Source organism: Stegodyphus dumicola, chromosome 7 (genome assembly GCF_044657685.1).
Source record: "Stegodyphus dumicola isolate Sdum_Otavi_A_Nest chromosome 7, ASM4465768v1".
NCBI lineage: Eukaryota > Metazoa > Arthropoda > Arachnida > Araneae > Eresidae > Stegodyphus > Stegodyphus dumicola.
Window position 1 is genome coordinate 97,000,606 of NC_140774.1, and position 144,179 is coordinate 97,144,784.

At 33.0% G+C, this 144,179-nt stretch overlaps 2 protein-coding genes across 3 annotated transcripts; both read right to left on the minus strand.

The window, feature by feature from the left end:
- Positions 1-21,918: 21,918 nt before the first annotated feature.
- On the minus strand, positions 21,919-113,586 carry LOC118179823 (NAD(P)H oxidoreductase RTN4IP1, mitochondrial-like). 2 transcript variants are annotated; one of them, XM_085820619.1, is made up of 10 exons: positions 113,434-113,585; positions 110,404-110,637; positions 97,624-97,775; positions 86,730-86,798; positions 84,837-84,961; positions 72,718-72,766; positions 70,445-70,581; positions 51,579-51,762; positions 38,218-38,310; positions 21,919-22,125 (listed from the first exon to the last, which is right to left on the minus strand). In XM_085820619.1, exons 2-10 carry the CDS (start codon positions 110,633-110,635, stop codon positions 21,952-21,954), a joined length of 1,215 nt encoding a protein of 404 aa, XP_085676745.1. In that variant the 5' UTR covers positions 110,636-110,637; positions 113,434-113,585; the 3' UTR covers positions 21,919-21,951. The 2 variants fall into 2 exon arrangements, with proteins under 2 accessions (XP_085676745.1, XP_085676746.1); XM_085820620.1 differs by lacking the exon at positions 86,730-86,798 and having other exon boundaries at positions 113,434-113,586.
- Positions 113,587-136,170: 22,584 nt separating this feature from the next.
- On the minus strand, positions 136,171-142,658 carry LOC118179833 (uncharacterized). Its single transcript, XM_035348997.2, has 4 exons — positions 142,500-142,658; positions 140,065-140,170; positions 138,755-138,864; positions 136,171-137,121 (listed from the first exon to the last, which is right to left on the minus strand). The coding sequence occupies exons 1-4, from the start codon at positions 142,542-142,544 to the stop codon at positions 136,504-136,506; spliced, it is 879 nt and encodes a 292-aa protein (XP_035204888.1). The 5' UTR covers positions 142,545-142,658; the 3' UTR covers positions 136,171-136,503.
- Positions 142,659-144,179: the final 1,521 nt, after the last annotated feature.

The window sequence follows — 144,179 nt, forward strand, 5'->3', positions numbered from 1 at the left end:
GGACTTGATCTAAAAAGAAGGAGAAACATTCTCTCCTTGTATGACTTACTTCTCGCGTTATGCAATGGACAGTAAACGACGCTTGTAATCATCGCTAGATATTTTTTCTTCTAATACCAAATAAATATGTTATTTTGTGTTTGCTAATATAATGATCGTGTTCCTTACATCCGCAGCTTGGATTATACTTTATTAATGTAAAAACTTTAATCTATTTTATTCATCTGCTCATCTCGATTTGGCGAAGTTCTAATAGTAAACAAAAATGAACCACGATTACCTTCAACAATAGATTATGAGACCGAGCGTATGTTTACTTCAACTAAACGCATAAAATATATCGAGATAAGGTATCAAGGATAAAAAAAGACATAGACGTAGACGAACTGCGAGGAATCGGTGAAGAAATAAAGGACAGTCACATTGCAGCGCTCTTACTAAGCGGCTTACCAAAAAGCTACGAAAATCTCATTAGAGCTTTAGAAGCACGCCCAGAAGAAGAACTAACGTTGGAATACGTAAAAACGAAACTCATCGACGAACGCCTGAGAAGAAAAGAAGGCACGCGAGCAGAAGAAACAACTGCCTTCAAAACGAATTTTAACACAAAATTCAAGCATTTCAATCAACGAAGATGCAATTATTGCAAAAAATTAGGACACTTAGAAAAAGAATGCAGATTCTTAAATAACCACAAAGAAAAAGATAAAAACGAAAGTATCTCATTTTTCAAGAATGAAAAGTAAACGGATAAAGGAAATTATGGAAATAAACAGAAAACGAAAGTTGCTGTAAACGAGGATAAACACGAAGATGAAAACGAAAATAAGAATCTTGAGAAGACTGAGAATTACACGTTCGAAGTCACCAGAAAAAGAAAATTTAAATACTCAAACTGGTCAGTTGACTCAGGTGCTACTTGTCATATGACCGATAACATAAACTTTTTCACAAAATTAGATAGAAGTAAAACTGAGCAAATAACAATTGCTAACGGCATGCAGATGAAGTCCGAAGGTATAGGAGAAGAATACTTATACTGTACAGACGATGAAGATAGCGAAATAGAAGTGAGACTCGTAGATGTTCTGTACGTTCCTGACCTAGAAGGAGGATTGATATCCGTACGAAAAATTACACAGAAAGGATTCACAGTTAAATTTGAAGTAGATATTGGCAGAATAAAGAAGAAAAATAAAACCATAGGAATTGCTAAAGCAGAAGGAAATTTATATACCATAGTTAAATCGCAAAGAAGAAAAGCCAAAATTGCAGCTGCAGAAAGAAGTGAAAATGGTATAGATCTTTGGCACAGAAGACTAGGACACAGAAATTATGAAGCAATCAAGAGACTAAAGAATGATGACCTGGCAACCGGAATAAGTATTGACGGAGAAGCCAAAAAGGAAAATGAATGCGAATGCTGTATCAGATGCAAAATGACTGAATTGCCGTATCCCAAGCTAAACAACTGTAGAACAAAATCAGTTCTGGACTTGATACATTCAGATACTTGTGGACCAATCGGTACAACATCACTAGGAGGAAAGAAATACTTCATAACATTCATTGACAATCATTCGAGATACACAAGGTCTATCTGCTAACTACAAAAGATGAAGCTATCTCCAAATTAAAACAATTTGTAACCATGACGAAGAACAAATTTGGAAAGAAGCCAAAAGTCTTAAGAACAGACAATGGAGGAGAATATACAAGCAAAGAGACTGAAGACTATCTAAAGGAAGAGAGAATCGAACATCAAACCTCCGTAGCATATTCACCGCAGCAGAGCAGCAGAGCATAAAGAAAAAATCGATAATTAATGGAAATGTCGCCTGCTATTTGATTCAGGACTCAAAAGAGAATTTTGGGATGAAGCCGTAATGACAGCCACCTATCTACAATACAGGCTACCATCAAGACCATTTGGAAAAACACCGTATGAACTATGGAATAATAAGAAGCCAAACTTAAGTCATATAAGAGTTTTCGGCAGCACAGCTTATTGTCTAGTTCCAAAGCATAAAAGAAGCAAACTAGACGAAAGAGCAGAAAAAGGAATTCTTAATGAACGTACTAAAGGATATAGGATCTACATGCCACATGCAAACAACGTCGTGATCAGAAGAAGCGTAATATTCGATGAAAACAAAAAAGAAGAAATGCCTCGTCAATTAAATGAGGAAATAGAATGGCCTTTTAAAGAAAATAAATAGACAGAACCATATCCAAATGCTGCAACAGGTGAAGGAATTAAAACAGAAGAAATTCCCCTATTACCGAGAAGATACCAAAAAACGACTAAAGGAATCCCACCAAACAGATTCTCATACATGGCTAAGATTGAAGAAATCAAAGTTCCTAAAGACTGGCAAGAAGTGCAAACTTTCCCTACCAAAGAAAAGGAACTGTGGTTAAAATCGACGAAAGAAGAAATGGAAGCACTAAAGAGAAACAAAACACGGGAACTAGTCGATCTTCCAAAAGGAAAGAAGGCAATTGGAAACAAATGGACATTTAAAACAAAATCCGACGCTTCAGGAAATGTTATCAGATATAAAGCTCGCTTAGTAGCTAAAGGATACTGCCAAAAATTTGGGCACGACTACGACGAAACATTCGCAGCAGTCGTAAAGTATACCACAATAAGGACTATCTTGGCAATAGGGGCAGCTCAAAAGAAGATGCACGTAAATCACTTCGATGTAAAAAGAGCTTTTCTATATGGAGATCTGAAAGAAGATATATATATGAAGCAACCAGAAGGTTACATCTCTGATTCAGAAGCAAGCAAAGTCTGTAAACTGAATAAAAGTATGTACGGACTAAAACAGGCAGCCAGAAACTGGAATCACAAGATAGCTGAAATCCTGCGCAAACGTTCAAGGAAAGGCTGATCCATGTTCCTTCACACTAATCGAGAACAATGCAAGAAATTACATAATCGTTTACGTTGATGACATATGACAACCGTGAATCAATTCAAGAAGTTGAACGAATTCTCAAAGAATATTTCGACATTCGAAATCTTGGAGAAGTATCTACATATCTAGGAATTGAAATCGAAAGATATAAAGACGGAAGCTTTAAACTTCATCAAGCTAACAAGATTAGGAGTATGATCGAAAACTTCGACGTAGAGTCACCAAAGAAACTAAGCTATACACCCATGACTACGAATTTTACGAAGAATCAACCTTAGAATCAACCTTTATCCTTAACCTTAGGAATAAAACCGCAAATCCTTTTTTCAGAAAGTGCTTGAAAACTACATGCGAACTTTCCTTTTAAATTGCTGACTTCGACCGAAAACACTTCATGTTGTTTAGGTTTCGTTTCGTCCCCCCCAAACAATGCACGTATTGTGTCCTCCCTAAGAGGAGATGCTTTAAGCTGACTCATCATACTTTCACTAACGTAGCTACTTTGGCTTCCGCTATCAATTATGCAGCGAATAATTTTCTGGCGACCTTTACACCGAACTCGAACACACAGCGTTTGCAAAAATACAGTTTCGCTTCTGCCACAATTAGAAAAAGAACTCTCCTTTGAAACACGTATCTGATCATTATTTTTTAGCTTTTGATTACACATTACATCAAAATGATTACAACTTTTGCAAATAGAACAACTTAACTTACCTTTCAAAGGAAAAAATTTACTAATGTGACTCGCTCTTTTCAGACAAGAAAAACAAGCACCTTTTTTCAACAACAATTGTTGTTTTTAGCTAGTCTTTTTTTTTTTTTTTTTTTTTTTTTTTTTTGAAGTAACATTTTTCACTAAAATGTTTCTTTTCACAAAAATTACAGTTCGGAACACTCTTACCTGAATTCTCAAGCCTTACCAGAGCTGACGCTGTTACGGGTTCATTTTGCTTTACCTGTTCGTGGTTAAAGTCTTTCTTCCGATGGCTCTGTTAGGAAGCGAAACCAGTTCTTGCAAGTAGAACCATCTCTTCCCCTTAACTTCCTGTTTTAAGAAATTCATTAAATGGTGCAAGGATCGAGTCCCTTTAGTTTCAATGGAGTCGTGATTTCGGCTTCTTTCCCACGCCATCAGTACTTCTTCTGGTAAGCAACTTTACACTAAGGGGGTCAAAAAATCCCCATATTTTTCTTGGGTTCTCCCCAAACTTTCCAACGCTCGCAATTTTCCTTCTAGTTCATCATACAGGGAGGGTAGATCAGTTTTTGCTCTTCCGGTTATAGCGTTCTTCATCACTAGGCTTAACAAGTCTCTCACATAGATTTGCACAAGTAAATCTTCGCGTCCAAAGCGCTCTCTTAGTTGTTCGATCGCTTTGGGATAATTAGCTGCCGTTGCCGGGAAGCTAAGGACTAGGCGTTCTGCTTTCGATTTGGGTTCCATGGCCTGCAACGGGTACTGCATTTTATCTTCATCAGCGATACTTCTGTCGTCGTGTATTTTCTGGAACTGACTCCAAAAATTCAGGTAATCTTTAGCTTCACCACTGAATTTTTTAAGCTCAATTTTAGACAATTTAAATTTCCTAGATTCGAAGTTACTTGGAAGAGAGGAGGCTTGTATTTCCGCATCTATTTGAGCACGCTGTTCTAGAAACTGTTAAAAATGTATGTAAATGTGCCAGTCCCAATATTTACTTTATGAGAATTGGCAACAACAGTTTTGTTGTCATTCTATCCCTGTCTGGTGTGCATAGCTGTGGTTGCTTGTTCCCATGTAACTTGATATTCCCAATATATTTTTATTTGTTCGACCTGGACTATGTCATTTCTTTAACCCACGACTAATCTCGATTTTTATCACGTTATCAGCACGAAAAGCTCAAAAAGAAATTCCATTATGATCCAGGATTGAAGATCGCACCGAAGCCTAACCGCGCCGATCGCCGAAGCCTAACCACGTTGTGAATCTGAAGTGAGCTGGATAACCATCCTTTAACGAAGTAAATAAAAATTGTTTGGTTAATTTAGCTCGATATACTTACTTAAAAAATGACATCTGAAGATTATAAAATGCCGAAACTAAACGGCGATAATTATCACACATGGTGTATACGTTCGCGTGCCGTGCTGGTGCAGAAGAGATGTTGGGAAGCAGTGGAACCCGGATATGGAATTGAAATGAATGAAGCGGAGAGGAAAAAGAATGACGAAGCTCTTACCCTATTATTCCTCATAGTTGAAGATACATTTCTAGATGATATCGGAGATTGTATTAGAGCCAGAGACGCCTGGAACTGTTTAAAAGAAATGCATACAAAATTCGGTTTGCTTCACGTACTGCAGCTTATGAGAGAATTTTTTAACATAAATATGAAGCCAAATGAGTCTGTCCAATCCTATCTAGCAAGATTAATGGACTTACATAGAAAATTAGCTAATGGTGGATATGCATTCACAGATAAAGAAGTGGCCCTAGTGATGCTGTTGGGACTGCCTAGAAGTTATGAATCGCTTATCCTAAGTTTGGAAAAAGATGAAGCAAATCTGACAACTACAATTGTGAAACCAAGGCTACTCGTAGAAGAGAAACGTATAGTCAGAAATGAGAGTTCAGCCAAAGTGTATCATGAAGAACAAGCTCTTTACACTAAAAGTTTTGCCACTAACCAGAAGAAGCCTGCATTTGGAAAACCCATGAAGAAGTATGCAGCTAAAAGGCCAAATGAAGAAGAAACTAACAGAGAAAGAAATACTAAATGCTTCAGCTGTGGCCAGTGGGGGCACATATCTAAAAATTGTGAAGAGGCCAAATATCAGAAACAAAACAGCGCCAAAACTGCAGTTAACATCAAGACAAACATTGCACTTCTGGCAAATGAAGAAAAATCAAGAAAAAGTAATCTGTGGATTTTAGACAGAGGAGCTACAGAACACATGACCTCTGATAAAAGAAAATTCTCAGTCCTTAAGAAGTACACATCTGAAGTTGAAGTTGCTAATTCAAAAAGAATAAAGGTCACTGGAATTGGAAATATTTCATTTTCTGTTGGAGAAGAAGACGGAGAAAAAAACATCACTATTGAAAATGTCCTATATGTTCCAGAACTAGGAGGAAATCTATTATCCATTGGTAGAATTGAAGAAAGAGGCTTAAAAGTAGAATTTGCTGAAGGAAAAGCCAAAGTGATTGATAAGAATGGAGATACTCTTTTATCTGGTGAGAAAAAAGGAAGACTATACATAATCGAAGAAAAGATGGCAACTGCCTACGCTACGAAAACTGAAAGTGCCGACTTGCTGCATCGTAGACTTGGTCATCCACATTCTTGTACAACAAACAATATTGTCCCCATCGACAGAAACCTGAAATCAACAGTATTAGCAAATGAACCTTGCCAAGTTTGTATTCAGGGAAAAATGAAAAGGAAGAAATTTCCAAAAGCCGCTAGTACAAAAGCTAAAGACATCCTAGAAGTTATACATTCAGATGTTGTTGGCAAAATTTCTCTCCCTTCCTTTGGAGGCTCAAATTACTTTGTGACTTTCACGGATGAATTTTCTCACTATACCACGGCATTCCCTATGAAAGCCAAAAGTGATGTACTAGAAAAATTTGAGGAGTACCGTTGCATGGTAGAAAATCTCCAAAACAGGAAAATCAAATTCTTGAGAAGTGGCAATGGTGGGGAATATATAAGTGGAAAGTTTGACAAGTACCTTGCTGCGCATGGGACCCAAAGACAACTAACTGTACCTGACACGCCTCAACAAAATGGTCTGGCTGAAAGACTGAACCAAACATTGATAAACACAACGAGATGCTTGCTTATTGAGTCCGGAGCAGATCACAAGTTTTGGGCTGAAGCAATGGCCACTGCGGCCTATCTCCACAACAAGCGGCCATCTATGGCAATTGATGGCGATATTCGGGAGGAACGATGGTCAGGGTATGGAAGCAAAACAGACCACCTCAGAGTTTTTGGATGCAGATCCTGGAGCCATGTTCGCTCACACTCAAGAGGAAGCAAGCTTGATCCTAAAGCTACAGAATGTGTTTTTGTGGGATATCCTAAAGGAGTCAAAGGCTACAAATTGTATGATCTGAAGAAGAAACATTTTTTCGTCAGCAGAGATGTCATTTTTGAAGAAAATGTTTTCCCTTTAAAACTGAGCAAGTGTGACAATCCTGCAGAAGAAGCTACCCTTAAAATTCAAGACTTTGAATCAGAATATCCTTTGGATCTACCTGAAATAGAAGCTCGTGACTCATCTCTAGATTATATAACTCCTGATGTAAATAACTTGGATGAAACCGAATGTCCCAATACAGATCCAATTTACCGAAATTCCGAGAGATGTCCAAATATACAGCTTGAAAATACTCCAGATTACAAAGATGAAGGCCAATCAGTTGCTCAAATACAAGACGTTGCTAATAACCTAGACCTTGAAATCGAAGTAGCAGCCAGAAATCCTACCCGTGGAAGTGAGAAAGGTGAAAAAAGAAAAACCAAAATTCCTAAACGTTTCGAAGACTTCTATCTGTACGATGCCCAAGAGATACAACAATCTGAAGAAAAGGACCAGTAACCTAAAAGAAAGAAAAGAAGAAAAGGACCCAGTAACCTAAAAGATGTCCTGAAATCACCCGAAGCTGACATGTGGTTAAAAGCCATAGAGGAAGAAATTCAGAACCTCACTCAAGCTCAAACCTGGGAACTAACTACAAAACCACCAGGAGCTAAGGTAATACCATCCAGATGGTTGTTTCGTAAGAAAAAAGACGAGATTGGGAACCGAGCAAAGTTCAAAGCCAGATTGGTAGCAAAAGGCTATCTGCAAATGCCTGGAGTGGACTTTCGAGACACCTTTTCACCAGTCATCAAACTCAAATCTGTAAGATTATTGCTTGCCGTAGCTGCAGAGAAAAACCTAGAAGTTCACCAAATGGATGTAACAGCTGCATACCTTAATGGAATCCTAGAAGAGGACATATATATGGCACAGCCAGAAGGCTGCATTGAGAAAGGGAAAGAACACCTTGTCTGCCACCTGAAGAAAAGCATCTATGGTCTTCGACAATCAGGACGTGCATGGAATACTTGCTTGAATGACTTCCTGATCCAGTATGGATTGAAAAGATCAAATGCAGAACCTTGTATTTACTTTTGTCATGAGAAGAACATCATAATTGGAGTTTATGTTGATGACCTCCCGATAGTTGGAAACATGCCAGAGATAAATGAATTCAAGGAAGGCATTAAGAAAAGGTTCAGTGTCAAGGACCTAGGCCCTGCAAGCCAGATCTTATCCATGCGAATATGCAAAGAAGATAATGGGTCATACACACTAGATCAAATCGTTTATGTATCAGAAATCTTAGAAACATTTAAAATGACTGAAGCAAAATGTGCATCCACACCACTGGACCCCAGCATAAAATATAAAAATGTAGATGAACAGCAGTGGGAAGAAATCAAAGAAAACAGCAAGAGAATCCCTTATAGACAAGCTATAGGAAGTCTTCTATATTTGACTTGTGGTACTCGCCCAGACATGGCTTATTCTTCCACTTATATGAGCCAGTTCAATGAAAAACACACGGAAGAACATTGGAGAGGTGTGAAGCACATTCTAAGATACCTAAAGGGAACACGACACAGAAAGTTGAGATTCCAGAAGACAGGTGAGCCACTTCAAGTCTACTCAGACGCTGACTGGGGAGGTGACAGAACAGACCGTAAATCTTATAGTGGTTATATAATGCTACTCGCAGGTGCTCCAATCTCATGGTCGAGCAAAAAGCAATCCACAACAGCTTTATCGACGACGGAAGCAGAGTATGTGGCAATGTGTCACACTACCAAGGAAATCCTATGGATTAAAAATTTGATCAAGGAAATCTGTAGTGAATTAGCTGCTTCACCTCAAAAAGTGCTAGTCGACAACCAGGGAGCAATCTTCTTAGCAAAGAACCATGTTACTTCTTTCAGAAGTAAGCACATTGATATTAAATTTCATTTTCTGAGAGACCTAGTGAAGGAAAATGTGATTATATTTGATCATGTGCGATCCAGCGACAATCTCGCTGATCTCCTAACTAAGCAGACCTCAAAAAAAAACTTTTACGTGACATGAACTATGCCGGGACTTGTACGTAAAAATGATCTCCTTTGAAGTTTACGACTGATAGTGTCTGTGTAGAGACTTGACTTAAAATTTCAGAAAGAAGCCTAGATACAAATTTTTCTTGCTTTTATGTAAACATTGTGTTTCCTAGTATAACTTAATATGTGTTCATTTAATGATGTAATTCATAAGTAGAAGTCAATAGTGTTTAAGCATGTAATAGCAGCTACATTGTTTTTCTGTAAATGTGTACAACCACAGCGTGATAAATTTTTGTGGAAGTATGTAAGTATCTTGCAAATAGTGTGACTGGCAAGGGGGCGTGTTAAAAATATATGTAAATGTGCCAGTCCCAATATTTACTTTATGAGAATTGGCAACAACAGTTTTGTTGTCATTCTATCCCTGTCTGGTGTGCATAGCTGTGGTTGCTTGTTCCCATGTAACCTGATATTCCCAATATATTTTTATTTGTTCGACCTGGACTATGTCATTTCTTTAACCCACGACTAATCTCGATTTTTTATCAACTTGGAAGAGAAGAGGCTTGTATTTCCGCATCTATTTGAGCACACTGTTCTAGAAACTTATCTCGGTAATCCTCCGCTTCTTGAAAATAATCACTAAATAATTTTTCTCCATCTTCAGTCTGCAATGCTGCGAGATAGAACTCTGGCATACGTCAAGTCTCTGGAATTTATCACAAAGTTGACACTTCAAAATCGAAAGTATTTTTAAATCTCTTACTTCTTTAGTTAATTCACTTTTGGTTTTCCTTGAGGTTTGAGAAAACGCAATTCTAAGTCCTCTTCTTTGGGCCTTTAAAGCGATCAAATCCATCTTTAAAGTATATCCAAAATCGAAGTTCAAAATCAAAAGTTCAATCGGAAAGTACTAATCCATAGCACCTGATCCCGCCGAGCGTACCACTATGTTGCGAAGAACACAAAAAATATATAAATCAAATATATTCAAAACAGTTCATTCAGTTGCGGGCTGCCTCTACCCAAGGCTGGGTGCATTATGAATAAAGACAAAAAATTCTTAATAAGCCATTCTTTATTTACATCAAAACAGTCTCACTCTTCCGAGATCAGCTTTCGTTCCGTCTACAAGCAAAACATTCGAAACACTCAGCACGCAGGCTGACGTCACGAACAGCAGCGCCTCGCGCCAGTTATTACATCAGTTCATTTCACAACAGGTACCTAGAGACATCAAATTTTGAATAACGTAGTCCTTCACTCGAATTTCGGCATGTGGAAGCCCAAATTTGGAGTTTAGAATTTGTTTTATTATCTATTTCACATTTTGCAAAATTTTAACGAATTTTTGAATAACAAACTCATTTATTTCAAAGCGAGCAATAGATCTTATTTAGAAGTTCCGGAGAGGGTAAATCATCTTTATATGCCATCTTCAACTTGTTAGAACAATGTTCACTTCATTATCTTGCAACAAGATGGTTTCACTATGCAGGAAGCAGTTATTCACAGTTTCAAAGATGTCTTGCCTGCTAGTGTAGAAATGTAGAAATTAATAATAAATTATAAAGTAACGATTAATTGTAAAGTAAAAATACTGTTTGATTGTAAATATTACAAATTAATTTGTAAAGTGTTTTTTGTAATTTTTCTGTTTGTTTAATTGTTTTAAGTTTCTAATTTTTAACTCTGTGTTTTCAACTGCGACTTTGAACTGAAGTGAGAGAGTGTCTCTGAGTTGAGAATCGTGTGTTGGACTGTGCATGTGTGTCAATAAATTTCTTACATTATTTAATTTAGCTTTTGCTGATTTATTTTACTGTATCAATATTGGTTTAATCACACACACACACACACACACACACACACACACACACACAAAAAAAAAAAAAAAATTCTCTCCAAACATGCCCGTTTGATATCTCCGAGGACAAAGACAAACTCATTTACAAGATCAGCGCAAACTGATGGTTGTATTAAAAAAAAGGATAATGCAGTCTTTTCTAAATTTGAAAAATTGAGATTTTAAATGGAAATGAGATGGTCAAACTACAGAACTGCTAAAATAGTTCTGTAGTTTGTAGTAATTAAACACAGAATCACAATGAATATTATTTCGATAGACTTGCTTTCGAATGATGCATGGCATTTTAAACTTTACATTTAACTTTTACACATGTGGCCAGCATGATCAAATATACTTTCAAAATTCTTTTCTACATTTTCACATTCAGAAATATAAAACTCAGTTATTTTCTGGGCCATGTTATAGGCTTTCACGATATCAAGAGCTCATCTCTGAACTGTCATTCCTTCTAAATGCTGTTGTGAATGTTACAATGAAAGCAGATGAAATTATTGAATTCGGGAGAACCATAGCATATCGCTTACATTGCACACTTGATTGATTATGCACATAAGCATCTAGTTTGGTTAAGTCCACAATGTGCTCTAGGACTTTAATGATATCGAAAAATCTTCGATAAAAATGTTGGTACGCCTTATGCCGCATGGCCCATCTTGTCTGACAAAGGTCTAATATTATTTTTCGTAGACCTAAATCATATGGGAAGACTGGATCATATGGGTTTAATATAACCAAAAATGCAAATTTATTAGCCATTAAAACATAAAAGATAAATAAACTTATATTTAAATTTATCCATGTAATAATACAACACAGAAGGACAAATATATTCATTGCAGCATAAGAAGAATACTGAAAACACTTTAAAACTTATCGTATGGAATAGGTTTATTTCAGAATTTCTGTCTCAATATAAGTAATAATATTTTAAATTTAAAACAATAATTTGAGTTCAAATAAAAATGGATTTCAAGCAATGCTTTATCAGCAAGATAAGAGTTAAGGACTGCTAAGCTACAGAATGCTATTTTGCACTTTTTATGTTCTAGTCAATATCCTTAGGGATTTACAATTTTTAAAGCTATCTTCATTTAAAAGATTTATTGGAATTTATTATTTGAATATAAAATTTAATTATTTTATGTGTACAATTGAATTATTTTATCCGTGTAAAATTGAAATGCATTAAATACTGTAAGTCTTTTTTTTTTAAATGGCAACCTTTTATTGCAGACAATCTTAATCTCGCCGTTCTCAGAAATACCGATCACTTTTATAACTCGTAGATTGTTTTTTCTAAGGAAGATGGTCAACATTAGAGGATTTCTTGTTTTTAATTTGTTTATAAAAGAGATGAATGGAGCATATTCTTGGTAAATAGTATTTGAATTTGCGGATATATAGCTGGAAACAATAATGATATCTTACAAAAAAAAAAAAAAAAAAAAAAAAAAAAAAGATTGCCTTCTACTACTTTGTATTAATTTACTTTTATGTCATTTGGATTATTATTTAAGTATAATTTTTTTAAACTTCTATTTTAATTCTGAATTTATTAGTTTATGGAATAGTATTTTATGACAACTTCAATAGCACTTAAGATAGATATACTTGATCACATTTAAAGTTTTTCATAAGCAATACGTCAAATTACGTATAGATACGTCTTTTTAAATGACAGAAGCAGCAAGTAGCAGAGGTTAACTTACCTGACATTACGGAATATTGGCGATTAAGTATCACGCTACAAAATACGACATATGATCACGATAGTTCGTCCATCTCTGCGCATGCGCTAGCCACACAAAAATTTTTTAAATGTATGGGACTAAAATTTTATAAGCTGTGCATAACTTTTGAAGATTCATTTGGTTCCATCAGACATGTAAAGAATTTAAATATGAAAGATGAGTGCATCATTAGTTAAGCCAGAAGAGGGAAAAAAAAAAAAAAAAAAAAAATGTAAAATTAATATATGTGTTAGTCTAAATATAAGACAATTTTTCCCCCTTAAAAAAATCCATTTTATACATAGAGCCAAATTTTTAGAAATTTCATTGATTACTTAGTGGGATGATTTCCTATTTCTTACTATATTTGGTATACAGTCAAAAGTCGTTAATCCGGACTCGTCGGGACTTCGGCGATTCCGGATTATAGATCATCAGTTTGAATCTGGTAAGATGGCATGCAGAAATTACAAAATTAAAAATATAAAACCGTAATTTATGAAATAAAGAACAATTATGATCTAAAGGGTATCAAAATTTACGAAAAAAAAAAAAAAAGCTTAATATTTATTTGTTTACTTTATTAAACATTTCTTTCAACGCACGCATGCGTAAAGCATACATTACGCATAGTCGAAATTAGAAAATGGCAACCAGAAAACTATTTGATGTGTACTCGTGATATTTATAATGACGAGGAACTTGATTTAAATCATATCAAAGACGGAATACATCGAGATGAAATACTACATTTAGTAAGGAATTATAAGCTGAATAAAATAAAAAAATCTGCCCTGAAGATAAGATAGTGCTGACAGATCAACTTCCAGTTCATTGCGCGCCGGGATGTCCCCCCCCCCTCCGCAGAGCAGCGTGAAATTGCTAAACAGATTTCGGAATGGTTAAGAAACAAAGGATATGCCTTTATCCATTTTTTCCCGCAACTCCACTTTTTGTTTAATGTACTTCGAAACATACTTTCGCTTTGTAGATCCTTTACATATTAGTAAATATATATCAGAAATTCTATTTGACATAATCGAAAGTTCAAGCTTACTTTTATAAAATTGCTCTATCAGTCTGCAAAAAATAATAAGCCGGATCCAATTCGAAGATTAAGGAACGCAAGCTGCAACATTAACTGAATTAGATAATTTTAGCTTAGCTTATACCGTCCGTTATACATTAAACGCGCAAGCGTAAACGTATTATGCGCATGCGCACATGCATATTCGCACAGCCGTAAAGGTCTTACGCGCACGGTAAACGCGACGCATGCGCAGAAAGTTTGTAGCTTTAAGGTCCGGATTATAGATCATTCCGGATTATGGATGTCCGAATTAACGACTTTTGACTGTATTATTGAGATAATTTATTTATTATCTACAACTTTTATGTTAAAAGAAAATATATGCTTAAATGTATTTCAAAGTATATTTAAATCATTTAACCCTTGACTGGCAAGGGCCTAGAATATTTTCTGTAACGTCTTTAAGAATGTATGTAAATGTGCATCTTGAAATTTGTACAAAAGATTTAAGCAATATATTAAAACTACATAAATCCATGTATAAGATACCATGGGCATTTTCACATTAAAATCAAGAAAATACCTCTTTCTCATGGCAGTTTTAGAAAATTTGGCCTTTCATGTATCAAACTCATCTGTGTGTATGAGCCATTGTATATACGAATCTTTTAAAAATGTAGGGTCATCCTATATGCAGAGTGCAACTCATCCCCAAACAATATAAAATGGAAATAATACTGACTACACAGATAAATTTTACACTTCCATTATACAAACAAAAAATGCATTAAAAAATTCATTGCAAACAAAAGATTCCATTGTACAAGCAAAAAACCAAATATATACCATTTATCACTGTTAATGTGAAGCTGTTCCACAGTTTGCTGCTATGCTACATTACAAGAGTATAAATGTAAGTCTTGAGAGAACTTTCTTAAGTGCTTTAGCCACCACACAAATGATATCCCATAACTACTCACTAGACTTCCTAATTTATAATTTCTTTCTCTATCATTTAAAAGCAGAAGTCTTCAAATGTAAACCTTTAGCCATAGATGAATTCATAGACGTAACACAGTTAAAAAAAAAAAAAAAATCAATAAAAAATCTGAAATGTTTCAGATTTTAAATTACGTCCAAAGGGGCGTTTTTTTAACGTTTTGAGTGTTATATTTATTTATTAAATATCATGTTCTTTGCACTTAAACCATAAAATTCAGTTCAAGAGCAATATCGCAAAATAATGTTAAATTAAGCATATCTTTAGAATTTCCGATATACACAGTCTCGCGAGCTGGAGATAAAAGTATTTTTTTTTCTATATAACGTTGCCATTTCTCGCTTTTAAAGCATTGAGTTTGTAAATCAAAAATTCGTTAAAGTTTTACAAAATATAAAATCTATAATAAAACAAATTCCAAATTTGGGATTTCAGATGCCCATATTCGCAGTAGGATTTCGTCATTCGAAATTCGATGGCTCTATGTACCATTGTTTTATCACAATGCGAGAAATAGACAATCATTTATGCAGATTTTTCATTATTTAATTTCTTCAAATATAATGCAGGACTCTAACATTTTGTGGCAACAGTTTGAAAAGTGAACCGACGTTTATGAGTCCGACGCAAAATCGCAAAACGAAAACAACAGTCCTTCAGGGACAAAGCCCCTTTGGACTAAAAAAAAAAAAAAAAAAAAAAAAAAAAAAAAAAAATTACTACAGTACCCTGACGAAATTACAATTAGTGGAATTTCAAGTCATGCTTCAGAAATTAGTGCAAGACAAAGCTGAATTTTGTTTCAAAACTGGTGTGGTGGTGTATTTAATTATGGCAAAGCACACTAGGGCTATCTGCCTAAGGGAAGGGATGCCTTCGTGGAGGACTTTCTAAGGTTTCAAAACTGACAGTGTCATGTTTGAAATAAAGTGAATGGGCAGTTCTTGCTTCAAATTAATATGAAATTTTCGTTCCCTACAGCAAAATGTATATGGTGAAATGTGGAAACTATTTAGCACTTTTAATAAGAAAATTATGCACTGGCTTGCAACTCCAGAAAAATCAAACCATTTCATGGGAGTATCTTCTTCTAAAATATAGTGAAACATGATGACAATAAACAATTCTGCTTTTGTAATGGAATGTATGTATGGTTTGTAAATGTAGCATACATTTTTGTTGTCAAGTCAGGAAGGTTTTTGTGACAGTGTTTATAAAGGCTCATTTGATCAGACAGCTGTTCTCTCAATGCTCATGTTGTCTATGCCGTTTAACATAACAAAATGATAAGGCTTTTCCTGAGCCTTATCTCTCAGTCAGCTTGTGAACTTGTTTCTGTTTAAATTCCAGTTCCTTTTCCTGCATGTAAAATAAATTATCTAGGAGTGTCATGAATTTCCTTGCATAATTCTGCTGGCGTTTATTCATAATTTTATGTTTTGCTGACCATAGTGTGTATGAACTCTGTTGTGATTCTTTTTGACATAGCAATGAGTTTGTTGTATATTTGTATTTATCTGCTCCGCAATATTCGAATGAGGTCTGCACAGAGTTATTTGTTACTGTAAATTAGCATATAGTATATACATAAAAGCTCATTTGATCAGATAGTTGTTACTCAATCAGAATAAATCTAGTTTAGTAGAACTAAATACAGTAATATTGAGAATGAATTTGACTGCTCTGAAATGGAGAGAGAGAAGAAAAAATTTGCCGACATTGTAGCCAACTTTATTTTTTTTTCCCATTGCATAAGTGAAGATGTTCTTAATATTAACAACACAGCATAGCACAGCATTCTGTAACTTTAATGTAGTTTTACTGATGAACTTTTTTTAGAAAAAGTTTTATAACGAATATTAATTCTATAAAGCCATAAAAATAAAATACAAATACATTCCACTGTTAAAAATATACTGCTTAGACTTTTTAACTTAAATTGAAAGTGCTTGAAAAATTTAAATGGAATTAATTTTAAAGTATACCTTTTTAATAAATTTTCCTATAAAAATAATGCATAAACATTAAAGGAAATCTTGAAACATATTATAAAGTATTTGAATTTTAGAAAAACATTCAGTGCAGAATACCAAGCTGCTTATCTTTAAAAATGTACTGACTGAAGATGTTTAAAAAATCTTCAGCAATTTGTTTTGATTAACATTTAAAAAAAAAATTCTCAATATACATATTCAGTTAAAGAAATGCTCCTCAAATTATTACTCCTTTAGAAATGATTGTTTGCAGTAAACAGTACTTTATTTGAAATGGCTAAAAAGTTCTGTTGTACATCATTAGAGGGTTGCTAAGAAAATTAAATAATATTAAAATAAAATGTTCAAGATAGTACCTGATTTTGTTATTAAAAATTTGTGCTATATTTTCATTCATAATTAAACATGATCTATAAAGGGTTAAATATTTTTTGCCATTTTTGCTCTCCTCCAAATGTATGGAATAAATTTTACAGAAGCATATTATACTTATATCTAGAAAGAATTGTCCCGAATGTGAAAAATATTCATTCCGAAAGAGATATAAAGTCCAGATGATAATGTAATATGACTTAATGATATATATATGAAGTAAATGAATACTATAAAATATATATTATTAAATGAGTTATTTCACTTTAATATACACTACAGGATATTTTAAAAGGAGTGCATGACTAAATACAAAGTGGAGCATGAAAAATAAACCATCTTCAATACTGGTGCCATGTTCTTTAGAGGAGCCCTCTATTTTCTGCACAATCAGGAACTTTATGTTATCATATAATACAATGTTCTACCTTTATTTTGATTTCCTCTTTGGTCCTGTGTACATCACATGAGAAAGATGGTGTTTCATCTTGTTATGTTATTGCCAAAGGTGGGCTACTTTCCTGTTGCCCACTCTGCATTCTGTGACTAGTCGCCATGAATCTGTGGTTCCCATTTAAGAAGCATATCAAATAAGGTTTTTATCTGTCACACTATGATGATTGTAGTCATGTGACAATTTTTAGCAAACATATATGAAATTTATATTTTAACTGGGCTCCAAGAGGTGAGAATAAAGTCAATTAAAAATTGTTTTTTCATAATTGGAATATTAAGGAGGCAGGGTGCCATTAAAAGTAAGAGATACCAATCAGTTAACATTTTTGGAATCTGCACATAAGCACTGCTAATGAAAGCTATGCATAGTCTGAATGCAAATTGTTAAAAGATATCTTTTGCATCAAACTTAATACAGAGAGTATGGGCTTTAGATTTTCTTCTTTAAACATGCTAAAGGTATCTTAAAATTAAATTTTTATGTGATTGTCAAAATGAATGATTTTATTCCAAATAAATTTGATTCAAAGTATGTGTAATTTTACAATTTTTCTAGAGCCAATTCTCTTTATTGCAGAACTTTTTCTAAAAACTTCTGTTATCATAAATAAAGACTATAATTAGAATTTTTTGTAGATGGTATGCATGAAAGTTTTAATTTTGTATTATATTTTTTTGGTACTTTTTTGATTATCTGCCCCTCCACTTAAAAACTGCAAAAAGGTATTGATTAGATAATGCATAGGTATGCACGTAGCATTCTTCCAGATGACTTTTCACTTCTCTGGTCATTTTCACCAGTGTGACTGCAGATGATCCCTCCTATGGAAATTCCAGCAAGCAGTGGATTGCATACTACAGTTTATGTCATCTTCAGAGAAACCTCAGAGACTTTCCTTTCTGCATGCATAGAGTGTAATATGGCTAGCTTAAAGCTATCATGTGCCTCTTTTTTGATGTTCATTTTAGGATTTTCGTGAAGAGGTTGTGTGCGATGCTAAGTTTTTTCTACAATTCTCAAAATTTTTTTTTGAGTGAAAAGAGATAGCTGTATATTTGGGCAGAAGAACAGCACCCAAAACTGACAAGTGTGCATGGTTTGTATGAAAAAAAGAAGAATATAAAAAGACAGGCAGCATTAGTTGCATTAGTGAAAAGAATGTTTCTGTCCAAAGTTGCCAATCCCACAACTTTTGATAGGGCTGCAGATAACCAGAAAATATAATTTTTGTTAAAAGATGTCACTTGATCTAAAAGTCTATGTTAGTGATTCATTTCTTAAATTGGAATGCCAGATCTGTGATAATTTAACTCTTTGACACATAGTAAGGTCTGAGATGGTCATTTATTACTAATGTCAAAACAGATTTTGATTCTGCCCAGGCATAATGGAATTGCCTCACTTCAAAATGAGTTTAGAATATAAAGTACCCATCTCCTGTTCCTACAGTATGGCTGTAAATATCGATAATTTATTATGGGAAAATGAAGATTTATTATAGGAAAATTTATGTTCATATGAAAATACTGATTAACCTAATTTCACATTTACTTTATTTTTTAAGCTTGAGTATCGTTTTATTCATATGTCCAAGGTTAATAATTTTTTAAACATTTTGTATATTTTCAATTAATTTATTGATACTCATCTACAATCATTTGTTATATTGCATTTTTTCCATATATGATGTATTCTTTTATAATATATTATCGCTTAAATATGATTTATGTTAGCTTTATAATATGATTAACTTTTTTATCTTGTAATGAAATATTGTTATGAGCTGACTGTAAAGCTGCTTCATTTGAAGTAATTTGTTTTTTAAATATTACTTTTAATTAAATTTTTTGTTTTTATTATGAAGTAAGTATAAAACAGCCAAAAGAGATTTAAAGTCCAGATGACAGTTTTGGATTTTCCAATACTAAATGGAATTTTAGATATCAAATACTGATTTTCACTTTGTATATATTTTAAATATTATACATAAAATACAGTAATAATAAAATATTATAGATTAAATACATATTTAATACTATATATATCAAATACTATATATTTTTAAATATTATACACTGGTGTGCAAAAATTAAGGACGAGACGGTTTTTTCAATATAACTTTGTACAAAAGCTTTCCAAATCAACACATTTAATACCGTAAGATCCCCAATATGTAAGGACATGAGTAATGTAAGCAACACTTACTAAAAGAGAAATCAGAGGGATAAAAAGAAGCTTTATTGAAAAAGTAGCATGGAGCGCAATGCGACTGAAGGCCGAAACATCTCTGTGATGGGTGTCCAGCAAGAAACATCCTGTCTTTAATAGGGGATATGATCTTCCCTGACTGCTAGGCAGGTTTCACAGCGTCTGCCCATGCTGAGAATGAGGGTGTCAATGAGTTGTTGAGGCATTGCTGCCCATTCGTCTTGCAGCGCCAATCGAAGCTCCAGAATCGTTACTGGTGGTAAGGTACGAGCTGCCAAGCGTCTGCCTAGAAAATCCCATACATGCTCGATGGGATTGAGATCTGGAGATCGTGCCGGCCAATCCATACGTTTAATATCCTCACTCTCTAAGAGCTGTTCGGCAGCTACTGTGCGATGACATGGTGCATTGTCGTCCATGAAAAGGAACTGCGGACCCATAGCGCCTCTAAAAAGACGCACATACGGAAGAAGAATCTTGTTACAATAACGAGTCCCATTGACTGAACCTGCGTCGAAGATGTGAAGGTGTGTACGACTACCAAGCATGATGCCTCCCCAAATGAGAACACCGCCACCTCCATACCTGTCCCTTTCAATGATGTTCGAGGGATGATTGCGGCTTCCCCGCTCTCTCCAGATGAGCATGCAATGAGAATCGCTACTCAGACTGAATCTGCTCTCATCTGTAAAGAGTACTCGTCCCCATTCATTGTCTCTCCAATTCCGATGTTCCCGGCACCACAGAGAATGCCTTCTCCGATGGGCAGGCGTTAGAGGTACACACCGTACAGGACGTCGTGCAAACAGACCACCACCGTGCAGTCTTCTGGCCACGGTAAAATGCGATATCGGTCGTCCCGTCGCCTGTCTAGCGATTTCTCCCGCTGTCTGCCGCCTGTTTCTTCTGGCCTGTAAGGCAATATACTGGTCATCTGTGGGTGTGGTTTCTCGTGGACGACCACTACTAAACCCCCGGATAGCTGTTCCTGTAGTTTGAAATTGTCTCCAAAGTCGTGAAACGATGCTGTGAGCAATTCCGAACTCTGCAGCCACACTTGTCACACTGCGGCCTTCCTCCAACTTCCCAATGATTCGACCTCGGGTAAAAGCATCCAGATGTCATCTAACAGATTGATTATTCGCCATTTCTCGCTGAGGTAGCAACTCGGTGTGATTTTAACTGCTATACGGCGTGCAATCTCTTTGCTAGAAATACTGATCTTACACCGACAACATGCTTTATACTACTCAGACACTCCATGCAGGACCAACGATTTCACAGAAGCCCCATAAAGATATGACAGTTGTGTCAGGATAAGCACCCGCATGGAGACATTTAGCAAGTCCAGAAAATCCACGGGAGTTAATTTTTCAGGCAAAGTCCTCCTATCTTTACTTTATCTAACACAAGTTTCTGTCTATTCTAACAGCGATTCTTAACAGTCTTTTGATTGCTTCTTTGCTTAATTTTAAGTAGTTCCTAACAGGATACTCTTTCCCCGTACAACAACATCCAAGCTTATATGTAGACTTTATGAGGCTCTTAGCCGTCTATTCGGCTGCGTTCCCGGAGCAGGATGGAGCAGAGAGTAGATGGTTTCTGCCAGGAAGATAACACACTGTGAGGCTAAGGCCAGGTCAGTGGTCTTCCTTGGTGGGGCTCACTCACTCACACTACTCAGACACTCCCCCATTACGTCTACCTGCATATCTGCGCATGTGCTACCGTACATCACCTTACTTAATCTCCTGGTTGGTCTTTCTGTCCACTCTGCCTCTTCGTTCAGCTGATATGCTAATTTTTCGACTTCGTCCTTAATTTTTGCACACCAGTGTAGATTAAATACAGTAACTTAGGTGAAATTTGCAGCAATTAAACTACAATTCATTCTAGCAAATCATTCCTCTTTTGAAAACTTATGTTATGCAGAAATGTAGGAATTAAGTTGTCATCTTTAAAACAGTAAATGAATTTAAAAGCACATGTATGGTCCCCTTGCAGTGAAAAACCTCATGAAGTTATATAACCTTCTATTCATATTCTTAGCGATTTTTTCACTGAATAATTATTTTGAACCTACTTTACAGGAAAAAGTATACCTCAGTACAAATGTGAATCTACTTGTTATAATTATTTATTATTATTAATTTTCACTGATAAGGCTTTTGTTTCACTTATATGAATTTATAAAATCAGAAGATACAGTACAACTAGCATGTACAGACAAATTTATTAAATATTTTTTTATACATTTTGGTTTTGTTTAATTGTGTTTGATTCCTTCTTTTGATCCATGCTTTCATTTTCAGCTGACATCACATTTATAACTACTTTACCACGTGCATGGCCTTTTAAGAGCCTTCTATATGCTTCAGGTGTTTCATCAAACATGTAAACTTTTTCAATTACTGGATTTATCTGCATAAGGACACAAAATAAGGATTAATTGAACTTCACACACACACACACATATAATAAATACAGAACAAATGAGTAAATTCTAAATCACTATCCACTTAGGTACTGAAAATTTCAGGCAACTGGTGGTAATATGGATAAATTAAATAAATATATGTTAAGAAATATTTTTTGACTCTCTTTACTTCTACTTCTACCCAGCAAGGTGTGATGTCATCACAGCTTGCAGAGCGTCAGATGACCGCTGGAAGTGCTGAGAACAAGACGTGTTCTACGCGCAGAGCTTACATTAAGCTAGCCATATGAGGGCAGATGTGCCCTTTGAATGTATTTATTGAGGACTGATAATGTGGGAAAATGATCATCATTAATCGAATCCTGTTTGAAATCACGTTAGTTGTGAGATTACCAAAGACAATAACTTTTATTTAATTTATCTTTTCATTCATTTTATTTCATATTAGTAAAATAAAGTAACTAGTTATGCTTAAGTTGTGCTCTACTATATTCTTATTGAAAGTAATCTTACAAATTTATGGTGCTCAACTGTGGCGCGAACTCGAAGGTAGAAGTTCTCGAAATACGAACTCAAAAGTATTTGGAATCAGTTCTTCATTAGGTTAACAAGTAGAACTCTGAGTATAAAACTGTGACGACTGTTCGACCACATGTTTTAGGAACTGTTTGGTTAGGCAGAACTCTACTCTAAGTGCCGGATTATAGTGAGCATTGATTGACTGTGAATTTAGTGGATTACTATTACGACATATTGGATTACTGTTCCAGAGTGTTCGGATTACCAATTGAATACAAAATCTGTTGTCATCATCTGTTGACATCTGTTGGGTGAGTACAAAACTTTCTTTCCAATATGAAGTTAGTAGAAATTCCAGAATTGGAAGCAGCTTTAAAGAAGGGTAAATTTCTGAAATTAAAAGTTTGCAGAAGCTTATTTTTAATACTGAAGGAGATCGAAATAGCTGGAAAAGATAGCGTGAATTTTCTGGCTTTACACTTAAACTAGATTCTGAATAATTTAATAAGAAACTCCTTGTTTTAATGAGTCTCAAGTAAATAACAGTGTGCAGCTTCCAATTGAAGATTATTTTAAACCTCCTCTTAGTTTTTCGGATATTGAAAATCCTTTTTTTGGTAATGCATATGAAAAAGTTGATGAATTTGAAGATGTCATAAATTCTTTGAATTTGAGTGATTTGCATAAATTAGTTTTTGCTAAAAGATCATTAAAAGGTAAAGCAAAACTATTTTCAGTCAAAAGTCGTTAATTCGGACACCCATAATCCGGACCTCAAAGCTACAAACTTTCTGCGCATGCGTCACGTTTACCGTGCACGCAAGACCTTTACGGCTGTGCGAATATGCATGTGAGCATGCGCATAATATGTTTACGCTTGCGCGTTTAATGTACAACGGACGGTATAAGCTAAGCTAAAATTATCTAATTCAGTTAATGTTGCAGCTTGCGTTGTTCCTTAATCTTCGAATTTGATCTGGCTTATTATCTTTTGCAGACCGTTAGAGCAATTTTATAAAAGTAAGCTTGAACGTTCGATTATGTCAAATAGAATTTCTGATATATATTTACTAATATGTAAAGGATCTACAAAGCGAAAGTATGTTTCGAAGTACATTAAACAAAAAGTGGAATTGCGGGAAAAAATGGATAAAGGCATATCCTTTGTTTCTTAACCATTCCGAAATCTGTTTAATAATTTCACGCTGCTCTGCAGGGGGGGGGGGGTACATCTCGGCACTCAATGAACTGGAAGTTGATCTGTCAGCACTATCCTTATCTTCAGGGCAGATTTTTTTATTTTATTCAGCTTATAATTCCTTACTAAATGTAGTATTTCATCTCAATGTATTCCGTCTTTGATATGATTTAAATCAAATTCCTCGTCATTATAAATATCACGAGTACACATCAAATAGTTTTCTGGTTGCCATTTTCTAATTTCGACTATGCGTAATGTATGCTTTATGCATGCGCACGTTGAAAGAAATGTTTAATAAAGTAAACAAATAAATATTAAGCTTTTTTTTTTGTAAATTTTGATATCCTTTAGATCATAATTGTTCTTTATTTCCTAAATTATGGTTTCACATTTTTAATTTTGTAATTTCTGCATACCAGATTCAAACTGATGATCTATAATCCGGAATCACCGAAGTCCCGACGAGTCCGGATTAACGACTTTTGACTGTATTTAGAGTGAACCTAAAGTTAATAACTGGTGTAAGTTACAAAAGCTTTTGAAATCTGAATTTGGTAAAGCTTTTAATTCAGATGAATTGCATGAAATGTTATGTAAGCATAAATTAATGCATAATGAATCTTTAGATGAGCATTTTTTGAAAATGAAAGAAATGTGTTTGTGAGGTAACATTGAAAATGCTTCATTAATTAAATATGTCATAGATGGTATTCCAGATTCGGTGGTGAGGAAAACTATACTATATGGTTGCAAAACAATACCTGAATTTAAAGAAAGGCTAAAAATTTATGACAAAATGAAAGCGGACAATGATAAATTTAAAATCTGAAATTGAAAGTAGACACTCAAATTAAAGATAGAAGTAAGTTTGCGTTATCAAATGGAAATCAGTCTAACAGAAGTCTCAGTCTATTTCGGTCTCCTTCAGTATTAAAAATAAGCTTCTGCAAACTTTTGATTTCAGAACTTTTATCCTTCTTTAAAGCTACTTCCAACTTTGGAATTTCTACTAACTTCATATTGGAAAGAAAGTTTTGTACTCACCTGACAGATGATCGTCTTCAATTGGTAATCCGAACACTCTGGAACAGTAAACCAATGTCTCGTAATAATAATCCACTAAATTCACAGTCAATCAATGCTCACTATAATCTGTTAGACTGATTTCTAACGTAAATAAAGTGAAGTGTTTTAACTGCGATGAACTGGGTGATAAATCATCTGAGTGTAAAAACAAATCGAGTGGGATAAAATGTTTTAAATGTAAAAAGTTTGGGCATAAATCGACTGACTGTCAAAATGAAATGCCTGAGAAGCAAACACAAACATCATTAGTTGAGAAAATTCTGTATAATGGTAGAATTACAAAATTGTAGAAATAAAAAATCACTTAGTTGATAGTGTAGTTGACACTGGTTCAGATGTTACAATATGCAGTGTAGAGTTACATAAGCAAATTAGTTCTCCAAATTAAAATTTTTAGCGATGTCACATTATTCCACATCAAGGCAAAGCAAACATTTCCTGTTGGCTTTTTTATTTCTGATATTTTAATTGATGGTTTTTCACTTCGTACGAAAATTTATGTCTTTAAGTCATTACGTAATTAAATTGTGTGAGGTTTAGATGTAATGAATCACTTCTGAGAATGGCCTTCAAATAATTTCTCATCGAAATAAAAATAATGTGAATTTGATAATTGCTGAGTCATATCGGAATGCTAACGTTCATTGTGTTATGGGAAATTCGCTGTGTCATTGAAGAATGTTTATGATGTTTCGCAGTCGCCTAGCATCTCTGTTAATGTAAACAATAAGACAGAAAGTGGAAATGGCTTGGAATTTAATTACTTAGCACATGAGGTGAATGCTATTTCTGTCAACGAAATTAATTTTATGTACATTTCGAATGTCGAAAATAAAGAAAGACTGTGTAGATTAAGTAATTCGTACCAGCCTCGGAAAAATAAAAAATCTGATTTCAGGATGCAAATAAATTTATGCGATGAAATTTCTGTCTGTCAAAATAGAAGATACAAGTCTTTCGCAGAACAAAAAATTAGACGAGTAAATTAAAGAATGGTTGAACTATGGTCTAATAAAGCCTAGCAATTCGAATTATGCTGCACCTATAATAACAAGAAGGACAGGTCTAAAAGATTATGCATTAACTATCCGAAATTAAATAAGAAGATTATTAAAGACAAATGTCCTCTGACTTTAATCCCAGAAATACTCGATGGCTTAGAACAATCAAAGTTCTTCACAACACTAGATTTGAAAAATGGTTTTTCCATGTAGATATAGATGATAAATGCACAAAATACACCACGTTCGTAACACATAATGGTATTTATGAATTTCGTAAAGCTTCTTTTGGAGTTTGTATTGGTCCAAATGTTTTATATTTATTGAGTATTTCGAGACTTGCTAAATGAAGGTGTACTAATTATTTATATGGATGATATAATCGTACCGGCTATGGATGAAGTCGAATGTTTAGAAAAATTAGAAAGAGTATTGAAAACCGCTTTAGAATACATATTACAAATAAATTATAAAATGTGTGAGTCTGAAAGTGAAAAATTGAATTTTTGGGACATGTAATTGAAGACGGACCTATTCAACCATCACTTTCCAAGACTGTTGCTGTTCAAAATTTTCCACAACCAAGTAACTAACTAGACTAGAAGAGAAACACTCTAATGTGACAATTAAAATCGTAAAAACAACCTTGTATTTAGCGTAGGTATAATGAAACACTCAATCGATTTCGAGGGCAGCTAAAGGTCCCTCCTCATCAGGAGAAAGAAACACCTAGAAAGAAGAAAATAAAGGAGTCACAGAAACACGTGGTTCTTATCAGCACTGCACGTGGTTATAACTAGACTTTTAATCAGAGTTACACTGGCCGCCTACTTTTACTGAGCCAGGCTATCTGATCGAGCATGAAAAATTAGCGAAGTTAAAATAGGGAGCGAGGGGCAAATGCACCTTACGCTCAAAATCTGAACTTCAAATAATGGAAAGCAACCACTGAATGGATTTTTATACCCTCTGGTAGTACCAAACACGAGGAGGTAACGCCATCTATCGGCAAAAATAACTAAATTAAGATAGTAGAATTTTAAAGGCATTAGGAAAGACTGGATTGGACTTCAAATCATTAACTAAACCTGCTAAATCTAAATGCTGTTTTTTAGGACTAACGGAATATTTCCATAAATTCATTCCTCAGTATGCTAAAATAGCTAAACCTCTTAGTGACTTACTTAGAAAAGGTACTGGTTTTAAGTTCGATTCTGAACAACAGGAAGCTTTTCGTAGATTAAAAGGAATTCTCTCTCAAGTACCTATTCTACATATATTTATGCAAGAATATCCATTAGAATTTCATACTGATGCTAGTAGTCAAGGCTTTGGTGCTGTACTACTACAACTATCTGATGACGGTAGTTATCACCCAGTCCAGAATATGAGTAAGAAGACTTCACTGCAGCAAGAGAAACTCTGTAGTTACATATTAGAAGCCCTTGCAGTTATAGAAGCTCTTAAGAAGTTTAGAAACTATTTGTTAGGCTCTAAATTCAAAATTGTAACTGACTGTAGTGCTTTACAGAAAACTTTAGATAAGAAAGATTTAACTCCCAAGACTGCAAGATGTGCAATGTTTACTGAGGAATTCCTGAAGCCAAATGAAACACGCTGATGCTTTAAGTAGGAATGATTTAACATCATATACGTCCAATGTAACTGAGAAGATTCGGTTAGCACAACAACAAAATGAAGATGAGCTCAAGAATTTAGTCGAGAAAGGACAAGAAAGTGGATTCTTCCTGAGAAGTGGCATTTTGGACAAATTGGAAAATGGAATAGTAGTGCCAGAAGAATTACAAAACGAAATCATACAGAAGGTACATAAAACGGGTAACTTTGCTGTAGAGAAAACCATGAATGCTGTAGAGCAAGAATTCTGTATTCCTTGACAGAAATGCAATGTTGAAAGGGTAATTGCGAACTGCATAGAATGTATACTATACAACAAGAAGCAAGGAAAAGCAGAAGGATTTCTTCATCCTCTGCCGAAAGAAAATGTTCCCTTGAATACATACCATATTGACTTTATTGGACCTCTTCCATCGACGAACAAGAGATACCAATACATTTTAACTGTGGTCGACCCTTTTACGAAATTTACTTGGTTCTATCCAGTGAAGTCAACTATGCAGGAAGTCATTTCCAAAATCGAGGCAACAACAGACTGTATTTGGGAATCCAGCCAAAATCACTTGTGATCGAGGTAGTGCCTTTACATTGAAATATTTTCAGCTTTTTGTACGGAAGAAGGCATAGAAGATGTTAAAATTACTACCGATATTCCAAGAGGTAACGAGCAGATTGAGCAAATCCATAGAATTTTGATACTTGTCTTAGCAAAATTATCACATGAGGATTCAACAAAATGGTTTAAATATGTTCCAGATGTCCAAAGAATAATCAACAGTACAACTATGAGAGGTACAAAGTATTCACTGTTTGAATTTCTCATAGGTACGAAAATGAAGAGCAAGGAAGATCTGAGAATCAGTGAGATTTTAAAGGAAGAATAATTAAAGCAGTTGATGCAAGAACATGTTGAAATGAGAGAAGATGCAAAAAACAATATTTTGAAGTTACAAGAAGAGAATCATAAACAGTTTAACAAAAGACTGAAGAAACCAAGACTGTACAAGATTGGCGACTTGGTAGCCATTCAGCGAACTCAGTATGGGACTAATTTGAAATTACGACCTAAGTTTCACGGACCGGTATAAGTATAAAGTCATAGCTCTTAAATGGAATTATAGATATGAAGTCAAAAAGGTAGGATGTCATTAAGCACCAAATATGACATCTACTGCAGCTGACCATATGAAACCATGGTCAAATTGATTGATAATTGTATCAGCTCAAATCTGAGGACCTGATACTTTTTTTTTTCATTTTTTTAATTCTTGTTGCAGGTAGCTCATGATGATGGTGATGTCCACTCAACAAACATCGAGGATGATGTCCTGCAGGATAGCCAAGAATGTGGAGAAATATTCTTCAACTCTCTTTACTTCTACCCAGCAAGGTGTGACGTCATCACAGCTTAGCGCAGTTTGCAGAGCAGCAGATGACCGCTGGAAGCACTGAAAACAAGAGGTGTTCTATGCACAGAGCTTACATCGAGCTAGCCATATGAGGGCAGACATGCCCTTTGAATGTTTGAGGACTGATAATGTGGGAAAATGATCATCATTAATCGAATCCTGTTTGAAATCACATTAGTTGTGAACCTTATTTGAAAACCAAATGCAATGTTAACTTTTATTTATCTTTTCATTCATTTGATTTCATATTAGTAAAATAAAGTAACTAGTTACGCTTAAGTCATGCTTTACTATGTTCTTATTGAAAGTAATCTTACATATATAAATCCAATAGGCATTCAACCTGGAGTAAGAGAGTGCCAAAAAGGTTTAATAAACCACTGTCCCCCCCATGTTTTGCCACCCCTTATTCTGTTGAAATATATTTTGGATTTAAACGATATTTTAATCAATTTACCTTTATATTTATGTACAAAAATGAGTAAATACAAACTAAAAAGCAATTCAAAAACCTTATCTAATTTATGAAGCCAGCAGCAAGTGTTGGTAATTATGCAAAGCAAATTAAAATAAATAATATGTTTAAAATTCAGCCCATATTTAATTTGGAATAAACCATAGACAAAAATCAAAAACCAAAAGCACAGTGGCAAATCTGTAAGTAATGAATTTAGATAATTATGAATTTTAAATCGATTAATATAAATAATTGGAAAAAACTTCTATTGTAACATTAAATATGGTGTAGTAAAATTGAATAACTTTAAAAGATTACTTAGCACATTTTAGGCTTCGCAACAGTATTTTGCTACTAAAAAAGGTTATATTTTTTCATTGCAAAACTTTTGCTGCTAATGTTACAGATTTTTGGGAACTAACTCCTTTTTATTTTTATTTATATTTTTAGATCAAGTTTTCATTTATTATTTTTTCATATGTTCTGTTTACTTCTCTTCTGCATGTTTTTTGAACTTGGTCCACTTAAACTGAAAAAAAAAAAAAAAAAAAAAAAAAAAAAAAAAACATTTTAAAGCTTTTTTGCTTGTGTTATGATTTTAATGCAATAATCTTTAAAAAAAATTTAACGTGGTCTATATGGTTTCAAAATTTACATGTTTTTATTTTTTCATGTTTTGAATTACTTACAATTGGACTTTTTTTGGGGGGGGGGGACTCTGTCAGCTCAAAATAATATTTTATGCTTCTTAAAATTTGTTTACATTAACCATCGAATTTTACATTTTTCATTTGCAAAAACTAACATTTTTTACTTAAATAATTTAAAAAGTAAAACTAATTTTAAATTTATTTATTTTCTTTCAAATCTTTGAATGGGTTGGTTCAAAATTATTTATTCTTTTAGTCTTTAATTAATTAATTTTTCAGCAGCATTTAGTGTTGAAATAATTTTAAGATATTTTTGTTTAAAAATTTCTACAATACTACAATAGTATATACATATGCAATAATTCTGTGTAGATGAAGAGAATCAGAAGCAAAGCTGTCAGATGTGGCTGCTGATTTAAACACATAATTTTATTTTCATAATAGCAAGCCTCAATATACATAAACAGATTTACATAGCATTATTTACAGGTGCAATATGCACCCTACAGTTTTGAACGTCTTCTTAGAAGAAAGCAAACTGCTTGTTTCTAGCAACAAGGTGAAACAGCAAAACAACAGGCTACGCTGTAGTAGAAATGGTATTTATAGACTTAATTTCTTTGTTTAAATACTGACTTTTGCGAATGGATGAGAGCCATCCTCAATACAGGATGATTGCATAAGCATGCATGAAAGAATTAGTTTGGAAAGATGCAGTCCAGAAAAATTATTATAAACAATTTAGAACAGAAATGGGAGATAGCCAAATTGAAATGGGGAATTAAAGGACTATTGTTAAACTGAAGTCAGTAATTTTCTTTCTTATTTTATATCCTACTTCATTCATCTATTTTTAAGATTTTCTGTTTAAAAATTTCTACATTATGAGCTCGTATGGAGAGAAAACCGTGGTGCAAGCATATCTCCATCGGTATATCCTTGCAATAAATGTAATAACTTGCAAAGTTTTCAATGCCTTTATTCAGGGCTTAATTTAAAAAATAAATTGTAATAATAATAGTAGCAATAATAAGCAGGAAGCTTAAGAGCAAACAGGGAAAAAAAAAAAAAATCTGAAAGGTTTCAGATTTTAAATTACATCCAAAGGGGCGTTTTTTTAACATTTTGTGTGTTATCTTTATTTATTAAATATCATGTTCTCCGTACTTAAACCATAAAATTCAGTTCAAGAGCAATATCGCAAAATAATTTTAAATTGAGCATATCTTTAGAATTCCGGATACACAGTCTCAAGTGCTGGAGATAAAAATGTCTTTTCTGTACAACGATGCCATTGTTTGCTTTGAAATCCTTGAGTTTTGTTAATCAAAAATTCGTTCAAGTTTTACAAAATATGAAAACGTTAATAAAATAAATTCCAAATTTGATTTTATTCCACGAAAATACATAGATAACGCAAAAATGACTGCAGAACGTGTCTGGGTACAATATCTTTTAAATGACCATTTAGTGTGTTTACCATTAGCTGAAGTTGAAATTAATTGTGAACTTGGTCATATAAAGACAAATGCAGGTGTTGTTACAAATTATCCTAGCAGATACATATTGGGTAACAAAACTGCTCAGTTATTCAAAGATAAACAATCCTTAAATTTAGAAAGGATAAATGCGGTTTTGACACGATTTCAAGTAAAACGATCTCATGAAGAAGATTGAAGTAGAGACACCAAAATGGGGAAACAAGAAGAACTGTCTGTTATTGAGACTAATGAAGATATTTTATCGCAAGCTGATGAGGAAGACAAAAAAAATTAAGTAATTAATATTCATTCTAAGGAATTAATTGAATCCCAACATAAAAGCAGAGATCTAGTCTCACTGCTTAGCGAAGCTAAAAGTGAAAATTTCAGCCAGACAAATGATTTCAACGTAAAAGAAAATGGGTTGTTGGTGAAAAAGAAAATAGATAAAAATGGAAACGAAAAGGAATTAATTGTTATTCCTGAAAAAAATAGGGATCAAATGTAGAACTACATTTTTGATACAGAACCAAATAAATACTCACAGTAATGTGGTCAATACTCACCCTCTTAAAGGTCAAGCTTCTGCCAACGCTTCATAAAAATCTGATAAACAATCTAAACGTTCATCTCCTTATGAGAAAACTGAAGTTATTGATATGGAAGTTGACTCATTTATTTACCTGCTGATTCATCTTTTGTGGATAGTGTGTGTGATTATTCCCCTAGAAGTTCCTCAGTTCCTTCTTCTCCAAAAGGCAAAGATGTGTTTGACAGTTTGTTAACAGCAGATCTAAGAACTTCTAATAAAAGAACTCATGAAAATGATTCTGAAGGTAAGAAATTAAAAATATGTTCAGAATCAAAGCACGCGTCAGAAAACTTAGCAAAGAGGCATAAACATAATAAAGGATACTCAAAGTTGCCACATTCAATGAGAATGCAAGTAGCAGATAAGAACAAAAGTTCATCTCGCTAAGAGCAAAAACTATCTGACAAGAAAGAACTGATAAAATTAAACGATTCTCAGTTAAAAGCTCTAGATGAATTGTTAAGTTCAGGAGTTGAGATGCAAGTCAAGGAGAAGTTTTTAATGAAACTAAACAGAAAAGAGCGAGTTGTTGAAGAAGTAAAACTGCTGCAAAAGCCTCTCTTACACTCACCTGATTTCAACAACGAGTTTATTTTGCAAACTGATGCTTCAAACTCTGGTATGGGTGTCATTTTAGCTCAAAAAGGTGAACGAGACATTGAACATCCAGTATTATACTTCAGTAAGAAGTTTACAGAAACTGAAAAAAAGAACTCTAGCACAGAAAAGGAATGTGCCGTCATAATATTTGCTGTAAAGAAACTTCAATGTTATTTAGAGGAGTATACTAAATTCCTCATCATGACCGATCATAAGCCCCTAGTTTGGTTAAAAAATAATGTGAGTTTAAATCCCTAACTTATGAGATGGGCACTAGTACTACAACCCTAAAATTACACGGTTGTTCATCGAAGTGGTAAAAACCATAAAAATGTAGATGCATTAAGTCGTACACCCTGGCCTGATTAAATAATTTATTTCCCTATATAGATAAAAAAATATTTTGTTCTTTCCTCTCTTCTTTACTGTATATTAATTTATTATATGTAGTATTGTATTTCAATTATGTATTGTGTTGCTATTCTGTTGTTTTGAAAAAAAATTGTAAACTTTATTTTATAAAAATATAAATTAAAAGTTTATCTTGAGGGAGGAGAGGTTGTAATATCTGTTATTTAACAAATAACTATATTTATTATTGAAATGGCAACGCCATATTTGTATAATGTAACCGTTGCTCAGCAACGTAAGAAATTGTTTAAAAAAATTCTGAAGTTTTACCAGTAGTAGATGCTTGTAAAATTTGTAACTAAAAGACTGTGTTTAAATTATCTATCTCCGTAAACTACACTCATGTCCATAAATTAAGGATAATGCAAAATCAGGCAAAGGAAGAGTTAGAAGCAAAACAAATCTGACTTATTTGTAAAGCTTATTTATTAAACAAAAGGTAAAGAGAGGAAAAAAAAAAATGCTATATGTTGGATATTATTAAAAAAAATTAGCGATTTTTTCTCCCTGGAGCAAATTACAAAAAAAAAAAAAAAACAATATTACATGGTTGGTATGATTGTTAATACATTGTATGTCTCCCAGACGATGCAATACAGTCCGTACAACGCCTAGGCATGCTGAGTATCAAATTATTGACCTGATCTTGGGGGATATTACACCACTCAAAAAGCAATGCTCTCCGAAGTTCCGGCAGACATGTAGGAGGAGGTTGACGGGCCGCAACTCGTCGGCCAAGCATATCCCACACATGCTCTACTGGATTCAAGTCTGGTGAGAATGCTGGCCAGTCCATAAGGGTGATATCCTCTGATTGAAGGCATTCACTTACGATGTTTGCATGGTGAGGATGGGCGTTGTCATCCATAAATGCAAATTGTGCGCCCTTGGCGCCCCGAAACAAACGTACATGTTGTTCCAGAATGACATCCTGATAGATTTGGCTTGTCATGGCTCCAATTTAAACATGTAGGTCATTTCTGGAAACCAGAATAATTCCACCCCAAACGAACACTCCTGCCCCACCGTAACGGTATCATTCAATGATGTTTTCTTGGTGGTAACGGGTACCTGGAGCCCTTTATATGAAAGTCCGACGAGAATGAGACTGCAAGCTAAACCTAGACTTGTCAGAAAACATCACACAAGCCCACTGTTGCAGTGTCCACAATGCATGCTCTCTACTCCAGGCTAGCCGCAGGCGACAGTGAGTTGCAGTAAGTGGAACGCATCTGACAGGTCTATGAGGATATAGACCTATCTGCCCTAAGCGTCTGTACACAGTCTGCCTTGAAATTATCGTACCAGTGGCTGAAGAGAGCTGATGAGACAGGTCTGAGGCTGTGCTCCGCCTGTTTCTTTTGGCGGTAACTGCCAAACACCGGTCCTCATTCGGCGTTGTAACTCTGGGGCGACCTGTGCTGTAACGTCTACTCACATTACCATCATCTTGGAATCGTTGCCAAAGCCTGGAGATGACACTCTGGGCAATTCCAAGTTCGTCTGATACTTCCAGTTGGGTACGCCCACATTCCAGACGGCCGATAATTCTACCATGTAAAAAATCATCCAAATGCGTCCTTTGTGTCATAACTATTCGGTTATTGCACTGAAATGCTTATAAAGCGCCTGCAAACAATTTTACTTCTTTGCCTGTATTCCTTATATATTACTCTCTTCCACTCTCGTTATTGTGACGTACCATCGGTGTCATCTGGTTACTTCCTGAAATTCGCATATGATTCTTGAAGATGTGTGTAGTGATTTTACAGGTGATATACGAGGGCCATCCAGGAAGTAGATTACGTTTCCGTCTGTGTCCGCTAGGGGCGGGGCTAGCGCGGCCATCTTGGGGTCAGAGCGTTGCACAGCTCAGTCTGCATCTAGCCGTGCTAGTGAGAGGTTCGTGCTGTGCTCCGTTCAGATACTGTGACGGTTTGAAATGTCTGCGTTAATTGAAAATCCCGCGAGCTGCGAGGTGCGCTCAGTAATAAGGTTTCTGACTGCAAAAAACTGTAAACCGATAGAAATCTATCGGCAGCTTCGTGAAGTGTATGGGGACAACATTATCACTGAAGGTGGAGTGCGTCAGTGGGTCATAAGATTTCAAAATGGCCGAACCAATGTTCACGACGAAGATCGAAGTGGGAGACCCAGCATAGTGACCGCCGAACTTCTCGAAAAAGTCGATGCTAAAGTCCGTGAAAATCGAAATTTCACAATAACGGAACTTTCTTTGAGTTTTCCACAAATTTCGCGAAGTTTGTTGCACGAAATCATCAGCGAAAAGCTTGGTTACCACAAGTTTTGTGCAAGATGAATTCCAAAAATCTTGACAGAGGACCACAAAAATCAGCGAATGGCTGCAGCGTTGAACTTTTTGGACGCTTACCATAAGGATGGTGACTCTTTACTCGATCGCATCGTTACTGGTGACGAAACATGGGTGAAACATGTGAACTGTGAAACGAAATTGCAATCAATGCAGTGGGGGCACACAAGTTCTCCCCAAAAACCCAAGAAATGCATGCAAACAATGTCGGCAAGGAAGATGATGGCGACTGTTTTTTGGGACAGAAAAGGTGTAATTTTGGTGGACTTCCTGGAAAGAGGCACTACAATAAACTCTCAAAGGTATTGCCAAACTCTCCAAAAACTCAGAAGAGCAATTCAAAACAAGCGCAGAGGAATGTTGAGCTCTAAGATCTTGTTGATTCACGACAACGCCCGGCCCCACACGGCAAATGTCACTCGTAAAGTTCTTGAATCTTTTAAGTGGGAGTTGTTTCCTCATCCGCCGTACAGTCCCGACCTGGCACCGAGCGACTTCCACCTATTCCCAGCAATGAAGAAGTGGCTGGCTATGCAGCGTTTTGATGACGACGCACAGCTGCAAGAAGAGGTAACGAAGTGGTTGAAGGCGCAGGTGGCAGAATTTTTCGACGAAGGAATTTCCAAGCTCGTACATCGCTACGATAAATGCCTTAATTTGTATGGTGACTATGTAGGAAAGTAGTATTTGAGTGTGGCTTTCATCTGTATATAATAAAATTTGTTTCCTATACTTTGTTTATTTTTTTATTCCAAAACGTAATCTACTTTCTGGATAGCCCTCGTATTTATTTTAGAGTTCGATTTCCACGTGACTCCGAATTATCCTTAATTTATGGACATGAGTGTAAAAATAAAATTTATGTTTTACCAAGAAGATTATCTCTTATTTTGTCAATTACTGCAAAATGCATTACAGTCTAAATATAAATTTAATTATTCATTTGCATAGAAGAAAAGAAACTAATTACTTCATATATAAAACATAAATAGCTGATAATTAGATGCATAATCCAGTGTGCATTTTAGATACATGAATGATGAAAAATAAATTTTATCGATTTATAAATAATGTAAAAAATCTAATAATTATTTAAATAACTGATATAAAATTATTACATTTATAACAAAACAACCTAATGTGGTTAATGTAAAAATTCTAATAATTTTCATATTAGGATAATTCTGTTAATTACAGAAACAATAAAAATTTTTTTTTGAGAAAATAGCTCAGATGGATTCAAACTTGTAGCCTGATAATCCATGCAAAATTCAGCACTTTGTAAATGTGCCAACCAATTGAACTAACTAGACTTAATCTAAAAACTGAAAATTCACAAACAATAGGAAATCGAAAATATGATGAAATGCAAAGTAGCAAATAAATTAGGCTTTTCTTGTTTGTCAGATGTCTTATAATGTAACTCGGACGTCTCATATATAGAATATTTATTTTTATTTATGGGGATGACTATATCCATAAATGAGAAAAATATTCCAGCATATTTAGTTAATGCTAAAAAATGAATAACAAATAATAACAAATCACTTGAATCAAGGTGGAAAAAAGTGTTATTTATAAAATTAAATGTTAAATCATAATGAAACTGCTAAAATAACAATAAAAACTCAATTCAAGGCATATATCATTTAGTAAGCAAAATACTTATTCAGTAGCCACCATTGCTTTCTGGATGTGAATTTTTCATATTCAGTTTTATACGCTGTTGTCAAATAAGTTTCCAGCAATATTGCATCTTGTCACGGTCAAGAATAAAAAATCTGGTACAGGAGCCTAAGACATGTCTTTGACGTACCAGTGATATGCTTCTTTGTGTAGAAGGACTTATCATGCACCACAAATACTGAGAAATACTTGTTTGGATATATGTATCTTTGTATAGATGGGCCTTAAGTACTGATGCATACTTGCGATCCATAGTGTCATCTACAATAATGAGTGGATCCAGAAAATAACATGGAGATATTTTCCAGACAGTAACATTGCCTTTGTCATCTTACATCCATCCATAAATGATCGAGGAGTGTTTGTTCCTTGATGTTAGTCGCTTTATGCAAAATATGCATTCATCTAATGGAACAACAACAACAAAAAAAAAAAAAAAAAAAAAAAAAAAAGGTTTATTACAGATGGGAATCTTTTGCCAATAGTGAAGGCCCATAGTTGGTGCTGCTATGCAAATTCCAGCTTCTTCTCTTATAAACAGTTAGCAAAGGTGAGGTCACTCTTTGTTGCAGAGCCATATATGCAGCAAAATTCACCAAACTATTATTTTGGAAGCAATTGACGTAGCTCTCCAATTAATTTGAAGAGTAAAGTGTAACATGCCAATTAGCCTGAATGCATTGCTGAAACTGCATTTTACTTCTCATCAATGGTTCATGCTCCAAAGGCAGAGGAATGCAGCTGAAAACTCGTGTCAGTTAATATACTTATGTATAATAGTGTATTGTATATATATATTATATATCAAATTATATGTCATTACATAATATTATATGTGATCAATTGATATCTTATATTGAGTAATTATAAGCATGGATCAGAATAAGTACAGACATTTCAACTTACAATACTGCATAAAATTTAAAAAATGCTATTATGAACTTTGCTTTAAAATACATATTACTATTATAAACATTTCAGCTTATAAAACAACTTATAAAAGTTTGCATTACCTGTTTTTTGTCAATCATTTTAGCAATAGTTTTCAAGGCACATCCGTTTGGAATAAAATAAGCCCATCTGAAAGATCTTCCATCTTTTATAGACTGAAATAAAAAGTCATTAATTCTTTAGATGTAAGATTTTACATATTTTTAGGTATCATTCTCTACTAAAATTTTGAAATAAAAATAAGTAACTCCTATGCAAAAATTTACAATTTTATAAAAAATATAGCAGATAAATATGAGTGCAGATGCTTATACACATATCTAAAATTTATACGTAAAAGACAAAAAAAAAATCTCTACAAGTATAGAGAATGAAACTATGAAGAGCAATCAAAAACTCATTTAGGAGGAAGAAGTGAAAATTGCACACATTCAGGTGAAGAGTATTTAATAGCTATACAGTCAAAAGTCGTTAATTCGGACACCCATAATCCGGACCTCAAAGCTACAAACTTTCTGCGCATGCGTTGTGTTGACGCATGCGCGTAAGACCTTTACCGCTGCGAATTTGCGTGTGCGCAAAATACGTTTATGAATGCGCGTTTAATGTATAACGGACGGGATAAGCTAAGCTAAAATTATCTATTTCAGTTAATGTTGCAGATTGCGTTGTTCCTTAATCTTCGAATTGGATCCGGATTATTATTTTTTGCAGACTGTTAGAGCAATTTTATAAAAGTAAGCTTAAACTTTCGATTTTGTCAAATAGAATTTCCGGTATATATTTACTAATATGTAAAGGATATACAAAGCGAAAGTATCTTTCGGAGTCCATTAAACAAAAAGTGGAATTGCTGCAAAAAATGGATAAAGGCATATCCTTTGTTTATCTAAACTTTAACGTTTGTTTATCTAAACTTTGTTTATCTTTAACGCTGCCGCGGCGTGCAATGAATTGGAAGTTGATCTGTCAGCACTATCCTTATCTTAAGGGCAGATGATTTTATTTTATTTGGCTTATAATTGCTTACTCAATGTAGTATTTCATCTCAATGTACTCCGTCTTTGATGATATGATTTAAATCAAATGCCTCGTCATTATAATTCGCTTCCGATAGGGAAGAAAGTGACAGAGGTTATTGAAAACGAATAAATTTCGATTGACAAATTAGTCGGTATTCTCGACACAGCAATTATAGGACTTGAACAGCGGAACTTTGTAACTGAACAAGAAATTATGTCTATTTATAGAATTAAAGAGAATGTATTATCACATAAAAAACGAAGCAACTTAAACAACTTACATTGAAAGAAATGTTTAATAAAGTAAACAAATAAATATTGAGCTTTTTTTTTTGTAAATTTTGATACCCTTTAGATCATAATTGTTCTTTATTTCATAAATTACGGTTTCATATTTTTAATTTTATAATTTCTGCATGCCATTTTACCAGATTTAAACTGATGATCTATAATCCGGAAAAATCGATAATCCGGAATCGCCGAAGTTCCGACGAGTCCGGATTAACGACTTTTGACTGTATATAAAATGTTAATAACATATTCAATATCAATATATTTTTAATAGTCTAAATGATATCTACTGAGATTTAAAATATGGACAAAATTTAATTTCAAACTGTAATCACATATTTTTATTTGAAGCACACAGCAACAGAAAGCTTCCACAATGATTTGTGCAAACATTAAGAGAGAATGCCTTAGATTATTTCATAGATACTAAATAGATAGCAAGAATTTCATCCTCTAAAAATGTCCTGTGAAGGTAAATCATCATCTTTTATCCAACCACATGAGTCACAGATGAATTAATTGCCAAATTGGAAAACATTGTGGCATTAAATAGACAAATGACTATAAAATGTAGCAGAGATAGGTAACTAAGAATAAATTTTAAGAAACTGTCTCACAATTCAAAATATTTGGGATGAATATGTACTTCGAATTTTAACAAAGGTGAAGAAAAAAAGATAGTGAGAGAATTTTAGAGTTACTTTCAACAATGTTTTAGAGGGATACAGGTTTTATACAGACATGTAACCATGAGAGTAAATTATACAGCATGACCTAAAAACATACTTCTTCTCCAACATGCAAGAAATTTTGGGTGTCAGCAACAATAGCCGAAATTATGGCAAGTGTATTTTAGAATGCCAAAGGGCCATTGATGATTGATTAGCCTCAACCTGGAAGCAAGCATGCACAATTAATAGCAAAATTACACCAAAGAAATTAAACATATACAAAGGAAAACACCAAGATAAATGCATTATCATAGGAGGGGGTTATAAAAACAGGGCAGCACTACTACTCATAACAGTTCCCAAGCAATTATAACATTACTGCATACTGATTATCAAGTGATTTAGAGTTTCTGAAGCAGATTATTCCATTTGTTTCTTTGGATTAGGAATTGCTTGGTTTTCATTAATGGACTGAAATTTGTCTCTTTGTAATGTCCCATAACACCTCAGTAGGTTTAAAATCAAAGCATGCAGGCAATTGGATATCCATATACTTCAGAATGTTCTCTACTGTTTGGGTTCATGTAGCAAGAAAAGTTTCTGCTTTGTCAATAACACTATGAAACAAGTGAACATATGCTCAATAATCTCTTTGCAGTATCAATCACCCCATCATTATGCTCCAGTTAACACCTGTAGCTCAGTTACATCTATCAATAATGATGCCAGCCTGCAACATCAGTACAACCTATCTTAAATACTTATTGCATACTATCCTTCTGGTATGCCTTACCTCTTAAATCCATATGAACTGATGCCTGAAATCTGATAGCAGATTGAATCGACACTCACCAGAGAGAAATGCATTGGTCCATTGCACTACTGTTTAGCTATGGTAGATCGAACATCACTGCAAATGCATTCTATGATGATCATGTTATTTGGATAGTGTCACACAGATGATCGGTCTTTGAGCATACAGCCCCATCTAATTCAATTTTTAAGCCAAAATTTTGTACGATATCCCCATTCATGTACTGCAGCAGAGATATTTGCAAGTTGGCTGGCCATGTAGCATTGATTGTGTTTAACTTCATTGCTAAACATTATGTTTTTGCAAAGTTATAAAGGAAAAGTCACTTCCAGCAGTGAATCTAGAACTTATATCAGTAGTTTATCATACTGCTCAAACCTAGAGAAAACAATGAGCAATTCCAAACTGTGTTGTAGCTTTGCTGATTAAAAGGATTTCTTTCAACTTTTCCGTAATCCTTCTGCATGTAAAAAGATGTCAGAAACACAAAGAAAAATTTCACGTTTGTATATTTATTCTTATACATAGTTCAACAGTAGCAAATGCAACCATGGCTGGTATTCGGATAAAATACTTAGAATCATTCAAGTGGGGCATTAATTACTTGCTACAAAGTGAGGGGATATCATGAGAATTTGCTCTTTGTTGGAAAGAGTGAATTTGCTTCTGAAGGGGGAAAATGTCTCCATGTCAACGGGTGATCCTGTCATCAGTTACTTTTCATGCCTTATCTTTATGTTTTATATTCACAGAAATAAATACAAAGCTTCACATTGACTTCTAACCCTGGAAACCAAAAACGTTAAAAGTTCCTCCCCCATAATGTACAAATTTTACATGAACAGTGCATATTTCATTATTTACCTTTAAAAATGAGATCATTGAAAATAATGTAATTATACTTTTTTAGTGGAAGTATGCTTTTTTATAGCCACCCACCTCCCCATGAGAAAAAAAGGTCAACAGTTTTTCACCCTATTTGAGTGGGATCTCTCCTGCTCAGAGTTGATTTAATGTGACATTAGCCAATACTGTGATCTTTTATAAAATAATTTTTGTTTATTCTTTTTTCTAAGATAATTTTTCCCCCTAAATATGTATAATAATGCACGGAAATTTTACAGCAAAAATTAAAAAAAGAAATACAGCAATTATAAGTATTATAATTAATTAAATAACTATAATAATAATTGATTATCATATAATTATTAAGAAATTTCTTTTTTTTCAGTCTGTATTAATGTACATACAGTTTAGATAAAAAAGATGTATAATAATGATTAATTATAGCACAACTATAATAATTTTTTATTACAAATAAATTATTATAATCAATTATAATAATTATTATATTAGAATTAATTATAATTATAATAATGAAAGTTATGCAATAAAATGTAATACTTATAATGACTATTATACAATAATAATTATTTACACTGGTTATCATAAATTAAGGAAAAATCACGATTACTGAAAAAGTTACATTTAGAATTTAATGAAACTTACCCACAATATACAACACATAGTAAGGTATCAAATAACATAAAAAGAAATTACCAGACAATTATGGTAGTATAGAAATTAGCACATGTATAAAATGAACAAATCGAAGATATCAGTTTGCTATAGTAAAAGTACCTTCAGTATGGAATATAATAGCCTCTAGAAGCAATACAGAACATTCAGTGATATGTGATGCTTTCAATTATGCGGTTGATCAGTTCCATAGGAAGCAAGAGCCATTGCTCTTGCGAAGAAGTTGCAAGCGCTGCAAGGATCTAAGAAGGCGGATTGACAGCAGCTAGATGTCTCCCTAAAGCATCCCAAACTTGCTCGATAGGATTCAAATCCGGGGATCAAGATGGCCACTCCATGCACATAATTGTTTCCTGTTGAAGATAATCATATACAATGCGAGCCCTGTGTGGTCTTGCATTGTCGTCCTGTAACAGGAAAGCATCACATATTGCCCCGGCATATGGGTGCACATAGGCATCAAGGATGTCATCTCTACAAACATGAGCATTCACGGTTCCCCTTGGAAAAACATGGAGGTCTGTGCGTACACCCAAAGAGATGCCATCCCAAACACAGACACTGCCCCTTCTGTATGTATCTCTTTCACGGATGTTTGATAGATGATAACGGATTCTAGGTTCGCTCCATATCAAATAACGCCTACTATCACTTCTGCAGCAAGAGAGGATCTAAAAAGAGTCAGAGTAGTGGTTCTAAACCTGCGTGCACATAATGTCAAATATCGGTCATCGGCGCTCGTCATAGCAGTTGGCCGTCCTTGGCTGAACCTCCTAGATGCCGAATCTGTGGTTTGAAATTGCCTCCAAGGTCTATGAAACACAGAAGGACTCACATTTAGCCATCTGGCCACTTCTGTTTGATTTTGTCCTGCCCCTAGTCTCCCAATGGCTCTTCATTGCAGTTCTGCAGGCAAATGATGCCTGGAGGTCATTGTTACGAATTGACTATCTCAGATTTCTGGTGTCACTGTCACAGTGAAATATCTGGGCTTGCTCTCAAACATGGACCTTTATGCTCCTCGCAGATGACGTATTCCGAAAGCAGCACCACTAATTTGCATATCACAGTTTTTTACATGGTTTGGCTTATTTTTGAGGGAGTTATCGCTATTTTTGTGATATTTCCTTAATTTATGATAACGAATATATTATACTTTATCATAAAATTATGTATACTATATAGAGAAATTAAGTTTTGGAATACTTTTACCAAGTTATATAATAAATATATACATAAAATGTTCAAAATTATCCACAATGTAATCAAACTGTTAATTATAAATGATGGTCAGCATATTATCTTAAATTACTTAAAAAGCAATTTTCTGCTTCCTTACGTCTATGCTTTCTGAATACAGTGAAAATAAACAGGAAAAGAATAAGAATGGAAAAATACCTAGCACATGATTCATGCCCATCCATTTTATTTTGCAAAAAAGTGAAAAATGGAAATCTGTACATTCACTGGCTTTATACTCTGCATAGATTGTAAGCATGCAAATAACAACAATTTTATTTGTTGATTTTTATTGATGATATTCATCCTAAAGTTATGGACATGACTGCAGAGTAAAACAGTTTTACCTGTATCACAAACAACATATTCTAATCAATTTGTTGATTGACTGAAAGCCTTAATTTTAATAAGACAGCCTTTTAAAATAAATGTTTATTCATTTTAAATGTTATTCTAATTAAATGGAAAATGTCACTTTACATCATATTTTAAATGACTATAAAACAAATTTCAATTAACCACTTGTGCTAAAAAGATGTGGCACGCACGTCGAGATGCTTTTGTCTCAAACTGCGCGCAAAAATGAAAATAACGTGGTGCACACGTTGCCTAACAATGAGATTGTTTATTTCTCAAGTTACAGCTCTGGATTGCACTCACAGATGCGGAGCGGCATAAATGAGAAACTTTACCGCTTGTTATATTGTTATATTGTAGCACACGGCACCGCAACCGTTAAGTTTAGTCGTAGCGCAAGTGGTTAAGAATTATGAATATGACAACCAGTGTGTTGAATATTCAACCACGTGAAACACAGAAACTCGGGTTACCATTAAAAAAAATTGATATTCACAGTAGACATATCATAAAGGCTCAGTTTAAAAACTGCTGAGACAGAAATTATTGCTGCAGGTTCCATTTGCGGAATACATTTTAAAATATTACGGTAGCAAAATTATTTTGTCACATTCCTTCAAGCAAACACAGTTTCTAATGAACTGAGTTAAAACAACTAATAATGCAGGTAAAAAACTGGAGAAAGTTTATTCAGATAGAAATTCCTACAGCTAAAACGTCCAGTAAAAATCTGTGAAATCTGAACCAATTTTCTAAATTTCTTTTAAATTTGAAAATTAACTTCCCCTTATATAATAATGAAAAAGCAACTGTACTGTCCTGAAGTGTATCTATCTACAGTGTATTTTTAATTTAAAATAAAATGAATAATTTGAAAAAATAAAAAATACTGAGGGAATCTTGAGGGAAGAGGTGACATTATCATTTTGTTAGTAATCTGATTATATAAAAAAAAATCTACTTATATAAACTGTGTTACACAGCAAGATAATTTCTTTACATATACTGTACACATTGACTGTTTTGAAGTATATTTTCTACATACCTTAAGAATAAAAAAAATATGATCATAACAAAACATTTATGAATCCAACTGAATCAATCATCAGGTTATAATTCAGGATATACATACCTACACGAAAAAAGGGGTAGTAATACATATGAAGATTCAAGATAAAAGTAAATGTAATTGTATCTGACTTTTAACAAGATTCATTTTACACTGGCATTTGCTAAGGAACAAGTGATTTTTATGCAAATTTTTTTTTCCTGATAGCCACACATTTGCAAGGAAAACAGGTCTTTTAGGGCAAGACCTCTCATATGTACACAATGCACTTTCATTGTTTACTTATTCATAATTGCATGCAGCAACATTTGAGAAAAAGCATATTGTCTGTAAAGACATCATTTGACAGCATATTGTCTGTAAGACATATTCTTTGGAGACAGAATCCTTCTCTAACCATACAAGAAATCAAAACTGCCTTGATGATGCAAGCTTTTTTCAATAGTAGATTTTTTTCAATAGCCTTGATGATGCAAGCTTTTTTTCAATAGCTTTTTTTCAAAGACATGCAAGCTTTTTTTCAATAGTTTAGTGGACATCATGAGTAATTAATGGCAAATATGCATGAGTTTCTCAGGAGATCACATACTGGCGAACATAAGTCTGTTCCATACTGATGGACTAATGTCTGGGTTTATTTTGAGACAATTGGAATTTTTCGTAACTGCTGAAAACAACTATACGGAATACCTTTTTTCCCCCCTTTGCTTATCTTGCTTTGCCATGTGGCAATATCTATACCATATTATGTAATGATGATACTTTAGGAACCTTTATTAAATGTGTGCTAGGTTTAATTTCTTTAAGTGGTGTCTATAATTAGTTAGGATGAAAAATGTTCCTTAGCAAATGTCAAGCAGTGTATATATATATATATAGTAAGAAATATTGTAGTGAGCTTGCTAAAAAGTTACCAGGAGCTGTGGCTCCATGAAATAGTTCAATGCAGTATTTTAAAATATTAACATAGAAGTAATTTTTAAAAATTATTAACATGGAAAAGTGAAAAAACAGCCTATTCTATTATTTCCTATTTTTGCAGCATTTTGCACAAAAAATTTTAAGACCAAATAGGTCTTACATCACATTACTTGTTAGCTTTTCAATTTCTATTTCGATTTTATATATATATATATATATATATATATATATGAAGATATGAAGATATAAAGATATAAAGATAAACTACTCAACATTGAAAATGCAACACCAAGAAATGGCCAGAAAGAGATGAAACTTTGCAAACAGAGAGAGACAGCAACGAATAATAAGTGATCTTTATTTCAAAATGATATACATAATACAGAGCGAGAACAACATCAGCTCAGTAGGTTGTAGGACCACCTTGGATGGTGATACACGAAGCAAGACGTTTGATTCAATTGCTGAAAGATCAGGAAAGAATGGTGGCCAGGAAAGCATCCGTACACCTTGCATAGCATGTTGGCTGATGCAAGCAATGTGTGGTCAGGTGTTATCCCGCTGATAAAGGCACTGGGCACTTGCTGAAGGTAGGGGAGTGTCGCCAGTCGCAGCACGTTATCCAGGTATCATTGGGCCATCATAGTCTTCACATTGACGCCACACTCGTACGCAGTGACTATTATTGGAGAAACAGAAGTGCGACTCATCTGAGAACACAACCCTGTGCCATCTGTCATCCACATCGCTCAAGCCTGACACCATTGCAGATGCTGGCATCTGTGATGTGCGGTCAATGGCAGTCTTCTTAAGAGATGTCATGAGTGTAGGCCACTAGCCATGGATTGACAGCAAATGGTTCTGGTCGATATGGGAACATCCAGGATGTCTTGAACATGTTGCATAATGGAGGTAGAAGTGGCTTGCGGGTGCGTCATCACTCATTGGCAGATGCGCTGATCCCCGTGTGCTGACATCACTCTGGTTGCACCAGCACACCCCGAACTTGTCATATTTCCTTTTCCCAACCATCATTGCCCCACCCAGTGCAGTGCACTGTGGACGCATCCAGGTGTATGTCAGCTGAGATTTGCCATATGGACCAACCTGCTCTTCTAAGTCCGATCACTATGCCCCTTGAAAAAATCATCTGTCTGCTGGAATTGCCTCCGATAACAGAGGCCTGGCATTCTCTGCTTTTACACATGCCCTCCGAGATAAGAACAAATTTTCTACTATGATTTCAATATCAGAAATAATGGCACAAAAATTCAACATTCTACAGGTTCCTTTTCTTATATCTTCTTCCTGTGCACTTCACATCATTCGCATTACTCGGTGACGTGCGTCTACACTAAAATTTGTATAAGTTTTGGGCCACTCCTTCTTGGTATTGCATTTTCAATGTCGGGTAGTATATAATATGATCTGATAACCCTGCACAGCAATGCTCACACACACCCAAAAATTTTGGCAACCCTGAACTTGCACGTGCCTTTTGTTAAATATTAGCATGCCATTTTGTTATGTGTTTTGCAAGTCTTCAAGTAAGTTTTCATAGCTTTAATTTTTTGTTTCATTTACAGTACTTTATATTAATTAGCAGAACTTTAAATGATTCAGATTTCCTTTTTAACAAGAATAATCTACTTTAAAATAATTTTACTGAAAATATATAGAAGTTCATGAGCTAGCCCTTTTTGGATTTGTAAGTGTGACTAACCATCAGTAATTCATAACTTATATGAATGACAATTTGGGAATTTTTTTCTACTGATTTACTAGTTTTCTTGCGATTATCTGTATTTTTTATGGATTATGATTTGTCATATATTTTTTTTAAAACTTTTATTTGCTTTATTAGCAATTTTACTTTAACAAGTTTTAATTCTTAATTTAATTTTAAATTGAGAAGACAGATAACATGTAGGGTCAGCTCTTCAGCAATGGGAGATGACCTGGATGTATTTTTCAATAAACAAATTAATTTATAATGTTTTGATGTCTTACAATACTGAGAGGAACAAAGCATGTTATTCATCTCTCATTCATCATGATTTAATGTTTTAAATAGTTATCCCTTGACTGGTTAAAGTTGGAAACATTAAATTGGGGAGATTAATAATTTAAAATTTTTTTTGCCATTTATTTACTTTTTCATTGCTTGTTTAATTTTGAGGTTATCACCAATGTTTTTGCCATATTTGCATATCGTACCACACACCTTTTGACCTTTCTAAGTTTCTATTTTTACTTTTGAGATCTCTTAAATCCCCCCGCCCAACAGCTTTTTCCTTAGACGGGATAATCTTTTTTCAACTTTATATAATGTGACAAAAAGAGATTTAGAACCAAATTCACAAAGACTCGAAAGAAATGAAATTTTCCCATAAATATGTAAAATTCAACTAATATTCATCAAACCAGTAGAAATACAGAGAAAGGAAATATAAAAAAATAACAAAAATATAGGCAGAGGAAAGCAATTAAAATCTATTTCAACGTTATCAAGAGTACATTTTTAATTGAACACCTCTTTCCTTGGAAAATTACTGCATTTCAGTTGATCCCGATTTAGCTGATGAACCATTCTCAATTATTTAATTTTAACAGTCCACCCAAAAATTCTGAATAGTTTTATTAACAGAGGGCCTAATCTATTCCAAATCATCATGATAAGCCCATGATGTGAAGATTTTATTCTTTTCTAAACTTTGTTTCTCTTTTCCATTTTCTTACTGTTTGCTTTCCAAAAGTTTAAAAAGAAATTCAAAATGACTTCCCTTTATTTTACCACTTGTGTGATTTCTACTTGCCATAGCTAACGATGCCAAACTGTCAACCTTTGGTATCCTCTTTTGAATTTCGATCCTTTGTTTTTTAGCTACATAATGGTAGGTTGTGGCGATTACATTTCACTCTTAGTTTTTATGTATATTTTATTATTACATTAATACTACATTTTATTTATGTTTATTTCAGTAAAATGTCTAATTATTATTCTTTTCCTTTCTTGGACATTAAATTAATACATAGTCACTTGTTTTTGTACTAATTCATTATATTTAGGAAACAGCTGTAGAGAAGAGGGATTCAGAATTTTTGATATACTGGTGAAATTAAATAATTTAGAATGGTTCATCAGCTAATTCCGGATTAACAAAATGCAGTAGTTTTCCAAGGGTAGAGGTGTTCATTTAAGTCTGATCGACCTCCTCTTGATAAACATTGAGTCAGATTTTAATTGCATTCCTCTCCCTAAATTTTTTTGTTACTTTTGTATTTCCTTTCTCTGTATTTTTACTGGCTTGTTGAATATTAGTTGAATTTTACATATCTAAGGAGAAATTTGCATTTTATTGGTTTTTAATTTCATTTCTTTCATGTCTTCAGTGGATTTGGTTCTAAATTTCTTCCTTTTTGTCTATTACTTAATAATTTTCAGCAGCATTTGCATGGAAATGGTATTGAGATAATTTGTTTAAAATAAAAATAATGTTGATACTGTAATATATATATATATATACAGTGGTGGCCAAAATTGTGGACACTTTTGGAAATTTTTATGTTTTTGAACTTTGTATGCTTATAGAAAACATTACGTTTCACAAAATGCAAACTTGTATATATCATTTTAAAGAGAATTTATTGCTGAATTCAATACAAAACACAAAATTCAATTATTTGCAATACAAAAAAAGTTAAACAATAATAGTTATCGATATACATTAGATAGTGATGATTGCAGTGAGTTATCAGTACTTAGTAGGGTACCCTTTATTTTTTATTACAGCTTCACATTGACGTTTCATTGAGCTGACAAGAGTTTTAAGCTCTTCTTTCGTTATTACATGATGCCAGGAAACAATTATAGCCTCAATTAGTTCCTTTTTATTTGATGAGTGCCTCATTCAGACAAGAGTTTTCAAATGGTGCCACAAATTTTCGATAGGATTCAGGTCAGGACTGTTTCCTGGCCATGACAACAATTTAATGCTCTTTGTACGAAACCATTCTTTCGATATTTTGGACGTGTGGCAAGGAGCAGAATCCTGCTGAAAAATAAATGAAGCATTGTTGTGAAAGAGATCTCTGATGGAAGGTAGAAGTTTTGGTTCTAGAATAGTGTAAATGTATTTTCTGGCATTCAGTGTCCCATCGATGACATGAAGGCGACCAATACCATCTGCTGACATGCATGACCAAATCATAACACTAACTGGGTTCTTCACAGTTGCTTGAATGCAGTCAGGATGTAGCTCTTCTCCTATTCTACGTCTTACATATTTTCGCCCATCACTACCGAATAACGATATCTTAGTTTCATCACACCATATAACTTGTGACCACTGATCATCTGTCCAATTAATGTGTTCCTTTGCCCACTGTAGTCTTTTTTTTTTTTGGTTGTTGCTGAAAATGAAGATAAGGTTTTTGTGGAATTCTACCTCTCAGTCCAACATCTGTTAATCTTCTCCTGATTGTTCTTGAAGTGACAGAAACACCAGCATCATTCAGATCACTTCTGATGGCCGCTGATGACATTTTTCTATCTTGGAGACATAGTCTTTTTATTCTTCTGTCATCAATAGATGTAGTGCACCTTTTTCTGCCTTTTCCTTCTTTGTTTTTTATTGAATTTGTCTCCTGATATCGTAAACAAAACTTTCAGACTCCACATGTAGTCACTGAACCACCCACCTGCCTTGCAATTTCAGCATAGGAAAGACCACTTTCTCGTAACACAATAATATTACATCTCTTTCTAGGTGTCCAATCTACTCTTTTATTTGATGTCATTGCTTCTTGACTAAAAATTTTTACAAAAATTCCTACTTGTAATTGCAGTGTATAAGAAACAGGTCCTCCTTCTACAGAACAAAGCAAAATAATGAATTGTTTCAAGTGTAAACATGATGTCAGCTTCTGCTGGCAGTTACTAACATTTGATTGGTTCTCAGAACAAGAACAGTGATTGGCCAGGAAAGCTAGACATTACAAACCACTTCATAACTGTGTTTTTTATTTATATTAAAGTACATATAACTTTTTCTCTTTAATAATAAATCTCTTTAAAATGATATATACAAGTTTGCATTTTGCGAAACATAACATTTTCTATAAGCAAAGTTCAAAAACATAAAAATTTCCAAAAGTGTCTACAATTTTGGCCACCACTGTATATATATAGATACATATAGATATATGAAGAAGTGTACGAAGTGAAAGCAAAAACTTATAGTAATAACTTAATAGAAAAGTTAATAAAGTTAGAAAATTAATAAAACTTAGAAGATATAGAAGAAGTTAATGAAGTTTTATTGTGTTAATAAAATTTAGAAAAATAAGTTAAAGAAGAAGCAGAAGTTAGTAAAGCTTAGTTAGAAAGTTAATAAAACTCAGTGCAGTACAAACACTATCAGAAATGAGACTACTCAATATAAATACATTCACAACAGTAAATTGATAAAAAAATATAATTTTCAAATATAGCTAATACCATTATTGTATCCAAACCAGCTTGTGTAGCTGACATCAAAGTCCCCAAAATGATACCACGATCATCAGCATTCTTCAACAGTGGTGAAACAACAGTGACATATTTGCTGTTCTTCCATGTTTTCAATTTATTAATTGTTAATTCTGGATACTGTCCATCAATGTTATCAAAAATGAAATCAAAGCTATGGGTGGAAAAATCATCAATTACACATTATAAATTTCAATATAAAACAACAAAATGATTGTAAGTAAAAAAATAAAAACATATTTTCTTAAAGCATAATTTAACAACCTGTGCTTATTTTTCTCCACAGAAACACGAATATATATATTATCTAACATACTATTTCAATGTTATTTTTTTAAATTATGAATCTAAAAATATACTTCTTTTTTCACATCAAACGTCAATGTAAAAGATACAGAGCATCTACTGCATATTAAAATTAATAATACACATGCTTCTGTAATTTAACTGATAATTTTTTTTTAGAATCAATTAGTAAGTTATAAAGGGTAATTCAAAAGTCCTTTACACATTAAAAAACTAATTCATAAAAATAAACAAAAGCAACAAAAAGGTTATAAATACTGTTATAATAATTAAGTTTTTGAAAATCATACCTTGATTAAATTTTGAGTGCTAATCTTTAAATTATAAAGAATTTTAGGTAATAAACAATGATGCTGTAATATTCATCAACATAGCAGAACAGGCATTCAGAGTTAAAATTGTGCACTTATTTCAGGTTAGAAAAATTATGCAGTAAAATATATTAAAAATATCTTTCTAAAAATATAAACTATATGATTATGTTCTATTTCTAGTTCTATTAACAATGCTTACACCAAGCTCTTAATTTGATTTCTTCTTAAGAATACAAGCTGTTTTACATACTGATAAAATATCATTAATTTATTACCTATTTTTTGGCTTTAATTAGCTATTTTATCTCTTCAATTAGCCTCAAAACTTTTCTATGGGTTCATTTATCTAGAATTTATCAGAGTCAACTTGTCACAGACACTGCCTTCCAAAATTTAAAAGTATTGCAGTAAGTTTTATAATAGATATGATGCTTAACTATGGGCAAAGAGCAACTTAGTTTATCAGAAATATCATATTTCCTTTAGTAAAAATATAAAAGTCATACAAATGCATACTATTTATCTATTGATTTACTTTTTAAATCATTCTACCAACTACAATGTTAAAGGGTAAGAATCATTAAAAGTTGCTATAATAAAAAGCCATTATATTTTATGCAAAATATTTCACTTTGGATCAAACAGTCAAATTTTTTCCCAAACATTTAATAAGAAACAATAAAATTATATATTTTAAAAATAGCCTATAAGATGTTTAAAAGTGAATTTGAAAAAAATGTAGCTGCTGATATAGCTTACATATTTTGTTATTAAAAAATTATAATAATAAAAGAAATTAATATTAAATATTTGAACAGGCAAATCATTAATTTACTATTTTTATAAACAGAATTACTCATAAAGAAACATTATCAAGAACAATACCAATTATACTGATAGATCATATTTATCTTTTCATGTTATGACACAACATAATAAAAAATAAAATTTTTAAGTAACTGCAAGTTTAAGCTCCTTATTGACTACAGAAGTTCAATAAAAACAAAAATTTGAAGTCAATAAATATAACATACTTAAATAAATGTTTATTGTATTGTTAACATATTTGGTTAATCTTTGGATTATGGTAACTTGGCGATTTTTTGGGGAAAATTTGGCGACCAACCCTGCTACAGCAACCTCCTAGTTTTTTTTTTTTTTTTTTTTTTGGACGCCATTTTGTTTTCACGAAGTAAAAACATTTTGTTTTTAAACTCAACATTTTTTCCCCAACAATCTGTTAGTCGAATTACGTTTATGCTAGAACTTTTATGGAACAAAGGTGCTTCATCATGACGAAGACTAGGTGCGAAATTGGGAGAAAGTGCAGAATCGCCCACTGCTTGCTGCATTTTTAAGAATTGCACATATACGGTATCCATGTACATGTCGACCTATTTTCACTTAAAAACCCATCCCAGAATTGCACAAAAATGGCATTGTGCACACTCTTGACTTGACCATGTACACTGCTAAAGGCCTAGCTAGTAACCTTTATCGCCTTACCAAAATGTTGCCAAACTACCTGTTACCATATTCCAAAGATTAGCCACATATTTTTATTAAACATCAATTAGCTGACACTGAAGGGAGTTGGGCAAAACAAAATTTTAGGTAATCAAAAATTTGAGTTAATAAGATTGTTCACAAAATTGTACCTATGTATTCTACACAGATATAGATATAAATGTACTTAATAATGCAAGAGAGTTATAAGGCTTAATGTCATTTTGATAATTAAAATTGTTTTGACACAATTAGAATCAAGAAACTCTTCTAAATTTTAATTATGTTGATTCATAATTCAGGTCTTTCATTGCATATTCATATTACAAACATACTTTACAAAATCAAGTAGAAGAAAATCGTACTGTCATAGAAATCACAGCAAATTAGATGACATATATATAACTACAAAATAATAATTTTTTAAATGTATTTTTTCAACAAGAAAAACCTTATATGAAGACTTCAGTAGTTTAATAAAAACAGCTTTTTAAAGCATTATGTTATGATTCCTTACAAAAAAATTCATTGTTTTAAAACGGGGGGGGGGTAACACTGATCCAGCTCTATTTAGCTTTATTCCATATAAAAATACAGTTTCCTTTCACACATCACACAGATTTTTTAATGCCCAAAAGAATAGGAGTACAATTACTCATGGTGAAAACTAGAAGATCCCCGAAATCATAAGATAGCAAATTTATTCATACTTAAATATTTTGAAAAGGAAGCATGAGACATAATCTTCCTGGTTAGGGAAGAAGATCTTGTTTTTAGAAAAAAGACATCTAATGAAATTAACTTCAGTATCATTAAAAAAAAATTGAATTATCAATATACCAAGCTAAAGAAATTAATTATCAAGCAAAGTTAATATTCTTTTTAATAAATTACATCTGTGAGAAATGATTTTGTGAGTTATACGTGTGAGAAATTATTTTTGAATATATTGAGAGGAATATTCATTCCTGATACATTAAAAATTTTTATTCACAAATACAATAATAATACATATAGGGTATTTGTATATAGGGTATTTGCATATAGGGATGATACATATAGGGTATTTGCATAAATAAAGTGCCGAATAACGATTATTGCTGTCTTTAAGTAAGGAACAACTACGAATTTTATTGAAAGAAGAGGAAACAACCCAGAAGTTGAATTCTGTTAAATATGTGCAATTTTATAGCTAATCAATGGAAAGAAAGGAATGACAACATAATTCTTACATCTCATAAAATGAGAGGGTGCTTTCTAATATGTTGAGAATTTTCTAATCATTTGGTCAATAACGTTACGAGAAGCATTTGTCAACAGAAACTGCTTTTAAGTAATTTAGTTCTTGATCAAAGACTGATATGAAGGAGCAAACTCAAAGTGCACAGAAAACAAGGGAATCAAATGAGGCTAACTTCTGTTTACGACATGATTTGAAGGCTTACAGTAAAAACTAGTATTGAATTTGAGTATGTTGTGTGTGGTTAAGATGTTGAGACATGGAAGAGAATTGGTTGTCTCAAGTTCAAAATTAAACTGAATAGCAGGATCAGTGGAATTCATTACTGAGAGAACTTTACTTAAATCGTCTTGATAATAGTGGAATCGCAAAGAGAAGTTTAAAATTTCAAATAATTTTGATTCATAATAACACATATACATATCAACAAGGATAAGACTAAGAGGGCTTCACATGGCTAATCTCCGAGTTTGCTTGTAATACTTATTTTGAAAACAAAATGTATTTGTTGCAGACAGAGTTGAGTAAGGAAAATTAACTCATCGTTTTTGATACAGGAGAAATTAAATTCTTGAAATCGCGTTTTCACGCATTTAAGTGCATCTTCCACTGGAACATTAGTGATTTACATCAAAAGAAACCATGATAAAATTTCTAGAGGAAAAGCCTGTTACTTTTTTTTTTATAAACTCTATTGAATTTTTATGGTGTAAGTGTTATTAATAACAAAACTGGAAATCTGGAAACTAAATCTTTACCTCATGAGTATGAGTCAGTGCTTAAATTTGATACAACAGAGCGGGATGGAATAACAGTTTTATGAATTTTGAATACAGCATATAATCAGACACAATTTGCAATAAATGGGATAAGCTATGTCTTTTGCGAGAGTTGGAAGAATTTGTGAAAATCATATTTTGGACTGTAACTACAAAAATAATGAAAACTGTTTCTGAAATTCATATTTAATTTATTCATTATTTAATCGCTCAATTAGCAGTCATTCAAAGCAAAATGAAGAAAAAAATGAAACCACAAATAAAAGGTTTTGGTTGGTTTGGTTTATTAGATTACGGCAAAGCACTCGAGGGCTATCTGCCTTAAGGAAGGGATGCCTTCGTGGAGAACTTTTGAAGGGAAACTGGCTCATATACATGATACACATGGGGAAAACCGCGAAAACACCCATGCAGCCAGCCCGTTCGCGGGATTCGAACCTCGGACCGAACTATCAGTGTTCAGCAAAAGGCCGACAAGCGAAGTGAAAGCCTACGTGTGTGCGGAATCGAGCTCCAGATTTAATGTGGATAAAGTTCGGTCATTTAGTGCAAAAGGGAATAATTTACATATCAGCGAAATGATCTCGCCGAGAGCTTTAACTTGATATTGGTTTCATGTTGTTATGAACAATAGATCTAGAGTTAAAATCTTTTCAAGATTCTACTCCATTGTCTAAGCATTCGCCATAGAAGAGTGCAAGGGAATACTAATTTTCAGAGAAGTGCATCTCAATAGTGACTCTGTATAAAATGATATCTCGGCTTCCCCCCCCATATGCCAATCTAGCCACAACCAGCATATCATTGAATAGCAGGTATCTTCCGCTTGCCTCCGGAACAAGTTTGGATATTGTAATGTCATCGAGTGTGATAACACAGCATTTTAAATTAGTGTCAAAAAGTGAATTTTTAAAGGAAAATTGTCAATATATTTTCATCCACTGGGAATAGCAAAGCGATGCAACAATAGCAAGGTAGGCCTCCATATTACCTTTATTTGGATGTGCTTCTAATAACTGTAGCTCTATTAGTTGTAATATTATTCAATAATTGCTTTTTACGTGTCTGAATTCATTTCCCCCCTGTCTAACTCCCTTCCTCGTCCTTGAGGATGTCGCGAGGCAGGGCACGACTAACTGACCAGCTCCCTCCCCCCGCAACAGTACCCTTATCCTCAAAGGTCACCTTGGAGCTTTTACACAAGGGAACTTTACACAGCACTGCCATGTAAAGGACTTTGCAAGAACTATTTCCCCATGTTCTTCTGTGTACATTAAGGATTTAACGTTTTCTGGTAGCACAACATTGCTAATTTTGACATAGTATCTTTTCAAGAATTAGAACTTTTTCCTGCAGCAATTTATTGCTGTTTTTGAACACAGTATTTTCTTTTCGATTGTGGTTTATTTTATTTATATAATTACTTCCTTATTATTTATGTATATAATATTTGTCTGATCTTAATATTATTTTTGAAGCACATTGCATAGTGTATTAGTTGAATTTTGTGCTTCTCAGATAATATAATCTCACTTTTATTTTTTTCATTTATAATCATTATAACCGTCAAGTAAGTCTTCGATAAGATAGTTTACATCTTCGACATTTTATTGTTTGTATGCTTTAGTTATTATTTGTATGCTTGTATTATTAATGTATAAGAGTATGTTTTGTTAGTTGCACATTACTGTACCTTGCTTTAATTTTTCCAATCACAATTAAGTACAGTATGCTGAAATTCAAATAATACTCAGTGTCTTCTTAGCCCATCAATATTCCTCTTGCACTTTAGTAATTACTTCTCAATAATACTGACAGTTTTGGCTAAGAATCCCAGGAGTTTAGTAATTAGCAACAGCCATCTCATCATTCATCTGCTTTTTCTTTATTATTATTTTTTAAAAAAATCTTTCATTAAATTTTTTAAATTGTTTATTTTATTTTATTTGTTGTTGTTGTATTATGGCAATTAATGAAACTTCACCCACGAATTCCACTTCTCCAATTCATCACCACCAGCTCCTTTTACTTACGAGCAAGCATCCTCAAGATTACAGACACTGAACACAGAGTGTGATAATATACTAGACTTAGTTTCCTCCAGCACACCAAAGAACAGATTTAGTAAATCGGATAGAGAATTATTAAAGCATTTGTCTTTAGCGTGAGAAGCATCCTCACAGAACAAGAACTGCATATCTCCTGCTTACAGGGTCAAATTGAAGGACAATTGCAGTTCTCTCTATGGCAGTTGCGGAACTCTCAGAAAGCTCCAAGAATTGCTACCTCAGGAAGTTCATTGCACTCCCGCTCAGATAGATTTTGCTCCTTTAGGCGCACCTGAAATTCAATGCAATGACACACTGTTCATCGAAGTCACACCATGTAAGAAAAATTGTCCATCAACATCAGCATCAAAGAATATCCCCACTGCAGTAATTCCGACTGAACATTTCCCTCACGTGCTGTTAATAAGCACTAAAGACTCTAGCTGCACCTCTGAGAATATTAAATCCCAATTAGTTGCAGAACTCCGGCCCTCACAACTAGGGGTCACAATAGTTCAAATTCGGCCAACGCGCTCAAAGGAATTGCTGATCAGGTGCAGAGAGAGCACACATATCTCTAGACTTTGCAAGGCAACTGAAGAACACCCACAATTAAGTGACTACCTCTTATTATGGGAACTCAAACCACCAGGAGAATCCATCGTCTTTGGCGTTCCACCAGAAGCGACTGAGGAAATTATAGTCCAAGCGCTTAAAGACCTCTTGCCACCGTCATCAACAAGTAAAATCTCTCCCAAGAGGTCATTGCCTGGATGGGACGGCAACATAAACTGGATCTTAGACATAGAATCTGGTATCAAGGAAAAGCTGCTAGCAAAGGGAAAGGTTTTCATAGATTTCATGTCTTGTCCTTTTCGCTCTCATGTTCGAGTAGCACATTGTTATAATTGCTAACAATTTGGCCATATTAGTAAAAGTTGACGAGCTGCACCTTCTTGCTCCAAGTGTGCAAAAGGTCACTCAGTGCAAGACTGTCAGTCAGAAGAAGTGAACTGTATCAACTGCCATATTTCTAATTCCATAAAAGGCACAGAGTTCTCAAAAGATCACTTAGCAAGTTCTTCAACATGTCCAATATACAGAGCAGTTCTCGACAGCAAGTCGAAAGCCTTGAACAAACAATTGACCTCACATCTCCACTTCTAAAACTGGCTAACAATCTAAATTTTATGCAGGTCAACCTACAACGCTCAAAAGCAGATGCGTTAAATGCAATTCAGACAATGATACAACTCCAAGCAGATGTAGGCCTTCTACAAGAACCTTACGCTTTAAATGGATATATAACAGGAATCTCAACACTCTTCAAAGTATTCCCGTCTGCAAACTGCCTAGCAGCTATAATTTATAAAGGCCCACTAACTCCAGTCCATAAGAAACCTACAGATCACACAGTCACTGTGCTACTCGAGTCAGTTGCAACCTCACTTGAAATAACGTCAGTCTACTTCCCACCCAGAGCTGATATGACAGCATCACTAGCAGAATTAGAAACTGGGCTAACAACTCAACCCACACATAGAATAATAGGAGGAGACTTTAATGTAACCAGCCCACAATGGGGAGCACACTTGAAAACTCCCCAAGCAAGAATAGTGCAAGAATTTGTAATGTCTTATAACCGGACTATTCTCAATGACTCAGAGTCAAAGCCAATGTTCTGGACCACAAGGGCACAAGGCTGGCCTGATCTAACAATTGCATCAGCTAATACAGCAGCATTAATACAGAACTGGGAAGTCAGCGACTTACCTTCTGTCAGTGATCACTGCATTATCACATTTCACCTGGGAAACTTGCATACCTACTTCATAAAATGCCGCTACAAAACATGCTATGGTGGGCATGAAGCATTCAGAATTCAACTCCAACCACACATAGCAACTCTTGAAGCAAACTTAGATAATTGTCAAAGCCAGAGCAACTTGGTTATCATTACAATCAAATTGTGCAACACTTAATAAAAGCTTGCGATAATACCTTTCGCAAAAGGCCATATTTGCAACCAAAAGCCTTTCTTGGTGGACTCCCACACTAAATTCAGAATGTAGCAAAATCTGGGCTTTGCGCAGAAGAGCACAAGCAACAACAGAGCAGCCCCTTAGAAGTCAAGGCATGCTGGAATTTCACAAGGCCAGGGCGGAATACAAGCACAACATTACGGCTGCAAAACTCTCTTCTTGGATGCACTACTGTTCCACGGTGATGAAAACTTATGGTGTAGTACAGAAAATAGCCTGCGACAAAGTATTTCGACCAACAATGCTGACAGCCTCACTCCTACCTTCTGCTAAGTCAGGTTCAGACGTGGCGAGACGAATTATGGACTGCATATTTCACACAGATAACAACGAAGATAGTTCGGCAGCACAAAGGCATGCAAGGCAGCTCTTCAACAAAGCAAAGAAAAGAGCCACTTCCCACAACATATGAGCTTAACCACATAATAAAATACCTAGCTCCTAAGAAAGCCCCTGTCCCAGATGGGTTAGATAATATGATTATCAAAATCATCTACCAGCATTTTCCTTCCCTACTACACTCCCTTTTCAATGCATGCTGGAGGCAATGTCATTTTCCACAAGGAATGAAAGTGGCAGAAGTAGCCCTCTTCTGCAAAAAAGGGAAGGATCTGGCTCTACCAAGATCATACCAGCCCATCTGTTTATTACCAGCCCTTGGAAAAGTGCTAGAATGTACCATCCTTATGAGGCTCAAACACCACCTTGCAAACACTAATGCTTTGCATCCTAACCAGTATGGTTTTCGGGCCGGAATGTCAACTAAAAATGCATTGGATGATCTAATAACAATGCTGTCAAATAATAAGAGTGCAGACATGCACTCCCTCATTATTTCCATTGATATCCAGGGAGCATTCGACACCATCTGGTGGCCAGACATTATCAGCACCTTGTCCTCTCTTTCCTGCCCTGGCGTGATAATAGATCTCATTAGAAGTTACCTGGACAACAGAGAAGTACAGATTACGATGAATAATGACATCATCACCTAAAAATTACTTGTGGCTGTCCTCAGGGTTCGTGCTTAGGTCCCACCCTGTGGAACTTAGTAGCAAACATTGCATTCCAGCATTTCAGCAACCTTCACCAAGTCAAGATTCTGGCATATGCTGATGATTTCCTCATTATTGTAGCGGGCTGCAGCGATATCCAACAAAGATCACAGGATTGTCTAGATATCTTTGCTCAATGAGCCAAGGAGCATAGACTTGAAATAAGTTCAGAAAAAACTCAAGCCATGATAATAGGACATCGTCATCCCCTTAAAAGAAGAACCTATCTAAAACTACAGGGACATTCATTAAAAACAGTCTCAGAAATGACATACCTAGGTCTCTCCTTTGATAATAAACTTTCATGGACTCCTCATCTTAAAATTCTCAGGCAGCGCATTGGCAATCTCACTAACAATATGAAAAGTACTGCAGGTATGAAATGGGACATACTGGCAAATCTCCTAAAATCTTGGTACAAAACCATTTCAAAACGCTATTTTTGTATGGAGTCTCTATCTGGGGCCAGAATCTCACTTCTACCATGAAGAAAACTTTGCTTTCCATACAAAGAAGTCAACTTCTGCTCATCTGTCGGGTCTATCGGACTTTTCCAACATCTGCTCTACAAGTCATTGCGGGTCTTCTCCCTCTTGATCTTGTAGTCAAGAAGGAAGCAGCAGTGATAAAAGCTACAAGGCTTAGTAAAAATACATCACTGTGGGGACAGAGCATAATCCACACAGACTATGAAAAATACAAATCTCGTTATCTTTGTCACCCAGCACAATTTGACCTTATGGACACCATCCATATAAACTCAGATTCTCTGGTGCAAAATGATCATGCATTATACACTGATGGATCTAAGACAAAGGCTGGCACAGGATGTGGATTCTGCGAATTGGATAAAGGCAGCATTATCTTCTCCTGGAAACGAAGACTGAACGAAAGTAATTCAGTGTTTCAGGCAGAACTCATAGCCTTACACGCAGCAATCATCCACAGTCCTAGGAATGGTCTTAATCAAGTTCATATTTATACGGACTCCGCCTCAAGCCTCCAAGCACTTTCAAGCATGCACAGCAGAAGCCATTTGGTTAACAAAATACAGAGAACTCTCCTTAGTATCCCTATACCTTTTCGTCCTGTACTCTGTTGGGTGCCAGTGCACGTAGGAATACTAGGAAATGAAAGTGCAGACATTGCGGCTAAAGAAGCTGCCAATAGTGCATCCTTACTTGAGTGCCCAACAACACTTTCAACCTTGCTGCTAAAGCATTCCACATGCAAACTTCTTATAAGACAGTGGCAAACCAGCTGGAATGATGCTACAACGGGTCGACGTACACATGCAATGCTCCCAAGTGTAAGCATGGATCTGCAGAGCAAAACTGGCAGCATGTCACATTTCCTAACAGGACATGGACCATACAAAGTCAGCCTATCTGCATAGGTTTGGTCTATCCAACACAGACATCTGCGACTGTGGGAAAGTGGGCAGTCCAGACCACTATTACTTTGAATGCCGCTTGATGGCGAAGTTCCATCTAAAAAAACCAGCACCCACATTTCGGGCAGCGTGGTGGAATAATATTTAAAATAACAATGTTGCTCTATCACAACTACAGGCTATCACTACTTACTGCGCTGCAAAAATGGAGTAACCTGGAACAGCTCTCATCACAGTCATTCCCCAAATAGCTAAATTACTGTTTCAGCTCCTGTAATATAAGTATTTAATTTATATATATATATATTTTATTTATCTTTTTTTTTACATATATGTAGTTATTAAACTCTTTTGTTATAAAAATCTTTGTTCCATCGAATCAAATTCTTGACATATACAAATATTTGTACTCATCCAGTGTAATACATTGTTCATACAGTTATCTAAATTTCGTACTATAAGTGTTCATTCCAATATAGTAAATATGCCAACCTAACACATGAAATACAAATAACAATGCTTCATAATGTCTATATATTTCTGTAGTGTAAAAATACTTCTTCCACATTTATTGTCATCACTTAAATGTATCACATTTGACAGGGTTCGTACACATTTCTGCACATGGAAATTAAGTACTTTTAAGGACTTTTAAGAACCATTCATGAAAAAATTAAGGACCTATAAGCAAATGGGAACTGAATAAATTCAATTAGAAATATTATCTATGCTGAACTTCACTTTTGTAATACCACCCTAAAAATAAAATAGATCCATAAGTAGGATGCATTAGTATTAAATATAATTATTCGTAAGTTTGAGAATAAAATAAAGTTTATGAAATTTATCATTAAATATTTTACACTCATACTAACTTACTAACTGGACATATTTGAAAGAAGATAAGTGACATTTTATTTAAGTTTTACTAACAATTAGCTTACTTGATTTTTTTTATGTCTCATTTTGTCACATACTTACTTGCTCACTCTATGAGTTTAGTAAATAGTAAGTAGATTTTATGTCAAGTGGCATAGGTTAAAGTGAGAAGTAAAATCACAATCAACATGATTCAAAACAAAAGACTGGCTGTTGTCGCCGCTCCTGCTTGCCTAGGAGAGACCTGGTGTAAGCATGGTTCGCAAAGCTGAGGTCTATCTGACACAGTTAGTGTCGTAGCTTCTTGTAGAGTTCCAGGGTTTGTAACTCAGTTAATATAGATTAAGGTCCTAATAATCCACTAAAGCACCAGAGGTGACAAGTTGTTTTGCATTATTTTAAGTCTCACTAGATGCGAAGAATAGGTTTTACATGAATTTTTACAATTTTGTGTTTTATCTTGTGACCACGATAAGGGTTAATGAAAGGCAATAACTTGCTTTAAAATGCAGAGATAATTTTTGAAGGTAACCAGTTATAAGTAATTAAATTGGGTATTAGATAATCTTAGTCATTATGGATTTACATAGCCACTATTAAATTTTATTTATTTTTTAACAGTATTTGTTAAAAAAGCCTTATTAAATTACAATCTAATAAAATTTCACAGTTTAAAATACATGTAATTTATGGCATTGATTCTTAAACGATATTAGGATAATTACACATTAATATTTTGTAGCAACAACACTCAAGATATTTATGCGTCTTTTTAATTTGAAGCCTTCCCAGACATTTTGGCTAATTTATATCAATTTCCTTCTCTAAGCATCTTTTCTAACAGTTAGAACTTCATCTCAATACACAAGACAGTGTTCTCACTAGTTTCTATGTTTTGTATATCCTATCTATGAACCTCTCCAAAATGTACCTATGAGGGTTTACTTGATCTGGTAAAAGTTAAATAGTCCAAAACCCTCCGGACAGATGTGAAGCAAATTATCGCTATATCTGAAAGTAACTACAAAGATTTAAATAAACTTCTTATTTAAAAAGAAGAACATAAAGCATGTTCCCGACACCAGTTAGCCGACAGGACATTTAGCCGACAAGGACACTTAGCCAACAGGTCATCTAGACGACATGGACAGTTAGCCGACAAGGACACTTAGCCGACACGGACAGTTAGCCAACAGGGCATTTAACCGACAAGGACACTTAGCCGACAGGACATTTAGCTGACACACAGAATTCGCTGTCAGGGCATTTAGCTACGAGATAGTTAACTGTCAAGACATTTAGTCAACAGGACACTAAGCCGACAGTGATGTTTAGCTGACGCGTACCCAATAATTATTTAAATTGACAATCAATTACAAAATTTCTCGACTTCTCCATTAAGTTCAATATTTAAGTTATTTTTTTCACCTATCAGTAAAATTCAGTTATTGATTCTTGAAGATCTCATACTCGCTTTCAATTATTGTGTTAATTTAGCATTGTTTGATATGTATCGTGCTGTTTGGTGTATATTGGCCACATTGAAAAAGCACTGAAATTTCTCGTCAGGGAATATGAATTAAATTTCGAAAGGAAAAAGGAATTTTTTTTAGCTAAGAACGGCGGTCACTTCAAATTCCCGTATTAAAATGTAATTCACAATTACTAATGTCCTGTCATCTAACTGTCCGTGTTGGCTAAACGTCCTTTCGGCTAAGTGTCCATGTCGGCTAAGTGTCCTTGTCAGCTAACTGGTGTCGGTTAAGTGTCCGCGACCGAACTAAAAATATGGACTAGTCATCAAAGACTATACAATTTAATTTCATTTTAAGCTGACTCAGTAACTCTATTGTCATAACAAATTCAAACGTCGGCAGCGGTAATGTAAAGACAAATAATTGCAAATTATAAGGGCTGGCAGGAACTAATGCATGGAGCAAGTGGAGGTCAGAAACACATTCTTGTCTTACACTCCAAAAACCTCAGTTTAAAAACTGTTTAAGTGATTTGCATTCTGGTGAGAAAATAGAAATGGGAAATTATAGTAAAGATTGAAATTGTAAACAACTGGGTAATTTACATAATAATATCTGTACATATCTTTGAAAAATAATTTTCCTTTCTCTTAATGTATTCAGTTTTTTTCCTTCCAAGTTTCCTTTTCATTTTAGAGTTTTTGGATTTAATTAAAGATTTCTGTTATTCTAAAAATACTAAATGCATTTAGAATGTATACAGAAAGCTGCTAATTTTATAGTAATAGGAACATTCAGAAGAAATATGAAATATATATGGTAAGTTCCGGTTACAGAGCTGGTGTGGCAGAATTTTTTGAATTTATTCACACATCGAGCAACAAAATCTAGAAATGTCAAAACTTTTAGAATTTAGAACAGGCATTGGAAGCAAAATTTACAAAGGCACCAAGCAGCCCAATTTAGTGTGTATGATGCATTAAGACATATTAGATAAATCGTTTAAATTGTCAGTTTTCAATTTCTTTACTAATAAAAAGAATTATTTTCTATAATGCCTGTCCATATGATAAGATTAGAAGCATTTTTGATATTTTATGCTTGTGCCTAGTGAAAAATAAAGAAAATAAAGGGAAGATAAAAATATTAAGAAAAGGATTCTAGTATCAGAACTAAAACATTCAACTATTATGTTTTTATTGCTCTTCCAGATGTTCTCCAAAAAGTAAGAAATTATGTATTAACACCATGGAGACATTTTTCATTTTGCCACATTTTTCTGGAATCTTCAAGGTCTATAAATCTTGCCTTCAAATCTTTCTAAACTTTCCAAGCTGCAATGTCTAAAATCCTAAAGAAAAATTACCCCTGCCAATTCAGTAACAGCAAAAAGCCAGAAAAAAAATTTTCAAATTCAAAAAAAAATTTTTTTTTTAAAAAATCGGATAAAAAATGTGTAAAATTAATTTTATAGAGAAAACTGATACATATTGAGACAATTACATGAGGAAACTCTTACCAGGAAAAAATTAAAAAGAAAAATTTAATTAATTACATAGCTATTTTGCTTTTGCTAAGAACCATTTCGTAAATTGTGCTTTATAGCATTATACCTTGCTTATTTTTCAGATTCAAAATATTGTATAAAAAGTGGGTAAAATGGAACTTTATAATACGACAACAAAAAATAAAAATGCTTTATTTTAATGTTATTCCTTAAATGTAATTACTATACAAATAAATGTAATTGTTATTTTAATGAATGTAATTATTATTTTAATGAAACTTATCAATGTTACAATTAAAAATCGTCGAAAAATTCCCAGATCTTGGAATTAAAAATTTTCTATAGAAACTGATCTTGAAATCGCCAATGTTGATACGTCACTAAATTTAGAGCAATTTAATAAAAGAATTCACATCCCCAAAAGCGAAATGTTGTTTAAGAGCTCTTCACTAGAAAAAATGAAATAATTTCGAATACTTTATGTTTCACACTTGCTCAGAAACTCTATCCACCCTTTATATTAGAAATAGGAACAAATTATAACCCATGAACGCATTCACCCATTCAAAAGATAATGATATTTGTCAGAGAATTACCAAAAATATTCCTCCAAAATGCTAATTCACACTCAAAATGGCAGTCATAAAAACAGTCAGAAATCTCAGATGATTAAAAATTAAGGACCATTTGATGATTTTGGCCGAAATTAAGGACTTTTAAGGACCAAAAATCGATTCTAAAAAACTTAAGGACTTTTAAGGACTCTTAAGGATCATATGAACCCTGATTTGACTTATTTATACACCAAATGTAGTATTCATTTAATGCACTGCCAAATGCATATATGTGTATACATACAATATAATTTCCCTTATATATAGTATTGATTTATGTTATAAGAATATTCACATGTAATACTGTGCTATTCAAAATATATATAGAAAATAATATGTACTGAATAACAGACATTGTATGCCAATGTAACTAATTTCCGCAGAAATGACGTTCAATTCCGTACGGCAAGAACTAGACGGATGTCATCTTCGCGGTGTATAGTGTTCAGCCACATTACCGCTCGGCTGCTGGTGGGCGCCCACAAATAAAAGAAAAGCTATATTTGCGCATGTACGTTGCAGGATTCATTATTAGGCAAAGATGCTGAAAGAGAAAAGGGCTTGCTTAGAGAGATACCAACATTCCGCCTGACGCTGAAATACTAATATCATGGTTCATCATGAATTCTTTTGAGGTAAATCACCAATGTTCCAGTGGAAGGTGCACTTAAATGCATGAAAACGAGATTAAACGATGAGTTAATTTTCCTCACTCAACTCTGTCTGCAACAAATAAATTTTGTTTTCCAAAATAAGTATTACAAGCAAACTCAGAGATTAGCCATGTGAAGCCATCTTACTCTTATTCTTGCTAATATCTATATGCATTATTATCAATCAAAATTATTTGAAAATTTAAACTTCTCTATGTGGTTTTGCTATATTGATGATACCTTTAATCTGTTTGATGGGAATCAAGACAATTTAAGTAAGCTTCTCTCAATAATGAATTCCACTGATCCTGTTTTCCACTGATCCACTGATCAGTTTACTTCTGAACTTGAGACATACAATTCTCTTCCATTTCTCAATATCTTAGTCACATACAACATATCCAAACTGAATACTAGTTTTTACCATAAGCTTTTATCTGCTTGCCTTCCACCATACTTCAAATCATCTTCCACCATACTTCAAATCATGTCATTCCACTAAAGAGAAGCTAGCTTCATTTGATATCTTCGTTTTCTGTGCACTTCAAGTTTGCTCCTTCAAATTAGCCTTTGATCAAGATTTAAATTACTTAAAAGCAGTTGCTATTGATAGAGGCTTCACCTAACATTATTGACCAAGTTATTAAAAAATTTTCAACACACCAAAAAGCCCCCTCTTGTTTTAGAATATTACAAGAATCCTGTTATCATTCCTTTCTTTCTATTGATTAGTGATAAAAGCATGCACATTTTACAGAAATTCAACTTTCCGGTCCCATTCTCATCTGTCAATAAAATTCGCACCTCTATACTTAAGGACCCCATTCCAGATATGAACTCCTGGGGTCTATACAGGATTGCTTACCAACGTGCTTAAGTTACATTGAGCAAACTAAGAAAGCTTTCACTATGCACTAAGGAGCATGAAGTACAAGTTAGGAAAAAAGAAACAATTCTCTGTTGCCCAACACTGTTGGTCAGAGAAACACGTTTTCCATTTTCTGCAGTCAAAATTACTCAAAAAAATCTTCCGTATGTGAATTAGATTTTTAAGAGTAGTTTCACATTCATAAAAATCTTTCAGTTCTACTTATCCCAATTCCAATATCTCTTTACCCTGAGCTTTTAAGAAAATTATTGCATAGTTGTTTTCATTTTTGATCCATAGAGGGCGGCAGTAGTGCAAATTCCTTCCTCTCATTCTTATCGCTGGCTTCTCTTTACTTATTTACATTTCTGCAGTTATGTTCTACATTTAAACTTTTGAAATTAGTCCTGGAAATTTCTGAATATTACGCTTTTTTTTTTATTGCTTTATCCTGTAATAATACAGGGCGTTGTTGTCCTTCTTTCTTTTGATATGTAGTGCGTATTTTCATGAAATTTATTTTCGTGATATAATTATGTAGAACTAATAAAGATGCTTATACTAAGTCGTGAATCTTTCTTCATTTTTTCAGCTTGTTATACAAAACGTTCCTGTTTTCTTATTCTTTTGATAAACCTAGAAATCACTCTTTTTCTAATCTGCTAGTTATATAAATGAATATTGTTGGAAAATAACATATGCAAAAAAAGATAATAAATGCTATTTAATTACAGAGCTTTAGGAGGATTTTTAAATAATGCTGCCACTCAAGAGCATATATTCTTTCACTTAAATGTGATACCAGGCATGTGCAGAAAGTAGCTTTGTTTCATTCTCTGCCCCCCCCCCCCCACAGTGTTCTAACAGAGCTCCGAGCATAAGCGATATTCAATTTGTAATTCATTTTTTTAATGCAAGGAACATGAAGCCTGCTGAAATTCATCATGAAATTACCAAGATTTATACCAAAAGAGCAATGAGCATTAGCACGGTAAGAAAGTGACTTAATCTTACACATCTTTACAAGCCAAGTGACTTGGCAGTGTTTTGACGTTTCTTACCCGATATACTGATGAAGAACTTTTAGCCAATTAGTGACTGGTGACAAAACTTGGGTTCATACTGTAACCCCAGAATTTAAAAAGCAGTCAATGGAGTGAAGACACACAGGATTCCAGAAAAGCAAAAATTCAAAACATCAACATCATTTCTTGAAAGCTGTTAGTATTTGCATTTTTGACATTAAAGTAAGTTTTTTTTTTTTTATATTTCCATTAAAATTCCATTATTTAAAATTCATTATCATTATTATTTTTTCTGATATGGTTCTTAACTTGGCAAAACATCTTTCTTGGCATTTTGGTCACCTTTAAAATTGACAAGCACCCAATTTACAGTATGCCACAATGCTGAAAGCAGCATAGTGAAACAAAATTGGGTTTATCAGCTGTTGGGAAACCAATCTGCCACTGACATCCAGCTCATAAATTATAAGCATCATATGTTGGGATACAAAAGAGATACTAGTTAAATTTCTTCCTGGGGGTGAAACTAACAATCCTTCCCAATACTGCAAGACTTTGAAAAAAAAAAAACCTTGATGTGCAGTCCAAAACAAAAGAGGAATGCTTAGTCAAGGAATTTTCTTGCTTCATGACAATGCTTGACCTCATGCTGCTTATGTCATTTAAATTGAGGAATTGGTTGGTAGCCATTCATTCATTCTCTTCCCCTACAGCTCAGACCTGACACCATTTGACTATCATTTATTCCTGCACATGAAGCATCACTTTGGAGGTCAACCTTTTCAAAGGAAGGACATAAAAAATGCTAGTCATCAGTGGCAGGAACTTTCTCTGAGAGAGGTAAGTTAATCATCTGCTATGACAAATGCCTCAACATCAGTGGAAACTCTATAGAAAAATAACTAAAAAAAAATGACCTTTCATGCAAAAATAAAATTGGCTTGAAAAAACATTTGTGGCTTTTTTTTACAAAATGGAGCTCACATCCTGGACACCTTATATTATTATTATTCTCCCCTCACTTAATATTACTCATCATAATTTTTACATATTTTATTATATTCAAACTCACATTATCTTTATGCAATTAAATAAAAGTATATTCCAAAATCAGAGCTTAACTGAACCTTACTCTCTAAATGCTAATAAATTAGTTCTGAAGTCTTCACTCTGATAATCAAGAATATTGTCAGCTCCAAGATTTTGTAGCATTTCCACTGCATCTGTAGAACACGTTACTGTGACATCAGCACCCCAAGCTTTCAGCAACTTAAAAAAAAAAAAAAAAAAAAAAAAAGTATTGTGTACTCTTGTATGTATTATTTTTGCTTTTACGCAAGTTATTCATAGCAATTTTAGACACACATAACTTTGTAATTTAGCTTTAAAGTCTTTCTATAAGATTAAAAGACTGTCATGATGCAACATAAGTAAAAATTCAACATGTCAGTTGTAATTCAGTTAATACGTAATATAATCCAACATTTTTATTTAAGCAGCTATATAATTTAACTACTTTTAATAACTTCAGATTTTAAGCCTGATGCTAATATTTATGTAAAAAAATTCCATTATTTTTTTAATACTCATGAATTCTGAAAGAATACTTTTTTGACACATGCTAACAATATACTTATTTATAAGGTCCTGTATAAAGCACTATATTAATAGCTATATAATTGATTGAAATTCTATAAATATTTCATATGCTTTCTCTTAAAAGCATCAAAATAAAATAATCCCTTTTGAGTTAATTGAGTTAATGAACATCTTCTAGCTCCTTTGACAGATGTCATTATTTGTGTTAGCTGTTAACAGCTTCATGTATTAAATGTAAAACTGATTTTCGAGTTTATGTATATAAGAATTTAATCTATTCTGTATTAATTACAAACTTTCAACACTGCAGACCTTGTAAAACAGAACAGAATTCTAGAACAGTTTCTAATACTACATGCCTAACTGTAATTGATTATCAAGCTATGTTCAAAGCTACTTAGATACTTATTGGTTTTTAATGACTAAGTACCATAGTATCAGTGATTAATTGCTAAATAATATAGATAAGCTAAAACCATAATTGAGACCAAGCAATAAGAATTAAAAATTGCTTTTTTCTCTTCTTAAAAAATAGTACTTTTTGAATCAAACTGATACCAAATGGAATTGGTATTTTATTTTCAATTTACCATCATGTGAAAATGAATTGCATTTTTCCAAGAAAGCATTATTTCACCCTCCACCCAAATTTGTAAAAATAGGTATGAAATGAAGTTATTTACCACTGGTAAAGTTATATGGAGATGCAATGCGAAAAACTGTCGAAAAAAGAAAGGTCTTTGTATCAGCAACTATTTTGTTTCTTCCAAAAATCACATTCCTAACAGGGGTTAACTACTACTGCCGATTTATGGTCACTTGAAAAATTAATTAAATTCTTTTTTTTTATTTTCAATAAAATTCCATTATTTAAAATTCATTATTATTATTTTTTATATTATGTTTGAACTTTTCTTTCTTGGCATTTTGACCTATAAAACTGAAAAGTACCAAAATTACAGTATGTCACGATGCTAAATGAAGAAGCACAATGAAACGAAGGTTGGGTTTGCTATTGGGAAACCATTCTGCTACTGACATCTGAATACATACTTACAATATAGTATGTAACTTACATATACAATAACATATTCATATATATATACAATATTATACATATGCATAAAATTACATATATGTAAGATTAAAAAATATGTAAATCAAAATTATAATTTATACTAGCAATAGCCTCTAATTATCCCTATCTATTCTAAAAATAGTAATGCCTTTTTCTGGACTTCATCTTTCTAGGATCAAGCCATATCATATAACTTGCATAATGTCATCAGACATAGCCAATTTGGAATTTGAACTCAAAATTTTGAACAAATTCAAAATTTTGAAATGGAACTTTTTTCCTGGTAAGCTCTTCTATACTGGAAAGCTGCATATCTTTAACTTCTACCTCTCTTCCCATTAAGATGCTATTTCGCTGCACTCTTTTCCTATCACAACAGTGTCAAAAATGTAAATGTTCTTGATTAGATATGATAAGAATACCAAGTAAATTGTGGCTGAAAGTGACAAATGAATATTGAGATGAATATTAAATCTGCCTTGACTGACAAGTTTGCTGTTCTTATTGGATTCAACCTTCTACGTTCTACACCATCAACACTGCTTTTTTTCATTACAAACATATACACTGCACACATAACTCTCATATACAATACAATAGTTCTACTTTAACAACAGCTGCTATCATTTTTGGGTTGTCAGCACATATTTTTGTACATATGTATTGATATTCAAGATCTAATTTCCAAATCAACTTTTTTTATCAATATGTAAAAGAAATCCACATACCTGTACAGCAAAAGTACCAACACCACCTGATGCACCAGTCACAAGAACTCTGAAAAAAATGGAAAAATTGATTTAATCACAATAAAAGTTTATTTTTATAATCATACAATGAAGAATTGTACAAAAAATGTATTATTAAATATATAGTAAATTATAAAGAGAAATTAAATAAATAATATAAATAGAAGTAATAAATCAGATTTTGCTGGCTTTTATAAATTACTCTTAAAAGCCCATGAGTAGAAAAGAATAACAAAGGAATTACGTGGGAGGAAGAAACTGATGTAAAGAAATGAATTCTTTGTATTTTCTTTCTTTTCTTTTCTTTTCTTTTTTTTTACACTGGGGAACAATTTGTAACATAATTTCTGTTGAGTTCAATTTTTGAGTTGTTTTAGAGTTAAATAGACATGCTGATTTCAGAACTGTGGATAGTTTTCTTCCTATCATATCAATTTTTTTCTGTGCACCTTATTATGTGAATGTGACCACTCTCTGTTGCATTGAGCATGGATCATAGGAAGTACTACTGCACTTCTATTGTCTGACATAAACCCTCCAACAGATGTCGCATGAATGACAGTGCAGGAGACCAGCGACAAGTGCATACTTGTTTGGACTAGTTCAGTTATGGCTGAGATATTGTAGAGAGACATTCTGTTTCGCTCTGATAAGTGCATTCTAACATGGACTCAGAGTTCTTGTTTGCATACGAGGTTAGCAGTGTTTAGTTTTTAGTTATGTATGGACTGAGACTTTTCCTTATGTCTGCCCCTGGTATTTCGCATTGAATAAACTTAAGCAGCTCCAATTTGTTTTGTTATATATGTGTCAGTTTTACCATTTCTATTCAAAAGACAAACATCAGTATATTTGTCAGGCAGAACTATTTTACTCTCAAAGTGCACAAGTAGTGTGTCAAGAGTTTATGTATGCCGATAAAGAGAAGACATTCTAAATTTCCACTTGGTATATACCTATGACTTGATCACTCCAGTGATTGTTACTTTTGTATAGTGAAGTCAGGATATAACAAGAAAAACAAATGTAAAATAGAGTATCCTGGTTTACCATCAGGCTATATGCTCAGTGTTTCACTCAGCTGAACTTTCAGTGCCAGTTTTCGAAAAGTTACTTTCTTTGGGAATACAAGAATATGATTCCGGTGAATATCAAATTGACCCCAAAGTTGAATATTTTAAACTGAAAATGATTCTTTCCATAAGAGATTTGACCAACATAAGAATGATTTGGCTCAAGATTTGGAATGAACCAAGAAAGCTTCAGAGCTGTTAGCATCAAGATTGCATGAGAAAAACTTGCTTGAAAAAGGAGCTAAGTTATCCTACTTTCGATAAAAAGAAGGTGCATTTCTGCAATATTTTGGAAGTGGTGATAGATTTGTGTATTGCCATAACATATATGGTTTAATGAAAAAATTCAGAACTTCAGCCTATAATAAAACTCAATGCCCACTGTTAATCGATAGCTCAAAGCTGAGCTTGAAGTGTGTAATCCACCACAATGGAAATTTATTTGGTGCAATTCCAATATGTCAATCAATTTGTGTGAAGAGACCACCAAAGTGGATATACCAGTATCCCTGCTTCTTGGGTGTGTGGGATAGCAGAGCTCATGAGAAATATTGGGTGCAATCAAACTGGCCACCAAAATCTGAGCTGAAACTTGGTGATACAAATATTTTACATCAGCCAGTTGCCGACAGAAAAAACATAACACTTCCACCTCTGCATATAAAACTGGATCTGGAGAAGCAATTTTTTAGAGTTTTGACAACTGAAGAGGACTGTTTCAAGTACCTCATTTCGGCATTTCCTAGCCTGTCATTTGAAAAGATGAAGGCCAGTGTGTTTACTAGTTTACAGATTCAGCAGCTTTTTAAAGAAGAAAACATTTCAGCAGAATAATGACAGAACATCAAAAGAATGCTTGGTTGGCATTAAAAAACATTGTCAAAGACTTTATTGGAAATACACGAACACAGAATTACAGCAAAATTGTCCAGCAACTTTTGGAAAGCTTCAAAACGCTTGGTTGCAACATGAACATCAAACTGCATTTTTTACATAGCCATCTTGGTAACTTCCTAAAAAATTTTGGTGCAGTCAGCGATGAGCAAGGTGAGTGATTCCACCAAGATTTGAAGGTTATGGAGGCATGGTACCAGGCAGACAATATGTACATATCTGACAAAAGTTGGAGCATCAAGCGAGAATGTTTTCAAACGAAATAACTACAGAAAAAGCACAAACAAAAATATTCTCATTAATATGTATGTTTAACCATTTGGTTTAGGGGGAAAAAATTCACTATTTTGTATGAGCAAAATTTAGTTTGCAGTAACAATATATAGTATAGTATGAATAAAACTATTCTTTGTGAACAGTATATTTAGAAAGTTTTCCCTTTATATGCATATTTTGTATGACTTTTGAGACAAAGAAGAGGTATCTTGTAGTTCAAAAAGTTGACACAATAGACAAAAGCTGAGATTATTTTTGGATTCAGAAGCCAAAAGTTAGTAAAATAAAGTGAAGATCTAAAACAGCAAAAGTGCTGTTCCTCAGCGTTATCAACTCATATTACTTTGAACTCTCATTTTTAGATGAAATGAGCAGTTCATCTATCTTGGAAAGTAGTTTCAAAGTAGTCCGATTCAAAATAATAGTTTATACAGTACAAAGTCCAAGATCTTGAATGACCTAAAATCCAAATATCAAAGCCACCACCACCGTTTTTTTTTTTTTTTTTTTTTTTTATGCTTTACGCATAAACATTTGATTCCCCTCCCATGCACATAAGAAAACATTACCACAGGCCAAAAGATTACATTTAGGGCTATTTGAATTAAGAATAACTGATTTGTTATTCACATAAACCAGAAACAGCGCCAGGGCTCGTATGGCCACATCAGGTGGCAGAATTTAGGGAAGGCACTTGGTAGCAGAATATAGAACCCACAGAAACTGCATCTAGCATCGACCCTCTTTAAGTATATGTGGGAATTTATTTATTCAATACTCAGCTAAGCCTTAAGCATTTGCAATGATACATAGCCATCTCATGATAGATAGCCAAATATGTATAGTGAACAAGATAGCTAAATTTTATGATGATAGCTGCGAATTTTAAAGATTTTCGGATATCGCAAACCAAAGGTGAAATTTTCCAGTTAACGGATTTTGTAAAGAAATGTGGAGAAGCGGTAATAAAATGAATATGATATAAAAGAAGTTTTTCATTGTGATGAGAATGCTCCTTAATCATCAGTCAATTAATGGATGGCAAAATCTGTAGTATAGTTCTAAATCCAGAAAATACCGCTACCGATAGTGAAGAAAGTGACAGAGAGGTTACTGAAAACGAAAAACATTCGATTGACAAGTTAGTTGGAATTATCCACACAGCATTTATAGAACTTCAAAAATGTAACTGAACAAGAAATTATGTCTGTCTACAAAATTAAAGAGAAATTATTAGCACAAAAAAACGAAGTAACTTAAACAACTAACATTGAAAGAAATGTTTAAACAAATAAATATTAAGCTTTTTTTTTTATAAATTTTGATACCCTATAGATCATAAATGTTTATTCTTTCATAAGTAACGATTTCATATTTTTAATTTTACAATTTTTGCATGCCATCTTACTAGATTTAAACTGATGATCTAATATCCGAAAAAATCTCAAATCCAGAATTACCGAAGTCCCGACGAGTCCGGATCTCGAACTTTGTACTGTATCACTAAAATTGAAAATACACATATTTGAATACAAAAGAATTAAAAAAGTATACATTTGTCACAGTAAATTAATTCTTGTTTGAAAATAGACAGAAGATTTTGCATCAAGATATGCATTATTTGATAACCATTTTTTGTTAAAAATGGTACTTTCTGACTTTCTGCACCCCTATCGAAAATGTATGAACGCATTGCTGATTAACTTTTGACTAAGATAATGAATGAAAAGCAACAGACATTTTCAGAATGGTGCTAAACTGAGAATTTCACACAAGTGCAATTGATTAATAAAATTGAAAATGCAAGAAACATTGCATATTAAACAGTTATTTATTTATTTTTCCTTTTTTTATTTATTTCTTTCCATTTTTTTGGTACTGTTGTTCTTTTTATGCATAGAGTGATTTGTTTTTACTTAAAAAAAAAAAGATCAGAAACTTGTGTAAATTCACCATTGTACAACATCAGCATTGGACACCAGCCACAACATACACATCCTATATGTACACCTGGGTTACCACATAAATGCTTTTGGGTTACATTCTGGGTTGCCATAAAACTAGCTTGGCAACATACAATTTTGCCCTAAGAATATTTTTCTTTGCAACTTTTTGGTGTATGTGAATGGGGGAAATCTAAAAATAACTTAAAATACTAGTAGATATTTTTAGCACAAGCATTAATCAGTGCAATGTGAGTTACATACAAAATGTTTTACTTCAACTGATACTTGATATCAATGTCCTTTTGGTTCATGGCACAATATCATCATACTTCCTATTCATGGCACACTATTATATATTTTCTCATCAGATTAGTCTTTCTTGAGGCACAGCTGTGAAATTTCATAGCATGTCCTTTAAGAACCAAAGTATTAAAATATTTCTGTTTTGCAAAATTCAGATTGTTAGGTACTTGAGTTACAACTGCCAAAAATGTTCTCAAAATTATGAAAATTTTGTATTCTTAGCAATGCACACATACATATTTTATCTCTGGCATAAAACACAGTAAACCTATGAAATTTGTTTCTTATTATTTTATGCAAAATCTTCAAGCAATACGTACTTCAGTATTTAAAATATCATTCAAATCAATAGCCACTGCAGTATTTAAAATATCATTATATACCTTTTAACATACTTAAAGTTAAGTTTATCACACAGATCATTAATTAAGATAAATAATAAGGAAAATGTGATTTAAGCTGCAATATATGAAGGAATTAAGACATCTGTTTAAACATCCAGCAAAAACTGAGTCTTAGAACTTCAGTACATGTATACAATAATCCAGTGTAATTATTTAAATTTCTTTTCAAAGGAAATGTAATCGGCTCATAAGCACAGGATGATAAGAGTAACTTTGAATCACTCTAATGGAGGGAAAAATTGTTAAAAATAACTGTCTCCATATTATGAAGATGTCATTACGAACTTACATGAAACATTTATAATCTAACATTCAAAAGATATAACAGAAAAACAATTCTTCAACAGCCCTGATGTTCCGCCAAGAGGTGGTAGTGGTAATGGAGTTCCTGGCGCATAACCTGAAAAATTATATGCGCCAAACACACGTTAGATATATCGAAACAGCTTATATACTAGCACAATTTATCGCCAAACATATGTTTAAAATTACAGCAGATTTATGAAATCGAATGAAGTAATAAATTATTGAATGCTGAGATGAATATGCATATAAAACTTAGATACTGATTTCAATCAAAACATGAGATAATTAAAATACACAGTATTAAAACAGAAAGACACAACTTTAAAACTGAATCAAATTAAACAGTAAAGACCCATTTCTGTCAAGTATTGAGATAAATCAGTACTGACCTATTTTCCGATTATATGCTCAACAGCCAAGGCACATTTATTAAAATGCTTCAGATGACATTTAAAATTCAAAAATTATTAAAAATGATGCACAGAAAAAATACTATCACAGTGAGGACATAATGGTTCATTTTCCACTTTCAGAAGATAACTGTGAGTGATTTGGGAGTGGCCGATTCTAATAAGAGTTAACAGGACTTCTTCCCTCCAGTTTCTAGAACTCTTTCAAAATTCCACTCTAGGTTTCAAGCTGTTCATCCCAGATTTTTTGCCATTCATTTAAGACTTTTTTCTTGATTACCTTGCTGACATCTCTTAAAGGAACGAAGTGACTGAATTGTTCAACAGCAGATTTTAGCTGTACCTTCCAACTCATTATATTTTATTCATATACACCCAAGAACCCAGCAGTATAATTTGGTATCCACAGCTCTTTACGTTTTTATTCAACATTAAAACTTAATTTTACCAATTAAATACCAAATTTATAAATAAATTTAAAATACCAAATTTTAAATGTCGGAGAATGTTTCTAAAGCTTTTAGAGCACTAATGAGTCAGAATAAATAACAAACTTTCTTTGGGATAGTTCAGATATGGATAAAAAAGCATAATAAATAGCAGGTCAATTAGAATGACACAACTGAACACATAACACACAGTCTTCCCAACATATGATTTTCAGTTATGAATGACATTCCGACATGACTGATTGCTTTCGACCGTCCATATATATGGGAGTATAATGGATACTGTACCTTTGTCTCTGTTTAAGAAAAGTTGTTGATATATGATCCCATGATAGTATTTCTTTTGTCAAGATGGTTGAAAATCCCAAGAGATAAATTTAAGCATTCTCCCAAGGTAGAATTTTAAAATTCTTTATTGACTAGATAAATACATCAGACATGATTCCCTAACTAGTGACCAAACCCTTACACAGAAGGAAGAAATAAAAGATGGTCATGCTCTAAATAAGGGGTCACACATATCATCATGCATCAGAACTTTACACAGATGGTCAGGTTGTGATAATATATTGAAATAATACTGAAGGGACAAAACTGCTCACGTTTTAACTAGAGCGATGGTTCATAATAGTCAACATTCAGGCTCCGAACTGGAGATGTTCTGAAAGCTCCAGAACAAATTCTCAAGGCCTAATAATGAACAAGATCCAGTTTAAAAAAAATTGAAGATTGTGCCAATCTATTAACAACTCAGATACTCCAGTCTGCAGTGCATGAGCACTCTGTAAATAGAAAGCACTGAGCCATGTTCGGCACCTCAGAAGGTTTCCATCAAGACCGTTAAAATATTTAGTGTTTCGAAACACTTCCTCCTCAGGTACATGACATGGAGAATGCAGGTCAGCTTTTGGTTGAGCATCACTCCTAGAAACTTGACTTTGGGTACAACGGGAATAATTGATCCTTGAAGTTGAAGCTTAAGCTCAGGATGCAGATTTCGCTTTCCTGAAAAGTGTACCCAAACAATCTTTTGTTCTGAAAAGATAAATCCATGTCTTTCTGATCATTTTTCAGTCCTGTTCAGAGTCATCTACAACTTTCTTTCAACATATCTCATATCTGCATCACAGTAACTTGTTTGAAGGTCATCAACATATAATGATCCTGAGAAAGTAGGACAGAGTTCTTTGAAAATAGTACTTATTTTTAAACTAAACAATGTAACTCTTAAAACACAACTTTTAGGCATAGTCTCTTCTTGACTAAATACATTTGAGAAAACAGAGCCAATCGTCAGTTGAGAAGTTCTAGCCTTAAAAATATTCTATGTGAAAACCGCTAAGTTGCCACATAAGCATAAAAGTCACGCAAAATACTGTAATTCCATGCCTTACCGTACATTTTCACAATGTCAAAAGACACAGAAACAAAATGCTTTCTTTTGAGAAATGCTTTACGGATTGAAGTTTCCAAAAGGAGAATATTACTGAGGGTTGTTCTACCTTTATGGAAATAACTCTGATATGGTGACATCATGCTATATTTTTTAAGAATTAAACTAGGCGGTGGTTTACCATTTTTTCCAACAGCTTGCCTATGCAACTTGTAAGTGCTATAGGACAATAGTTGAGGGAATTTTTGGATCTTTCCCAGGCTTAGCTATACGTATAACACCTCTCTTCCCTGCAGTGGGAAAAGTGTGTTCTTTCCAGATTCGACTGTAAACAGTGAGAAGGAAAGCTAATGATTTACAATAGAGATGCTTCAGCATTTCATATCTGATACCATCTGGACCTATATGTTTCTAATGAAGCTTCCTCTAGTTCAAACATCGTAAAATCACCATTAGATGGCTCTGACTTACATAAGCTTTAAAAAAAAAAAAAATGCTGGTGGTTAATTGCTACTACTAAAAACGGTAACAAAGGACTCACCAATAACAATTGCAATTTCTTCTGTGGTGTTAAATATTTGACTACTTTTTTTTTTTCTCAAAATGGAAAGTATGTGGTCCTTATACATTCCACATAATACATCCCTCCTTTCCTAACTCTCGTCCATACTTGTTTACTTGGGTGCAGAGGATGTTATTGACAACACATAGTATACACATCTTTCATCTTACTTTTCCTGCATTTGCTTTTTTGAAGGTTGTAAGGTTTGACAAAGTGGGGTACTTCTGAAAAATGTACCAAGCTTTTCTCTGTTATCTGAGAATTTTTTGGCATTCATGGTTCCACCATGGTTTTGAATATTTTCATAGTTTTCCTCATGTCACAGGTACAAAGGATATTGCTGCCTGCATTATAAAATCAGTAATGGCTTTCTCTGCATAATCGATAGGCACATCTTTTCATTTCTTCTTTGAGCTCTGCAAGAGATTAGAAAGAGTTTCCAGTCCGACCTATCAAGTACAAAACAAGGAGATATTGACATGGGATTTGCTCCTTCTCATGTAAGAATTATAAAAATAGGAAAATGATTTTTATTATAAGGATAATTTCCAACACTAAAATTGCAGAAGGGCAAAAGAGATCAAAAGTATGAAAAATCCTTGTAGGGCTCATATATATAGGTATATCCTGTCCAATACTGAGGAGAAAAAGGTAATGTTCTTCAATCATTAGCTTAGTTTGTCTATGTTGAGGATTAGTTTGTCTATGTTGAGGATTAGTTTGTCTACATTTTTACTTCTGCAGAAAGGCTGTGGCCCTTAAAGGTCACTTATTATGATAAAAGGTTCAGGCAGCTGCTCCATTAAATTATCTAAATCTCTTTTATCAATAAGGACATTTGAAGACAAGTAAACAGAATAAACTGAAACCAGTCTTTATATTTATCTGAATGGCAACAGCTTGGAAGCTTGTTATTAAAGGAAATGAGCTGGGCAGGTAATCTAGTGAGGTAAGAAGCCCTACACAATGATTGATAAACTCGCTTGTGAGATAGTTTTTCCTGACAAAGGAAAACCCTCAAAGCTTAGTTTGATTCTTTGGTTTCAGGAGAGTGTCTCCTGCAGTGCCAAAACCATAGGATGATTCAAATTAATCAAGTCTTTCATGTCATCAATATTTTGGTGGAAACAGAGACAATTCCACGGAACGATTATTTATGAAATTATTATTACATGTGGCCATTATTTGGCTTCTGATGGTCTGATATTTGCTCTTCCTGTGCAGGTTTTTAGTTTCACATGGAAATAGGTTCTTGTTTCTTTATTATTTTATATTTTTACACCTGAAGGTATTGGTTTCTGTGCTGCATTTGGTTATAGATTTTGGATTGGCTGCTAATTTTGTGTGTCTTCTGTTTGGATGCCAAATGATTTGACATATTTTACGTGCATAAAGAATGTGCATACATTACATGCTCTATACTTCCACAGTCATAACACGTTGGTTTTGTACTCTTATTAGGTATAGCGCATGCTTTATTTTGTGTGTTAGTACTTGAATAACCCTTATTCTTCATATCTCGAATGCGGATTTTCTCATAAATTTTTAGTTTCTCTTTGAATTCAGAAATAGTTTGACACCCATACAAAATAACTTTGTTACTAATCTGATACGGTATCCCAATGATTACACAATCAAGAATTGATGAATCATCAACAGAACCGCAACTGGCTATTTCACACATGGCAATTAAATATTCGGAAAAAGATTCACCAGGTTTTTAAGTGTCGTTAAGTCCAGGCATAGTCTAAATGAACCACATTTTTTTTTTTCTATTTAGCACGATATTACTCGCGTATTCAGAACAGCCTGGCTCTGACCAGAATGTCTGGGCTGTTAGACATCTGGGCCAAGACCAGAATGTCTGGGCTGTCTTGTCTGGGCCAAGACAATTTCCTCATCTGATATGAAGAGGAGGTCAATCTTAGAAATAACATCCTGACTGTAATTCAATGATTTGTGTTCTGCCACATTAATGTTGACATACCCAAGTTTTTCCAACTTAAGAAGGGTAGAGCAGATTGCACTGGAGAAGTGGTTTTTATTAAAAGATATCCAGAAAGTAGCTATTTGATTTTCTTTGATGTACCATTGCAATAAGAAAAACTGCTCTTTTATGGGATCGGATCAGAACTGTTCACTCACTGAAATGAATTGGTTCTTTTTTATGACTTTCCACTCACTAACAATATCATTGACGAATAAGATCTGAATGACAGGTGAATCAAGACTGGCTATAGAGTAAAAAGCAGAAAGAATCAGATGAGCAGTGGGATCAGGACCAGTTAGCAAGATTGGAGTGAAGGGCGAAAAGAACTGAACAAGCTATGAGATCGGAAGAATCGAAACAATCAAATGCTAACTTTCTAAACTGATTTTTTTCAACTGTAGTCCTTGAAATCTCCTTTCTACACAGAACTAAAAATGAAATTCTAAAAGAAAAGTTTTTCAAAAAGTTGTTAAATGATAAAAATTAAATCTACTTTTAACATGGGAGGATAAACATTCTTTTCTCACCTAAAATTGGAATAGAACTTTTTGGCATGCTTCCAACAAGAGCTACATATGAACTGTAAAAGAACTGTAACTCCATTTTCTGGAATCTGAAAAATTAGCTCAGTTAAGTGAAACAGTAATTTGAATGAGTACCAGAGCAGATCATCCAAATTCAGTTCACCAATAGTGGCCTGTATATGTTTTTTTTTTTTAATCAGAATTGGTAACATCTTTTGAAGATTGCCTTTTGTGTTATTTATAACAAGAAATGTGAGTGGAATTTTTCCAGAATTCCTATTCACCCTGTTTTTACTTTTTTGATGAAGTAGTAGTTTCCTTTTGTTAACTTTTAGAAGGGATACTAAATAAAAATAAAAATAAAAATTCGGAATTAGTGACCTCACCCACCATATGATCCAACAAGGACACAGAGATTCCTGCACCAGGGCTAACTAGGTCAATATGTAATCATAAGCCCCACATTCAGCTTTCCCAAAAGCAATAACTCAGGAAATTTTATCCCCAAGCCACTGACCAGCTGACTGACTGTAGAGGAGACAACTAAATGCCTTCTGTTTTGATCTGTAGCAGAGGCCAAAGCAGCGTATTCAGGACAGTACCTTGCTATTCAATTACTAGGACCCTCCTTTTCAGACTTATGGGTTACAACACATGGCAAACATGTAGCTAGTTTCTTCTCCATGAGAAACTAGAAGTAAAGGAACATAACAGCATCTTACTTTGAGTACCAATCTCTGAAACGGAAGCCATAATAGAGGAAAAATGGAAAAGAAATGATAAGAAGAGATGAAAAGGAGGAAAGATCTCTAGGGCTCCAGAATCGTGACCTCCATCTCACCAAGAACATGGTTCCTGCCAAGACGATTATGATGCTAGGATTCCATACTACATAATCATGACATCTATTAAGCAGTAGCATTCTACTGAGGGAGCCTTTGTTCACCACAAGTACATCTGGTATTGACTAACCAAAAGATCTAAGTCTCAGATCACAGCTGAGTGTCAAGCTTCACAGATTTGGCTGGGAAGCTATCAATCTATTACTAATACAAAAGCTATATCAAAAACTAATTTAAGATAGTACATTGTTAATGACCCTGATACATTCTTCCTTTAATATTCATCCCATTTTATTATTTGAGTGAATAACAATGTGAAATTTTTTTTCTAGAATTATACTGAATACCTGTGATCATACAAACAAACATTAGAAAATGTATGCACAATTCAGTAAAGGAATACTTAATAGAATGTGAAGAAAAGTTACTCTACAAGGGAGACAGCCCTGTGAGGAGAAAAGGAATTAAAATTGACAAAATTTTTCAGATAATCAACAACTTCTGGGAAAATAAAACCGTTATTTTCCTGAAATAAAATTAAAAAGTATTCTTCTGGAAAGATTAAAATTTTGATTTAATTAATGAAAATTTTTAAAAGCATTCTACCATTAAATATGTACAAATAAATATGATGTAGACAAAGTGCTTCTTTTGTGTTTGTTGACACAATCACATATTTTTTGCTCAGAATTTCAATATTAGGCTTGAAAAAAAAATAATGTATACTTTTTCCCATAACTTGAATTTTCTGAAAGACCTCCAAATGTACTTATTCCAGCCCAGGCAGTTAATGCAGCATACGGAAATGACGAAGCTTCAACATGTGTTAAAGAATTTGGCTTTTTAGATACCTAAAATAAATACTGTAGGTAAAGATACAAACTATCATTAAGTTAGGAAAATTACCAAACATAAACAAACACTCACATAATAAATATTAATAGAACCAAAGTTCAAACTTTCACTGCATTACTCATTAAGTCAAGATGCATTGAGTATGAATACAATTAGCAGTGATCCAATAATTTTATATAACTATCAAATTTGTGTAATTTAATTCACTTGCAAACATTATTTAGTTACTATAATTTTCAATAGATTATTTACACTTCTTTTACTGTTCTTTACAATATAAGACTATTAACAAATAAATACATACACACACACACACACACACACACACACACACACACACACACACACAAAACAAAAAAAAAAAAAAAAAAAAAAAAAAAAAAAAAAAGAGGTAGTTTTAATGTTATGTAGACCTTTTACTTTTTGAAAGATGCCCACTTTCCTCCATTATACCCATACCAATTTATATATAGAAAACTGTCTCTATATCAATTAGATACTTTCTCAATTTGAATATCCAATCTTTGCATCTATATAAAGAAAAAGTAAGGAACTTAATTATACTATTGTAAACAACAACATTCCAATGAAGTGAATCTATATTATTTTCATTCATTTCATAAATTTTTCAAAAGCCTAAATCTTCACTAGAAATATTTAATATAAAAATAAAGCAGCAAATAGTTAGAATCTTGTTATTACCCAAATAAAAATATGTAAAAACTGTCCTGGTTAAAAGTGAAAGGAATACATCTAATATTAAACATTTTACCAGACCAAAATTCTGATCATATGAAAGCTAAAGATGACTATCTGCAATCAAAACATAGCAGTAACTTGAAAATTCCTGCTCAACAATTATTCCAGACAATACCAGAGGAAAAATATTGAGTAATATCTTAAGCTACCTTCAAGCTGATCATGCAGATAAATAATTCCTCTTAGACTAGTGGTTCCTAATTTTTTCTATGCCTCATAATATTGGAAAATTTTCCATTCTCAAAAACACAGAAGCCTATATTTATAGAAGAGAAGCCTATTGCTAGTAAAGTGCTATGCATATCACAGGTGCAGCAGTTTTTAGGAACATTACGATACATACAAACAGAACAATACCTAAGTTTTATTACATGACACACAGTTGGATTAAAACCTGATACTGTTTATAATTCATTTGACAATAAATCTTTCAAAAGGCTATGTTTTATACTCAACAATCAAAACTAATAAATGAAAACTATTATTTCTTATCTCATATAATATTTACATACTTTCTATACACCAGTATCTCATCAGAATAACTTAAGTTCACAAATCAAGTTTATTAACAAACATATTCCAATTACTAATCTTTTAAAAATGTAGTATTTATACAGAACTACAATAAATACTACTGTGAAGTATACAAGAAGTATAAAAAATACTTACTGTGTATTAAGACATTAATATTATTTTATATTATAACATATAAGAGATGAAATATACTTCAAATTATAAGTAAAATAAAAAAAAAATAAATAATTTATGCTGCACCATATTAATAGTTACAGCATTTAAAATTAATTTACAACATTTTTAAAAATAATTTACCTCATTGAAACTCTAATTTTCTGATAACCTGCAGAATACTTTAGTATAGAATAAAAGTCTCTTAGTTAAGAAAAATGACTTCAAAAGTTCAATAAATATTTGAAACAAAAAAATTACACGTTAGAATTGGGGGGGGGAATGAGAAGGAGAAGAAGAAAAGAAGAAAGAACTAACATGACAAGCATTTGCTAAAACATACTCAGCATGAGTACCAGCTTCCCAAGGACTTAGAGCACCCCAGACCTGAAAAATGCAGAAATATTAATAGTAAATTCATGCAAAACAGTAAAATAATATTAAAATGATAAAACAAAATATGCTGCACCATCCCAATTAAATAAAAATGGTTTAAGACTTAACTCTCTTATACAGATGAAAGTAAGACATTACTTAAGAACAATATTTTGTCCATAAAGTTTGAGCATATTGCAAATTACTATTTATGCACAATGATCCACAATAAATAGTTATTCAAAAAACTCATTTTATGCTTTTAAAATAGTTCAGATCTAAATATATCAATAATTATCATCAATGATCAAATAACAAATGTTTAACTTTTGATACTTTTATTAGCTTTGAGCCAGTAGTTATGAATATTTAAAACTAGTTACACCTTCATGGTGTAAAATGCATTTACAAAGATGTCTCTGTATAATCCTCTTACAATATCGCTCCCACAATGGTTAGTGGTTAAGACTGCTAAATGCCGGTAGTCCAAACTCCAAAACTGGTCACATGATTGGCTTTTGTGGTTTCTCCCACGTGTAACTTGAATACAAGCCAGTTTCCTTAAGAAAATTTTCTATGCAATTCTATTCTTTATCTTTCTAAATACATACTTTAAAATGAATGAAATATTTGTTACTTTTCCTGCAATATAACCATATCTGCTAAATAATTTTCTACAAAAAGATATATACCTCAGTACTGCCTCTTAGCCACTATTAAATTTGGCCTGGATCTGGGGGGGGGGGAAGCTGGGATTGCTGCCCCAGGTGGCAAATTCAAGTGCGGCCCTGGATTGTATTTGGAATGTTGTATGGCTACAGCAGCACTCTAACTTGCTACAACACTAGTAGTTTTATGGCCAGGTTTAAACACTCTTTTATAAAAATTCATAATTAATTACTAAGAACCCTTTTAAAAGAACAAAGAGTTAAAAAAAGTTAATTATAGCCGATTACAACTTAAGAGATAAGATTAAAAAGAAAGTAACAGAGGGATTCAAGGCATCAAAAGGTCAAAGTGTGCTGGCGAGAGGTATTCAAATGAGAACTTGATAGCTTCTAGGCACCTCTTTTTCACAGCAATTCCTCTTGACAAATAGTGAAGCTCTGCAACTATTTACCAAGATTTCACTTAACAAAAATTAACCTTGGGATGTCCTAGACCAATGAAATAATTCAAATTAATGTATGTATAGAATATACAACAGACTGTCAACATGGCTTGTGCCTAAAAGAAATAAAGGCATTTAGATTTTTTGTAGCTCATCAGTAACTTAGCCTCACCTTTGACTTAGTCAGAACGATGGCACACATTCTGACTTTTTAAAGTTGGATTTATTATTAGTTTTATGTTTTTTAGTTTCGAGGTATCTTTTGTTTTCTTTTTTAATTATGCTGGCTCTCAGTAGTCTGCACTATGCAGCTCTAGAACTGCCAAGAGTAAATCAGTTGTTATTTGTTCTTATTAAGGAAAGTCATAAGGTATTTCATTTAAAATAAAAGAAATCATGAGCATGCCTAGAAAAAAAAACTCTCATTAGTGGACTATAGGAAAAGAGTCAAAGGTAGGGTCAAAGAGAAAAAACAAATTGCAGCTAAAAAAAAGGGAGCTTCATGGAAGAAGTGTATTGTCCGCAAGTTTCCCTTCCCTAGTTTCCGATGATGTTAATATTTTACAGGATATTAATATTTCTAGTAATTTGCATGATCAAGATAACAAATCCTCATCTATTATCCCCAAAGTGTCTACAAGTCAGAACTTAAAAGAACAACCTTCTTCATTGACCTCGAATGAACAACTGCAGGATGTGAAGCCAGGATATAAAGAATCTCCCCATTTAGGTAGGAATGGGCAGCAAGAAAGTGAAGACTTAAAATCTTTTGATTTGTCAGACACAGAAAAAATGAATGATCAACAACAATATCTATTAAACAGTCAATGTGTATTATTAGTGGAAAACAACCAGAAAACCTATACCTTAAACCTATTGAAAATGATAACAGCCATTTAATATCTTCTATGAGGTAACGAACATTGGAAAATATTGAAAAGATTAAAAGATCTTGGTTTATCTATTCTAAAATCAAAAATGCAATTTTTTTTACACTCTGCAAGATTTGCTGAACATGCTGCTGTTGCTACGTGAGTATTATGTACTACAGGATTTATCAATTGGGAAAAAAACTTCAAAAGATTAACTCAGCGTGAAACATCTAAATGAAATTATTGGCATAATGGAAAAACAGTTCAAAATAGCATTTCAACTGATATCAATGAAGCCCAGTATTACACAATAATGTTCGACTGCACTCCAGATGTATCGCACACAGAACAAATGAGCCAAGTGATTCAATACCTAAAAAATGTGGTAATGTGTGTGAAATAAAGGAAAGCTTTATTGATTTCACTAAAATTGGTAAAACTATAGGATAATATATTTCTTAACGGATTGTGCAAAAATTGACACTTAATGGTCAGGATGTTGGGCAATGCCATGGTAAAATCTGACAGTAATGTGTCTAAGATGGCTGACATTTATAAAGGAGCACAAGCCAGGAATTACAGAAATGAATGAGCTGGCTGAATGTGTGCCATGTTTGGCTCACTCCTTCAATCTTGTTGGTATTCATCCTGCCTGATTGTACTCGGAAGCAGTTAATCTATCTGGAATTATCCAGAAAATATTTTGCTATTTTTTGGATCCACTTAATCAATGGGATATTATAAAAAATGTATGTAAATCAACTTAAAAGGAAGCTGCCAGAGGAGATGGTCGGCAAAATATGTGGCTGTAAAAGTCCTTCTAGTTAATTTACGAGAAGTAGTGAAATCCTTGAAGGAAATTCAAGACATTTCTCTTAATGCGGAATTAAAGTATGAGGCAGAACATTTGTTACATGCTGTGAAAAATTTTGAATTCATTATCAACCTGACAATTTGGGCTAATATTCTTTGAGATGTTAATCGAGTCAATATTGAAATTCAAAAGGAGATATTATTCTTGCATGTTCCATTGCATCAAAGGAAAGGCTGACAAAAACTTTACAAAAAATGAGAGAAAATCCTATGGAATATTGGATAGAAGAGGCTAGCCAAAAGAACTGAAGTTGAGCTTATTCTGACAAATCAATAAATTTTAAAGAGCAAAAAGCAATCTGATGAATTGTGTGAGGATGAAGCATGAATATTTTGACCTCCTTAGCTATTTTATATTATATTTATTCAATATAAATATTATATTTGATTAAATTTTATCAGAAATTAAAAGGAGGGTTAATTGCACTACTATTTAAATATCTGGGCACACTGATTATAAGTTGCATCGATATAAAAATTTAAATAAAAAACAGAATATTTAACCCACTAGATGGATAGATAATGTTGAGGAGGATTTAAGGTTAACTGGAGTTAACCAATGGAAGGCTACTGCACTGAATGGGATCAGGTGGAGGAAACTTGGAGAGACAGCCTTGGCCAGCACCCGGCTGTGGAGCTCCGTGACACTTAGCCGACACGGCACTTAGACGACAGGACAGTTAGTCGACACGGACACTTAGCCAACAGGACATTTAGCCGGCATGGACACTTAGCCCACAGGTCACTTAGTCGACATGGACAGTTAGCCGACAAGGACACATAGCTGACAGGACATTTAACCGACATGAACAGTTAGCCGACAGAACATTTAGCAGACAAGGACACTTAGCTGGCAGGACACTTAGCCAACACAAAGAGTTACCATCAGGACATTCAGCTATGGGACACTTAACTGTCAAGACATTTAGTCAACAGGACACTAAGCTGACAGTGACATTTAGCTGACACGTACCTAATAATTATTTAAACTTACTATCAATTACAAAATTTCTCGACTTATTTATAAGTTCAATATTTAAGTTATTTTTTTTCACCTATCAGTAAAATTCATTTTTCAATTCCTTAAGGTCTCACATGTGCTTTTAATTCTTTTGTAATTTAACATTGTTTGATATGTATCGTGCTGTTTGGTGTATATTGGCCAAATTGAAAAAGCGCTGAAATTTCTCGTCAGGAAATACGAATTGAATTTTGAAAGGAAAAAATAAATTTTTATGGCTAAGTACGGCGGTCACTTAATTACATTTTAATATGATCTTAAAAAATTATCCGTAAAGCTTGTTCATTTAATCAACTGGGTTCTTTTGAACACCTTCACATCATAATAATTTTTATTGTTTACTTAATGACATTCATTTTCCAATCTCGCTCTTCCAAATGCTTTCAAATTTCTAATACCTTTACATTTCATTACAATTTTACTCATCACATCATGTTACATTCTTTTACCCTACAAAAGCGTTTGGCTTTTCCCACTAATGAAATTTCCTTTCCCTGTCATGAAAAATCTGAATAATGCAATAAAAAATATTGTTATTCTTGAATTATACTTTTTTATAGAAACATATGGTGGTAAGAATTAGTTTAGCAAATATATTTTATTTTGTTATTAAAAAAAATTAAAAAAAGGGAATTTTTAAGACAAGCAAGGGTATAAATTTTTTGTGATCTCTATAATTTGCTATTTATTCTATAATTTGCTATTTAATTATTAAATTTGCTATTTTTGCTATATTTATAATTTGCTATTTATTTTAATTTAATAAAAGGTTACAGAATTTCTATCTTAAGAATGGTGATCATGGCACCATTCTTAAGATAGAAATTCTGTAACCTTTTATTGACCACACCTCTCGCTTAAAATACTTACTTAGGTTAATGTTTACAGCACTAAATTGGTGCATAATGTTTAATTTAGAAGTAAAATATTCTTTAAGGTTTTCTTTTATTCATAACTGAAGCTTCAGAAGGAGGGGCCACAAACCAAGTAGGTGAAGCACAGCATCATATCCTGAAAAGTCACCATAATGTGGTGCCATCTATCGATGCTCGATTTAACTAGATCAGTCATGTAAATACATAATATTATGTACTATGTTTTGAAAGTCTCAATGTGTCATTTTCAGTATAATATCTTATATTAATTATGTTCTTATAACATATAACTTTTCACAATATCTGTTTAAAAATGTATAAATTTTCTTTTCATTTTTCATTAATTTTATTTTTTTCCCTCTTTCATTCCTTCTCTTTCTTGTTTTCGGTTTAGCAACATGGTAATGGGAAAATATTTGGTGCCCATTTTTCTGAATGTATTTATAAAGTTCTAGCCTAAAGAGGCAATTTTCATTGGAAGAGACTCGTTATATATTAAGTAATAAAGCAGTCACCTATTTCCATTAGGCTCAGCAGAGGCCAAGCTTTAAAGTCATGAACCCTGGCAGTTGGGTCCGAATTTCAAATCCTGCGAATAGACATACTGCATGGGTGTTTTCATGGTTTTCCCCATGTGTAACATGTATACAAGCCAGTTTTCATTAGAAAGTCCTCCACAATGGCATCCCTCTCTTTGGCTTTGCTGTAATTAAGTAAACCAAACCTACTTCTGTTAGGTGGCCGCATACTTGGTTTTTGGCCCTCTCCTTCTGCAGCTTCAGTTATGAATAAAACAAAACCTTAAAGAATATTTTACTTCTAAATTAAACATTATGCACCAGTTTAGTGTGGTAAACATTAGCCTAAGTAAGTATTTTAAGCGAGAGACATGGTCAATAAAAGGTTACAGAATTTCTATCTCAAGAATGGTGGCATGAACTGCAAATTATAGAGGTCTCAAATAATTTATACCATCGCTTGTCCTAAAAATTCTCTTTTTATAATTGTTTTTAATAACAAAATAAAGTATATTTGCTAAACTAACACTCACCAATATATGTTTGTATAAAAAAGCATAATTCAAGAACAACAATAATTTTTATTGCATTATTCAGACTTTTCATGACAGGGAAAGGAAATTTCATTAGTGAGAGGAGCCAAACGATGAAAGCATTTGGAAAAACGAGATTGGAAAATTAATATCATTAAGTAAACAAGAAAGGTTATTAATGATGTGAAAGTGTTCAAAAGAACCCAGGTGATTAAATGAAGAAGCTTTATGGATAATTTTTGAAGATCATATTAAAATGTAATTAAGTGACCTCCGCATTTAGCTAAAAAAAATTCTTTTTTCCTTTCGAAATTTAATTCATATTCCCTGACAAGAAATTTCAGCGCTTTTTCAATTTAGCCAACACCAAACGGCACGATAAATATCAAACAATGCTAAATTAACACAATAATTAAAAGAATATATCAGATCTTTAAGAATCGAAAAATGAATTTTTCTAATAAAGAAAAAAATAACTTAACTATTGAACTTATGGAGAAGTCGAGAAATTTTGTAATTGATAGTAAGTTTAAATAATTATTGGGTACGTGTCAGCTAAACGTCACTGTCGGCTTAGTGTCCTGTTCACTAAATGCATTGACAGTTAAGTGTTCCCTAGCCAAATGTCCTGATGGCTAACTCTCTGTGTTGGCTAAATGACCTGTCGGCTAAGTGTTTGTTTCGGCTAAAAGTCCTATCAGGTAAATGTCCATGTTGGCGGCTAAGTGTCCCTTTTGGCTAACTAGTGTCAGTTAAGTGTCCTGTCAGCAAAGTGTCCGCGACCAGAAGAATAGTACTACAGTCAAAAGTCGTTAATTCAGACACCCATAATCCGGACCTCAAAGCTAAAAACTTTCTGCGCATGCGCCGCGTTGACACATGCACATAGGCGTTTACGCGTGCACATAAGACCTTTTACGACTGCGCATATGCATTTGCGCAAGCGCAGAATAAGTTTTCACGTGCACGTTTTATGTATAACGGACAGTATGAACTAAAATTATTTAATTATCTATTTCAGTTAATGTTGATGATTGCGTTGTTTCTTAATCTTCGAATTGGATCCGGCTTATTATTTTTTGCAGACTGTAAGAGCAATATTATAAAAGTAAACTTGAACTTTCGATTATGTCAAATAGAATTTCCGATTCTGGAGCTCCCAAAGGATCGTACAAAATGAAAATATGTTTCGATGTCCATCAAACAAAAAGTGGAATTGCTGCAAAAAATGGATAAAGACATAAAGAATGTGACAGAGAGGTTAGTGAAAACGAAAAAATTTTGATTGACAAGTTTGTCGGTATTCTCGGCACAGCAATTAACAGGACTTGAACAGCGGAACTTTGTAACTGAACAAGAAATTATGTCTGTTTATAGAATTAAAGAGAAAGTATTATCACATAAAACGAAGCAACTTAAACAACTTACATTGAAAGAAATGTTTAATAAAGTAAACAAATAAATATTAAGCTTTTTTTTTTTGTAAATTTTGATACCCTTTAGATCATAATTGTTCTTTATTTCATAAATTACGGTTTCATATTTTTAATTTTAGAATTTCTGCATGCCATCTTACGAGATTTAAACTGATGATCTATAATGCGCAAAAATCGATAATCCGGAATCGCCGAAGTCCCAACGAGTCCGGATTAACGACTTTTGACTGTACTACACTAAATACAAATTTTGCATTTCTCAATGGTCATGAAATACTGAATATATCAGTCGAAGAACTGCAAAAGAATGCAGCAAACCTTGCACAAAAATATGAGTGGGACCTAAGCACATTTGAGTTCAGCTAGGACTTTACAGTTTTAATGATCAAGTTGCCACTATAATTTGGCAACAAGAAAAATGCTAGTGCTCTGTCTCTTGCAACAGATTACCTATGGATTGCAAGATGTATTTTACAATATCTGTATTGTGTTGCGGATTTATTCTGTGCTTCTGATCTGCAAGCTATGCTTGAAGTTTTATCAAATTAAAATTTATTAAGAACTATCTGTGATCATCGAGGAGCCAGGAACATTTATCAAGTCTTGCAATTCTGGGAATCAAAAATCAAACTGCACATCAAATTAATTATGACAATACCATATACTTAATTACAGAATAAAAGGCTTGCAGAGGTAAATGTTAATTTTTATTACTAATTCCATTATATTTTAATAATGTTAGAAGGTAAGAATCAGTGGCAACCTGCATTTTGTATTTCAATGGCCTCACCAGTGGCCAAGTGGTTAAGACCACTGAATATTGGTAGTTCGAGCTGGCTTAGGTTCAAACCCAGGCAAACGGACTGACTGCATAATTGGTTTTCATGGTTTTCCCAATGTGAAATGCGAATATGAGCCAGTTTCTCTTAGAAAGTCTTCCACGAAGGCATCCTTCCTGTTAGGTAATTAGCCCTCTTGACTTTGCCATATTCAAATAACTTAACCTAACCTAACCTGTATGCAATAAATACAGATTGGGGAGAAGCTTGAAGCGGATCCCCCTAGAGCAACAACACCGATGGTGGCAAGGCCTGGAGGATTACAGGCAACTTTCCTAGGAGAGGCCACACTGGTTTTTAATTACATAATTTCTGGTGCATATATTTTCTTTATAATAAAAAATGGCACATTAAAAATTCTTAGTATAAAATAGTTTTTTATGTTTCATCTCAAACCTTACCTTATTTCTATGTTTATTAAAAAAAAAATTCAAATTTGCTACATAAATTTAAAGGAGATTTAAGTTTTGGCCCTATCTGGAAAAAATTCCAAGATCCAGTGCTGCTCATATTAAATACAATATTATTATCTGTAAAAATAATCTTTTTTTCAAAAAAGTATTACCAACAAAAGGTTTTTAAAGTATGCCATTTTATTTCATTCTTTACTTATTGAAATAATTAATTTTAGAGATATCTGTTCAGAAATATTTAACCTAACATGATATAAACTGATGAACCAAGTAGGTTTTATCACTAGAAGAATCAAGCTGGCACATATGTTTTCCTAGCAAAAATTATTTGGCATGTTATCACGTAATGGAAAAGATCCAAATAATTTTTTGGTACTCTTTGTTCGACACAACCGTACCACAAAGTCACCAATCATTGCCAACTAATATTTCACTAGACTAACGTATGAAAAACAGAAGCCATTTTAAAAAATGGCTGCACACTGAAATTATTAAATGGTGGCACACCGAAATTAATACACTGAATTAATAAAATTAAAACAACTTCCATAATAAAACACTGAAAATTACATAAAACAAACATCCATGATGATATACTAAAAATTAAATGAAACAGCAACAAATTAAATAAAGTAACAACAAAATAAAATTATATGATAGAACATTTAATATACTTTTTTCCCCCAGTCTTCTGTTCATGTGCATAGTGATCAGTTTTAACTTAAGAAAAAATCAGAGAACTGCAGAATTCTCAGCATCACAGAACAACCTGGCACTACTCTACATGTACACATCAACCTGCTTTAACTTAAAAAGAAATCAGAAAATTGCACAAAAAATAACTTCATCAAAAGCATATTCTTACACTCTCTACTACTAGGTGAAACATCATATTTCCGAAAAATTTTTTAAAACTGTTTCTCAATAGCAGCCAAATTCTGCAGTTGCATTACAAAGAAAAAAAAAATTTCCACACACCGATTACAACCAGCAGAAACTACAAACATGACCCTTGAATTTCAAATATGCATGCATTGCACCAACACAAAAGAATGCAGAACTATTAGCGGGCTGCCAGATATATATTTTTGTAAAATTCTGGATTGGCTTGTTTGGCGACATAGTGTTTTATCTGGTGATTCTAGTCAGAACTGGGTGTATATCAGCAAGCACCATTTTTTTAAACAATGTTTAAAAAATTAAAAAATGATGAAAAATATTTATCTTTTTAAATAGATATATTAGATATAGTTACACAAAAAGAAGACCTTTATGCATTCTATGCACAGCAATTACTATGAAATAAAAATAGCTTAGTTAGTACAGTACACAGTCCATAATCCGGACGTCCATTATCCGGAATGATCTATAATCCGGACATCAAAGCCACAAACTTACAGATGCACGTAAAGCGTTTACACATGCGCGTTTAATGCGCGCATACGCTACATATGCACATAAAGCCAGTAAAGTGTTTACACATGCGCGCTTCCGATAGTGAAGAAAGTGACAGAGAGGTAATTTAAAACGGAAAAATTTCAATTGACAAGTTGGTGGGTATTATCCGGGTATTCTCGACACAGCAATTGCAGGATTTGAACAGTGGAACTTTGTAACTGAACAAGAAATTATGTCTGTTTATAGAAGAGAGAATTAAAGAGAAAGTTTTAGCACAAAAAATGAAGCAACTTAAACAACTTACATTGAAAAAAATGTTTAATAAAGTAAACAAATAAATATTAAGCTTTTTTTTGTTGTAAATTTTGATATCCTTTAGATCATAATTGCTCTTTATTTCATAAATTACAGTTTCATATTTTTAACTATATAATTTCTGCATGCCATCTTACCAGATTTAAATTGATGATCTATAATCTGGGAAAACCCCTAATCTGGAATCGCTGAAGTCCCGATGAGTCCGGATTATGGACTTTGTACTGTATTATCGCTTAGTCAGCATTATCACACCATTTTCTACTTTGAGATTTCAATTATAATAATTTTTAAACATTTGAATTTTAAAAAGATTGTTGCCTATGTAAAATTTTAGTGCTAAGCACATGAATATGCTATTTATGCATATATGCTCTAAATATCATTAAGTCAGTAACCTAAATATTACAGAAATAAAATTAATGCTGAAATAACTTTTTTATATGTTTTCCCTCTAATGATTATTAAACAATGAATAAAAGAGTTTTTTTCCCAACTTCAGTTTGACTATTAATTTCTTGCTTTATATAGAAATTGTACATTGATATAAAAAAATACAGTTTTGTGTTCTGCATTGTATTTATTTCCAAAGAAATTCTAAGAAATTTTTCATATAGCTGATATTGAAAATACCTCATCTCCAGATTTTAAACTTTTTACTTTTTTTCCTACATACACTACAGTTCCAGAAAAGTCACGTCCAGGTGTTAAAGGAAACTCTGGTGGTGCAAGAGAGCATTTGGTAATTTTCTTCACTGTGTTGAATGCAGTTGCTCCATACCCTTCTAAAAATTTAAAACAATTGTTATATAAAATTTTGAAGCAATAAAAAGCAATTTATAGTAAAAAATGGATATTAGCACATTATAATTTGAAAGTAAAATATCACATTTCTTCAGTTATGCAACTGTAAGATAATATTCCTTATTTTCATATTACACCAATACGATGAATACTTTGAGTTTCCATAATCAGCAAGTACTATTTAGTATCGAATTTCTTTTTGATATTGAATGTTCAATACTGTTAATTATTTCATAATATTTCATTCCTTAAACAACAGAAGCAATGTAACTAAAGTTTTTTTAATGACTAGAACATGCAGAAACAAATAATTGGGTGTCCTTGATTCCAATGTAGCCTGAAAGAAGCAATTACATGAAAAATAACTGCCTTTTAGAATTAAAGAATCAAGTATCACTACACATCAGTTTTACAAAGTAATAAAATATGTGCTCAGCAAGAAATGTTACATCATTTAAGAAAGAACTAATATAATAAAATCCTAATGTAATCTGGAAAGCAGTTGAAATTATTTATCATATATACTGAGGCTGTTTGCACATTTTTTGATGATTCTGCTTTGCTATAAGTCTATTTTGAAAAATTTTTTTAACTGCAACTATATTTTTGAACTATACTATACTTTTGGAAGTATACATTATCATCTTTTACTTGACAGTTTTGATTTTCATGTAAAATGGCATTTTTAAAGAAGCACTGAATGGGAGAGTATGCACTCTTTCCGAAGAAAATTATTCGTACCTAGTTATTAAAAAGCACTGTGAAAGCCATGGTTTTTTTTATATCTAAAGCTACGACAGGTAATATTGTTAACAAGAATGGAAAATAACATCAAAGTCTGGCTTCAAGTAGAAAAATTGCTCCAAATAGATATCAAAGAAAAAAAGGAATATTTAGAATGTTGAAAAGTTAAGATCTTAAAAAAATCCGCAGTGTTAAAGTACAGTTGCAAAATCATTAAAATGCTCAGTGTTAACTATAAACAAAATGATTAATGCTGATTTGAATTCTAAAATGATGAAATAACATAACATGCATCATCTTTCTCTACGACATATCGCCGAATGCAGAACGTGCTGCAGAATTCTTTATGAGAAACATTTATCTGGACATTGATGGACAAATGTTGTCATGACAGATGAATCTTGGGTGTATTTAAATAACTGGAATAAAAAGAGATCCATTTATCATCATCAAAGAGGAGGAAAAAGTCTTAAAACATAGTTCAAAGGATTTAAAATAAGATTTTTCAAAGGGATTTATGATTGCTGCTGGTTTTACATATAACGACAAATTAAAAATAATGAGAATGGAGAAAAATGTGAAGATCAACTCCACATATTATCAGGAACATATTTTATAACAGATTTTCAAATATGAATACCTTCTCTTTATCTCATCAATCAACAGAACAACATCAAGACAGAGCAAGCAGCCACTGGTCAAAATCCACTGTTAATTTCCTGGAAAAAATGGAACAAAAAATGGGTATCAAGGCCATACCCTTCACTTATATCCCCACTAAATCTCCTGATGTATGACCCACGAATTTTTGCGCTTACGGATTTTTAAAAAGCAGATTGTCGAAACGTCGACCTACAACACTCCTTGGATTTTGGAGTCCTTTTCAAGAGGAATGGGATAAAATACCTCTTCCGATTCTACAAAAGGCTTTACAATCTTGAAAATTATGGTGTAGAAACACAGTGAAGAATAAAGGTTTTTAGAGAACAACCTCTGTATTTTACAAGAAAACTGCTTATTACTACATAGCAAATCTTATGTGTGCAATGCATTCCAATTTAAAAACTTTGGATTACAAGTCTAATTTAAAGAAATGATAAGCTAAAAATAATAACAATTGGGGGCGGGGTAACTAGAAAATTTCTGATATAAAAAATCATAAAAATTCATCAAAGCAATTCAACATACACATCCTATAATATTGCATCAAAAATATGCACGAGAATTCAGTTGTTTTTTAGCCTTTCTCTCACATTTCTATATACTAAAATTTCTTGCATTCTTATTGCAAGCAATTATTTTATAATTTTTTTTTCCAATAAATTACTTATGAAACAGTTACATATAGAAACATCTGATCTTATTTTAAAAATATTACATCATTTACTTTTTAACGCACTTATTTTCTTTTTCTAATATAACATTTGGCTTTATACCTCCTGTCAACCTACATACGTAGGTAAGGAAATTAATGATTTTGGGCCAAAAATTTGAAAGCAATACTCAATCAGAGCCATAGCTAGAGTTTTCAGCACCAAGGGATAACTGAAGTTTTTGTGTCCCCTTCTGTTTGACAAATATAGAAAACATTTCATTCTAAAATTCTGCAACATTAATTTGGCATCCCCTGGATGCTGTGCCCAAGGACAAATGTTCCCCTTTACTTCTTCTTGCCCCTGATATCAATTGTTAATAAGCATAAATTAGGGTCCCTATAACACTTTTTACTATTTTTACAGTGATGTCTGTATTTCAGTGTACATATGTGTGATGATTTTTTCATCCACAATAACTCTATATCAAACTCCCCCAAAATTCCTGTTTTCAGTATAAAAAGTTGATTATACTTTTGGTAGAACCAGTTAACCAGACGTGGTACTTCACATAAAGTAAGGTTTTTAATGGGCAACCAGATATGGTATTTTATTTTAAACCTGTAACAGCTTTAATGAAAAGCTATGTTAAAAAACAATCCAAAACTTTTAAATTTTAATATTTAATATTTTTACACCAATGAGAACAGTATATTAGATTTTGGTTACAACTGATACACAGGAAGTGATACTTAAAGCTTTGACAATATTTTCATGAAAAAATGTATGTACATACATATATCACATTAACTATGAAAGATGGTGATAGTCCTGCCAAAGCTGTGTCAATAGTTCCAGCAGAATTCTGAAAGAACTAATGCTTCTTTATTTAATAAACAATAAATATTCAATCTGCTTCACTTTCGCACTTTGTAGGAAGGCTTTTATCAATTTCTACTATTTTGTCAGGCCCTTCAATTTTACTAGAAGTTCTGTTTCGAATACAGTAGAACTCCAATTATCCGAATCAATTGGGACCAGACCCCCTTCAGATAACTGGATTTTTTCCAAAGAAAGGGTCTACTACATTTTAATTAATTATTGTATGCTGAAAATGGAAGGAAAAAAAACTATTTTTAAAGAAAAATAAGTTTTAATTAATTAAAATGAAAAGGCAACACTTTTACATACATGCTATGTAGCGTACTGTACGGTACTCAACAGTGCTGAAAGTCATTGGTTGCTGAACATCTTGGTCAAAGTAAGCTGTTTGACTGTCTTCATCCGCTTCTGGGCAGCCAAGTCGCGAAACCGCTTGACAATGAGAAGTTGCATGTGGTCACACTCAGGCTGACGCTGCAGCCACTTTAATGCAGTTTCAAGGCTGGTAAACACTTCAGTAGCTGATGGTTCCATGTCTGCTTCAACTTCGATATTAAGGTCATCTTCTTTTCGACACTTTCTTCCCCCACACTTTCAGCAAGTTCATCATCATTTAGAATTTGAAACCCCAGGCCTGAAAAACCACACACCATCCATTCTGCTGTATCCTCACCACTAACTTCTGAACATCCAGAAGTTTTCAAAAGAATGTTTCATAATTCCTCAAATGACACTCATTCTCATCTTCTCCTATCTCTTTCCTTTCCTTTTCTTGAGCTACTTTTCTCTTTTTCTCCTTTATCTTCTGTTGATTCTGAAAGCGATTCAGATAGTCAGAGTTTGGATAATTGGAGTTGTACTCTACTATTATAGTGAACTTCCTGCAGGTAACTGTTCTAATCTGTTACCATTTTCTCTACCATATTCAGCTGACCATATGGTGTCTGTTAATACACACCTTTCTTGAACCTAAGATCCCAAAGCATTGGGGAAAATATATATATATATATATATATACCGCTTGCTATTTTTTGTCCAAATTTTAATAAACTTTTTTTTTTTCAAATGGCAAGAAAAAATATAACAATATCAGTTAATTTATATCCTTATTCCTAATAACAAAAGGTGGCTTACTGACAATGAATTGGAGTTACACCAAATGAAAACACAGATGTTATGAGTATGTTTTTACTTCATAGTTATTCATAAATGGTATTAAATTGCACTGCTGGGTGGCAATGTCATGATCAACCTAAGTACTAAAATACATAATGGTATGATCCCAAACTTCACAAATTTGGTATTTAAAGCTCATATGTTATTGAGAACCACCTATCACATTTATACGTATTAAATGTAGTCTTGGAATTACGCTAAATGCAGTGAGTATAAGCTCATTATGAAGCTCTCATTAGGAAGCACTTATATATATTAGTCTCAATTCTCAATTTTTTTTTTTTGGTCCATTTTGCTTTTCTCTCAAATAACTTTTCAAAATAAAGAATGTTGCCACCAAATATTAATATTATGTATTATTTTTAAAGAAATAATACAGCAAATATAACAACATAACAAATATAAAAAATGTATGGCAACATTTAATTTAATTTTAATTAAAATTTTAGTTTGAGAAGAAAATATTTGACCCATATTGAAAAATGGTGTATTACACACGATTTTTCCCAGTTCTTTGAGCTGTTTGATTGCGAAAATGCAGTCTCACATAAGGATTTGCCAACTCTCTCAAATCAGGGTTGCCACTCAAACAGGAGAATGAAATTCCCTGACTTTTCCAGGTTTTCCAGGTGCGTTTCAAGAAAATTCCAGTCTATCCGCGTAATGTACGTTGGCTACGCTAAGAGGTAAATTATGGTATTACTTGTATTGTGTAGCAAATTCACTTAATTATTCAATAAATCCCAGAGGACATTTATTCTTAATTATTCTTGGTATACTTTGTTTGATAATTTTGTTTACTTTTCCACTTAAGAAACTTAATAAAATTTAAGATATATACATTGGATAACAAATGTATGTTTTATTTAATTATTACTCATGATCATCACCAGTTCAACACGAGGCTAATCCGGTCCTTATAAATCACAACGCAATGCTAAATAGTCAGGTTAGATTTTAGGTAAATTTAATTTGTGTGAGGTATGTTCTTAAAAAGCACCTTAACACTTGAAAACACAAATATAATTATAATAGTTCTTGTTTTCTCCATTGAAGATTGAGATTAGAATCTTCCCAATCTGGAATAAAATAAGGCTTTTTTTGCAGACATTCTGCAGCTAAACGAAACAAAGAAATCTATTTTAATAAATTGAGGTATTTTATATTTATTTCGCAGCATACGTAAGAAAAAATGGTACTATTCGGTTTTGAGGGCCGTAAAAAATCGCCAAACTATTGTTGATGCCAGTGCTGCCAAAAATAATTGCGGCAACCCTAACGCAAGAAAGGAAGTATAATAGCAAATAAATATCTAAGATTGAGTTTTAATTTAGATGGAAGGTTAATTTCATATAATACTTTTTTATAATCATAATTTATATAAATAAGGCTAAACATGACTGAATGAAGGATAAAAGTAAATAACTATTTAAGATCATTATTATGATTTATATAAAAATTGCTAAACATAACTGGATGGATGCCTGCATCGCTATTTCGCTACCGAGTTATCGCTAAAGCATAATTTCATCTCGTTGGTTGTTCAAACATAATTTTCAATAATGAATGATGCCTAGGTCGATGTGTACATAGATAAAGTTAAGGGTGTGCGCAGTGCCATTTTTGTGCAATTCTGGGATTTTTTTTAAGTGAAAATAGACCGATGTGTACATGGATACCGAGTATGTGCAATTCTTAACGCGTCAAGCAGTGTGTGATTCTGCACTTTACCCAAAATTCTATTGCAGACTTTTCTTTATGGGCAATTCCCAAATTGTTAAATCCATAGGATATCAAAAAAGGATTTAAAAATTAACCCAGTATTTCAATGGTAGGTATTTCAATTCAATAGATTTGGCGCGCTGTTAAATAAGCGCGTTTGCTAGATTTGGCGCTTTTGCACATACATTTTTGCTGCAATTTTTTTTACGGTCCTCAAAACGGAATAGTACCGAAAAAATATGTGCATTAAATTTCATGATGGTATGTCATCATACTGCTAGAATTAATTTCAAGATTATGCCAGAGAAAATTTCCTGAAATTTAGAAATATTATTTACTAATAATTAATAAATTTAGAGGGAAGAAGCATCATTAAATTATACGAATAACATAAAAATAAAGATAATTACTTAAAAATTGAATTAGAATAATCAACGATATTTTAGCGAATATCGATGACAGATTACTATTTTTTATTTTACTGCAAAATGGCAAGGTATTTATTAAAAAGAAAAGGGTACTTTTCCGTTTTGCCGGCACAAGCGATAAAGTCGCCAATAATGGTACAACTGACGCTAAACGGAATATCCTCGCTGGTAACCTTTCACGCCTCATTTTCAAAAAAAGTCGCAGCCATTTTTTATCAGATTGATTGTTTCTTTCAATATTGGCATACTACTACATAGAATTTTTACAAACTAGTTAAATTTTATCCCCTAAGAGAATTCGTGGTAATTAAGTCAATTAGAATGCAATCACACCGCTCATCCGAGCCCACCAGCGGCCGAGCGGTAAAGACGCTGAACACTGGTAGTTCGGTCCAAGGTTCGAATCCCGCGAACGGGCTGGCTGCATGGGCGTTTTCGTGGTTTTCCCCATGTGTAACGTGTATACGAGCTAGTTTCCCTTAGAAAGTCCTCCATGAAAGGCATCCCTCCTCTTAGGCAGATAGCCCTAGTGTGCTTTGCCATAATTAAATACACCACACCGCTCATCCGAACGTGAAAATATAGAAAAGGCAAAATTAAGGGTTAAATTCATCCATTCTAATGAGAATGCACTAGCGAAGTAAAGCACTGCGGTTTTACATAATTTCTGAGTAAGCTATTCGTACGAATTGAAATAATTCTTGCATTTAAACTTGTATTCCAAATTCAGATTTAACTTGAAATTAATGTAGATAATTACTAAGAGAATTAGATTTTTGTAGCGTAGTTTACATGAGATCACTTGAGGTCACGTGATACAAACCGGCGAATCAGGATTTTGAACCATGAAAGCGTAGTAAATTCTTAAATTAATGTCTTTTTACAAATTTATTGTCTTTATTTATTGGCTGTTTACAAAATTTTAAACCATATTAAAATGTTTATGCCTTCAAAATAAAAATTCTTAAAATTAACATTTGTTACCATTTTTTATGTGTATACTGTATGTTGTCGCCAACAAAGTCTGCTTGGCGAGATTTGCGCTGGCGAAACGGAAAAGTACCAAGAAAAGTTTAAAAAGATTTTGCAGTAAAATTCTAGAATACGGTAAGGCTTTGGCACGATTTTGAAAATTGTCGCCAAGACCGAAATGACCCGTTTACTGCGCATCATCATGTCGCCAAATCCATACATGGAGATTATTTTAACCAAAAAACGTCTATGCAAAGAATCTCTAATTCTTTGGTCTATGTAAAGAAGAAAATTTTCCATACAAGTAAAATGCTATTACGCCGCTAGAATGCGGAGGGAAAATTTGCCAAGGGATTTGGCGACGGAACCTGGCGGCCAGAATTTCCCTCTCCGCGATGTGTACCGGAAATTGAGAAACGTGTTAAGAAGAAACGTTCTTTGACAAAAAGAAAGCTACGAAAATCTGTTTTTAAATTATTGCGAAAAATCCAAGAAGAAACGTTTTATCAAAGGACGTTTCTTCTTGGATTTTTCGCAATAATCTTAAAAACGGATTTTCGTAGTTTTTCCCCCCCCTGAAAATTACTAACCTATGAATTAATTTACTTGCGCCAAAAAATATTTTCTTTTAATTTAGAGTTTAACTACTTGCGCTAAGACTAAACTTCAAGGTTGCGGTGCCGTGCGCTACAATATAGCAAGTGGTAAAGTGTCTCATTTACGCCGCTCCGCATCTGCGAGTGCAATCCAGAGCTGTAACTCGAGAAATAAACAATCTCGTTGTTAGGCGGCGTGTGCACCATGTTATTTTCATTTTTGCGATAAATGCTTATCGACGTGGTGTTCACGTCGCTCACGGTTTGAGACAAAAGCATCTCGACGTGCGTGGCACGTCTTTTTAGCGCAAGTCGTTAAAGAAATTTTAAACGATATTCATTTTATGAACTCTTGATAACGTGACCTTCGAACTTCGACACCGGTTTCGAGCTTTGGCAACAGATATATCAGACATGCACAGCTGTTTCCCTCTATGATGGAACGGAGCCACGTCTGTTGCAGAGAGGTTTTCCTTCTTTACAATACATATTCTTTGATTCCTACCTCCATGGTACCGTATACTAAGATTAAACCCATTTTGTTTTATACGAGAACAGGTACTTTCTTTAGTTCATGCACTGCACATGCGATTGTCGAGAATACTGGAAACCAAAAGTTGCGGGAAACTTGCTTTGCCTTTCTAAAAGGCAATCAAATTGGAGCTGCGAAAATTGGCTCTATGCCAGCAGACACTCACGTGATAGGCAATTCGCCAAAAAAGTTATCTCTTCCGACGTCGACGCAAAAATCGCTTTTTTTGGCGGGATCATTGTATCAACTTCCCTGACTTTTCCAGATTTTGACAAAAATACTTAAATTCTCTGACTTTTCCCTGAATTTTTTGGTCAATTTTCGAATTCCCTGACTTTTCCCGGTTCTCCCGGTTTTCCAGGTAGCGTGGCAACCCTGTCAAATACAAAGAAACCGTATTACAGGGAGGTAGCATATGCTTAAGATTATATTAACTTATCATTGAAATAAGATAAGCAAAAGTATTATATATATATGTAGTTATAACTTTGAAAAAGTTGAAACTGGATACTGTACATAAATTCACTGAACTGACATAATAATGACAAACAAAACATATACTGCTAAAGAAAATTACTGAAGCAGGTGATTTAGCAAGAATAACTAGTTGCAGGATTATATGCAGCAGCATATAAAAATTCATTTTTGAAAAGGACCAGAAAATAAAGCAAACATGTGAAAAATTATATTTTAGTGAAAATGAAAATCACTTTACAGGAAACTACCTTGCACCATTGGAAAATCACTACTACTACTATCTTTCGTAGATAAAAAAATAAGCATTGATGAATCGCCCAATAAGAATAAGCAAATAGTTTATAAGATGTGCGATCACTTCGAAAATGCAAGATGTCTACTCACCTATGAGAACCTATAGAATTAATCATGTTTTGGGGATTCTTACCCATTCTTCAAAGCTACATAATGTATCCCAAACATGTTTCATCTACCTGTATGCATTTCAGCAAAGCTTCCTAAGCATGTCCTAATGAATTTTTACAATAACAGCTCGAGAAATATCAAATTCTGTATAGATGAAAATTCCAGATAGTTCAGCATAAAAACAATGTAATGCACATTAGAGAAGCCAAATGTATGAGGAAAATTTCTGCTCTAAAATTACAAAAAAAACTATCTTATTTGCTATCAACTTGAGTATCAAAAGCCCATATTTAAAAGATTTTAACGTGGGAAAAAAAAAACAATTTCAGTCATTATGAAGTTCCATTAAACATGTACGTCGGCAGAGATGCCACCAATTACTCTCAATGAAAAATTGTTCTTTATTTGGTTAGATAAAAAGGCGATACAAATTACAGATATACATAAAAAACCTAAATCGATATTTCCCATTACATAACCATCGTCTCTCCAAAGTTGAGTATTCTGGCTTTTTTTTATGTCCATGTTTTGTAACTTTGAAAATACTTCACTTCATGCAATCACCTGGGCTCAATGCAGGCAAACAGGTTAGTTGCATGGGTGTTTTTATTGTTTTTTTCATGTGTAATGTGTATACCAGCCAGTTTCCCTTAGAAAGTTCTCAACAAAGGCATGTCGTCCCTTAGGCAGATAGTCCTAGTGTGGTTTGCCATAATCTATTAAAGCAAACCCCTTCATGCAGTCGAAAACATTAATCCTTTTTCAAAATGTGAAGAAAAATTAGAACTTATTTATATCCTTTTTTATAAAATTTATCTTAACTTAAACTGGCTTATCAAGAATTAATCAAATTTACATTAAACAAAAATGAACTTCTTATGACTGTGCTGTGATCTCATGCTTATACATTATTGGCACTAAATCACACCATTTGGAAAAACTATATATATGTTAATAATATTATGAGCTCTATAGCGGCACTACAAATCTCTCCTTTAGGAAATTTTTCGAGGAAAAATTTAGGCATCTAATTCACAAGATGCACTCAATGAGGTCAGATGCTGTCATGCATAAAAAAAAGACTGAATTGGCAACAATTTTGTTTCTGCATATTGGAGCAGAATAGGGTTTGGTTTCAACTTGTGTAAAGCTTGGATTTCTCACTTTTTGACCTGATAAACACACATTCTTTAGAAAAATGCGGGTCTTTCTTTGAAATGCTCTGATCTATATCAGGTGCCATATCAGCAGTCACCAATCACTAGCTTTAGGCTGAATTTGAATACCTCAGAAAAGAGAACCCCAAACACAGAGTTCTTCTTCCCAATATCTTTATACAATACCATGCAGATAAGCTACTAGAACAGGAATTATTGTCTTATGTGCACCCAATTCATGTACATGAAGGTATTTGCAAATTGCAGTATCAATAATTTTCCTCCAATGGCCATTCAAAGTTATCCTTGCAAAAGGGTTATATTTTCAGACCTTTCTGTATGAGCATTATTGATAAATAACAGCCATCTTCCGAAATGGTAGTTTGTGAGGGATCTTAATCAGGTTATCTTTTATTATTTCCTACTGACTCTATGATAGTGCAGCAATTACACTCTGGCTTCCTTCAATCGTATCCATTGCCATTCTGGCAGAAGTTTGAAGGAACATCTCACTCTTTATTTTGTTAATCAACATATATGAGTTAAAGGCATAACATTAAAAAAAAATAAATAAATAAAATAAAAATAAAATCATTTGTCATAATTTTTCCATTGCACAGCCAGTGTTTATCCATTTTCACACAAGTCGCACGTTTCTTGACGACAGGATCCCATAAACTTGAACATACTCTACTGCATGCATGCTATTCTGTTGAAGACAAGTCTAAAATTTTAATAATTTTTTTCAAAATACGATTGAAAAACAGTTAACTTACATCATTTTATACAAAAATTAAACTGACTCATTGAGAACTAATCTGGTTTACATAAAGATAGTGTTACATTATGTTTACCATTATTGCCGTTAAAACACACTGCTTGATGAGAGTTTCTGTTTCATTCAAATCTCAGTCCTATTCAGGCTTTATAACAGAGCTACAAATATCTTTCTTGTTCAATTTTATATTTTAAAAAAAGTTTCTCAAATCTGAAAATATTCCAATTACTTGAGCATTCCAGTTAGTTAAATGCCAGAACTGGCCTTTATATGTTTGCTGATAATTTATCTAAAAACATACCACCGAGATTTGTAATCTACCATCATATGGTATTGTAAAAAGCTGCCATTACAGCATGCAAAAGTAATAAGTGTGAGATAGCACGAAGTGAATGTGATGGTGTTATACTGCTTTTAAAGAATGATTTTCCAAAATATGGTTGGTTGTATATATATATAGCATAAATTCTGCCAATAAACCTAAAGAAATAACAGAACACGATCATTCAAAATTGTTAAGAAAGAGAACATCTTATAGATATAAAAAATGCATTCGGTTAAGTTAATATTAGAAAACTTTCAATATTTTAGAATGAACTTATTGTTTGAAACTGTGTGATACTTTGAGTATGAAAGAAAAGTAAAGTACTTAATTTCTACCTTTCATGTTCTTCACCCATCTGTCTTAATGGGAAAAGACTTTTAGTTACTCTTTTGTTATCATAACAGGTTTCAGAAATGCATGCATGTATGCATGTAAGTATGGATATATATGTTCATGTGGGCATGCATATATGTTCATATGTATGAGACTGTGTGTACATGCATATATATATATGCACATACAAACATACACACATGCATAACACATGCATACGTACATATATTTCTGAATGCGGTTTTGATAACAGAAGAGTACTGCCTTTTATTATATAGACATATTTTAGTAAATATTCTCAATTCAATTATAAGTATATATGAAAGATTAATCATTATAATATCATCAAGCTATTTCAAGTATTTTTTAAAATTAATTTAACTTTTAATTTCTAGATTTGAATAACACATAAAACAGGGAAGCTAAATTGTTCTTGTTGACCAATTTTTAAAAAATTCTAACTTTAATAATGTATGTCAGAAAACTGTTATTATTTCAGTAATTCCTATGATAATTAAGCAATATAATTAAAAAGTAATATAAGAAAGTACTGTAATACCTCAAAGTTACCTCATAAGTGGGGCTGATGAAAACTGCATAAACTTGAGGTCTAACTTTGCACTCGGTCCTATTTTAGTTAAACAGGATGAAAGGACCAAAAAGAACACTTTTCAGAAGAAAAGTGTATAATAAAGAATGCAATTTTCAAATAACAAAAATCATAAAATTTTTGCATTAAAAGTATGAAATTATTTTAGCTGCATCTTACCTAACATTCTAACATCTAAAGGATTCATACTCGCAGCATGCACTTTTACCAAAATGTCCATGGGAGAAGTTATCGCTGGTGTTACAGCCATTGTATTTAACTGAAAATTTTCAGGGCCACCATACTCAAATGCTTGCCATGCTCTCATTGTTTTTACCCCATGGGTTTGAATTAAACATTGGTAACATCTGCCTGACAAAGTATACTTTTTCAAAATTCGAGTCAGCAACATCCCTGGAATGAAATAATAAATTAAAAAAAGTGCAGCTAGTAGAAATTGGAAGATGCAAAGCACAGGAAATAAAGTACTCTTTATCAAAATATCAAAATATTCGATAATGAACTATAAAATAAAAAAAATCAAACCAAATTATTTTTATAAGATTTGCAACTTTTTTCCAGAAATAAGAATTAGAAAATTATATTTATATACCTCCCATACAATGACTGGATTCAAGACTTTTAAGAACCAGTTCACTGATTAATTAACCATTTTGCGATGGTTCGCCTTCGTGCGGGACGGAAGGGAATCGTAGGCAGTCACCGTACAGGACGGAGGTTTTGCATCGCTAAGCCAAATTTTATAAAATAAAATCAGAAAAAAAAAAAGTTTCGCTTCTAGCGTAGTAATTTTTGGTATCATTTTAGATTATTACTTGAGCTCTTATATATGTTAAAATCAGCACTTATTAAAATTTTTTTCTTAAAAAATTGCTTATCTTGTAAAATAATTTTCGGACGCACTATTCAAATTATTTCAAAGTTTTAATTGATCATCAATAAAATTTCAAATTAATAAAATAACACAATAAAGACTATTTACTGTAAGAAGTTACAAATTTAAAATAAAGACAAGTGTGGTAAATCTCGAAGCACAGAGAAGTATCACTTTGTAACTCTTAGAAAAAGTATCTCTTTTTAACTCTTTAGAAAAGGAATCGTTACTCTCATTTGCGTTCGTAAATGGTTCACTAACCATACGAGAGTATTCTTCCTCTGATAAATAGCACCTTTCTGCCATAATAGACTGGAGGTGAGGCTTTCTAAATTAAAAGATAAGAAACGGAAATATATCTGAAGGCAATGCAAAACGTAAAAAATCTCCGCGCAGTAACTCTAGAAGACCGTACATAGTAGATGAAAAGAATAGAATAAAAAATGAAATTGGATATAAATCAGACACGAGAATGTTTTCATTAGCACGCAGCGATTTAAAGAGCCCACCTCTGTTTACGCTTTCCCTTACCCCGCCCTCGCCACAGCTGATGAGTAAAATACCAAAGTCAAACAGAATATATCAAACTCAAGGTCAAGAACCTAAAACTGTCCTCATTTCAAAAGTAATGGACATAGGATGCCATATAGTGGCCTTCAGAAAAACATTCCACCTAAAAATGCGTATACGCATCACCCATCCTCTGAATGCAATCTCTACTGATGCATGGATGGGACGCCTGGCTGTAAGAGACGTTCTTAGGGAATGTGTGTATGGGACGCCTGTCCTGAAAGAGTTAAAAGAAAAAATTAGCTGCTAGGTATCATAAATTGCCTTAACAAATATTATAATTCACTGTCAGCATTTGGTTTGCTAATCTAAAAATGTTTGGTACTTATATATTATACTGTCCATCATCCAAGCAGTGCAATTTAGCACTCATTATGAATAAGTGTAACAGAATGCCCTGATAACAATTGCACTTTCATTTGATGTAACTCTGTCAATTTCTTGTTAAGCCACCTTTTCGTTTTTATGAACACGAATATAAACTTAACTGCTACTGTTGTATTTTGTCTTGTGTTTTGAAAAAAAAAAAGAGTTATTACAGTGTGGGATCTGCCTTCTGCAGATCAAAAAGCAGTGGATTATTTTATAACTTATGAGATCCTATCAACCAAAAAAGTGCATATAAATGGACACAATATGGTCAGATGAATATGGCTGATAAAAATGTAATAGACTGGAACAACTGCCTGTGGGAAGTTTGTAAAAACTTTCTTACAAAGCACAAAAATGAAGCGAGTCAAATATTAACTGCTTATTAAAGAGACATCATGAGTTTGTTGAGAAATAATTAGAAACAATTGGCACAACTCTGGTGAGATCTTGATCAACTTTCATGGTTTGATGGTACATACATAACTTTCATTGTTGACATGATAATACATAAGTACCAAATATTTTACTGATTGAAACCCACCACTGCTCATAATGTAAACACAAGGCTTACATGCTTCAAATCTGAGATCAGTCATTCAAGCATTAATGTATTTTATTTAGCTGACAAATCATTACAAGATGTAAAATTAACCACTAAAATAATTTTTTTTTTTTTTTTTTTTTTTTTTTCGCTTTTGCAGCTGAGGATGGTGGTTCGGTAAAAACCATCGAAACTAGTCCTGCGAAAATTTTGAAAATATAACGCGGATTTTTGTTGTTTGACTTCTGAATTAGTATTTATTCGGCGTGTTATTGTGTCTTAACATTTGAGTGTTCAGTACACCACTGATTTCTTTGTCTTAACCAAATTATAACACTGATTTCTTTATTTTAACCAAATTATAAACTTTTTAACCTTAGATTCATAATTTTGCAATATTTCACTGAAAAATGGTTAGGATTACTCCTTTTCTATAAGCACATATTTACATAAATATAATCATATAAAATTTTTACCAAATCGAAGTTTTTTAAAAAGTTTGTGAAAGAAGCATTAGATATAATAATACAAATATTTTATATCTTTACATTTAAATCTAATGATCTTATACTTTTACAGTTAAATGATTCATAACATCGGAATACAGTTACATTATTCTGAAATAATGTAAAATACAATTTAAACATATTTATTTTACACATCATCATTATGTAATACACATATCGTTAACAAGGTCGAAGTCGGTCATTTCGAATGTACACTAGAATGAAATAGGCAAGAAAGTACATGAAACGTAACAATCCTGTACAATTTATTTTAGCATCAATAGATAAGACTAGCAACTTTATCTACTAACATTTACACAACTTACTCGTTTGAATAACTCTTTAGCGGTATAAATCAAGCTTTTGTTTTGTTGCCAAATATTAATGAAAATAGTAAGGTTTTGTTTTTTGTTTAAAGCAAAGGCTGATATACAGCAGCTTATTAATTAAAATCACATCGTGCCTGAAAGACAGACAATAAATTTTAAAGCAAGAAAATCAACGTATTTGGGTTTAACAATTTTCATTTAGCTCTATATCTCAAAACATATATGATTAGGATATTAATTGTCTAATTATAGATATGAAATTTTAAACTTTACAAAGTGTGTGTTCTCATAGAAAATTATTAAAAAATACAACTATCACTGATTAAAATTATTATATTGCTGCTCAGAAAATAATTTGGGATTTAATACAGAAGCTTAGAAGTTTTCTTTTTATATTTAAGAGGGAAAATTGGTGACCGACTTCAAATAACATGTTCTCAGAAATATGCTATTAAATTTATCGTAGAAAATTACTTTTATATAATCTCTGCCATTTTCCTCCTTCCATGCATTTGTCGCTCAATCATCTTGTAACTCTCCTGAGAACCAATCAAAATGCTCCCATTATAAAATATTTCGAACGCAGATTCTACCTCACGGGAGCGTTTTTACGATAGCAGTACCGTATTTGACTGCCAAGCAATCCCAAGATCGAATCCTAAGATCGTTTACCATTCTCAAGGGCATACGAAACTCTTACGCAGTTGCACTTATCATCAGTGCAAATAGATGGCGACAAGAACAAGCAACTAATTACATAGCACCAAACGAGCTTACAACACCACGGGATCGTTACAGTAGACGCCCACAGAACTACGCACTTCCACTCACTAAGACAAAAATGAGAAACTATGGCTCCTACGTTAAAGGCTCATTAATCTCTAAAGGCTTACGTTAAAGGCGGTATGAAAACTGTGTTTTTGTGGTTCTCCAATCAACGAACGGACTGCTTTGATAGACATCTGTAATACGATGACAGAAGACAGACCACATGGAGATGAACCATGCTCAATTTCTATCCATGTGTTTGCGTAAGTGTTGGGGTCAAGTTGTAAAAGAAGAGCAATCAGACACCGCGTCTGGCATGATGAGCTTATTTTCAAGCTAATTGGGTTTCACTTCACCAGAGAACTCATACACTCTTTTCTCAAGGGAAGAAAGTTCTTCCTTCAGCTTGATAAGGACACTTCAGATTGCAAGCGCATCAATGCAGGCGTCCCGCAGGGCTCTATTATCGGGCCCGTGTTGTATCTGTTTTATGTGGCTGATCTATTCACTATGAATATGGACTACAATTACTATGTCGGATGTTACGCAGATGATACTGCTTATAGCAGCTGTTGCGTTGAATCTACCTGAATATTATTTCATTCAGTCGTTCTCGCCTTTAAATTAAATCTGACTCCATTCTATAACACTTGAAAAGAAATATTTTAAATAAACAAATACATTTCTTGCTTAAGAAAGCCAAATTTTATTTGCTTACAGACTTAAGGAAATCAAAACATTATTCTAATCTTTCTTACTGTTGCCAAACTACAAAAGCAAAACTCTGTTTGAAAAGGAACACAACGGCTGTTAAATAGCGTTAACAAATATAAATCATGAAGCTCACAACATACTCCTACCTTTTGATTCTCTTAAAATGGTGTATGAAAATCAAAACATTAAATAAAAAATAAAAATTTAAACTTTCTACTCAATAGATTTACATATAGTACTCAATATATTCACAACATAAGTTAAATAGTAATAGAGAACATAAAGAGAAGGTTTGACAGTTTTTTTGCCACATCTAGTTTTTAGTTCAAAATCAGTATCTTACAAGTCATTGTTCCTTTTAACATTTTCAGATTTATGAGGAATGTTCCCATTATCAGAGACAAGGTGCACAAAATGTCTTATACAGACAACTCTCCCTTCATTGTATTCTCTGAATTTTTACAGTTATTGTAGAAACGCAATATCCAAGATATTAGTCGCAAAATCTTTGAATACTTGGAAAATCGTCGTAAGTGCCATCGCTCGTCTGACACAGAAGTGTTAACTAAAGCAGTTTCTCTCCTCTTTCGCTTTTCGTAAACTTCTTCACTATTGGTTTGAATCTGAGATTTGGGCATTGCTTTAGCCACTCTGGTTCCTCCCACCATTTCGATATGAGTAGAAATCTTGGAGAACAACCTCTGGATGGGAGGTCTGCCGGATTATGACTGCCAGGAATATGTTTCCATGAATCCACTGAAGTGATACTTCGAATTTCCTTAACTCTAATTTTAACGAAAGTACTCCAATTATCTTCATTCTTAGTCCAAAACAAAGCGGTCGAAGAATCTGTCCAACATGTCGTTGGGACTTCTGTAAAATTCATTTCTTTTATAATGTAAGGTATAATGCGTGCTCCTACACAACAGGCTAATAATTCCAATCTGGGATTTCGCCAAGGGAGCAACTCTGCTCTTAGCTTGAATTAAACGAATTTTTACTTCATCACGGTTTTCTTTACGAAGAAATACAACTGCTCTGTATGCAAATTTACTAGCATCTAGAAAAGTGTAAAGACTTAATCCACCTCGGGAACCATCACAATCAATGTATTTTGGAATTTTAATTTCCGTATAATAAATGAAGATCTTCCATCCACAGTGAAAACCGTTTACAAACACTTTCAGGACATACCTCATCCCAGCTTAATTTAAGAGTCCAGCTTTCTTGTATTAGCATCTTCATGCATACAGTTACTGGGCACAACATTCCAATGGAATCAAAAATACTGTTGGCAGCTGAAAGAATATTTCTTCTTATTATAGGTTCTTTCTTAAAGGAAATAGTTTCTATGTTACAAAAAAGGATATCTTTATTTCTGTCCCACAATAATACAAGAACGGAAGGTTCCTTTTCCCTTTTACATGCTATAAGAAATGCTAGAAGATGGAAAAGAGCATGCTAGAAGATTTCTTCTGCAACTAACTAGTTTAAAATCATAATACAAGTAGGGCAAAAAATACGTTCATTAAGAGACTGTACTACAGTGCAACCATTCCTCTTTCATTCTTTTATGCAAGAAATTTTGACATCATTATTTTTAAAAAAATATTTTAGATCATTCTTTTTACACATGCAGAAATGATGAAGAAAATTGATTAAAAAAGTGTTTCTTATAGTAATAGTAATAATAGTAGCCGAGAAAAGGAGCAAAGCGAAAAGAGAAAATTCTGGATGGATAACAAACGCACTATTTCAGTAACAGCGAAACTTTTGAGTTTGGCGGGTGAGAAAATTCGGTAAAACCCTAGTTCAATTATGGTGCCGCGTCAAATACAGAATCATCCATCTGTCAAGAATCACTGCAATCCGTCTTCCAAGAATGCACTCCAAGTAAGCACGCCATGTTGGCAATGATGAGGTCGTGCAAGAGACAAATACTTTTGTATTATGCAATTTTTTAATCTCTGTCAATGGCCTTGGAAATGCTTGTCATCTAAAATGGGTTCGCATGTCACTTATGACACGAGTGTTATAATTTCGCCATTTCTGCGCTGTTTCGAACTGCAGTGATGTAATGTGGCAGGCTTTGAAACATCTCTGTTCGAATCAAAGCATATTTACTGACATGTGTCAATCAGAGCAGTTTTTAAATGGAATGGATACTATTTAGTATGGTCACGTCTGTTCCGACTTCATTTGATTTTGAAAAGTGGTTGAGTTTTGTATGCGGTGCTGGGCCGCACGCAGGGTTTCGTTTCGGTTAGGGATGCAACGTTGAATATTTTCGGGTGGAGATATGAATATTTTCTTATTTTATATAAGATTTCAATAAATTTTTATGAATGAAATGTGCCCATACCAGTACCTCTCTCTCCTTGCGTACGGCCCTGCTCTTAAGATTAATACACGTTTTCGATATGCTGTTTAATATGCAAGTTACATACACATTTTTCACATAAAACTTTTTCATTATTTTTTTCTGTGGATGATAAAAGCCGTCTTAATTCATAACAATTGTAATTATGTCAACATGTTACACAGAACAATACAATATGTAAGCATATGAGACATTATTTAAAAATTTATCCATTCACGTTTGCTGCATAATTCTTGTTAGTAGCTTTTCAACGGTGGTCTCCAAGCCACTACATGTAACTTGTAACGTTTTGTATCTCCACCTTTAAGCTCTAACGTTCTTCTCAGAATTTTTAATGCTTGTCTAGACACTGCTGCTTTTGGTACAGGATCAGAATTTGCATGTTCGGATTCCTTTTCCTTTTCACTAATTCCTTCGTTTTCTCTGATAACTTCGACGATCTCTGCATCATTCTTTTCGTTAAATTTTTCTAGAATTTGTACAATGTGTAAGGATGCTAATTCTTGGTGCAATGGCACAATAAGATTTCTCTAAGGAGTAATGCACCGGAGGCCACCGAAGCCAGGCTTTGGGATTTCGAAATTAAGCCTTGCTTCTGTAACATACCGAAGGACTGTTTTGAGTAAAAATATCTTTTCTAATTACTATTTTACTGTGTCAATAGTCAGAAAGTTTTAATTTTTTGAACGATATGGGTGATGAATTTGTGTGATTTTGAAGAACGCTGCAATGTCTTCGTTCTGAATACAAATACTACGCCATTTATGATTATTCAATTTATCTTGTATGATTATAAATTAAGTTCAGATTTTACAAAGATTAAAAGCAAACTACGCTCTCATCTCAGACTCAGTCGCTTCACTTGGGGTGGGACAACGTGTTTCTATAAGTTTATTAATAAATCATTTATTTACAGATATAAATGAATATAGCGCTTATAATCGTCTTAACTTATTTTATTGTTATCTAAACTTCTTTTTTATTTTTAAGAAGGACAACTATACGTTGTGCGTGTTAGTGACAAAGCGCCAAAGCTGAAGAAATAAAGTGAAATTTAAATGGGTAACAGACCCTGTCGCTTCAATACAAGGAAAGCCGATATAATTACAAAATCGGAAGCCCTGTGTAAAAGCAGCAGAAATATTTAGACTTTTATTTCATAAAAATAAATTTTTTTTAGACTGGTTATAAAAAAAGGACGCATGATACTAGACAAATAATTTAAACATCATAAAAAAATAATACAAAAAAATAGGAAAACAAATGAATCTCTCAAAACAAACTCAAGGTATTCCTGACTTTGGCTTAAATGTCAAAATGAAAATACTGGCTGACACTTGATTTTGAAGTAATTTTCAGTAAACTTACTAGAGGAGTGTAATTCAACTTCTTTTCACCTTAAAATTAATATTTCACCCGGCCTCGTGTAACAAATCAGATTGCCGTGCCTTCTGTAAAATAAAGCAATAAAAGTTAGCTTTGTAAATGGTCCATAAAATTAAATCTTTTATACATGCATAAAAAATATTACATACTTAGTGTTATATATATTTATATTCCTTACATTCTCGTATTCTTTTATACATGCATAAAAAATATTACATACTTAGTGTTATATATATTTATATTCCTTACATTCTCGTATTCATAATAATTATTATCATTACTATCGTGTTCATTGGTTATGACAATTCTCCCATTCATTAATAAATTATTATTCATTATTAAAAAAAATCTCGCATTTATTATAATTGTGTGGAATCGAGGTGACTTCCCACGGAATATAGAAATTTTACAAATTTCTCTTCAGGAAGACTGAAATATACAAATGCATATTTTACCCCATTAAAATAATGATTTTCAGATGTTCTGTCTTTCAGCGGATGTAAGACTAATCCCTTATAAAATGTCTTGCACAAATATATTAAAAAATCAAATGCTAAGCTTCTTTAGAATTTTTTAAAATTATGGACCAATTTTCTATCAACTAGGCTGGAAATATTTTAGAGAATTCTTTAAAGTTTTAGATATAGCTTCTACAAAAATGTATAGAAATTCCAGGGGCGTAGTTAGAGAGGGGCATCTGTCCCCGGCCGGGCGCAGAATCCAAGGGGCGCCAAAATGATGTTATGACATTTTAGAATTAAATGTTTTCCATCCTTAGCAAGCAGTAGGGGGTGCGAAATCTTCAGTTGTCCCTGGGCGCTGAAAACCCTAGCTACGAACCTGAGAAATTCTATAGAGATTTATGTAGATTTTTTATGAGAACTTGTACATTTTCTGCAGGTCCTATGTTCAGACCTTTATATGTGTATGCAATCAGCTAGCAGAATTCTGTTGAAAATATCAGATCCAGTTTAGAGAAAACTAGATCATGATTCTAAAGAATTATAGACGGATTTTAGTGCTTTAGTTTTCAATGAAAAATCTTGTAGAAGCTTTTGAGTGTTTACAAGCATTATAAAATCAATAAAATTCTGTTTTTGATTTAAAAAGTACGAAATTTTTATTTTGAAATAAAACTTTTTAACATAAATTTTTAAATGAGCTATAACATAGGAAAAGAAATAAACATTTTTGGAAGAAATGCGATTTTTTAAAAAGCGTTTTCAAGATCGTTTTGATTTTCAAAAATCAATATTGAAAAATCAATATTTAAAAAATAATAGTTAAATTGAATTAAAATAAAAAAAAAACTTTGTGCTTTCGCGGGTATATATATATAATTAACTTTAAATAACTAAAATCTTATAATTTACATCAAAAATTTAATCTTTAATCTAATTTTATGGTTTACGTTAATTTTACAAGATTTAGCTACTGCATTATATAAGAAACGATGTACAAAAAATGACATAAAATATTACATAAATTTAGATGCTAAAACATATTCACCTAAAGGATAAAAAAGCAAATCTTTTCATTTAAAATTATTCAACAGTTCTGAATAAAAAATGTTTATTTTTGCTCTGCTCTATATAGAACACAGGAAATTATAAACTTGCTTTAATTAAAGTTTGAAAAAAAATTGCACATCTCTAGAGCTTCTATGAAAGTTTTATAAAAATTTTCCATGATTTGCAAAGAAATGCTCGTGAACAATTATTTTCTGCGAAAGCTTTATAAAATTTCTTTAGAATTTTGTAGAAAAGCATTTCTAATGAGCAGGGGTTCCCCAACGTTTTCTTCCATCAAGCTCATTCGAAAGAATGATTTTCTTCATCTAAATTTCTTACGTTTTTCTCTACAATATAGAATATACAATATAATCGTCATGCCGAGGGGGGGGGAAGAGTAGTTAGCTTGTAGTATTCTGGTCAAATGCAAAGGGTACATTTACATAAAGTTGACGCAACTGCCGTTTGAGCATGACTTCTGTTAACAAGTTTCAGTTGCCTTATGACTGAACGAATATGCGCAGATTTTCTAGTTTTGCTTTCTTCGTATTTTTATTCTTTGTACGAAGAAAGGGAAGTACTGTAATAAAAAATTTTGGGTGTCATATTTCAACGGAAATATCCACTTCGACCTCTCTCGGATCCATTTGAACGATATTTTTGCGTGACACCCGAACGTACGGACAGAATAAAGACTTGTTTTTGCCAAAACTGATTGTAAAATTGATTTAAAAATGGATTCAGAGGAATTTTGTTTTCTAGACGTCTGTACGTAGGTAATTATGTATATATCATGCATAGCTCAAAAAAAGAGTAGCCGTAGAACGTTCAAATTTTGTTTATGCGACAACTATAACATGCAGTCATGCACCTCCCGTTTTGGTTGCAGTCGGTGCCGCCGATATACATTGCCCTCCAAAAGTTAAGGAACAAAATGTCTTTGGTGTCTAATTTGAGAATGAAGCAGCGGACATGTTCACTAAACAGTTCTTTAATAAATGTGACGTAGAATGCTTCTTAAGATCAACGCAAACATGAATTACAAAAAAAAAAAAAAAAAAAAAAAAAAAAAAAAAAAAAAAAATTGCACTCTTGGCAGAGAAATCCAGTTTTGGAGAAACAGTATATCACAGGTTTTCGAGGAAAAAGTGGTGGTAACGTTACACAAATGGGTTCTGAAAAAGAATGTGTTCACTCCTAGCTGCAATACATTAGCGGGCAGCGACGTTCCATGCTGTCAATTAAGTTTTCGGTTAGTGAAATGGGAAGCAGCGACCAGACACTGAGTAATTCTTGTTCAAGCTCACAAAACACCTTTAAAGCAGCAGCCTGTCTCCAAGGTCGTCTCAAAGATATTCTGTTGGATTGAGGTCTGTGGATTAAGCTGGCCATTCCACCCGTTCCATACCGTGATCATCAAGATATTCTTTATCAACCCGAGGTCGATGTGTCCGCGCATTTTTGTTCATCAGAAGAAATCCAGGACAAATAGCAGCGGCATATGGCCTGATATATTGATAAAGGATCTGGTCTCGATATCTCACACCGGTCAAAGTTCCTTTATGGAACACATGCAGATTAGTGTGACCATCGAGAGGTAAGCCAGCTCAAACCATTATTCCATCATCTCTGTAACTTTGTCATTTCACAATGTGGGATTGGTTGTATCTGTCGCGTTGTTCCCTCCAGATCAGCTGACGACCTGAATTACTCTCCAATGTGAACCTGGATTCTTCTGTGAAGAGAACAGGAAAGCATCGTTGAGTGGTCCAGGAGACGTGTTCTCCTGGTCAGCATAAGCGGGCAGCTCTGTGTCCTGGAGGCAAGGGGACACAAAAAACTGTTCGTCTCACATACAGGCCTGTATTGTGCATGCGTCAGCGCACTGTGTAGCACTGTAGTAGCTGTGACCAATAAATGATCTACCATGAGCTCTGAAGGCTTTTTCCTTCAGGCCGAAAGTTCTAAATAACGGTCTCCCGCAGGTGCTGTAACTCTTGGTCTGCCTGGAAAATGTCTTCTAGACATAGCATCCTCGGATTCAAAATGATTCCATAGTCGCCGCGAGAGACATTGAGACATCTAGGAACATTAGCTTGTGAAATTCCCATTTCCATCAATCTGATCGCCCGCTATCTCAACTAATCGGGTAAACGACTTCTCCAGGACACTGATAGACTCTCCTGGATATTTTCAACGAAATTACTAATAAAAATTAAATATCAACACTTTTGAAAAAAACTTACAATTTTTGCATTTTTATCTCCAACTCTTACATAAGTATTCATTTCTAAAAATAAAAGTGCTAGCTACTGTTGTTGCATATATTTTCTTAAACTTTGATACTATCATGAATATAAATTGGGAGTTTGAATGTTACTGACATTTTTGTAATGATGAGCTTTGAAAAACACGATATTCCTTAACTTTTGAAGGGCATTGTATATATATATATATCAACTCTGTTACGCTGTTTGATGAGCTCAGTTTTTTATTTTCTTATATGTTGCTAAATTATGCATCTTTTGATTATTTAAAGTGATTGAATTATGTTGTTCTTATGCTCCGGTTAAGGTTTCTATGCCTTTAGTTAATTTGCATGCAATAGTTGTAGAATTATCAACAATTTAAAAGTTTAAGTTAAGCCTATCGAGAGCACCATTTATTTACAATTGAAACTTTCAGTAGAATAGGGAATGAAGTCAATTTGTGTACCAATTTCTGTTTTTTTTTGGCCGAGGCTGACCAAAAGTAAACTTTCAGTTATGTGCACCGAAAAATCTGTCTTTCTGCCCGCTTGCGGAATTGCTTGTTTCTGAGAAGAAATTCTAATTTTAGTTGTAATTTTTTTTTTTTTTTTTTTTTTTTTTACTGTGTCTGGCGTTTTAGGTTTTTCTGTGTTTTGCTATTTTTAATAAAGGTGCTTTGAGATTTTACTTATTTTTGCCATGCGCGAAGTGAGAACTGAATTAATTGAATGAGAAATGTATTTCAAATGAAATTCGAGGAAATAAGTTTAAATGAAATGCAGCAAAAATGTTCATAACTTAATAGGCCGTTAAAGGAAGTCATGTGGTCCAAATTAGATATATTTGTTTTTGTTTAAATGTTTGAAATAAAGAATATCATACATTTCCTTGTATAAGGGGCGAGGTTTTGTAGTCCACTTATATATGAGTTCCAAATGATTTACAAATAATTCGATCTTGAAAACAACATTATAGGTTAAATAATTGAAATAAAAATTTTGTTTGTTTTATTTAATCTTAATTCAGTAAAGACCCTCGTAACCGCCCATTAACATGCAGTATCAAATTAGCGACTTTTGAAAGTCTAGATTTAAATTCAAAATTTAGGCCTATGAGATAAAAATATGTAATGGGCTAACAATAGTGGAAAACACTTGAATTATATTTCTGCCTACCAACATATCAAGCTTTAGCCAATTAGTGAATTAAGGAATCACTCAGAATATAAAGATGAACTACCGATTTCTTTTTATGTTGTCATGTATAAATTTTGTAATGACCACGATTTTCAAAACAATTCACTCTGAAAGACGCTATATCTACTTCGACTCTTTTTATGACGATGAGCATTACTTGATCTCTTTTTTTGATGTAAATCGTAATCTATGATCATGTTGGCAGATGACGAATGGAGCGATTAAGATTCTCTTAATTTTAAAACACGTGGCACTCGTGTTAAATATCTTGTATTTATTTATTGCATATTAGGGTAAGATTAGTGTTAGTGAAGAGGAGATGCAGGCCTGGTTGTATATAGAGAACTTTGTCAATGTAACGAAGCCTTCTTAAACAGAAGCTGAGTTATCGGGTCGTGATGTCACAAATTGGTGACTAACAATCGCCGTTGGTCATCCACTTCCTGCCGTTGGTCAGCTATAATATGTATATATAGAGAGATGAAAATATATATTTTCAATTCATTCGCGGATATAATACTGGAAACATATTCATATGTACATTATAAATTATAAAAGTACATTATAAATTATTAATTTTTGTATGCTGTTACTATAACAATTAAAATAGCGCTTTCAGGTGACAGTTGACTTAAAGTAAGTAACAATAATGAAAAGTTAGAGTCACCTCCCATATTAATAATATGAATATTCAAGTTCCATAACTGCATAACAAATATACAGGAAGGATGCATGGAAATATTTTTTAAGGAAGTTAGAAGCTGTTAAATTTCAGCAGGGCAAATTTATAAGATCAAAAGTTTCTGTTAAAGAAACTAATTGTATATACATATGCACGTAACTTGTACCGCAGGTCTTTCTTATTCTTTTTTTTTTTTTTTTTTTTTTTTTTTTTTTTTTTTTTAATAGCAAGGTGTTAAGCGAGATTTCCAATCCTCGTTATCCTCGAGATTTCCAATGTACGTGGTAGTGGTAGAGCCTAACTAGGTCAGAAAATCCAAAATCCTATAGCCTTTAAAACAATTTCAAAAAACGTTCTTACTGTGAAATACTGTAGTCAGAAAAGCGTTTGGACGAGCAGTGAGATTTTCAAAGAATGGTTTTTTTTTAAAGGAATTCGTTCCTTTAACAGAGAAGTTTTTTTGCAAAACATGTAGTTTATATAGAAAAGCTGTTTTGTTGCTAGACGATGCTCCGATGCACCCTGATGCAGACGAACTTCAAGTTGATGACATTAAGGCAACGTTTATATCCTACCCCTCAATGTAACTACCATATGCCAACCTATGGATCAAGACGTTTTGGAAAAGATAAAAAGGAACTATCGCAGAAAGTTACTCTCCGCAATAATAAAAGATATTATTAAAAAAAAAAAAAAAAAAAAAAAAAAAAAAAAACGTGACCGGAAAACTGAAACGCATTATTGTAAAAAATATGATGTGGACACCACATGACTTCTTTATATGGCCTATTAAATTGTACATATTTTTTGCTGCATTTTATTTAAACTTATTTCCCCGAATTTCATTACAGATGTATTTCTCATTCAATTGATTCAGGTCTCACCTCGCGGCAAAGAAAAATACCTCATCAAAACTCTTCATTAAAAATTGCAAAGTACAGAAAAACATAAAACACCAAATATAGTTAAAACAATTAAGAAAACAATTTTTAGAATTAAAATTAGAGTTTCTTCTCAAAAGCAAGCAATTCGATCAGCGGGCAAGAAGGCAGATTTTTCGGTGCACAAAGCTGACAGTTTACTTTTGTTCCCATTGGGCAAAAAGACATTAAAGATGCATAAACTGACTTAATTCACTATTCTACTGAGTTTCAGATGTAAACAAATGGCGGTTCGTTATTGTTAACTTGCCACTTAAAGTTTTAAATTGTTGATAACTCTATAACTGTTGCATGCATTAACTAAAGGCATAAAAACCTTATCCGAAACATAAAACTATATAATTCAATGCCAAAAAATGCACAATTTACCTATATATAAGACTAAAACTAAGCTCACTGAGCAAGGTAACATAGTGAGAATAGTAGTAAATCATCAAAACGTAAGACATAGTTGGTCAAAAACTGCACGCTGAGATGCAAATTTTAAAATAGATTTATAAGAAAAGGAGAGGTTAAAACTGGCTAGAGCCGTAAAGAACATTAGAACTTCCTAATTCCTGACATTACATGCAAAACAACGTCAAATCATCTAAATCAAAATATGTACGCGGAAAAAAAACCTATCCATTATACATACAATAGAAAACTTATACAACAAAATAAAAAGCTGTACGCGAAAAAAACCTATCCAATTAACTTAAAACAGAAATATTGTACATATAAAAACATGATCAATCTTCTCTGTTCAAGGCTTCAAACAGAACTTATCAAGCGGAAACGTGCTTGAAGCCCAAGTTGTGTTAACTCACTAAACCATACAAACACGTTTCGTCGAACAAATATATATTGAGACTGAAAACGGCTTTCCTTGTAATTAATTTTTTTAATTCATCTATTACTAACGATGTCTCAATAGATTTGTCCCTTTTCCCAACGTGTTTGCGCGTTTTAATACACGCGAAAACATCGTTTGACACACGTCAACAATGATGTTTTAAACACGCGTTAACAATGATGTTTTAACCCGGAATTTTTCGTGATTACAATACTTCCTTGACTTCGAACAAGGAAAAAGAATGGCGGAGAGACTACAAAGATGGACTGACTTGGTATTTTTAACCTTGGGATTTCACCTTGCCGCTTATTTGCCGTTCTGCCCTCCCATTTATGACGAATAAGCGAGACTCTGCTGTAATTATTATTGCTTTTGTTCCGTACATTAATAGGATTCAAAAATTTATTGTTCTGCGTCAAGCTACATTAGTTTTTAAATAAGAAATGGAATATTTTTTTCTGATCCTTGTTATCAATAGATTTTAAAAGGGAAAAAAATTTAAACGGAAAATAATATAGGAGTGTCTGCGATATTATAAAGAGGATTTCATTAGTGTTAAGAGCAATGTAGAAATAGCCGCCGTGTTATTACAGTATGACTCTTATGATGTGATATCTAAAAATTCTGATCTGTGATTTGATTTTGAAACTGTAGTGTTTGGGTAACCGAAAAATTCAGATAACAGGAATTCCGATAATTGATATTTTATTATACTTATAATTTCTTAAATTAATTATATTCTTCGTTTCAGTTAAATTTTTTTTGAAAGATTGTATGCACTGTTAATACAATAGTTAAGTTTAAAATTTCTTTATCAGAAATTTAAAATAAAATTTACTTCATAATTAGGAAGTAATATTTATAAAGCTGCATTAACGTCAGCCAATTACTGAATCTAAATAACGCTAATATCACGTCATTTTGAATAATAATTAACACACTCACTTTCTAATGTATACCTATTATTTTTAGTGTGATTATTATTTGTTCATTCATGCCTAAATCTTCATAACCAAAAAGAACATTTTCCAAGACACATGACAAGCCAATCAGCTGATTGATAAATAACAAGGGGCCAATAGGATCACTCAGTAAAATGACGTAACCTTACGTCAAAGGAACTCCGGAGGTCTGCTTAATTACGTGCCAAGCATAAGTTTCACGTCATCAGATACTAGTGACGTAGATATTCAAACAAGTGAGCACAGTAAATCATTCTTCCATGTATAATTAATTATTTTTTGAGACGTTTCATTCAGTAACTCCGCGTCATTTTCTGAGAATAAAAAATGTGGCTAAATAAGAGATTAAATTTTAAAATAGTTTAAGCGTTTATATGCCGAGGAGAGGATGAAAAAGATAATCTAAAGAGAAAATATTGAACTTCTCATACTTTCTTTACCTAATACTGAAAATGCTTTAAACAGATTGCTCATTACTGTAATAAAAAGTACTAATAGAAAAAGACTAAAAAAATGTAGTAATAACCATCTCTTATTGCTCCTGTGAACCCTTATCAATACATTTTTTTTCATGTTTTTCAGAATCTTCTAGCTCAGGGAAAATAAAAATTTTTCCCTGAGCAGGACTCAGTATCAATGTTGCTTTGCAAAATCCTAAACCAGAGCTCTAATCACTTTGTGTAGCTTTAAAACTCTAATCAAAGCAGATTTTCATTGCAAAAATAAACACTTTATTTTCAAAAGCGTTGAATCATTTTTGAATGGAAAATTTTTTGGCTTTTATTCCCGAACTTACATATTTTATCTTCTGAGTGTATGTAATATTTTGTGCAATTTTATATAGCACTACCAATGCAACATAAACGTTAAATCTTGTAAAAGCGCAAAATCCATTTAAACACAAAAACAATGAAAAGGCTAAATTATGATATTTGTCTTCGTATAGTATAAAGTCTATTGAAAATGGAATTTTTAGAGATTATTTAATTTAATTTAACCGTTAATTTTTGAGATACTTTTGACTGAATGTTTTCGAATAATTGCTTTTTGTATAATCTTAAATTAGAAAAGTGAATGTGGGTGCCGTGGATACAGTCAGCTGATAAATGTTCATGCTTGCAGAGTGTTAAGCGTTGCCATACGTTTTTTACATTCTCTATATTATCTATATTTGGGATATAAATTGATGAAAATGACAGAAAAATTTGCTCAGGATGTCTTCACCTGTGAAAAGTATAATTGCATAGAGTTGTAAAAAAGGGTTTAATTTTTTGGTCTCTCGCACTCACAAAATTTATACGAACTGCTAACGCAAAAGAATACTAATTCAGTAGCTAAAAACAACGGAAAATATTAAAATGTTTAATTTAATTATTATTTGTTTTGAAGCTTGTTTGTTAGGACGTTATTAGCCTTATTATGATATAATTTTATGATTTGCATTCTGAGAACTGTTTTGATGTCAATTTTAAGATATTATGAGATGAATGAGTTTTAAGACATGAGTTGCCTACTTTATTATTTATTGTTACTTTAGTTATTATTCCTAACATCAGCAGTGACATCAACATTTTGGTTAATATGATTCAGAAAGGCGAAGAGCAACAAAATTGTATGGCGTGGACGTGTAGCTGCCAGTTGACTGTATTCCAAAACTAATTATTCCGTGCTTTCTTGTTTGGTAACAAGAAACTGTCGAAAAAAGAATAATAATGCATTTTATTTTAAACATTTCATTCCTTCACTTTTTTGTTGCCATTTTGAACTACTAAAAATGAGTGTATGGCTCAATATCAGCTGCTGATATTACAAAAATATTACAAGCATTAAAAAAAAGAGATTATATTACTGGAGATAACAGTACCATTGTTCCAAACCTAAAAATACTATTAGTACATGACATGCACGATTTCTCTAAGAAAAAAGTATACATCAAATTTGAATTAATCTTCTCGTTTTTAAGAGTTTGAAATTCATTATTCAAGCCTTATGTCTGACATGAACAAACTTCATTATCGATGCTTTTCTTAGACAGTAAAAGTTTACATCCAGGACATACACAATGGTGGAGTTTCAAAAGTTTTGATATCTTATGCAGGCACAAATCACATCATCAATAGTGCAACTGTCCAAGTTTCTTGTGAATTATTAGAAGTCTCATGCGTAAATTTTGATCTACAAACTGAAAGAGCTCTATAGAAATTCCTATGGAACCCTATAGTTAATCTTCTATAGAAATGCTACTATATGAAATTTTATTATTGGAATCTGGTAAAAGTTTCCCTGAGCAGGACTCAGTATCAATGTTGCTTTGCAAAATCCTAAACCCGAGCTCTAATCACTTTGTGTAGCTTTAAAACTCTAATCAAAGCAGATTTTCATTGCAAAAATAAACACTTTATTTTCAAAAGCGTTGAATCATTTTTGAATGGAAAATTTTTTGGGTTTTACTCCCTAACTTACATATTTTATCTTCTGAGTGTATGTAATATTTTGTGCAATTTTATATAGCACTACCAATGTAACAAAAACGTTAAATCTTGTAAAAGCGCAAAATCCATTTAAACACAAAAATAATGAAATGGCTAAATTTATGCTGTATGTTATAGACCTTTAATGTCTAAAATTAATGTTTTTAATTATTATATGTGTACCTTGATAACAGAAATGATTTTTAAATTTTAATTAAACTTGCTACCTAATTTATTTAATTCACTACCTAAAATGTGTTATTTTTATTTATATACTTTTTGAAATGAAAACGAAATTTGAAATTTTTTACCAGCAAAAAGAAAAGACTGAACATCTATTTTGAAAGATTTTATTTTTCCTCTCTTGACTTTTATATGGTAACATCTTATTTCTCGTATTGTGAACTATTTTCTGTCCCCATTCTTCAGGAATGATTGAACCAACCACAGCGTGCTATGTTTTACATACATAACTTCTTGTTCGTACATAAATTTGTCATTTCATGAAATTGACTTTTGTAACTGTAAGCAGAGTACACATTCTTCTTTTTAAATTAAATAACGAAAAGGTAGAGAAAATATTAGTTTGCAGTGGTTGGAACTAAGAAAACATCTGCTGTGTGTAAACAAATTATTTCAATTGCACAACAACAACAATGTATTCAGTTTCCTTGCTTGGATAGCAAAATTTATGAACAATGTGCTGTTGAAACATTTTCTGATAAACGTTTTCGCAATGAGAAAAAAATTAAAGCATTACTGCTTTTACAATCCTCATCAATTGATTCTATTATTATATACAATTATATACAATTATTACTATATTAACTTCCCATTTCTGAAATATGCTGTTCTAGTAAAATAGGTTGCGACCCTTGTTTTGTAGGATCTCTTATAGAAAATTAAAGCAAGGAAACTTATTTAGAATTCTTTGGATTTATGATCCAATTTTTTTGTAATCTGGGTCTGATATTTTGAATAGAATTCTAATAGTTGATTCTGTGTACATCATATTACATTCAGTACAAGGAATCTAAAGAAACTTTACCCAAATCTATACAGAATATCTGTAAATACCTTTAAAGAATCACTATACAATAATGCATAGGAGCTGCATTTAATGTTTTATAGAATTCTCTGGAAGATCTCCGATCTAGATTCCAGAAAAACGGGCCGTAATTCAAAAATGTTCTGAAGAAGGTTACAGAGTCTGACTTCCTTTGGAGGAATATACGAGTACTAGCATCAAACTCCTAACAGACGTTCAGCAAATTACGCTGTGTCTGAAATGAACTACAGAATCTTGAAAAAATTTAAAACAAACTTTTTATTAAAATCAGAACAGTCAAATTCAAAATTTAGAACATAAGCTAGTAGTCAAGACTACACAATTCAATTGTAAGTTGTCTCAGAGCTTCAACCGGCATAACAGTTAAAATGTCGGCAGCTATGACACAAAGGAGAATAATCACAATCTTATGACAGCTGACGAAACTAAGTAGTATGACCTCGAGAGGCAGAAACCCGCTCTGTCTTATGTCCCGAAAACTTCAGTTTGAATACTGTCTAAATTATTTACATTTCTGGTGAGGAAACAGAACGAAGAAGTTACAGTAAAGTCTGGAATTATAAATAACCGGCTAATCCATAATAATAGTAACTCAAAATCTTTCCCCATCTGAATTTACGTAAACGCAAAGAAGATCTTTAACGACCTTGCTAAGGCTTTTTAATTCTAAACCTAATTATGTTAAATTTTACAAGCACAAAATTTACAAAACTAAATCAAAATTAAAAATTTTTCAGCCAATACACATCACTGGAAAAAAAAACTGAGAGCATCCTATTTTAACACTGTAGTATCTCCTCTCCTTCCAGACATCTGGAAGGAAACATTTCTTAGCAACATATTTTAAATATTTCATAATATCACTTGCTTTTTCAACTTCATCAAAATCCTTCATATACTTTACAGTTTTTCTTCAATTTATTTCTCACCCCTGTTCTCCAGCAATGTAATGCATGCAAGAGCATGTATACTTGCAAGAGATATTTCAGCCCTGCCACTTGACCGAAATCCTACAAATAATTAGCTTAGACACATTAGATCTCAGCGAACACTTAATTTCAAGATTGTACCTAATGTGCTAAGCTTAAAGTTTACTTAACATTATAAGTTTTGGTTGGACAGCCTCACTTTTAACAAAGTACATTCACAATGCTAGATTTGAACTCAACTTATTGTGAGGCCCACCAGCGGCCGAGCGGTAAAGAACACTGGTAGTTCGATCCGAAGTTCAAATCCCGCGAACGGGCTGGCTGCATGGACGTTTTCGGTGTTTTCCCCATATGTAACGTGTATACGAGCCAGTTTCCCTTACAAAGTCCTCCACGAAGGCATCCCTTCCTTTAGGCAGATAGTCCTCGTGTGCTTTGCCATAATTAAATAATCCAATCCAATCCAATCCAACTTATTATGAGTAGCTAGCCCGTACTTAAATACCTCAGTCACACATCATCAATTGTAAACTTTTACAAAATATTTAACAGACCACTTTTACGTTTACATAACCGTTAGCAAGCATAGTTCATGAAACATTTACAATTATTTACGTTCAGAAATTTACTCAGTTTTCACATTAATCAAAAGGTACAGAAGTTGCTTATATTCTATAAACACTTATATTCTCAAAACAGTTTTTTGGACTAAAGTCACAGTAAAATGTTTGCACTAAGAACTTAAAATCATTCAGATAAATGTATAATTAAATTACAAAGCTTCTTGATACCTACAAATATGAGATGTCCTCGCCTGAAGCAAAACTCAAAATAACCAGCAGCTGTTGTACTTAAATTTAAACTAAAACTGAATACTTAAAGAAAATAAATTTTACTTACCCTTTGCTTCTATAGTAATCCTATCTTTCGCTTGTCCACGAATTCATTCCAGGACAGGTGCGTACGTGTGTTGCACTCATACTTTTGTGTGGTGCACTCATACGTTTGTGTACTGTACTCATACTTTTCGGCGTCTGCTGTATTTCCATGTCCACTGGACGTTTTTCCTTATGCCCGTCGACTTCCTGTCCCGTTGGTGAAAATCCGGAGATGCCAGTCGTTTTTTTGCTCTTGAATTTGCAGTTAAAAGTCTCCGTTAATTTTCCTGGGACTTCATTGGCCGGGTTGGCTATTGCTGAATCGTCCGTTGGATCTTTTGAAACATTCTCAACTGCTGTGGTTCATCCTCATCAGACGCTTGTCGGGTGAAATCTGCTTTAGTAAATTCCGTACCTTATTATGCGCTGCTGCATACCGTTCTTTGCAAATTCTTTATTGCTGCCTCATATCCTTGCCTAAGACATTTTATTAAACCCAAACCTTTCTCGAGCAACGATTTCTTCTTCAATCTGCTTTGATTATTAATATTTTATATTTCTACAAGAGAAAAAATTCCACAAATTCTAAATTCAGTAGGTTTTTCCCGGTTCTTCGTTCACTACATTCACATATCTGCAAACTACTAAATTGATCAAATTTAGAGCCATGTTAGGGTATAAGATCATTAGTCCGAAGTGATGTTATTTCTAACTTCAGATTCTAAGAAGTTGAAAAACTCTGTTTGGATGTTCAGACTTAGGTATTTTACCACACCATATGGACACTGGAGCAATTCTTACAACACTACGCACTATTCTTACTGTGATTAATAGGTATCGCCTTTGTTGCTATGTTCCAGGTCTCTTATTAGTCCCATGAAAAGAATCGGTCCAGCCGTAAAGTAGCTGAATATTGGTAGTTGGGTTAGAGGTTCGAATCTCGGCGGACGGGCCGGCTGCATAGACGATTTTGTGGTTTTTCCCTTGAGTAACGTTATAAAAAGTTTCCCTTAGAAATACCTTCACGAAGACATCCTTCCCTTAGGCAGATAACCCTCGAGTGCTTTGCCATAATCAAAATAAACCAAACGAAACTCGTAAAGAGGAAGATCTTGCATTTTGCCCAGAAGCCTTTTATCTAAGTCGGTCACTATCGTAGTGCCATCTGACAGCAAGTTTGACATAATCTGAATAGTCTTTGATGTATTCGCAGCTACCATCCTTCATTTATTTGAAATAAATTTTATTCTGATTAGGTAAATAATTTCTTGGCTTGAAAAGAGAAAATAGAAATGTAATAGTTTATTTTTCGATTTTTAAAAATAAAGTGATGAACATAAAAAGTCAATTTATTTTTCCCTCTCATTCGGCGACCCCTGTGTTTACGAAGACAAGAGCGATTAATTAAGTCCTAATGAATAGCTCCTGTCTTCGCAATCATGATATCTTGTCCAATAATAGATTCGTACGAAGTTTGACACCCGTTCTTAGATGTAACAGTGAAATGAACTAAAGTCCGCATATTATCTTTAATTTTTTTAGTCTATGATGGGATTTTCTATTTTAGCGACGATCAAGAAAGAGTGTGTTTGGCTTTAAAGGGTTAAACATTTTACTGTAGATTTCGAACTGGCTCAGATATACCGTGAGTGAGAAGCTCATAAATATAGAGAAAGAAATTTTGTGGCGTCACTAAAGATTGCCTAAGTAAAATTGCCTAAGATAAAAGTCGAATTGCTCCCCATGGTGGAAATAGTTTAAACAGGGTCGGTATAACCTTGAAGTCGATAAAATTTTATAGGGGTTAGCAATGGTCAAGGGATCAATCGAAAATATTTTTAATACCATGATATAACTTTTCCTTGAATTTGACAAACCTACAGTGACACAATGAATAAAACTCTGAAAACTTATATTCTACTTGGCTGATATATATCCGTTTTTCAAAGATGGAAAAAAAAAAAAAAAAAAAAAAAAAAAAAAAAAACTGAAAGGACAGACATCAGTTTCATTAAAGTTAAAACGATTATCTTCAGTTTTGGGTCTAAAATTAATTTGCTTGTATCGACAATGAATCAAAGGGAATTCCACTGCTTTGATAACATAATGTGTTTTATCGAAAATGATTTTACTTCCACAGAAAATGTATTGTTATATACAAGTGATTCACAAAATTTAGAAGATTTTAATGTCAGGTTACATTGAAAACTTAAATATGCCATCGCAGTTCACAGAACCACTAAACTGTATATTTGATTTTATATCATGATGCAAGAAAACATGACCGTATTGAAGGAAGATGCTCAAGTTCATGTGGTTCATTCAAAACATGTGGGTACGCTAAACTTTGGAATTTGAAAGTCATCCGAGAGAAATATACCAAAATAAAATTTGTTACCGAACTAATATTATTGATTTTTTCTCAATCATAATCATCAGTAGAAACAATAGTTAAGTCAATAATTTACTATGGAAAGCAAGAAGATTTAAACGAGGCGATTTAAGAATTAAGGTAACAATTTTATTCCAAATATTTAAAACATTGGTTATAATCAAGGTCAGCTGTCCCTTTTATTAAAATTGAACTTCTGACCGATTAAAATCTATGATTTTGTTTAAGGAAACTTTTTTATATTCATAAAACTAAAAATGATAATAATAGAAAAATAATAAAAAGATAAATCTAATGATATTTTTTTCATATTCTTAGTCTAATTGTTATCTTAAGTTATTAAAGCGCAATTATTTGTATTATGTTTATATTGTGTATATTATTGAAAAAAAAATGGAATGGGTTGATGAAGGAAATCATTCTTTTAAACAGCCGAATGGCAGGAAAAGTTTGGAATCCTTGTTCTAAAATATTTATCGCTCCACATCTCGGCAACTCCCGAATGGATTAATTTGAAATTTTACGCACATATTCAGGAATAATAGAAGAACAATAACATGAAAATAAATTATGATACAATGTTTTTTCTAGCTCTTTCACACTTTTATCAAATTCGAAGTTTTGGGAAAAAATCATGAAAGAATATGTGTCTCACTTGATATAATAAAACTTTCACTAGGAGGGGGGTTGAAACCGTCCCAGATAAATAAGGGTTGGAGAGTTAATGAATATTCAAAAAGATCTTTCGTGGTGCAACTCACATTTATGGAAATATCGTACGTAATTCTTGTTCATTTATCCAATTGTATTTGTAATCGAAATGAGGATAGAACTAGATGTTAGCATAATTGAAAAACTTACTTTTAACACAGAAGGAGGAAGTAAAAACTAGCTCGCAGAAAGAAAAGATAATCAGATGAATTGTGCTAAGAATTATTAGCAGAGATAGATAGCATAGCATAGATTATGTCAAATACAGTTTAACGTCTACGTAAATCTTCGGAAGATATTACTTAAAATAGTTCTTAGAATCAGAGCTCCGTGAGACTAATTATTGACAGGTAATATTGCAAAATTAGTGCGAAGCGATTAAGCTGAGCAATTTAACATTTGTAAAAAAAATTCGGTAATAGACAGTAGAATTACATTTTTTCAAGTACAAAATTTAATTATTTTGATAAAATTGCTGAACGATTTTGATTTTTCAAAATAGTGAAAAATCATAATTTTTATTTAACATAATTAAGTTTTTGGTTAAGCGAACGCTTTCTGAGAGCATGGCATTTCCTTTGAAAGCCTCGTCAATGGACATCATTGTTTAGAATCGTACACGGTTAACAAGGTTTTTTCTTAGAAGGAAACAACAAAAACTAATGCAAACAAATAATGCTTTATTTATTCACTTACAAGTGGTTTAAAAACATCTTTACAGTATACATATATGTGTTTGTGTGTGTACTTATATGTATAATTAATATGCATTTATTTGCATTACGAAATGCCCTTTAGGAACCTCGAGCATAAAATCTTTAGTTTGTGAAATCCGTTTACCGAAACACACTTTAAGCTCTGAATGAAAGAAGTCCCCATGGAAAATTTAGTATAATGAACAAGATCAGGTCAAGCAATTGTTTAGTCTAGATACAAGGCGCTTTTAATTTAAGCTTTATTTAAGTATTCTTCGTAATTAAAAACCTCTGCATTCTATTCCGCAGCTGCGGAACCAGAATCTTCTGCTGAAGTTTCTGGAACCTGAGGTTGCACGCCTGAAGCTTGAGACTGGTCAACTGAGGAAGAACTTTGGGATTGCTCAACAGAGGAAGAGCCTTGAGCTTGTTCGGGTGAAGCTGAGCCTTGAGATTGTTCATCTGAGGCAGCGCTTTGAGGCTGTTCGGCTGAAGAAGACCCTTGAGACTGTTCCCCCGAGGGACTACCTGAACCTGCTGGCTTTTCTACTGGGGATGAAGCATCTGAGCCTTCTTGCTTTTCAGCTGAAGAAGCTCCTGAATCTGCAGGTTTTTCGGCCGACTGAGAAGCAGCACCAGAAGCGTCTGAGCCTTCTCCTGAAGCTGAGCCGGGCTTTTCAGCTGATGACGAAGAACCCTCAGAACTGCCTGCTGGATTCGAAGCATCTGACCCAGGTTTGTCAGCTGAAGAAGATCCATCTGATACTTCTGTAGGTTTTTCTGCAGAGCCAGTACCACTTTCGGAACTTCCGCTTGAGGCAGAATTGTCAGATCCCCCTTCAGCTGAGCCGGAATCTTCGGCAGGGGCAGGAGTAGGAGCAGGAGTAGTTGGAGGCAACTGGCAAGTACCGCTATTCTGTATAAAGGAAATTGATATTTCATTATTATCCATCGTGATGATTCTCATTATTAATCTATGAAACAACTTTTAAAACTATTTATTTGTATTCAGGTACTACAAAAATCTTTTACAGGTGTAGCACCAAGAAGTGTGAAGTAGTTTTAGGTGCGGAGAGGATGCGAAATCCATTATTCCAAATTTTACGAGCAACCATAACTACGAACGCTGTAAAAAATGTGTATATTTAATTTGCCTTAATTTATCAAAACAGCGAAAAGCAATCACTTTTATTATAATAGATTATTATGAAGTATAGTTTAAAGGTAATGTTTCTCGAGCATTTTGTATTCGTGATCCCTTTGAAAAAGAAGAAGTTTTTCATGATTCAGAAGGATCATGTAAAATTGAATAAAAACTGAATTTGTTACCCTCTTACTATAGAATAAAAATTTAATTTCCTTAAAATTGCAAATCGTTATGCATAAGATTTAGGGGCTTGTTAAAATCGAAGAAATATTTAAAAAAAAATTTACCTACAAAACCAAAAACTATATTGCAAAAATGATAAAAAATCCTGAAATAATCTTCAATAAGTTATGCAAATGTCAAAAGAAACACACAATATTTCAATAAAAGTGTCAAAAGAAGCACACAGTATTACTGGTACTAGCCACAGTTACGTAATCAACCATTATGTAAAGTTTTGAGAACTCCAATGATTTCTTTACGTTAATTAGTACTATGTTACGAGCCCAAATTTAAGAATCTTTGATTTAAAGCATTTCCGTTTGATTTGTTCCCTTGATTTCTAACGCATAACTTTGTCTATTTTTATAAAGAATTACATGAAATATCTCTAGCTAAAGAAGTTTAACGCAGATTAAATTAATAATTCACGCTTAACATTTTTAGTATTTTATTATTATTTGTGATAAACATCTAAAGTAGCATGCGATAACATTCTGAATGCGTAAAATTATTTTTGCATAAGCAAAAAATAAGCATCGGATAAGAAACGATTAAAATTAAGAAAAAAAAAAAAAAAAAAAAAAAAAAACACCTTAAATTGGCACAGATTTTACAGAAAAATGCTGTTAATATTCATAGGAAATAGGCAGTGGGCATATCTGTTTCAAAGATTATAAAATACATGCTGCGTTTCAGACTTGAAAAGTTCATTTTACTAGGATATTCAGTTGTTACTTTATTATTGAATATTTTTTTGAAATTTCATACATAAAATTGCTTAAAAATAATTATTATATTTATAATTAGTTACATATTAAATGCTGAAAGAAAAGAATAAATACATTTTCTGGTTTAAGATTATGCTTTTAGGGTTTTTATTTTTCATTGCTTTTGAAAATACAATTTTATTTAAATTTTAATACTTATTAGAGAAGACATCGATTTCTACAGTCACTAATTATAGAAAAATTCATATTTCAAAGCCTGAAGCATAAAACACTCATAAGTATAACTTACAAGTTTTTCATTCGGCTTTGTTCAGGATAATAATAAAAGTGTTTAATTAATTTTGTAACCGATTTAAAAGATTCGTTCGAGCCTTTTTAACTATCTATATATTCACCATAAAGGAACCGATAACATCAACTGTTAGGGAGATTGTTACAAAATAAATACACACCTTCTTCTTCCCTGATTGCACACACACTAAGCCCTCAGCGCAAGGACAGGAACCAATGTAGAAGTCACCAAACATTGGGAGTATGACATCATTTACTTTGCATTTTTGGCCTTAGAAAGTAAAACATAAAAATCTTTAGAAACAATTCTTAGCCTGAAAAATGCAGCAATGAAATTGATTTCGAAAATTACATTTACAGTTTGAAACAATTCGAATATAATCTGAAACAAATAATTTTGAAACTTTTGAAACAATCCTTTTGATTTCATTTAGTTTGAAAATTGTTGCTTTTAAATGTTCATATCTTGTACGTGACTAGTTCGTATCTAAATTAAAAACTTTATATTTTTAACTGAGAGAAAATATTTAATAAACTTTAACACATAATAATTTTCAATAATACACAAGTTAATACACATGTAGACTCATTAGGCTTATTTCAAAGTTGGAGGCATGAAAAACCAGCAATGCCTTCACCGGGATTCAAACTACGGGTCTCCCAATGATAGGTAGATGGGCTTACTTACACCACGCTGTAAGTAAGGAAAATATTCTCTACATTTCCCTCCCCTCTAAGGACGACTAGAGAGGAGGGGAGACAGTCTGCAAATCTAGGTTTTGAGGAATCTTATTGTCCCCCATATTTTAGTTATACCTTCCCCGGTATACGAACGTCAAACCTCCTAGTGCTAGCAGGACGTGCTTATAATTACACTATGAAAGTAAAGCGTAAGGAGGAAGAAAACTCCTTAGTAACAAAACGCATTAACATATTAATACTAAAAATATATCAGATAATATTAGAGCTTAATTTATCTTGAGGAGAAAATTGCGACTGACGCTTTTACGTGCCAAATATTTGAGCATAAAATCGTATTAATGAGTAGAAAGTTTTGAAATTTTGAAAAGTTTAGTGGAAATTCTTGCCATTGAAAGTACTTTGGTTACGGAATTTATGGATTATGAAATATGCTACAAATATGATAATTTCTTTAAAAAGTTTCTCAGGCTCCGGCAAATAGTGCCTATTACGCAGGGACGCAGGGATGATGACGGTCTGATAGTGTACAACTATGCGGCATGGTGGTATCAAACTAATTACCAAATAGATAACACATTAAAAATATATTCGAATTACATTTTATTTTTGACACTGCGATCTATACCTACACCCTACGTTGTATACAGTATGCTTAGAGATTTTATGAAACGTAAAAGAGAATTAAAATTTTTTTAGAATATCAGATAACACGAGTATATTAGTGCAATCGCTCAGAATTTTAGATTTAGTAGAATAAGCAGTTACTAACCTAATGGTGTGAATGCTCGACATAAACCACCAAAAAATGGAATTCCTGCACAACATTGCCCAGCTGCACAGCTTGTTTGGTCGGAGCAAGCTGCTGCAGAGACCACCTATAGGAAAATAAAAATGCAATGAAAACTTAGAAAATCATGTCTTTGGGAAATTATTAAGAACTCTGCCCTTTTCAGTGTACATTATTCTTTTATTATGTAATGCAAAACTGGTTTTTATTTATATCTAATGGTTCAGAAAGAATCTTTGAAACATCTCCGAGTCCCACTTTATAGAAATATAATTAAATGTATTTAATATAAGAACTCATTAATTCTTTTCCTTAAAAAACTGTACAAATGATCAAATGAAAAATAATTATACCAATATACGTTCTTAGTATGTTGTTTTAAGCCTTTTAAAGTAAAATTAATGTAATTTATTCATTCATATCATTACCATCTGCTCCAGGTAAAACCTACGTTTGTATTATTTTAGTGACAGTGGTGTGCTTGTTTTTTTACATTAAACTGTCGAAGTCTAGCTCTATTAATGCTATGCAGTAGCATTTCATATTCTGTGTTTAATTCTTTTCTATATTTTTTTTTTGCCACATACGTCGAGAAAGATTTTTTATTTATATACGTTGTCCCAAACGGCATTAAAATGTTAACAGGCGTGTGAGAAATCTCTAGGTATTCTGCATGAATCTACAACCAAAAATTTAGGAGGTGCTCTTGCTTAAGTTTAGATCTAACATTGTGTCTGTTGATATGTCCATAAGTTGTTCCCTTTCATTCATTGGAAGGCATTCTGATTTATCGTAGTACTCAAATGGAGTTTTTATAAAGCAAGGCTAATTTTTTTTTCTTTTATCAAATATCCCGTTATACTTTTCTTCAGTTGAAAAAAAGGCTTCAATGTATAATTTTTAACACTGGTATCTAAATTTATTTCGTTTTCTATCAAAAAACTGTTTAGTTTTGCAAAACATCCCCGTTTTAAGACTTGAAACTAAATTCATATTTATATTTTTTAGTTAATAAACACTAGTGAACTATTCAGAACACTTTAGTTTTCTTTTTGAATTTTTATTTTGATTTACGGAATCCTAGGGTTTGACTCACGGAACCCCGGAGTTCCGTTAAACACAGTTTGAAGACCACTGTTTTAAAGGAACATAAGGCGTTAACTAGAGACAAATGTAAAAAGCGGTAAGAATATGCATATTACAAAAAATAGGCAAAAATTAAAAAATGCTTGCTGGATAGCACCCGAGTGATAACTTGGCAGACGAATATGTAATAAAAGGCACTAGAATCATCTTTCATTAACTGCATTTATGTGTAATTAAAAAAAATATCAAGCAGGTGCTATGAATTGTACAAAATAAATACACTATTAAAAATAAAATATCGTAAACAACAGAAATTATTAAAAACTGAAATATTATTTTAAAATTGCTTAGTTTGTTACATGGATATACAATACGTTGTTAAATTTGATAGACAAAATAAGGATATGCTGCTACAGCTTTCAGAGCAAGTATTTGCTAGGCTACACAGATGATTCAGGATGTAGTAGTGCAAAAGAGAAAAACCTACATTTCAGATATTTCCAATTTAAAAATGAACGTAATAATGCTCCTGCTATTAAAGCATTATTCGTGATAAACTTGAAAAAGAAATTAGAAAGAAGGTTTAGCGAAGTATGTTGACACTTCCAGATCTCCCGGTTTAACATTATAGCCAAAAGGTTTTTTTTTTTACCTTCAAACTTAAGTCTTGGCTTTCAGCACTGATGCAGTAATTGTAGTACGCATAGAATTGTAATGATCTATAACTTTATTATGGATACAAAAAAAGGAAGTGATTAAATTATAACCGCTACAACCCATATTTCAATCCAAATACTTTTCTGATGTATAAATTATCCATTCTAGTGAAGAAATTATCCATTCTAGGGATTAAACTATATCCACAACAATCTATATTGCAATCTAAATACATTTTTGATGTATAAATTATCCCTTCTAGTGCATTTCTGGAAGTAGACTTTAATGCCATTTCGGCATTTTAGAAAGTAGCATCAACTAACAGTCAAATTATCACTTGCGGACAATAATCCATGCAAAGAAAATGATGCCAGCGCAAAGGCACTTTAAATAAGAAAGCGTGCTCTACGACTTGAAGAAAAAGTTTCATAAATAAATTGTAAGTTTAAATGAATGCAATACATATGATCCTCTTTTAAAAAAGAAATGCTTAAGCAGTTGCTAAAAATTAAGAAAACAGAGATATGAAATTAAAAATTTAATCCGATACATATTTTTGGAATTTAATTAAAGCTATTTAGTTTGAAGCGAATCAAAAGTCATTGCAAGAGAAAAATACAAGTGAAATATTTCTGCTACAGAAACAATAGATTTAGGACTCAAATTTCACTTACCGCAAGACCACAAGAGAAGAACACAGAAAGAATAATAGCTTTCATTTTTGGACTACTAAAGGTTCTTTGCTCGAGTGCAAAAGATGTTTTTCTATATTTGCATGTGAAGCATCGATAGGAGGTTTGTTACTTAAATACCATTTTACATCCGGATTTTCTAGAATTATCTCTAAGCCATAATCTCTGCAAAACACGTAAGCAATATCCCAAAGCATTGAGCAAGGTGCTCAAATCAAATAATGCTTGATTTTGAAGTGGAAATGCGAGTTATCTTTTAACAATTGTTATTTGTGGTGCAAGAAATATGAACGAAAAAGATTTTTATGACTTCAGACTTATACGGAATCTAGACAAGCTTGGTTATATTTCGCTAGGGTTAAAATTTATAACTCTTCATTTACTTTATCTTGAATGCGGATACTACGCAAGGTCGGCTGCTTAGAAAGAAGCAGTGATGTAAGAAGCTTCAAAAGAGATGATGCGAAAAGCCAGAACTATAATGCATTTTTATAAATCGTAATCTTATTTAGAATTAAGAAATTTTAGAAGTCGTACAAATGTTCAGAGAAAGTAGTTATAAACTTTAGTTCTCTAAATATAGTGATCCTATGTATTTTGAGTCACATATTCCTCAAAGTAAGGTTATGAACTTCATGATAATAATTTAAACAGCATGGATGAAATGATTAAGGAAAATAATATTTACATTTATATTTTATCTCCAGATTAAATAAATTCCGGTTTAAAAAATTAATGATGTTTTCACAAATGAAATCATTTCTCTGTTTCAAGTACAAATTTTCGAGGTTACAGGCATATATTATTATTTCACTCCATTAATTTGAATTTAAGACATTACAGAATATAAAGGCCCATTTTATTTTTAAACTGTAGCCAGATTTCAAAGCCCCTATCGAGAATTGAAACTGCTTTCTTTGAACATGAAATTTCTTAAAAATTCTGTTTCATGAAAATTATTATTGAAAATACATATCTGTGGTAATAATTAAAGAAATAAAGCACGTAATCACGTCTTTTGATGTGAAACAAGACGTTGTTTATGCTTTATTAGAAAAATGAAAAAAATCGTGCTCTCTAGAAAATTTAATAATTATGTACAAAGTTTCTGAGAATGAACGGTTGGATTTAATGAGGTCTCTGTGAAGCATACATTATGTGAAGTGAGCGGAAACTACTTTTAAAAAAAAAAAAATCCAGTCACTCAAAAAGATGACATGCTTACGTGTCTGTTCGAGAACATTAGAAGTTAATGTTGAAAGAAGCCGATAATCTCATATCTGCACTTTTCAAAAATTTCACACTGTGCCAATAGTTAAGTTTTTTTTAAGTCAAATATGTATGACATCATGCGCAAGAAACTGTGAAAATCTACATGTGATAGATACATGAATACATTCGATATTCTCTTAAGATCTATGTCGGTAAGGCCCAATATATTATAGATCAGAGAAATATCTTAAGAGATTATTTTTCAGATTATGTTAATTTTTACAATGCACAATATTCATATGAAAAAGAGATGAAAAAAAAAAACCATTCATATTTTTTAGAAAATAGCTGTGAGTGATATTAAAGATGTTGCTTACAACAAAAAACTTCAATAAACTAAGGCTAGAGTTAATTTTGTTAAATGGAAGAAATACAACAATTTAAAATATG

Excerpts from the sequence above, each read along its gene's own strand:
- LOC118179823 (XM_085820619.1), bottom strand. The coding sequence starts at position 110,635 with ATGTTGCTGACTCGAATTTTGAAAAAGTATACTTTGTCAGGCAGATGT. Across the intron at positions 97,776-110,403 it reads TTTAGATGTTAGAATGTTAG|AAGGGTATGGAGCAACTGCA; the intron begins GTAAGATGCAGC and ends TTAAATTTTTAG. Across the intron at positions 22,126-38,217 it reads AAATGATTGACAAAAAACAG|ATAAATCCAGTAATTGAAAA; the intron begins GTAATGCAAACT and ends GTCCTTATGCAG.
- LOC118179833 (XM_035348997.2), bottom strand. The coding sequence starts at position 142,544 with ATGAAAGCTATTATTCTTTCTGTGTTCTTCTCTTGTGGTCTTGCG. Across the intron at positions 140,171-142,499 it reads TCTTCTCTTGTGGTCTTGCG|GTGGTCTCTGCAGCAGCTTG; the intron begins GTAAGTGAAATT and ends ATTTTCCTATAG. Across the intron at positions 138,865-140,064 it reads TCGAGCATTCACACCATTAG|GCCAAAAATGCAAAGTAAAT; the intron begins GTTAGTAACTGC and ends TTACTTTCTAAG.